Genomic DNA, 144,179 nt, shown 5'->3' on the forward strand with positions numbered 1-144,179 from the left:
TCAGTAACTACTACAAAACTAATGTGTAATGTAGTGAGAGTGATGCATTGTTTACAGTAAATGCTAGATGAGCTTTTTGCCATGTGACAACGCGCTTCTGTATCTTCAGGAGGGTTAACCAAGTATTAGAGTCTGTTCTGGCTTTGTGCTGTAAATGGGCTCAAATCAGCAACTGCTAAATAAAGTACATGACTTTCTATTGTTTGTCTGTCTGCCTGTCTGTCTGAGTGGAGTGTACAGCATTGCTGACATCACTAGAGCTTTAATAGCATTGTCTCTGTTGTTAGCTGTGCAGTAACCACTTCTGTAGATAGCACTACTTTAAAGGGGAATTCCACTGACTATTAAAAATGTGTGCAAAATTAATGGTTAAGATGTAAACAGAGTAATTTAGAGTGGTGTGGTGTGAAACGCTTAATTCTAGAGAAACTTACTGAGTCAGAATTGTTCACAGTGGTGGTGATAGGAACCAGACGTCCACCTCTAAAAGTTCCCTCACAGAGAGTTATCACATGAACTGGTTATGAATTCACTGCCTGATGTCAGAGACACTGTTTTATGATAGATTTAAGAACCTAAAATCCATTCATGGTGAAGGGATACATGCAGGCTGCTGTGAGGCAAAATAGTCCCCAAAGAAAACGTATTATCTCAGATTGTCCACTATTTTCCCATCATCAACATTCCATCAACATGTCCAGACGTCCAGCTCTAAAAGCTCCTGGATATTTGCCTTCCTAAAGAGTTCACTTCCAACCCTGACTGAACACACCTTACCCAGATCATCAGTCCACTCAAAAAGTTGGATCAGGTGTGGACTGGAGATGAATTCTGCAGGGTTGCTGACCACTGCTCTAAAATATATTTTTAAAGTCTGATCATGGTGGAGGGATACATGTGAGGCAAAATATTCCCCAAAGAAAACTTAGTATCTCAGATTTTTCACTATTTTTCCTTCATCAACATTCCATATAAAACTCAGAAGACACATGTAGGTGCACTGGTGGTTTTGGATAGTAAATAAAAGTATTTTTGCACGGACTTCTGGTTCCTGAGTTGGTAAGTTTCTCTAGAACATGAAGCATTTCACACCAAAACACTCTGAATGAGTCTGTTCATTTCTCAACCACTGAATTATGCAGAAAATGTGAAAAATTGGTGGAACTTCCCTTTAATAGTCACTGGGTGGACTCCATCCAGCCTTAACTCATTAGCTAACGGGCATAGTGCTCCTGAGTTATTACAGCAGGCAAAACACTAAACCAGTGTTTTTTAGCTTCAGTCCTGACTGGCCAGAAATTTTGAAAATTGGTGGAATTGCCCTTTAACTGTGTGAGTATACTTAGTTAAACTAAAGTGTGGAGTGTAGTGGTTTTAGCTAGACTAACACCCAGTGCTAATCAACTCATCGACGATTTCTGACGTCATTAATGTCTCCTGGCTGTTGTAAGGCGGTTTCCTGTGAGCTGGCGCGTATCTGGGGTGGGGGTGTGCTGGGGGGCTGCAGGGGCGGGCAGGGGAGGGGAGGGAGGGGTGTTAAAAGAGGAGGAACAGCAGAGCAACTTACATTCATTAGAACTGCAGCTCCAGCTTACAGCAACTGCAGCTCCAGCAGCTTTACAGTAAGTGTGATTCTGCTCCTCCTCTGCTCCACTGTCTCTCAGTGTTAGTGTTTGTTGGGTAAACTCTTTGTTGGGCTTCAGATGTTGGACTGTATTTATATAGGTGCTCTTGCATACTGCAAAAATCTCAGTATCAGTTCACAGAACCGCATTAGAGGGGAGAATCAGCCCACTTTAAGAGCTGACAGACAGTGTGGACTCTCCTGCTGAGATCCTCCTCATTAGTTTGGTCACTTTATAACTCTGGTGGTCTGTCTGTAGCTCTGTCTTGTTCAGAGGTGTAACTGCAGCAGTAGAACATAACACTGAGCTTCAGAGTGAAGCTCGTAGCTGTAATCTCTAATAAAACGAGAGAAGGTTTGCTCACAGTGGGGTTCCTCACTCCTGTGGTCTTAGCATCAGTCACACACACCTTATGTCCCCTTTGGACTGCATTAGATAATCTGTTCAGCACTGAGTGTGTTTGTAAGTCTGAGTATGCAGAAGTTTGAACAGGTCACTTTGAACAACACGTTTTGGTGATTTTCTAAGTGAAAACAAGAGCACCTCCTCTATAGGGAACTCAAAGGGGAATTCCACCATTTTTTCGAAATTTCTGCATGATTAACTCTTTAAGATATGTAACATTATTATGTTTAATGGTTATGAAAACTTTGCCTGATGCACGAGAAGATGGTTCTTCAAGGGTTCCTTAGTAAAGACAAATGTTCTATATAGAAACATTAACACTCCAAGAATCCTTTTCCTGCTTAAATGGTTCTTTGCATAGTGAAATTGTTCTTCAGAGTGATGGGGAATGTGCTGTATATGGTTCTATATCTTATTGAAAATGGCTCTATATAGCACCAAAAAGGGTTCTTCTATTGTTATAAGGCTGAATAATGCAGAAATTTGGAAAAATCAGTGGGATTCCCCTTCAAATTTGAAATTCATTTACATTTAACTGTATATAAGCATTTAATCTGAGGTCTTTATTCTGTTCTTTACTATTATTACTAATATGTGCACCAACCTCAGTGACAGTAAAAGTCTATTCTATTCTATTCTATTCTATTCTATTCTGTTCTACTCTATTCTCAGCTCACTGACTGTGCAGTCTAAATGCAGAGTTCATATTCTGGAATAAGTGCTGTAGGATTAGTGATGTAAGTGAGAGTATTAGTGAATGTGCTGAATGACCTCAGAGTAGAGGAATGCTGGTAGACTATAGGGATATAGACTCAGGCTCTTACCTGTGCACAGGTATTGCGTTACATGAACATGTGAGTGTGTCACTGAGTTCATGCTGCACTTTGAAAATCCCTAGAGGCTGGCTGATTAGGAGCAGCTCTACATCTCTAAAAAACTGTAAAAGTACACAGTGTTTGGATAGCAGACATAAATTCTGAATTATTTGTGATTCCCACAGATGGTCAAGCATGCAGAAAAATATTCAAGTATAAAAATAAAAGGATTGTCTTAGAGTGTAGTACACACTACACATTTGATAGTAGTAAGATAATACAGATACAACCCCTTAAACTCCAGAAAAACTTTTTTTGTAAATATAAGCTTCCAAATTTGATGGCTGCAACACATTCCAAAAAGGAGCATGTTTACCCCTGTGTTACACCACCTTTCTCTTTAACAACACTTAATAATCGTTTAGGGACACAAACTGGTTCAGTTTTAAAAGTGGAGTTTTTGACATTCTTCTGTTATACAAGTCTTCATCTGTGCAGCCATACGGGGCCTTCATTGTCATGTTTTGAGCTTAATAAGATGCACATTTTCAATGGACGACAGTTCTGGACTGCAGGCAGGTCAGTCTAGCACTCTCTGTTTACTCATCCATGCTCCTCTAACACGTGCAGAATGTTTCTTATTGTTGTCATGTTGAAATAAGCATAGATGTCCCTGAAAAAGATGGCATCTAGAAGGCAGCATATGTTCAGTGTTTATGGTGCTACCACAGATGTGCAGGTTATCCACTATTACACCCCCACACCATGACAGATGCTGGATTTAGAAATTCACGCTGGTAACAGTCTAGATGGTCCTTTTCATAAACAGTCTGAAAGTTTGACTCGTCAGACCACAATACACATTTCCACTAAAGATTAGTCTACTTCAGATGAGCTCGAGCCCAGAGGAGTCGGCGACGTTTCTGGCTGTTGTTCATGTGACTTCTCCTGTGCAGAGTTCAGTCTTAACCTGCATTTGTGGATGCAGCAATGCACATTGTTTGCTGATAAGGATTTGTCAAAGTATTCCTGAGTTCTTGTGGTGATATCTATCACAGAATCATGTTGGTTTTTTAAGCAGTGGTCATGAACATTCCGTCATGGTTTTCGGCCTTTTCTTTTATGCGCAGAAATTTCTCCAGATTTCCTAAATCGTTTGATGACATTATGCACTGAAGAGAGTGAAATACCTAGAAACATTGCGATCACTCACTAAGGAACGTTGTTTTTAAACTGTTACATTTTTGGTGATGCTTTTTTGCCAAAGGTGGCGCACCTCGACCCATCCTCGCTCAGAAAAAGACTCGGCCTTTCCTGACTGCTTCTTTTAAGCATGATTACATCACTTCTTTTAAAATGTTTTCTTAACTTTCACCAACATTCCTAGTCTTAAATTGCCCCTGTCCTAACTTTTTTGGAGCGTGTTGCAGGCATCAGTTTCAGAATGAGTGTATATTTACAAAACACAGTAAAGTTAATGAGATAAAACATTACATATCTTGTTTTTTAACTGCTTTCATTTAAACGCAGATCACAGATTTACTGCTTTCGGTTTTTATTTGCCCCCTACTTTTCTGTAAATGGGTTTGTAGTTACTGAGTTATAGAGGGTACACGCTTTAAAAAGATGATTCTTTAAGGGTTTTTTAGTAAAGACAATGGTTTCATATAGAACCATGGACACTCAAAGAACCAATTGCATGCTTAATTGGTTCTTTGCATGGTGAAATGGTTCTTCAGATCGATGGAGAATCTGTTATTTATGGTTGTAAGTGCCACCAAAAAGCGTTCTGCTACTCATACCATGTCAAATTGGTATACAATAACAGAACCTTTTTTGGTGCTATATAGAACCATTTTCAAAAAGGTTCCATATAGAACCGTATACAACACATTCTCCAGCAATCTAAAGAACCATTTTACCATGCAAAGATCTATTTAAGGAAAGAACGTGAAGTATTGAATTATTGAATCATTCATAGTAGATTCTGAATATCAAGTCTTAAGATTAATAATTGAAGAACTCTGTAGTTTAACCAGTTTTCAACTAAGTCTTTTGCTGCATATTTGCTGTCCAGCAGTGCATGTTCATCAGCAGAGTTGAAGTGTTGCCTTTAGGGCTATAAAGAGGCCTAGGAATGATCAGTGGTCAAACAAAGGGCCAGTGGATTCCTTTCTGAACTCTTGGTGAAGTACTGCAGTTGTGGCTAAGTTAGAACAGCTTCAGTGTGTATTTATATTACACCAGCACAATATGTACAAAACACTGATATTTTGATTATGCTGCTGCATATTGCAGTTGCAGTGTGCTTTGCAATATATATTAAAAATGCAATCAGTGAATCAGTAATGTGATTAAAGAACAGTGTGCAGTATTTGCTGATTAGTCAGAATGCTTACAGTAAAAACACTCTGATTGGTTAGAGGGCTCATTTGCATATTAAAACATTTTGCTATATCAGTATTGCAGATGCTAATATTATAAGTAGTATAGTGTTTTTACTGAAGAAAATGCATAGCGATTGTGCAGCTTAAAGTAAAGTAAAATAAGCATAAACTTTAACCCAAGTGGTTGCTAAGATGTTGCTATGGTGTTCCGGGTGGTTGCTATGGTGTTGCTATGGTATTCCAGTCCTAAACACCAATATATTGTGCAGCCCTAGTGCTCTTTAAAACATTTAGGAGACCATACTGCAGTTTTCATCTTCTCTTATTAGTGTTTTCCTCTTCAGAAGAAATTCTGTAAGCGTTATTTAATGGTTTTGAGTGTAAGACTGGCCAAATGGCCAAATATTGTGGTTCTTCATGAGCTGTTAAAAAGCCTGAATATGATATTTGTTCATATATAATAACAGCTGGTGTTTCCAACCTAAGATATGCCGTGGCACAAAATATTCAGTTCTACAGCCATATTTGAGCCGCACTGTTTTTCCACACGTCCTTCCATATGCATATGTGTTTGATCAGCGGCTGTATCAGTAATTTTTGGAGAAGTCAGTCTGCTGTTTCAGCATGTTATGTCTGTCCTGCAGCAACAGGGCACTGAGGGAAAGTTCAGTCTGCTGATTATGGGCTGTAAGGCTCTAAAGCCCCACCAGTGACACTTTGATGGGCTGTCTGAAGTTAAAAGGCTGAAAAAGTCAATGCCCCAGTCATCTGCCCCCAGACACTGAGGCCAGAGAGAGAGGAGACTCAGGAAGATCCTGTACAGTCCTAAAAGTAAAGGTTGCTAAATGGTTCTTAGCTTGGGCGTATGGTTCTAGGAAAAACTTTTGACTGGTACAGAACCTTTACGTTATGTAGAGGTTCTTTAAACTTTAAAAAATTGCTTTTTTAAAGATGTGTACAGGGAAATATCAGATATATTGGGAATGATGGTACTTTTACTACAATACAAGTTCAGTTTGGTGTAATTGGAGTGCAGCGGTACTCTAAAGTGGGGTTCTCTTCTGCACCCTGCCAAGCACACCAGATCAAAACTTTGTATCCCCAAAGTAGGGGTGCACCAATATGGTGATTCTGGGCTGATGCTCATATCCGACATTTCCTTGAGCAAATCTACTAATGCAGATGATGATGAGTGCTGATAATATTCATGATATGCTCAGAAAATAAATTTGTTTTCACAACAAGGCTGGACAATATGACAATATATGATAATATATTTTGTTATCGTGATAAATTATGCCACAATACAGTATGCTTTTCTGAACATATTGTGCATGTTGTCAGTACCTGATGATATGACCAACTGCATGTTTCATTATAAAGAGAGAAAAATTAAAAATCATTATATTCACAGTTTTTGATGTTTTTTATGTTTTAAAATGTAGCACTACTGTTTCTGTTTTCTCTGTTCCAACTGGTCAGATTAAAAAAATAATTACAACATGTCATGTATCAAACATTTCTAGAGTATCATGATATTATATTTTTATCACCCACCTCTATTTCACAATAACAAGATGTATAAAATACTGTAATGTTGGCCATCTCTGCTCACAGGACACAAAATATCCAGTGATTTAATATTCAGGTTCACATTGAAGCTAAAATGCCAATAACAATAAACAAACAATGTACTGTGCAGCCCTATATGAGTCTATATGAGTCATATGTACATGTATGCTCTGTATGTGCTGTTTCTGCAGGTCCTTTCTCCAGTGAGGTGTGGGTGTCACCATGGCGATGCTGTCCTGCTCTCTGCTGGCTGTGGTGGTTGTACTGGCCGTGTCTTTGGTCCAGTCGGACCCAGGGCCGGTTCGGATCCAGCTGCGGCTGGCTGGAGAGAAGCGCAAACACTACGAGGGCCGTGTGGAAGTGTACTATAACAACGAGTGGGGAACCGTATGTGATGACGACTTTGACATGTCCGCCGCTCACGTGGTGTGCAGGGAGCTGGGATACATGGGAGCTGTGTCCTGGTCTCCGTCCAGCAAATATGGCAAAGGAGAAGGTGGGTGGGAAAACGTGACCTCTGACCTTTGCTGGGATTCTCCACTTTGTAAAGGAAAGAAGAAATCAGTCATAACAAATGTAGTGGATCTGCTGAGACGTGTTCGGTGTCTGAGGTTTCCTTTTTTAGTTTTAGCACTAAAGCTACGAGGTTAACGCAGCCACAAACTTAGTAGACTCACCAGTTAGCATGGTGCTAAGCCTACATCATCACACATTTACCTCAAACCGGGATCACTAATCAGGAGAATAAAAACAGGCTAGAATATGGTGAGCGTGCGCTGCTGTGAGTCGCCCTGTAAAGCCTAAAATCATCATTTAAAAGTCAGAGGTGTCAAGTTTTTCACACCACGTCGTACGTCTTTACATATTAACGTCTCACACAAAAAAGAAGGTCCGGCTTGATGTTTAGGTCTCAAATGATCTCAAAATCAACATTATACAGATGAAGATAAGATGACAATAGTAGATAATTCACTCACATCCTCAGAAGACGCCTCCTTCACCAAATTTTGACTTTGAAGTTCTCTTTGAATTTTCTTTTAATCTTCAGATTAATTGCTTGGGAAGTAGGTCTGGAACACAACCCACACTACAAAGTGTTCTTCCATGCGCTGTGTGCAATTACACATTTCCACCAGAGAGGTCTCCGAAGCCCCAGATCTTACATAGTGCAGCTTTAAGTAATCTGTAATAGATACATAAAATATGGCACATAAAAATGGACTAAAGCACATTGGCATAGCTAAAAGCAGTAGCAACAGACGTCTTTAAGCCTGAATTATGTCATTTTTTGCATAGACACAATAGGCAAGTCTGTCTGACCTTTTTCTCTTGTTAGTTCATTGTATATCACGGTATAAAAGATGCTTCTGTGCGAGCATGTGCACACAGTGATCGCTATGGAATCAATTTTAATTGATCTGTTTAATCAGATTAACAATAAAAGGCCACTGATGTGTGAAGTATATTTATGTTCATTGTTTGTTTTTGTGTCAAGGTTAAAATTCAAGACTTGTTTTCTTGTTTTCTGATAATCTTCCAATAAAATGTAGTGACTTTTGCCCCACCTCCATAACGTCTTTTCTAGGCGGGGCAAAATAACATAAAACAATAATATCAGTTTCACCTTCCCCTCCCAACTTCCCTATAAGTGGTGAAATCCACTAAAACGTGAAAAATAAATGCATGAAAAATGCAGATAAATTGAAATTTTGAGTTATACATATTTGGTTTGATCAAAGCAGCTGTTATTTGACTAAAACAGTGCTGATTTAATAAAATATGAATATTTTTTACTCATGACTGTTTTTTGTATAAGAGTGATAATAACAAATTGTTCCTGATAAAAAGTAAGATGATGAAAATACATGTAAATTGAAAACTAAAGTGGTATTTTGTCAAATGATTTAATAAAAATGATTTATTCTTTGAGTCATTTTTAGTGTCTTGGAGCATTTAACTCGCTTCATTTATCTTTTAACATAAGTCATTTATGGTACTTGGTTCATTCATCATAATGAAAGGAATAGTTATAATTTCTCATTCAAGTTGACTTTCAACCATGAAGCAATCTTTGTGTGTCTGTCTCAGTCGGACTTTGTTATTATTAGAGAGCCTTCCAGAAAGCTGAAGTTGCAGCAATTCCTGCCTGAAGTTTTTTCTTGTCAGAGCTAATTTAAGTCTACATGTGATAAACTGGTAAACTGGAGATGTTTTGCAGCTGATACTTTCATCCACTGTAGCAGAACATGTGCCCCCATTACTAACAGTTTCCTCTGTTGGATGGAAATTCTTCTCAGAGCAGATATGTTCTCCTCACTGTCTGTTTGTAATCCCTGGAAAGTCGTGTTTTAGTCATTAAAGGGGTAAATTATAATCAGACGGCACTTTCGGTTTAGAATGGAAACTGGATTTATAGACTCAGACACATGGCCTCAGCCTGCTGTGTGCGGCTGCTTAACATCATGACCAGGTAATGCGATAGGTCTGTCACTCGAAATGAACGCCTGATCCACTCCTTCTTTCCACTTCTGTTATCCTCGCTTCTGTCCATCAAACAGGTTCAGCCCGACTGCTTTTGTACTTGTAGTAGTAGAACGCTGCAGGTGGTGCATTTTGGAGAACATCATCACAGCTGTCACTTGGTTGCAGTAGATCATCGTCAGCTGTGATTTTATTCACCACAACACACCACTTCCAGTGTTCTACTCTAAAGAAAAGGTAAAGAAGCCCTGAGCATTGTTCTTGTTTCTAATATGTTTTTACACTGCAAAAAATAGTATCTTGTCAAGTGACATTGCTTAGCAACCAGTGGTCAGTGGAATGGTAGAGGTATGGTGAAAAACTTGCTTTTCATGCTGCTCTCACGTTGGTTAGGACTTCAGGATCTGCACTGAAGACCTTACATATTAGATTAACTACTAACATAATAAGGAAATGACAGATGAATCAATCAGTCATGTTCTTACTTACAATGACACCAATTTTGTCACTCTAGGCCTACTGAAGGTTCTAGATACGTCACTGACTGTAAATGCAAGTAGTCTAAGCAGGTTTGGGTTAGTTGTTAGGAATGTAAAACAGTGACAGCAGCTCTATGCCAGGACTCTTTACTGAAAGAGTAACTAAAAATGATACATACAAGCATGTTAATGTCTGTTACAAGCTTCAGATAAAACATTTGAAATGTCTTTTACAAGCTCCAAATGTTCATATTTTTTCCAGAATGACCAAAACATGTACACCAGTTTTAGCTTAGTGCTACCTTACTATTGGAAACCACATAGTGGCTCTAGCAGAAATTAGCATTATGATAGAGGTTCATTTTCTAATCACATTTTAAAATTTATGGCCTGAAATGAAGGCCTAACTCAGTCAATGTTCACCACTGGGTAAAAGCTTTTATTACTTGTTAGCTATATTAGTTAAAACTAAAGAAGCCATATGGCTTAGGGAAGTAGAAAATTGTGTAATTTTTTTTTATAACTTCTGTAACCTGACTACTACTTTAAGTTCAGAAGTGATTAGATGTGTTGTGATGTTTCTGCTCCTGCAGGTCGGATCTGGTTGGATAACGTCCACTGCACAGGCAGAGAGACATCTTTAGCCGACTGTCCGTCAAACGGCTTCGGCGTCTCAGACTGCAGACACACTGAGGATGTGGGCGTGCTCTGCACTCAGAAACGCATCCCGGGCTTTCAGTTCATCAGCACCTCCAGCAATGATGTGCAAGTAAGATACACAAACACACAGACGACACTCTGCTTGTCTGCCTATACAGTGTATATATGCAGACTAAGCCACAAAAACAGTCTGTTCTGAATTCCTCATTTTTGTGGTCACAAAAACCAACACAGTAGTTTATAGTTTACAGTTCAGCCCCACCTGCTCACACTGAAGTTGTAAGAACAATGAGATGCAATACAGTGCAGCCAATCAGAACAGAGCTCATTTACATATATCAGTCTTAAAGATGCATAAAACAGTGATGAGCCATGCTGGTCTATGCTGTTTTTTCTAGCAGGGAAACGACACAAAATAGGAAAGAAATAGACCAAAATAAGTAATAAATAATTATATGGACTTTATTTATGAGAAAAAAATCTTTAGTGATCATAAAGCAGCTAATGTTTTGTGTATATTTATCTTCGACACTCAGCTTCATGTTCATCAAAATATCTTCTCGATGTGAAGAACAGGTTTTGTCCAAATAATGATTTGTCACTTATTCCCAAAACTGTTGTTAAAAGCACATATTGAAGGTCATTTAAATGCGTTCGGGCCCACATACAGACGCTTAGAGTTTAAGGATCTAAACACTGTGCTTTACGAATAAGTTTGATTGGAATTGAATCTACCAACTTGCATGTACACATGCCTGCACCCACTCACAGTTTAAATCAGTTCAGATTTCTGCTGTTTTGTTGTAGATTGTGTAATACTGTGGCATGTGTACTTCTAGCCCTTCTGTTCCTGGAGCTAAAATGGAAAGAACAGCAAGAACATGAGTCTAAGGGGATGAATTCCCTCTGGCAACCAGAAGAACAAATAACTGTCGTGCAAATCACATCTGAAATCACTAAGCCAGGCCATTACAACTTTCTCAACAGTCAGACTTTGTGCCACGCCTTAAGAAGATCTATAGTTTCTATTAACTCTCTGGTGGTGTGATAGTGTAGCTTTGTGGTTGTGCATCTGGTTCTGATGGAGAGTCTGATGAGTCACGGGTCCACAGTTTTTTCCTCGCTGTTTTAGTAAAACTCCTTCTTACTCCAAATGTAGTCGATCAGCCAGGACATGTTTGGTGCCTGAAGTTTGCTTCTTTTGTTTTAGCACTGGAGATATGAGGCTAATGTAGCTAGCATGTATAATTAGCACCTATTAGCGAGGTGCTAACTGTGTACCCATCATCACACATCATCAAACTGTAGACTTTATTATGTGGTTTCTGACACTGTATGACTCACTGTTATTTATAAACAAGTACATTAGCATAGCTAAAAACACTAGCAGCCATCTTGAATCCATTACTTGTTAGCGATATTAGCCTCGTTACATGAGCGCAAACATACTATGCAAAAAGTATAGACAAAATTCAGGCTTCAGGATGGTTACTATAGGACTAGTTTCAGTTTTGCTAATATACTTTATATACCTTAGTCCATACTTTAAACTCCACACAGTTTGAGACAAGTGTGTGGTGATTTAGCATGCGGTTAGCACCATGCTAACTGGCCCTAATATAGTGTTCCATTCGTAGTTAGCTACATTAGCATTGTATGTCTTTATCTTATGCCTCAGTTAATCTACATAGGACTGAATACGTTATTTTCTTACAGCTTTATGTGTTTTACACAATAGCAGAGCAAATAGTAGGCTGAAACATTTATCTGCAGCACCTAAGTTTAATCTATGTTAATGTATTACTCAGTTGTGAAGAAAAATGTGAAAACAAACGAAATAAATTAGATATAAAACAGGCAAACAATTAGCTACATATTTGTACACTACCCAAAGCTACAGTGACAAAAGAAGCACTTCAGACCCCATATGTCTTGGATGATAGACTATATTTGTGGTAAGGAGGATAAAACTGTGCAAATATAATTTTTCACCCAAACTGTGATTTCAAGAAGGCCCCAAGGTTTCATGGCTTTGCATCCATATGGTTCTGATGGAGGATCTGATGAGTCAGGGCTTTATCTTACCCACGCTGTCTTCAAAGGCAGGGTCCAGTCAGTACAGGAGGAATGACCTCATGTCTGTAATGATTCAGGGAGGGCTTTTCTATGGAAATGTGAAGCTCACGTGTTCTGCCTCGTGTTCAGCATCATGAGCGATAACAAAATCATGCTGTGATTTTTTACAAATTATTTCTGACTCATAGCTCATTGAAGTGGGGAAACTTTGTGGAAAGTGCAGACTGATTTGTGTTTGCAAGCATGAGAGGAGATATTGTATTATGATTTGAACATGATGGAAAGCCTATGTTGCATGCACAGTCTTGTTTTGTGGAAAGAAAACATCCTTTACTGTTTTTTGACATAAAAAACAAACCACAGAAAACAAGTGCAGATTCAAGCCTGTATCAAATGGAAATCCAATGTATATGTAATGCATGTTGTAGCTTTTAATTATAATGTCATATAAAGTCTGGAGTTGTAAAAATATGCAAGTGCATACATATAGTAACATTTATATTTACATTTATGGCGTTTGGTAGACGCTCTTATCTCGAGTGATGTACAATTGTGATCATGTTGCCTAATGAGGTAAGTGAATGTAGTGTTAGGAGTCTAGCCCAATGACACTCAAGTAGTCACCAGTCTTCCACATTTTTATTTAGATATTGTCTCATTTGCATATCTGATGTAATTTTGGGAGAATTTTGGGAATCAAATACAAAAATACTTGTGTGAAGATCAACTGGCAAAGATTTATTGTGAGTTTTATTAAGTTACCCTATTCATTTGGTGCATATTGTCTACTGTAAACGACAATAGCGCCAATGTCTTAAACTTAGTCACTGGCTGTAACCTCACCTCTTTAATCTTTAACTCATTAATGTTGTTTTTTTTTAAATCAGTGGTCCCTCACCGGTCTCTTGTCAAGTAAAATTATCTTAAGTATAGTCAATAAATCTAATATTTCTCCTGTTGAGATTGTTGTAAGCTTATAAGATTGTCTAACTTATTTCTAGACATTTTTTACTTGTTTTAAATTTTATTAAGTGATCTCACTATATTGGCAGATGACTTTGCTTGTTTTAAGAAATGCACCTGAAACCAGCAACATTACCTTGTATATTGAGATAATTTTACTTAATAAAATTACCTAAAACAAAGTAAATAATATCCAGAAATGAGCTACATAATCTTATAATAAGTGCACAACCATTTCAAAATGGGAAATATTAGATATATTAACTAGATTTAAGATCATTTCCCTCAACAATATACCATTTTTTCCAGTGCGTTACTGAGAAATGTTTTTCTTTGCAGAACAGCATGCCTCTGCTCTCACAGATTTAAAAAATGTAGCATGAGAAAGGCCAACAGAGAGAGAACATAGTGTCCTCACTGCTGGACCGACCAATAGCCCCCATTATAAACTATTGATTCAAAGCAGAGTCTTGTTTATTGTTGTTTACTGTTTATTTGCTGTTTACTCTCCGTTTGCTCTGTGCCATTCGCTCGTGTGTCTCCCTCACCCTACCGGGGTCAGTTGGCTGCTTTCTCACGTGTGGATGTTTGGATGTTTGTAGTGTAGTCATGGAAACCAATGTGATCAAAGCTCTGTAATGTTCTTTTTCATCGTTTTCACCCTGAAGACTAATGACTTTACCACAGAGCAGCCCCTCTCCATTCACAGTCGCCCCACTGTGGGTCCCATTGCACCCCCCACTTCCCTCCCTCCTCAGGAATGCTAATGGGGAGTAAAGTTGCTGACTGGCGGAGGGAATGACGTTATTGTGGGGGAATCCCGTCTTTGGGATGAGAGAAGCCCCTCTTTTTACACAGAGCGGAAAGACGGTGTGGGTTTAGAGCCTCAGAGGGGATGGGGGGGTCATGTCTGAGGAAAAGTGAGGAAAACTCCTCCACACACACGCCTCTGTAATGACTTTACCTCTCTCTGTGTCTGTGCAGTTATGAGCTGTTGGTAGTAAATTGAGTCATTTTTCCTGTATAGAAAACACAAAATCTTCCAGAGGAAGGAATTATTCTACAATAGAGCTCCTCTTGAAGAGAAATTCCAGTCAAAATTTCTGCATAATCAAATGGCTGAGATGTAAAGTCATTCAGAGTGGTTTGGTGTGAAACACTCCATTCTAGAGAAATTTACTGAGTCAGAATTGTTTACAGTGGTGGTGATAGGAACCCGACATCCACCTCTAAAAGCTTCCTCACAGAAAGTTATTACATGAAATAGTTATAAATACACTGTCTGATGACTGAGACATTGTTTTGAGAAGATTTTGGCCTTAAACTCCATTCATGGTGGAGGGATACATAATATGCAGGGTGTTGTGAGGCAAAATAGTCCCAAAAGAAGACTTATTGTTTCAGATTTTCCACTATTTTATCATCATCAACATTGCATATAAAGCTCAGAAGACACGTGTAGGTTCGCTGGTGGTTTTGGATAGTAAATAAAATGTCTGTATTTGTGTTGTAGTCATGGCGACCCCTGGTTCCTATCACCACCACTGTAAAGAAATGTGAGTCTGTAAGTTCCTCTACAGTGAACCTTTGTGTGGTTCAGAATGTCTTCAAGTAAACAATATGTGCTTTGGTCCTCACAAAAAGGCAGACAGTGCCATTGGATAGGCTACTTTCCATATCAGAAAAGTTCTTCACAAATTGCTCAGATGTCTGTAGCTTAGTTTGAGCTGCTCACAGAGATGCAAGACAAACTAACACCAAAGTTCAAAGCATCTATATTTTTCCTGTCTTGCTTGTTTGTTGTCCAGCTTTCACACCCATAATGAACCACAGAGAAGACCACAGCCTGGACAGTTCTGATCTTTGTTTATAGAGACAGATCGTTCCATTTGAAGATCTTTTCTAGCTCCTTTATTCCTGTTCTGCCAAGCACCAATCTGTGTCTTATTTCTTGAGTGCTGGATCCTCTGTTGTTAATTGTTGTTAATTGATCCGAGCAGGCAAAAGCAAAGCTGTCCACCATTTTCCACACCTTCTCCATTAGTGGAAAAGTTCCTGTCATCATAACCTCAGTCTTCTTCATATTGAGCTGAAGTCCCATCTTTTCACTCTGTTATTTAACCTTCCTTATACAATTCTTAATACTTGTGTAAAATAATGACTGCAGTAAATGTAAAAGTACCTTCCCAAAAAACAACTTGAGTAGAACAACAAAACATTACTTCTCTTCTTCGGTAGAGAAAACTGTTCGATATAGAACCACGAACACTCAAAGAACCTTTTTGCATTTTTAAATAGTTCTTTGCAGGGTGAAATGGTTCTTCCAATTGATGGAGAATGTGTTGTACATGGTTCTATATAGCACAAAAAACATGACGTTATAACAATAGAAGAACCCCTTTTGGTGTTATATAGAACCCTTTTCCAAAAGGTTCTTTATAGAACCATATACAACACATTCTCAATCAATCAATGCACAGAACCATTTAAGCATGCAAAGGGTTCTTTGAGTGTTCATGGTCCCATGCAGAACCATTTTCTTTACAAAAGAGCCCTTGAAGAACTATCTTTTGTAGAAATGTATTTATGTAAGTGTGTTTATAAGAGTGTCTTATAGAACTGCAGTGGAGCTTCGGCATCTATCTTACTCTTATTTCTTTCGGGTTTCTCAGTCTGCGCATGTGTGGAACAGACTGCTGTACTGGAAATAAGCAAGCAGCGTCGCTGTGAGGTGGCAGCAAAGCACTTTTGGAGCGACGCTGAAACCAAATACATTCTTGATGAAATAAAGGATTTAAATATTCTTCGTCTTCTAGATGATGTATGTTTTTTTTTCAGGTTAAGTGTCACGATGTTTAAAAAAAAGCTGCGACATGAAGTTTGAGTTTTACATTACGTTTACGTCAAGGCTTCTTCTGTGAGCTTATTGGCCAGTTGTAAGGAAGAAATCTGATTACTGTCTGACTCGTGTAAACTCAGAGTTTCCCCATTATCTGATTACTCAAGTGCAGGTAAATGTGTTTGTTTGGATTACTGACAAAATCTGATTTCTGCAGTTATTGGATTATTAAGTTCTAAACACATTCAATATTTCACTGAAGTACCTGAGCTAGGCAATAACTGATTACTACCACTAACTGGTTACTACCCACATCTGGCTAGGACAGCCAATAAATTATGTTGGTTGTTGCCACATTAGATGCTAACATTAGAGACAACAGTGATTGGTAGAGTGAATTCATGTTGGCTGCAAAAGTTCACAAAAAATGTTATTAAGTGTGCAGGATATCATCAGTTACACACATGTCGAGTTATCAGGTGAATAAATCGCACTCAGTGTGGAAAGGCTTTTGGAGATGGTGATAAAACTTGCATTTCATCAGCCTAAAGAATGTGTTGTAGCTCTTACAGAGGTGTTGAGGCCACTCGTGGCTGCTCTTGTAGTGCCCGTGCTGAAAGCGCAGACATTCCAGATTCCTCGGGCGTCTCTCCAGTCTCTGTGTTTTTACAAGGAAGAACAGATCTCAGCTTTGTGTATTTTTCTCATCAATGGACAATTTAATGTGAGAAAGGCCAAGTCGTCTTCGCTGCTGACCACGCACACTGTTCCTTTCTTACACCACTGACTAAAACACTACGACACACTTCCACAAATATTGTCCGATTTCACCACACTCCATAATGCTCGTCCTGTCATGTACCTGCACATACGCACCTTCAGCTCTGCTTGTTTTGGCTTGATTTGTGTTTGCTGGTAGCTGAATCAGTCCTCCCTGCAGCGGGTTGTGATCTCTGGTTTGAAGAAGGTGGTTGTGAGGTGAAGGGCTGTTACTGTGGAGCAGTCACTCCTGCAGAGCCCTGTCCTCCTTCTCCACCACTGCAGAAACATCCTCACCCTCACCCTCAGCCAGATTAGGGGCCAGAACACTGTGTGGTGTCCAATCTCACATCCCCATCCTGTTTTCACTTTCCTTTGTTTCCGGTCATGATTTTAAATGTTATGAGTCATACATGTCACAGCCGTCAATCAAAGACTCTGGGAGGAGCCTCAAAAGGCATAGGTAGATATGTATGTGTCTGACTTTAGTGAGCTTGAATACATTCGTAACAAAGCCAGGACCAACTGAATTAAATCAGTGATTTTACAGTTAAAGGGGAACGCCACCAATTTTTCAGAAGTTCCACATAATTAAATGGTTAAGATGTAAGCAGAGTCATTCAGAGTGGTTTGGTGTGAAATGAGTCAGAATTGTTCACAGTGGTGGTGATAGGAACCAGACGTCCACCTCTAAAAGCTCCCTCAAAGTTATTACATGAAATGGTTATGAATACTTTGTGATGTCTGAGACACTGTTCTATGATAGTTTTGTGAAAAAATTTGGTCTAAAACATATTAATTTATTTGAATCCATTCATGGTGGAGGGATACATAAGAAGGCAAATTAGTTCCCAAAGAAAAATGAACTTGCGAAAGATGTGACTGGAACTGATTTGAAATTCTGCTTTTCATACTGACCAAACAAAATTCCTTCAAACCAGTAATCATAGCTATAAAGTTATGAAGAGTGGGACCAAAGCTTGTCTCAGAATTTTTTTTAATTTATATAGGACTTTATAGAGCATCCAAAACAGGCCAGGAAAACTACAAAACTATATAAACACAAGAGTGTCATAAAGAAAACAAAACAGGGGGGACAATGTAAAGAAAAGCAAACAACACAACAAACATGCACTGAAATAGCAAAGTACCAGAGGTAAATAGATTGTGAAAATAAATTGTAGAGTTTGGAGCCCTGCTGGTGGCATCTCATACATAAAAATAATATATTTATCTTGTTCCTATGCCTTACTAAGTCATGGCCAGGACTTGCATATTTTGATTTTCTTAGTGAAAATATTTCATCTTCTACAGGGAAAACACTTAAATGTGACATTTTTCTGCACATGTTAATGCAATTTATTTACTGAGTTTAACATATTGGAAAAAATAAAACACAAATAGAAAATATGCCATACCTTTTGCACAGGCTACATTTCATGTTTTATCTCCCAATGTGTTACATCAGTAAATAAATAGAAATTGTGCATTAAAATATGCAGAGGTACGTTCTCTGCTTCAATGTAAACTTGACCGTTTGAATTTGACCATGAGACAATATGTATATGAGGCATTAAAGCATGAAGAATGGGTTCCTCATTTTCTCGGCTGTTTTGTGTCCGTGAGCTGCTGTATCTGTGTGAAAGCCTTTTGTTTTTGTTCAGAGGTTAAAGGTCATTCACCCTGTGAACTTTTCTTCCTCACGTTTTAGTGCGGCTGTAAAACTTCTGCAGCATTGTTCATCCTCACCATGGAGAACTGATGGTGTTCCTATACAGCACCAGCCAAAAGTTCAGGCCCACCGTCATAAGCTCCCCAAACATGACCTGACAGGATTGATGCTGTTATTTAAAGGGGAACCCCATCAATTTGTCAAAATTCCTGTATAATTAAGCGGTTAAGATGTAAACAGTGTCGTTCAGAGTGGTTTGGTGTGAAACGCTTTGTTCTGGAGAAACTTAGAGTCAGAATTGTTCACAGAGCTGATGATAATAACCAGACGTCCACCTCTAAAAGCTCCCTCACAGAAAGTTATTACATTCCAGATGGTTGCTAAGGTGTTGCTAGACTGTTGCCATGTTATCCCAGGTGGTTGCTAAGGTGTTGGTAGGCTGTTGCTGTATTATCCCAGGTGGTTGCTAAGGTGTTGCTGGGCCTTGCTGTTTACTCCATCTGGTTGCTAAGGTTGTGCCATGCCGTTGCTGTGGAATTCCAGATGGTTGCTATGGTGTTGCTAGACTGTTGCCATGTTATCCTAGGTGGTTGCTAAGGTGTTGCTAGACTGTTGCCATGTTATCCCAAATGGTTGCTAAGGTGTTGCTAAGCTGTTGCTGTATTATCCCAGCTGGTTGCTAAGATGTTGCTGGGCCTCGCTGTTTACTCCATCTGGTTGCTAAGGTTGTGCCATGCCATTGCTGATGAATTCCAGGTGGTTGCTAAGGTATTGCTAGACTGTTGCCATGTTATCCTAGGCGCTTGCTAAGGTGTTGCTAGACTATTGCGATGTTATCCCAGGTGGTTGCTAAGGTGTTGCTAGGCTGTTGCTGTATTATCCCAGGTGGTTGCTAAGGTGTTGCTAGGCCATTGCTATGGTATCCCAGGTGGTTGCTAATGTGTGTATGTATATGTGCGAGTCTGTATGCAATGTCTATGAGGGGCAGTATGAGAAATGTCCTTTTTGACATCATCTGTGGCACATTTGAAATTTCTCAACATTCCACCATTAATTTCATATGAGGAAAAAATGTTGGAACAAACGCTGTATGAAAAACATAAGCATGATCGCTCCCAAAAACTAAAGTGCACTGTTCCCGTATAGGCTCTACGATCATGCTTTTGTAATTCTAGCTTGAAACCTGTGAAAAAGGCACAAAAAAGCAAAAAGCTTATGATAATAACATAACAGCACATTGACTTTGTCAAGCCAGCTTAATAAGAAAAACTCTGTGCTGCTGTGGTTGGACCTCATTGTGATTATCATGACTTTGATTATAATTATGTTAGATTTTCCATCACTTGTTGATGCAGACTGAAATCTTTCAACTACAAACGCAGCTACAGTCTGGTTGTTTATCTCCCTGTAAACAGTGGATGGACGTGCATGATGTCACTGAAAGGCATGTGCAGCATCTCCATAAACATGCAGTGGAAGGAAAAAGTGTGTTTAGTGTTACTGTCAGTGATGGGGAACAGAGTGAATCAGCGTTTGGTAACGGGACTTGGGCACAGACATGTATACTCCAGCATGCTCTGGACTGTTCACCGTGGGAGTGTTTTCTCCAGCTGTTTGTGAGGAGAAAGAAATGACTAATCCAAATTCACTTCTCATTTAATTCCTCACGTCTGAGACTACTAAATTAAACGGCCTGCCAAAGGTTTGTGGAGGCCCTGCCTTACCTTTTGTTGCTTTTCAGTGAAGTAAGAAAAAGTCACTGTACAGGTTTTGTGATCATAAAGCAACTGATATCTTTGTGTATATTTGTGTGCAACACCAAGCTTTGTGAAAGGGAAGCAAGCAAAACAAAACATATGTCCTATGGATGTAACAGTTCATCAAAGTAACATATTGGTATGAAGTTTCTACTGTTATTATTATGACTACTTTTTATATAATGTTGTTGAGTTACATTTTCAGTGTATTGGCAGATAATTTGCAGATTTCTCAAAATAAGTATAATAAGTAAAATAATGGTGGGCATGGTCTTTGGCTTGATTCTCCAAGCTAGCACTGCCGTTTTCCTCCAAATACACCTGATTAGAGTTTTATATGGTCAGTTATTACAAACCAACAAAGAAAACATGATCATTTGGAGTTAAAATGCTATTAAAAGGTTAACGTTCTCATGTCTGCTGCACATTACTGTTACTGTAGGCGCTGAGATACAACAGTAAGTCATGCAAGGACAGAGTTACGTCAGAGTCGTGTATCTTCATGTTTGACTAGTTGCGAGTTTTGCATGCCAGAGAGAGTCTAGTCTGGTGAAGATGTGGAAGGTTTGTTTAGTTCTGGGTGGCTGAGGAGAAGATTGTTGGATGGAGCAGGAGCTCTTGAGTAAACAGCCAGAACTCCAGGGGAGATGCTGTCTGAACATAGACATGTATATTAAAGGTCTAGAGAGCTGATGACGTCTTTCCATAGCCATAGGAAGGAAACTTGTCACTGTATTGATGCTCCCTCTCTGCAATGAAAATGGCTGGTCACCAGCAATACCAGCATATGTTGTGTTTTGGATACTGCTGGTCAACCAGTATGACCAAGTTGGGGTGACCAGCTAAACCAGACCCAGACTAGCATAAACCAGCATAGACCACCAAAAAATGTTTGCTGGGCTGTGTTTTTCTTTTAGCAGGGTATGAATATAACATACACGTATGTTCAAACAATGCAGATAAAGGCTAATGAAAAATGCTGACGTGTGCTGCATTTTTCTTAAATAAGAGTTTGACATGTTGATATGTGTACAAGATTTATTTCATTGCTTAAAAAGTTACTAGAGCCACCGACATAAGCTTGTGCACATATTGTGTACTGTTAGCATTAGCTAATGTAGCTAACTAGCTACATTCGTAAGCCAATTTTCTCTGTTAACATTAGTCAGCAATGTTAGCTGTAGATTAGCATATTACTTTGACTAACTTTTGGTAAAAAAGTGCTTGCTAGCCTAGCTAGCTGTGATGGTTTTAACTGATAGCTTTTAACTTAGGCCTTTCACAATGGAGCCATTTTAATTTGCACTGTTAACTTTTTTCTTGGCGACAGATGAAAAATTAAAATGTTAATTAAGCTTATACACATTTGCAATATAGGCTAATAAATAAGCTTTGGTTTATAATTATGTCTGTAAAAGCTTGGAAAATACTAGCAGTGATAGATAAGATTAATAGATTATGTGGTATTAGAAACAATATTGATAAATCAGTGGTAAACTGTTAAAGCCAGGCCTTCAGTTCAGGCTATAAGTGTCAAAACATGAAAAAATAACACACTTCTATGATATTATTCAATGTAGTTAGTGAATAATGAGCCTTAGAATGTAATAAGCCTGGGATTGTAAGGCGTTAAACTATTAGAGTCCTTTACACTGGAAAATACAGAATACCATTACTGACAATTGGACACCAGCAGAAACTGTTAACGTTTTCTATTATTTTTTTCAGCAGGGATGGTGGTAGTTAATCTAACGTGTAAGGCCTTCAGTCTGGCTGATTTGCCAGACATTTCTGGATTTTAAAGCCTTTTGTTTACAAATAACCACAAATTACAGATGTATCTTTTTAGTCTAGTAGGCCTTGAAGTATTCTCCTCAATATATAACATCAGGAAGACTGTCGTCTGTCAGGTGAGGACAAAGTAAAGTTCAAATTCTTCCACTTCATTGGAGCTACAAGCACAACGGTAGCAAGTTTGGACAAAACCAAAGGAGAGCAGAGTGAGAAAGTAAGCCGAGAAAGAATCTGAGAGAAGGAGAGAGAGAGAAAGGAAGGGAGCAGAGTGTGTGGGTGTTGTTAGATCAGGATGATTACAGAGATCCTGTAGAATTCAGCTATCACTAATTCGGAAAGCCCTCCTTCCTCAACAGCTGCACTCTCTCACACAGCACACTGACCATCAAATCCTCTAATCCTGACCAAAGACACTTGCCAGCAGAGAGAGAGTGAGAGTGTCCATTTTTATGTCTCTGAGGATGTTTTCACACCTACTTTGTTTTCTAAAATGAGTTTTGTTTTTTTGGGGGGTATTTGCAGCAGCTAAAGCACACTAAATTATACATGTGGGTGTTCTTTGATTGGCCAGAGGTTTACAAGCACTCTGCCACTTTCACGCCACTTGGAAGAAAAATATATGTACATATATTTCGTTGCTGTCCAAAGAAAACCATGTATCTCCATTTTTGTCAATTTTTATTTTTCTACATCATTACAGCACAGCAGCTGTCCTTTAAGTTGTGTGAAAATTTCATGATGAATGGACCAATAAAAATGCTCTAAAATCACTTGGAATAAAACTTCTTTACATTAACTTACACTGAAAGGTGAGAGTGTTTTTGTCTTCTCCTGTAAAGTTACTGTTTTGGAGATACTTGAGCAACAATTTCCTCATATTATGAACATATGTGCAATATATGTGATGTCTTAAAATACAGGTGCTTAATCATATATGGAAATATATTATTAGACCACCACTGTATAAAATCCTGATCTAACCCTCACATATTGTCGCTGTTGGAACAAAATCCTGTATCACAAAAATGTAAGGGAAGATTATTTCACAGGAGAAGGAAGAACTTGAAATGGAATTTAACCCTCTGGGTCTGAGGTCATTTTCTCGATCTGTTCATCTCTTCTTAAACTCTCCTTTAAAGGCTCTTCATATCACATGATTCTCATATGTTTCATATTTAAATGCTACATTATCTTCATCACTACTTTCCAAAACTGCTGCAGCAACTTCAGCAGCTGTAAACTCTCTGCACGCCATTTCACATGTGTCTCTGATGTGGACTAAATGAAGAATGAAGGGTTTTCTGGTGTGATGGTCAGTCTTTAGTGATGTCCTGAGTGTCTGTTGGTCAGTTTCACACTGAATGCAGACAGACACATGAATAAAAGATACAGAAACAGAGAATTTGACGAGTGGGCGACAGCAACTATAAATTCTGGAAATAAATTGCATCATCAGGAGACTGTACAGTCAGTTCTGGCAAAACTGTTATTTCTACAAATCAGCTCATCAGTAAATGTGTGTTTTGGCTCACAATACTCACTTGACCCCAGCAATCACATAAAACGGACGCAAGTTTTCTGTAATCAGCAGAGAGGGGGAAATAATCGCTAGTTTGGTGAAATGGGCAGAATTTCTGCTGGTTCGGTGGTCTCTGTTGTTTGAAGTATGTTTACATTGGCTCACTTCATGAGCACTCTTTGGTACAGATTGGGGGTGGGTTGGGGGGGCGATAAGAGCTCAAATTTATATCACGGTATTTTCCACTATATAATAATATATAATAATAATTATTTGATAATAATAACAAAAACAACAGTAACAGAAAGTGGAAAAGTGCATTTTCTGAAGAAAATACAGAGTGATTGTACAGTTTAAGTACCAAAATGTTTCTAGGTGGTTGCTATGATATCCTAGGTGGTTGCTAAGGTGTTGCTAGGTGATTGCTTTGGTGGTGCTAGGCAGTTGTTATAGTATCCCAGGTTCTTGCTAGGTGTTGCTAGCATGTTACTAAGTGGTTGTTATGGTATATACCAGGTTGTTGCTAGGTGGCTGCTGTGGTACCCCACATGTGGCTAAGGTGTTACTAGGTGGTTGCTATGGTATCCCAGGTTGTTGCTACAGTGTTACAAGGTGGTTGTTGTGGTACCCCACATGGTTGCTAGGGTGTTGCTAGGTGGTTGCTAGGGTGTTGCTAGGTGGTTCCTGTGGCATCCCAGGTGCTTTCTAAGGTATTGTAAAGTGGTTCTTACAGTATTCCAAGTGGTTGCTAGGGTGTTCTTAGGCTGTTGCTATAAGGTAACAAATAAAAATCTCCTACAGAAAATAAGAAAAGCAAAAAAGAGAAAAAAAATATAAATTTGATTACAATAGTGTGCACAGTCATCAATAATATATACATATACACTATATTGCCAAAAGTATTTGCTCGTCTGCCTTCACACGCATATGAACTTGAGTGACATCCCATTCTTAATCCATAGGGTTTATTATGATGTCATCCCACCCTTTGCAGCTGTAACAGCTTCGACTCTTCTTAGAAGGCTTTCCACAAGGTTTAGGAGTGTGTTTATGGGAATTTTTGACCATTCTTCCAGAAGCGCATTTGTGAAGTCAGACACTGATGTCGGACGAGAAAGTCTGACTCGCAGTCTCCGCTCTAATTCATCCCAAAGGTGTTCTATCGGGTTGAGGTCAGGACTCTGTGCAGGCCAGTCAAGTTCTTCCACACCAAACTCGCTCATCCATGTCTTTATGGACCTTGCTTTGTGCACTGGTGCGCAGCCATGTTGGAACAGGAAGTTTCCCAAACTGTTCCCACAAAGTTGGGAGCATGAAATTGTCCAAAATCTCTTGGTCTGCTGAAACATTAAGAGTTCCTTTCACTGGAACTAAGGGGCCGAGCCCAACTCCTGAAAAACAACCCCACCCCATAATCCCCCCTCCACCAAACTTTACACTTGGCACAATGCAGTCAGACAAGTTCTGTTCTCCTGGCAACCGCCAAAACCAGACTCGACCATCGGATTGCCAGACGGAGAAGCGTGATTCGTCAATCCAGAGAACACGTCTCCACTGCTCTAGATTCCAGTGGCAGCGCTTTACACCACTGCATTTGACGCTTTGCATTACGCTTGGTGATGTAAGGCTTGGATGCATCTGCTCGGCCATAGAAACTCATTCCATGAAGCTCTGTATGCTGTTCTTGAGCTAATCTGAAGGCCACATGAAGTTTAGAGGTCTGTACCGATTGACTCTGCAGAAAGTTGTCGACCTCTGCGCACTAAGCGCCTCAGCATCCGCTGACCCCGCTCTGTCATTTTACGTGGCCTACCACTTTGTGGCTGAGTTGCTGTCATTCCCAATCGCTTCCACTTTGTTATAATACTACTGACAGTTGACTGTGGAATATTTAGTAGTGAGGAAATTTCACGACTGGACTTACTGGACTCACGGTACCATGCTGGAATTCACTGAGCTCCTGAGAGCGACCCATTCTTTCACAAATGTTTGTAGAAGCAGTCTGCATGCCTAGGTGCTTGGTTTTATATACCTGTGGCCATGGAAGTGATTGGAACGCCTGAATTCAATGATTTGGATGTGTGGGTGAATACTTTTGGCAATATAGTGTATGTTAACAATAATGCAATAATATTTAATATAGTTACTGTCATGTTACTGTTTCAAGGCCTACCAAACTGCTACTTCATTAAATTTTGTCTGTATGGCCTGTATGTTGGAGTTCAGTGTTAGGCTACAGGTCCCAGGCACTGAAAAAGAGCAAACGCCTTTCAAAATAAAAGTTTTGCCAAGTCACAAAAGTAAAAATACATTTTTGAACCTAGTCACAGCGTATCACAGACATGTATCTGTGTGAGTGTGTGTCTTTCCTTAGCTGCTGTGTGGAATATGAGGTCAGAGGTCAGCTGAGGCCAGAGAGCTTCTTGGGTCCAGTCTGAGACGACCTGTCGACCCTGCAGTTGAGTCAGAAGCAGAAACAATGAGAGCTTTTTCTGCACTACAGTGGTATTAAGCAGGCGGGACGTGCTGACCTCGCACTGACTCAGTGATGAAGACAGAAGGCATGCGGCTGCAGACGTGCTGGGTTCAATACGGTGGTGCGATTGTAGAGAGGATGTGTGGGTATTCTGGCTTCTATATCCATGTTTGGAATGTGGGAGTCTGCTCCTCACACAGGAATTACAGTGATATAGTTTAGTATACACACTGACTGGCCACTTCATTCACTCCACCTCCTTGTATGTACACTCACTGTCCATTTTATCAGCTCCACTGACCATAAAGGAGCACTAAGTAGTTCTGCAGTTACAGACTGTAGTGCATTTGTTTCTCTGCATACCTTGTTACACTGTTCTTCAATGGTCAGGACCCCTACAGGACCATCACAGAGCAGGTATTATTTGGGTGGAGGGTCATTCTCAGCACGGCAGTGACACTGATGTAGTGGTGGTGGGTGTGTTAGTGTGTGTTGTGCGAGTGGATCAGACACAGCAGTGCTGCTGGAGTTTTTAAACACCTCAGTATCACTGCTGGACTGAGAATAGTCCACCAACCAAAAATATCCAGCCAACAGCGTCCTGTGACCACTGATGAAGGACTAGAGGATGACCAACACAAACTGTGCAGCAACAGATGAGCTATCGTCTCTGACTTTACATCTATAAGGTGGACCAACAAGGTAGGAGTGTCTAGTAGAGTGGACAAAAAACTCCAGCAGCACTGCTGTGTCTGATCCACTTGCACGAGTGCAACATTAAACAATTAGCTTTTCGTTCATTCATGTAACCTAAATGAAAATATCCGTGAAAAGAACACAGGTTTGGTTCCCCTTGCTGCCCTCTAGCCATCACATGGATTTGTTCAATTCCATCAGCTAGTTTAAGTTAATGAAGGATTAATCATATAAATCAGAAATTAGATGGTTACTGTAAAGACTGGACTTGCAACTGGATTTGTAAATGCTGCACAGAGAACAATAACAATGGATTATTTATTTACTGCCCAGATAAATAGCTTTACAACATGAGATTCAACTAACTGGCTCCATTATAAACCATCTCTCACTCTCCTCTCTCTCCCTTTGTTCCTCTGTTCTCTCTCTTTGGTCTCTCTCTCTTTGTTCTCTCTTTCTCTGTTCTCTCTCTCTCTCTCTCCCTCTTTGTTTTTTTATCTCTATCTGTCTGTTCTCTCTCTCTCTCTCTCTCTCTCTCTCTCTCTCTCTCTCTCTCTCTCTCTCTGTTGTTTAATGACTTTTCTCTTTGTAGTTTCTCTCTCTCTGTCTCTGATAAAGTCTGTCTCAGTGCTTGTTCAGTTTGGGACACGTTTCTGGCCAACGTGAGTCGGACCACAGGAAGTGAATAAGAGGGGAGACGTCTGGCAGGGCGTCCGCTCTCCCCTCCTTCGCCCCACAGAGGAACATTATTAGTGTGTAAATATTATGATTGCAGCATTCTGAGGATATGAATAGAAGGGTTTACAGAGTAGTCATGCGCAGGGCCAACTGAGAAAGTTACTTTATAGCAATTTAAAACTTTCTATCGGCTTGATCAATATTAGAATCAATGTTAAGCTCAATTTTTACCCTCAGACTGTAAAAACTACACTTGCTGCAGATTCATACTGGATTCAGATCATTAGGCTACAGGGTTATAGACAGTTTTCTTGGCCAATTGTGCTCAGTATTATACAGTATACGGTAGACAGTAGTTGTGGAATATGTGGACTATGAAGAGTTTCCTCCTCGTCTCCACTCACACACAGGTAGCGGTGAGTGTGTGAGGGTGTATGAGCAGGTCTGAGTGCACTGTGTGTCTGGCAGCGGTGTGTGAGTTAATGGCTATCACACACACGCGCTTCATCCATCGCTCTCAATGAACGCTTTGTCCAGTTTCTGCTCTAAAAACAGACTGTGATCGACATGGCCTGAAAATCACATGTCAGAGATGACTGAACAGAAACCCGCTCACATTTCTGACATTATTAACAAGGACATAAATGCACTACTTCATGCAGTGTGTGGTATCTCCGTATCTGAGTTTGTTGGAATAGTTTAAAGTGATGGTTTGGTAAAAAAATTTAATTTACTCCCCCTTTTTCTTACTGAAAATGTAGCAGATCAAAATTTTAAAAGTGGCAAATATGTAAGAAACCCAAAAGGAAGCTGCACCCAAAATCACTTTCCATCAAATTCAAATGAATCAAAATCAAATTTTCTACTTACAAACACTAGTGGTATGGAAAATTTGGAACTTTTCCACCTGTTTCAGCTTGTTTCTTCTGTTTTTCTTCATATTTTGCTTAGTTAAAGCTGCGCTATGTACGTTTTTGGGATTTGAAGACCTCTCTGGTGGAAATGTGTAATTGCACACAACATACATTATGTGGCGAGGGTTGTGCTTCGGACCCCTTCCCCGAGCGGATGAATCTGCTGATTGAAAGAGAATTCAAAGAGAACTCACTCTAAACTTGGTGACGGACGCGTCTTCTGAGGATGTCAGTAAATTGTCTACTATTGTCATTGTATTTTCATCAGTATAATGTGGATTTGAGATCATTTGAGACCTAAACATTGAGCCAGAGAGTCTGTGTGTGACGTTAATACGTAAAGACGTACAACATGGTGTGAAAAACTCAGTGCCTCTGACTTTTAAATGATTATTTCAGACTTTACAGGGCGACTCACAGCGGCACACACTCACCATATTTTAGCCTGTTTGTATTTTCCTCACTCAGTAATGGCAAAATGTGATTATCAGAACTGGGTCTTCAATTTATGATATAAACGTCAGTCAAAACATGAGGAAAACCCCTACCTTATTGAATATGCTAAATTCTGCTAGCACCCCTATGGGATTGTACTAGTTTGTCAGTGCTAAGCTAATGGCGACAGACATTTTAAGCTTCTAAAGGACATTCTATGTTTTACTTCAACCTTATGACAGACATATTAGCATATATTTTACATTGTAGCAGTTTTTGGCTCAGTAAAGAACTCTATAATAGAGCTAAAGCAGCTGTTTTCCATTTCTAACAATGCTCTGGTAAGGCTGCCGCATGTATTCAGTTTAGGACTAGGACTTGCAGAACGCCTTGAGTGGTGTTTGTAGGACTTCCAAGAATTTAACCATTTATTTTCCATCAACACGTAGGAACAAAGCAAGAGTAACACTCTAATATCGAAAAAAAATTAACTAAAAGTTACAGACATGCATTTTTTAGTGGCCAGTAATCACTGGGCCTTCTCTGAGGGCCTAGACGGCCCTGAGGGATCCCCTCTGGTGGTCAGTATGTTATGTCATACAGTGTGTGCATTCACCAAGACAGAACCCAAAAAGGGGTTCTTTGGAGCAACGCCATGGAAGAATCACCTCCCTGAGGAACCTTCCAAAGGTTGTTTTCTAAAGAACCATGTTTGTAAATGAGATGTGTCAGAATGATCCTCCACATAATGATGAGGTTCTACACCAGTCAAAGCCAAGAACAACTGACGAACCTTATGTTTAGTAGTGTGGTATACATTAAGATCTTGCACAGTCTGGTTTTTGCAGCAGCTCAGAAGGTGAAGCAGGTTCACACTGCTGGAAAATCCTGAGACTGATGAAACAGAGGCATTCCTTTAGTCCAGACTGAGTCAGAGATGTGTTTGGTCTGGACTTTAGGTGGAGGTCACACTGCGGGGTGTGTGTTCCTCACCTTACACACTCCGCTCTTTGGTTTCCTGATGAACTTCTCAGCCAAAAAACACAGTGACTCCAGTAAAAAATGCAGTTCCTTGTTTTTTTCTCCTCCATCTTTAGATACAGCACTGTTCAAAAGTTTGGACACACCTGTTTTATAAACGTTTGCTTTATTTTTTACTATTTTCAACATCTTAGATTGACAGTGAAGACCATTACATTATGAAAGAACATGTGGCCAAAAAGTGTTGATGCAGCTTTACACGTTCTCAGCTTCATGAGGAGCCACCTGAGATGATTTTTCTAACATCATGTTGGTGCAGTCATATAAAAAACCTGTTTCTCAAACATCTTGTAATAAAAGGATGGATAGAAATTGTAAATATTTATAATAAAATTTCTGTAATAAAATGTTCTGTACAAAAATGTACATAAAATTAATGCAAAATGTTTTTTTCATTAAAAGTGTTTGTTTTAGAAATAAACACATCCATTGGAATCAACACTGCTACCTAAAATTGTCTTAAAAAACTATTTTAAGCATTTAAGCAAAAGCCTTTAGACCACATTGTCTTTAAAGGGCATATCATGGAAAACCTAAGTAGCTTTTTCAGCAGTGAAAGAGTCAGTACTATATAATCATTATTAAAAATATCAAAACACATCATTCATTCCTCGGTCCATACAGTCCTTATATGAAAACGCTACACAAAAGCTAGCATGTATGTGATGTCAGCCTGTTTAATTGTTAGGGATAAAGAGAGGCTGAAAAGGGTCATGTAAAAGTGATTTATGCTGGTTGTGGTACATAAAACTACATAAAGTATTATATGTGGACCTCAGGGAAATAAAAAAATTAGAAAAATGCAGAGTGTGGGCTCTTTAATGTTATGAAAAGCATACATTCAGTCAGGTGTGTCCAGACGTTTGTCTGGTGCTGTGTTTAGGTTAAAACTTGCTTCCTTTACGTCTGGCAGCTCATTTCAGGAGCTGTGAGACCACCACATTCCTCCAGCCTCACGCTTCACAGTCTGGGTTTCATTTACACCCCCCCCCTCGTCCCCTGCCCACCGTGATGGCTAGTGTGGTCAGTTGGAAACACTCCCCTTCCCTGCATTACTGCTAAAATAAGGCCTTTAAAACGTTCCTTTGAGCTGATGCCATTGCAGGGAAAAACAACCCCCTTGTTTTTTATGGTGAACATTTCTGGACGCACGTAGGCTGTAGGGTCCTTCAGCGGACGCTCAGACAGACATGCTCATTTTATATGGGCATTTATTAGTTTTATAATAAAAACTGAATAATTCACATTAGTTACTGAATCATAGTAGATACTATTCAAATTCAAATAGACAAAATAAAAGACAGTTTACGACTAGATAACATTTATGTTAAACACTCACATTAGTTATTAGTTACATAGCATATAAACTAACATTATAACAAGCATAAAGCACAGCAAGGACAAAATACATTTACAAGAAAATGAGGTAGATATATGTGTGTATAGAGTGCTGTATGAAGGCGAAAGTATGCCCCGTTCTGCTGCAGCGTGTGAGGAATGTGCCATAGCCTGGTGGTCTAAGAGCAGTGAACTATAGGACATGTGAGACTGGGCTTATTCTTTTCAGAGGTCAGAGAGCGCGGCCTATGTCACCTCACTGTCCATCAGTAAAGATAAAGGCAGACGTAGCGTTCACTGTTGTTTTGCTTTGAGATTGTTTATCCAAAGAGGGGGCCACCCAGTGTACTCAGTGTACAATGCTCTATTACCTAATCTGTCACATCAACAAAGTTCTCTAAAATCCTCCAAACACTATTGCCTTTTGTGAGTCAGTTGTTAGTTTGACCCCAGTTTTTAAGACCTTGTAATATGTGAGCTTTGGTTTATGCTCCCTTAGCCTTTTTTCCTGGTCATGTGTTCTGTTCTTCATAAAACATGTCCAGGTTATTTATGGTCACAGTTTATGGAGGCGACTATGAGATGTGATGTCATTAAAGCTCGATTCACAGGTTTGAGAAATTTTAATGGGTAAAATTAATAGTTTGGCAGAAAAAGCTGCACCGTTTTCCTGTCATCTATAACAATGTACAAACTTCAGGCCACTATTGTGTCTAGCTTTGTCTGTGTTTATAGATATGTCTTAAGAATAACTCTAGTTTGCATTGAAGTCCCTGTAGTTACTGAATAATAAGCCTTAGTATGTAATGAACGTGGGATTTTAAGGGGTTAAAGGGCCCATATCCTACATTTTTTATTTTTCTTTGGTCCTTCTGGAATTTCTGTGGCCATAATTGATTTTCTCACCTTACTTTATCCCTTACAAATAAACTGTTATAATAAACCTGTTTTTGTTACTGTGTTTTTAAAGGTGATGTGTGTAAATTACCTCTGTTCTGATTGGTTGCTGCACTTAGTGCCTGCAAAAAGCACTCAGAGCTGAAATGCTGCCTTAAACCTTACTATGAATAGGCAGGGCTAAACTGCTGTAGGCTGAATATGGATATATGTAAATAAGTAGGATATATAAAAATTTGACAGAGGTGGTGATAGGAACCAGTGGTCACCATGACTACAACACAAATATAGACATTTTATTTACTGTCCAAAACCACCAGTAACCCAACACGTGTCTTCTGAGTTTTATATGGAATGTTGATGATTGGAAAATAGGGGAAAATCTGAAATAACAAGTTTTGTTTTGCCTCACATCAACCTGCATGTAGCAATCCAACATGAATGGATTTTAAAACTACATTTTAGGCCAAAACCTTCTCAAAAACTGTTGTAAAACAACATAAAGGAAGCATATTGTAATAACTTTTCTTATAGACAGATGATTTTTGTGTTTTGACACGTTTTCTACTCAAACATGTCTTGGCTGATTCATAAATTCAACCTTTTGCAGAAATGTTCCTTGAGAGTTTTTCTGCTTGTGTTAATGAGCTTGAAGAATGAAATAATCAACGTGAAGTTGTAAGATGCATCTGTTTGCCCTGGAACTGAAACAATCAGGGTTAACCTTTATTGAAATGTTATCTATTGATCTTCTCTCTCAGACTCTGGATGTGCAGGTGGAGGATGTGCGTATCCGGGCGACGTATTCCCAGCGCAAACGTGTTCCCATCACAGAGGGCTTTGTGGAGCTGAAGGATGCTGGGAAATGGAGGCAGATTTGTGATGAGGATTGGAACATGATGAACAGTCGTGTTGTATGTGGCATGTACGGTTTTCCTGGAGTGAAGGGCTTCAACAACAGAGCCTACAAGTAAGTGTTTCCTTTGCTCTAACACAGGGGTCCCTAAACTTCTTTACTCCAGGACCCACATGTAGAGGTACTGTTTGTTCTGAGACCTACCCATTGTGTAAAGTAAGATACGACTTATGGTGTTGGTGGGAAGCCTAGTGGTAGGAGAAATGAGCCAGCAACCAGGGGGTTATGGGTTCAAATTCCAGGACTGTCTGGCTATTCCTGGTTGTGCCATTGGTGACCTTAACACCCCTACCCCACCCCCCACTGCTCCAGGGGGTGCTGCTCTACATGTGATGCTGCGCTGTTCCCAGACTGGACATAGCTAGCTGAGAGTGTGCAGTGGGGAGAATTGCCACTCAGTAATGTCTTTCAGGTTGGTCAGACACTAGAGGGTGCTCCTGAGCAAGTGAATGGGCTCCTTTGGAGCTTTTGTGCAAAATTGTAGTTTGTAAATGTTCAGTACTATTTTATATATAAAATACACCAACTATTGGAATATAGAACAGTATCAAATCTTGACAAAAGTGTCAAATCTTTTACGTCTGTTACAAAAACTTTATGGTTATCATCTGCTTTAGCAGGTCAGTGCAGTTGTGTGTCATCAGCAAAGCAGTGCAAGCTAATGCCATATTTATAAAGAACTGCAGTCAGTGGCAGTAATTGTGGTTGTACTATTGAAAATAGTAGTGGTCCTAGAACAGAGCCCTGTGGGACACCATACTTAATTTTTGTATGTATAGAACCTTTTACATGCATAAACTGATATCAGCCAGTCAGGTAGGATTGAATTAAGGAAGCAAGGTAATTTAAGGACTAGTTTACATGTGGGGGTGGATAAAATGACAATATTTTCTGAACATATCGGTGATATCGTCAGTACTTAAAGAACAGTAAGTACATGTGAAAGTATGTATTTCATTGCAAAGTGAGAGTTAGACAGTTAGGCCTGTTTAATTCGAGTTTGTGCAATACAATATTATTATTATTATTATTATTATTATTATTATAGTATTATACTGTGTGGCCCTACAGGTTCTAGTTTGTCTGTAAAACCTTACCATATCTCAGAAAAATGAAATGTTGTAATGCATAGTGTGTATCATGATCGTGATATAACATTTTGCTATATTATCCAGCTCAATTTACATGAAATTTTTGTTGTAAAATGCACCATACAAGTAAAATTAAAATGGACCGAACTGATTAGTTTACTATTTAAATTGGGTGTATAAACTGTATGCAAAAGTATAACTTGCACCTGCATTGCATTAAAGTTATTAACTTAATCTTTTTCTTTGATTTAATCATACGTCCAAAACTGTATACTGCCATTCCAGACAGTACTTCAAAATGAGAGGTTTTTGATGCAGCTCTTGTGATTAAATTTGAGTCCGACCTGAAAATGCACCTTTGTAGACATAATGAAGCTGAGATGATCACTTTCCATTTATTAGCTGCTCCAACATTCCTTTCCCCTCATTTTTCTTCTGAAGTATAAAAACAACACAGACTCCCTGTCATTGAAATATGCAGTTCTGGGCTAAAAGACTGGCACTGAATGGAATGTAATACTGTAATTTTTCAAATCATCATTTGAAATATGAGAAATATTCAGGTGTGTGGTGATGCGCTGCTGCAGATCAAGAGATTAAATGAGCCTATAAGGGGTGAGAGAGTGCAAACGTTTCCTCACAAGCCAGAAAAGACAAGTTTAATAGAAACCAGATTGTCAGATGGATGCGAGTGTGTGGGGTCTGTTTGGCTTCCATCTAACCTTAAAATAACATTTATGCACCATTTAGACACTGAGAATGCACTTAGAATGAACTTTAGTCCATGTTTATAGATAGCACAATAGTCTTTTTCCACGTTTTCCAAATATTCCTAAATCAGTGTGAGTGGATGTGCCGGCTTTGCTGTAATCAGATTTGTTTTGTTTTGTTGTGTTCCTCCCAGGCTGCTATCTCAGCGCAGGAAGAAGAATTACTGGGGTTTCTCGGTGAACTGCACGGGGAACGAGGCACACTTGTCCTCCTGCAGGATGGGTAAAGCGCTGAAGCTGGTGGGGAACAGTACATGCGCCCGTGGGATGCCCGTGGTGGTCAGCTGTGTTCCGGGCAGAGCTTTCGCCCCCACACACTCCGCCGGCTTCAGGAAGGCCTACAGACCCGAGGTACAACACCAACAAACACAAACACACAATGTAGCCTGCACTAAAATACACTATATTCATCATTGTTCTCTAAATGTATCACAAAAAAAAATCATAACACAACACAAGTGCATGGGAGCACTGCAGCGGGAATTAACCTGCACAAAGACTGGACAAGAGAGACTAAAACTGTTCTTCCTCAGAGAAGGTCATCATCACATACCACACATCCTGTTTAGCTTTTTTATTTTTTTTCCTCTATGCAACAAACTCAATGTGGACATGTTATTGTTGTTTTTGTAATAACTGGAATAATGGAAATGGAACTGCAACAACGGAATAATAAAAATGGAATAACAGAAATGGCAGATTATTTTACTTGTTTCGAGAAATAATGCTTAAAATAAGCAAAATTATTTGCCAATGAAATAAGACACTTAAATAAGATAAAATTGCTTAAAACAAGCAAAATATTTAGAAATAGTTTGAATAATCTTTTAACGTTCTTACAGCAATCTCATAATGAGAAATAATGATACATTGACTGGATTCAAGATGTTTACACTAAGATAAGCTAAGTTAAGAACTGCGAGAAGGGGATTTTATCACAGGGAAAAGGTGTTCTTAGGTACGATGCGAAGCGGAGTAAAACCCCCCTGTGATAAAATCACTGTAATGCACAGCCTCGAGTGGCTTATTGCTTTTATAAAATGGCGGTCAACATAAAATATGATAAAATACACCATTTTTCAGAAAATAGTTTAATTTATTGATATTATCAACAGACATAAACAAGTATTCCTCCAAGAAATGTAGTTCCTTTAGAGTATAGTTTCACTGCCAAGCAACCATGGACCGCTGAATGAGGTCAACGTTCATGAATTTTTAAACTTTTTGTCATGTAACAATGAACATATGATAACACAGCACTGTTTAATGGAAAAACCCTCACTTTATAAGTTCTTTTTGGCCACCTGATTACCACCAGGAGTTTTATTTAGCACCAATGAGCTGAATCTCAAAAGCAATTTAAATACTGGACCCTGAAGCCCAACAGTGCAAAATCTAGCTAAGAAAAAGTAATTTGGGATTCAGACACATCCATACTTGACGATTTAGGGCGTACAGAGCCATTTGGGATTCATCCTGGGTTTGAGCTACTTCTCACAGTTCAGTTCTACAGTTCAGTTTTTGTGATGAGGTCATATAGCTGTGTGTATACCGGGTATTTACAACGGCTTTGGAGTAGAATAACAACAATGCCATAATTTTAAATATAAATAGAATCATAGAAACACAATAACGAAAAATGAACTAATAAGTAAAATAGCAAAATGGAGTAATATAAAATATACAAGGAACAGCAGAAAAGGAACAATATAATCGCATTATTAGGAGTAGAATAACAACAATGCTATAATTTTAAACTAATAGCAAAAAAGGTGTAATATAAATGCAGTCATAGAAACTGTATAACAAAAATGTAAAAATATGTGAGTTTTTTCTAACGTTAGAGACACGTAGAGCAATTCTGAGGGTTTTATCGGTTCCTGACTGTCCCAGGAACTACATTTCGTGGTGGAATACTTGTTTATGTCAATTATTATTATTAATAAAATAAAATTAATTTATGAAAAAGTGTGTGTTTTATCAGATTTTGTGTTGGAAAACATTTTATAAAAGCAATAAGCCATCTGAGGCTGACCGTTACAGTGATTTTATCACAGGAAAGGAAGTTTTACTCCACTCCACGTCGTGTCTAAGAACACCCTTCTCGTGTTTAAACACCACATGGCTTATTGCTTTATCACAGTGTTTCCCACAAGCATGAACTGTACTATCTATATTTGTCTTAGGTATAAATTGAGAGCATTTAGGCACAATCCTTTAGATCAGAGCACCTTGAAGATTCTGAGAAATATACTTTTGACCTGTGCTGTATATGAGAAAAGAGGGAACGTTCCAGTGACATGTGCCTGCATGTGAAACACTCTTTTCCGTTCGTTTATTTCTGTGGAAAGAAGGAGAACCCAGTGTAGACTTTCATGTGGAGTCACTGTAGCTTCATTTTACACTTACCACAGAACCTCAGATTCTCCCCTGTCCTGCAGCTGCAATGTGACTCGCATATTTCAGATAGAGAAACTGTAGCTAATCTGTCATTTTCCCCATGAATCATCCCTATTTTTCCTCTTTAATGCACGAGAATCCACAGCAGTTCCCATACAGCTTGGCAAGCAATGCAGGCTTACACAGTATATCAACCCAACACCAGGACTTCCAGGAAAGTGCTTTGAATAGTCAGAAGATTATGTAAGAGGTGGAGGGTCCGTGAGGATAAGGAGCCTGTGAATGGCGATGAGGGCCATGATTAGATGTTTATAGAGCGAGTTGATGTGGATTTCATGTTTATTCAGCGTGTGGAGTGATGAATATTCCAGCCTGACGTTGTCATCTGGAACAGCTCTACAAGGACTGCGGGGCTACCCTGAATAAACAGGTTTTAAACAGGGGTTCATTGGCCCTGTGGAGCTGAAGCAGGCCTTAAGCTCTGCCTTCATATCAGACTGTCCTGGGGTCAGTCTTTAAAGAGAAATTCCACCCATTTTTCTAATTTCCTTTATAATTAAATGGTTAAGGTATAAACAAAGTCATTCAGAATGGTTTGAAATGCCCCGTTCTAGAACTTTACTGAGTCAAAATTGTTCACAGTGGTGGTGATATGAAACAGACGTACACCTGTGAAAGCTCTCTAATGGTAAACTGTGACTGTTAGTGCTAGGCCTTCAGTCCAGGCCCTAAATGTCAAAAAATGTGAAGGAAAGACACTTTTACAATATTGCTTCACTAACTTCTGCTAGGCCCCCAATGGGGTTTCTAATAGTATGTAGCTAGCTAATGCTAGTGCCCATGAGCGTTTTTTGGCTGTTTTAGATTAAGCGCAGACATTCAAGGCTTGTAAAAGTAATTTAATATGTTTTATCTGCAGCTTCTAACAGATATTATCATATATCTGAGCTTGCATGTATCAGTTTTACAGTGACTCTTTCAGTAAAGAATTCTGACATAGAGCTGCTGCTGCTGTTTTACATTCCTAAAAGCTAACCAGAACCTGCTTAGATTATGGCTAGTGTTCAGAGTCAATGATGTATCTAGAACATCCAGAGAGACTAGAGTCATGCTTTTGATGAAATTAATTCCATTGTAAATGGAAGTGTGATTGATTGATTCCTCTGTTACATCCTAATTATGTTAGTAGTTAATCTAATGTGTAAGGTCTTTAGGCTAGCCTCTGAAGTCCTAACCAATGAGAGAGCTCGCTCAGCAGTATCTACCTAGATACCACAAATCAAACAATCCTGATTGGATAGTTTTCTTTTGAGAATCACTGTATTATTACTACAATACTGTGTTACAGTGTTAAAATACAACAAGCAGGACAATTATTTTATCATTTTTTTAGTTCCCAGAAATCATTAGGCCTTCTCAGAACACTTAGAGCTCCCTGAGTACATAATGCTAATGCCAGCTAGATCTTTTGAGGTTAAAATAGAATACAATATAAAAGGATAGAATATAGTAGATTAGAATAGAATAGAATAAAACAAAATAGAATGGGATGGAATAGAATAGAGTAGAGTAGAACAGGATGAAAAAGAATAGAATGGGATAGAATATAGATAGAATACAATGAATAAGTACAGAATAGAATAGAATAGAATAGAATAGAATGGGATAGAATAGACTGAGAGAATAGAATAGAGTAGAATAAAATTAATAGAATGAAATAAAATAGAATGGAATGGAATAGAACAGAATAGAATAGAACAAAACAGAACAGAATGAGATGGAATAGAATAGAATAGAATAGAATGGAATGCCTTTAATGCTCTTGAAAGAAGCTAAATCCAGCCTGTTGTGAGATGGACCGCTGGAATTGCCAACTGGCACTGATTTAGAATTGAAAAACAGTGAATCTCAGTGAATGTAATCCAGAGACGCTGATCTCACTCTCTCTGCAGAGGATGAATGAAACATTTTTAGAGATGGGAGAGATGGGACTAATTAGAGTATACAGTACCGACCACATAGTCCGCAGGGAAAGCCCAGCCAAACCTAGAATGAAGCATAAACCACAGTGATGATCTGCACTTTTCCTGCTGTTCAGTGATTTCCGGTTGGAGAAGTTTCATACAGAGTTGATTATAGGGGTATAAAAATGAGTTGTGATGAAGGTGGTGGTTCAGCTGCACCAAGTTCGGAATGACTCAATTATAATAATATTCAATAGCACATGCTCAAAAAATCTAAATTCTCTGGTTTGGTGTACTATTTTTGTTCATATTACTCCATTGGGTAACTGTCCGTATCACCATATCACTGTCCATATCACTCCCTTGGGTAAACGGTTCCTCCAATTACATTTGTGTATTTAGTGCATTTAAAAAAATAATTGTGTATTTTGTAGTTGAGTTGTGGTGAAATTTGTGATTTCATAATCTTAAGTCATCAAGACTTGATGAACTGGACTAGCTTCAGTTAAGAAGACAGCCTGAAAGTTTCCTACCGTACCTGCACTGTTTAGTGGATCCCAGAAAAAACCTTCAATGTTTATGTTTTTCCCAGCAACCCCTGGTGCGTCTACGTGGCGGGGCAAACATAGGTGAGGGTCGTGTGGAGGTGCTGAAGAACGGAGTGTGGGGGACGGTGTGTGACGATAACTGGGACCTGAAGGCCGCCACAGTGGTGTGTAGAGAGCTTGGCTTCGGCACGGCAAAAGAGGCTCTGACCAGTGGCCGCATGGGGCAGGGTGAGTATTTACAACTGCGCCCTTCATATACATAGATTATAGGTGTTCAAACTGTAAGGTGGTTTATGAAGAAATTGCAGGGGGGTGAGGGGTGAGATACAAAATAGCAAAAAGTATAAATATAAATCCGTAATATATAAATATTAGAATATTTGGTCATTTTTTACAACCACTTTTTACTTTATTTGTTTATGAATTTTATTTAGTTTATAATAAGTGGTCAAATTTATTGTCATGGTAACAGATATGTTAACCACTTTTCCACAATTTATCACTTAATTTACACAAAATATGTTTTTTTACATACATATATGGTCGCTGTCTAAAGAAAAACATGTATCTCCAAAAATGTTCTTAACGTTCAATGTACGTCAATATAAGGAGGTTTTATTCCAAAAACAGAGATAAATTCTTGTTAGCCTGCGACGATAAGCTGCTGTACTTTGCATTTTGTGAAGTTTGTTTTGCTGAGGTGGAGGTGGAAGGGGGGGAAAAGTCTGAATACAGATAGAAACAGAAGAAGAATTTCATACTGATTAAAGGTGTATCCATTTTAGCAGATAGTAGCTGAGGCTAACTGTGAATAAGCTGCTTTGCTACCTCCAAAGCCCTGACTCCAAAATACATGGACTGCCTTAGTTGTAAAAGTCAGAAATAAAATGATACACAAACAGAAACTGACCTAACTCATTAGCAAGTTAACGTTAGCTAGCAGAGCTATTTCATTGAAGAGCTAATCAGCTGTTGCTGTGGGTTTTATCACAGCTCTGCTTTGTAGCTAACTAGCTAAATAATGCTAAGGCTAGGCTAGGTCCCTGCTGTGCGTAGTGCACATACAGCATGCGTCCTGGAGACACCTAATGTTTCAAAATACATATAATAAATTCATGTTTTCTTTGTTATTTTACAATATCTGACCATATTAAATACTAATCAGGTTTATTTGGAAGAAGACAGTGTCATTTTTTCATCAAAATCTGCTCTTCACTCCAAGAAAGATGATCATGAAGCTGACTGTTGAAGATAAATATACACAGATATCAGCACAGAGCTGCTTTATGGCAAACTAAACCTGCACAGGGAGTTTTCTTAATTGGAGAGTAACAGTGAGAAAATGCCACATAAGAAGGGAAAGTGTCTCTAAACTTTTGATGCACAGTGTATATCCACATACAGTGGCAATATGATGGATCACAGAGCCAGTTTCTGTGAATTATTACATTTTAGACCAAGGCTTCCCGCTGTAACTCACTCAGGCTGATCTGTGTGTGTGTGTGTGTGTGTGTGTGTGTGTGTGAGAGAGAGGCTTTAGCTAAAAACTCACACACTGAACAGAAGCAGCAGTGAGGATTCTTGAAGCTGCAGGTCCAGCTGCAAACATCTGCTCCCGAAACATGGCCAACACATGCTGTGTATTATCACTGATTAGATCTGTAAAGTATATTAATTTAACAAGATTTTAAGTAATTTTGGACCATATATATCAGTCCATTCAACATGAAATGTTCACACAATGTATTCATGCTACACTGTAAATTACAGTAGTTTACTTTAATATTACAAGTGTATTAGACAAGTTAATGTATTTTTCAACAAATGGATGTCTAGGAACAATGATTGGACCTTGAACCTGAACTTCAAAATTGATCTACTGTTTTACAATAATTTACATAAATTAAAATCAGTCCATAGACGCATTAATTTTTAATTATGTTAATTTTAATTTTGTTAGTTACTGAATCATTATTGGGCACTGAATTATTTTAGTGGATACTGAATAATTCATAGTACATACTGAATAATTCCTAGTAGACACTGAATAATTCATAGTAGTTGTTAAATAATTGGTTTTAAGATAATAACTGAATGATATGTTAGCAGTTTAAGTGATTAAGGCCCCTCAATCTCTGAAAACAGGTATAATAATGAACACTGAGCTGAAATTCAGGATAAAACATGTTAAACTGCAGTGCAGTGGGCGAGCGCTACTAAGAGAACATTCTTCTTTCACCAGGAGGGAATTATCGTGTTGTTTGGCTTCCAACTTGGCCCTGCTGGTGTTTTCAGTCTTCAGCTTTCAGTGCTAAAACCCAACACCTGTTTGACATATTACTGTCAAAAGTTTGAATACAAGTGTCACCATTTACTGATTTTAGAATAACAGTGAATACAACAGAACCATGAAATATGGAATTATATGAAAGCTTATTTAGAAATACAGTGATAAAAAAGTATTAAACACATATAAGGGACATGAGGTCACCAAATCAGTTCATGTTAAAAAAGCATATAACAAAAAATAGAACTGAAAGCAGGTTTAAACTGCAGAAACTTTATTAATGACAAATACGGAGAAAATCATAAAGTAGGCTGCATAAATAAATTAAAATAGAGAACTGCACACTGACACCCTGAATCCTTGAACTTGTGCATTATTTTTCAGGTCCAGTTATAACCTTAATGTGGGTTCATGCACCAAAAACAGTCATTATTCATTTCTACATTACCATCTTCCAACCTCTCTTTATCCCTTAGAATTAAACACTGTTCTTCTATTGTTACAAGATTGACATTGTAGCAATAGCAGAGATCTTTCATGATGCATAGAACACTTTAATCATGCAAAGGGATTCTTTGAGTGTTCATGCTTCTATTTAGAATCATTTTCTTTATCTAAAGAACCCTCGAAGAACCACTTTTGTGTACAGTTGCACTGGCTGACAAGTTACTTTTTGAGGAGCGGGGCGAAGTCAAAACAAGCATTTATTAACATTTAAAATATTAATTTTGGAAATAAACTCATACAAACACTCTCAAAGGTCTCCAGTAGGTTCCATGGATTGGTTATTTAGGGAACCAAAAGTGGTCTTTCTGTGGCATTGAACACTTTTTGGCACCTTTATTTTTAGAAACTTTAGTGTAGAAACAAATTTGAAATATTGAAGTGGTAAAAATTTATATCAGGTTGTTCTTAAGCTCATCTAAAACGTACGTCCAGTCAGGTGGGTCTTTAGAGTGCTGCTGTAACCATATGGAACCTTGGTACAGTTTATGTTTCTCCAGTTGTTGGGTATAAAGCTGCGTGAGGCTGTGGAGTGTTTGCCGTTTCTTTATTATCATAAGTGCTTGTTATTATCAACAGCTGCACTCTGGAGATCATTACTCAGAGCGTTCAGTTTATTCTTACTTAGCCACAGTGAAAAACACTGCTGAACACTGCCCGGGCCAAATGGACGCAGCAGACCAGCGGGAACCATGCCCGTTACCATGGAGACACCGTTTACTCATACGTGGGTCACTGCCCTCTGACTGATGGGTAGAGAACTGGAGGGCGTCCCACCTGATTCCTGCCTTAATGAGGGAGTGAGAAAAATGTCCCATGTGTCAGTGCTATTTCCTGCTGGAACTGAAACCTACACGTGTGTGGAATCCCTCACTGAGCGTCCAGCTGCTGTATTTCACAAGCTTAGAGATCAGCAGCGTCTTCAGTTCTCTTATACACAATGGTTAAACTCTAAATGCACTTCAGTTCCTCACTCTCAAATCTACAGAACTTAGACTTCAGTGTGTGTTAGTAATAATTTATAGCACATACTGAATAGTTCATAGTAGATCCTGAATAATTTCTAGTAGATACTGAGTAATTGGTTTTAAATAATAACTGGATGATACGTTGAGGGTTAAGTAATTAATGCCCGCAATCTCTGAAAATGGGTGTAATAATGAACACTAGGCCGATATATATACAGTCTCTGAACGCTGCTGTTGAGCTGTATGTGCGTATGTGTGTGTGCAGGAATGGGTCCGGTCCACATGAATGAGGTGGAGTGTTCAGGCTTTGAGAAGTCGCTGACTGAGTGCTTCTTCAATAAAGACTCTCTGGGCTGCAGCCATGAGGAGGACGCTGCTGTCCGCTGTCACGTCCCTGCCATGGGCTTTCACAACAGGGTTAGATCACCAGAACATTCACCACGAAACCCATCTCCTGTTCTCATACCCCAATCTGCATATCTCTCTTCTGCAGCCTCCAGCACATGTTAGGTGTCTGAAGTTTGCCTCTTTAGTTTTAGCACAGGCGCTATGAGGCTAATGAAGCTATCAAGTGATAAGCTTAAACTCCACCAATTAGCATGGTGCTAACTACAAGCGTAAGTCATCATCACCTCAAACTGTGCAGAGGTGTTCAGTATTTCTAATAGATGTGATTATATGGTTTCTGACACTGTATGACTCACTGATATCTATAAACATGGACTAAATTGCTGATGGCTGTTGCTGCTACTGTTTAAGCTACATACTTTTCATTTTTATACACAACCGTTTGTCACATCATTGTTAGCTACATTAGCCTCATAGCTTCAGTGCTAAAACTAAAGAAGCAAACATGTCATGGCTGACTGACTACATTTTGATTAGGAGGGAAATACTGTAGGCTAAATTTGACTTGGCTTCTGGATTTTGTAACCTTGGTGTTTCTCCTCTGCAGCTGCGTCTGAGTGGAGGCCGGAACCCGTCTGAGGGTCGTGTGGAGGTTCTGGCTGAGAGGAACGGCTCGCTGGTTTGGGGGACGGTGTGTAGTGAGAGTTGGGGGATAATAGAGGCGATGGTGGTCTGCAGGCAGCTGGGACTGGGCTTCGCCAGCAACGCATTCCAGGTAAGATTCACAGGAGCTTATTTCTGACTGTATACTCTTACAGACTTCTGTTTACAATATTATAAAGATAGAGATGGTACCCATATATTCCACTTCTCCATTCTGCTTTGTGGATACATAAAAAACAAAATTAATGCTGTCTAGGGCTGAAAGACCATTTTTTTTATCGAAGTCACAGTTTGAGAGTGTGAGGGTGCAAGATTGCAATTTTCAGTTTTTTTTTTTTTTATATAATACAATACCAACAATATTGTCTTAGCATGTTTTAGAGCTTGTGAAGTGGCTGTAGCTGGATCAATCAAAAGCTACAAAAAACCCATGTTCTGTACATGTGACATCACCACCTTCACAACTGGTAGTCTGACACACTCAGCGTTCAAGCTTCATGCCAGAAAAAGTGGATATTCTGCTCTTCTTGGCCAAAAAACAGGCCCGGAAATTCATTTATAGGAAATTATTGCATTTAAATTGCAATTGCATAATTCAGAAAAAAGGCAATATAGATATTTTCCCCAAATCAATCAGCTCTAATGCTGTCTCAGACAACAAATTGCAAAAGGTAAAATAATTCTTTGCTGCTGAGTTAAAATTGGGGTCTTCGGTTGTTTTTACACCTAGTTTGTTTGCTAAAGTCCTCATCAGACTTTTGGGTTTTAGTGATACCATATCTTTTTCATTTGGTTTGGTTTGTTTCTGATTTGTGTCCATACCAAGCAAAGTAGGTATGCAAGCATCCTTAGCATGGTTAAAGTGTTGATTTGAGCCTTTTGGGTCCATAGCTGTGAGTCAGAAACTTTAGACCAAAATATGTGAATGTGAGGCTCTGCCCATCAGATAAAAGAACCAGCATAGCTAAAAACTGACCAATAGAAGATCATCATAGCTGAAATATCACCAATAGGAGAACAGCAAAGCTGAGAATTGATCAATGGAAGATCTTCATAGCTAAAATATCACCAATAAAATAACAAGGCTGAGAATTGACCAACAGAAGATCGTCATAGCTGAAATATCACCAATAAGGGAACAAGGCTGAGAATCGACCAAAAGAAGATCATCATAGCTGAAATATCACCAATAAGAGAACAAGGCTGAGAATCGACCAAAAGAAGATCATCATAGCTGAAATATCACCAATAAGAGAAGAGCAAGGCTGAGAATTGACCAATAGAAGATCATCATAGCTGAAATATCACTAGTAAGAGAAGAGCAAGGCTGAGAATGGACCAATAGAAGACAATAACAGCTAAAAAAACACATTAGGAGGACAGCATGGCAAAAAATCTACGAGGCTTGGCTGAGATTTGACTGAGATTTTATTGGCATCTTCTCCCACACTGCAGCTCCCGCAGCTATTTGTGCACAGTTTTCAACTTCAGATTTATTTAAATAGCACTTACAGTAGACATGGTCAGATTGTAGCTTCAAGCTTTACAGAAAGCCAGGTCCAAGTCCCTAATGAGCACCAGAGTTCAAATAAAAGTGAATCTGCTCTACTGTTTGCAGTGGCCACTGTGTTAAATGTGTGTGAGCTCACAGATAATTAGCTCCAGTATTTAAAAGCTGTAGTGTGGGTAAGTAAACAGCGTGATGCGGTTTAAGAGACCCCTCGCCTGCCCTTCTGCAGCTTTCAAGTTTAATTAGTCCACCTTTTGGTCCACGTAGACACTCTTGACATGACTTGCTGATGTCACAGGATTTCTGACCACTTTTGAGGAAGAATAAAGGGCCAATTTGCCCTAGTTTTAGCTACTTAAGTGAAATAATAATTGTTATACGATGGTTAGTTCTGCACACACACTCTGATTGGTCGGAAAGTGTTCGACCTGTGTTGTTACATCTGATAGCACATATTTTTACAATATTTACATTGTTACACCAGTTACCAGGTGCTTAGTAACAACGATGAACGCATGCTCTGGAACTACTTTTTTGGGCGGAAGAAATTGCCAATTTTAAAATCACATATAAACAAAGTTCAAGGCTTTTTTGCTTTGCTTTTCTTTGTAAAACAATTCTGTAGGAGCAGCGCTGGTGTAATATGGTGAATAAAATCACGGCCGTGATGATCTACAGCAACCGAATCACAGCCATGATAATATTCACCACAAAATGCCACATACTGGATTCTACTTTGGACTGGATTTTTGACATAGGACATTTCGTGTCTAAATGTGCACTTCACTTTCATTCTTAGATCTCACTTTAGCTCGTTTGGCTACAATTTGCTGATGATGCAACAGATTATTCCAAGTAAGCAGAAGGATCTTCAGTTATTTTGCACGTGAATACAACATCCTGCTGGCAACAGGACACGTTTTTGAACAGTTACAGCCGTTGCACTGAGATAATGGCAGTGGAATAGTTTAATTAGTGGTTTAGTGAGAGCCTGGCAGTGCGAGGCTGGGACATTAATAATGGAGTATTGGTTCGGTTTGGAGTTTTATGAGTGGAATCTGGATGATGCTGAAGTGGCTATGCAGGCCGGAGCTATGATGGAGTCTCATTATCATGACTGTGTAAAATTGGCCACAATTGGAAGAGAACGTTTCACAGCTGTGATGGTAAGAAATTAAAATTCAAATTTCACTCTTATGTTGGATTCAGACGGTTTGTCTGGATTTCTAACATTCTCACAGCAGTTAAACATGATTGCTTCAGTAATATTTTATAATAATGTTTTGTCATTTCTGAAATATTGTATGGTTGAAAGCACATACTGAAACTCCTTTGGTCCAAAGGTACTTTAAACACCAGAAAAGTTTGAGTGCTGACAAAGGGGAAAAAGTGGGCGTGGCCTTTGGCTTTATTCCCAAACTAGCACCCTCAGTAATGTTAGCACAAATGTTTACACGTGTGATATTGTTTTTCCTGTAAATAAACATCATAAATCTTTAAGTACTGTCACTAATATTGGCATGAGAGGTGTGTGAAGTATCCTAAACCCATCCCGCAGTAGAAGAACAACAGTAACAGCTCAACAAACTACTTCAATACAGACTAACTAGAACTGCAGTGGAACATCTTAGAACGTCCAGCATCTCTCAGCACAGGACCTGCTCTTCCTGTAACTGCTGGAACTGTAATTGTATAATTATGAATTTTTTCTGATTTCTGATCAAACATTGTGTGGAAAGTGCAGGTTCTAAACTTTCAAACTGTACCACACCTTTTATTATGATTTACATTTTGATGAGAAGTTATTGTTGTACGTGCAGTCCTGTTTTGTGCAACTTTTTACTTTTTTACATTGAACGTTATTGAATGTAATTCATTTTGTAACAGACTGTATCATTAAACTTGAAATTATGTGACTGCATTTGAATAGCACAGCACAAGTAAAGTTATTGTAAATGGACACAAGGTGTGTTCATTTGCATTGCAAGCTAGATGTTCTTTGCTGAAGGTGGGTTGGAGCTGCTCCTCATGTTTTGAACACATGGATACAGACAAGAAGTCCATATGGAGGAGCGGTCATTAAACAAAGTCTGGACCCAAAGACCTGAGTGTTTCAGCAGACTGAGAGAGAGAGAGAGAGAGAGAGAGAGAGAGAGAGAGAGAGAGAGAGCGCTGGAGCATATGGAAAATATGAGTTTGTTTCCCCCCCAGAGTTTATAGTTTAGATGTACGACTGGCTCTCACTCACTGTGTACGGGGGTCTGCCTCATCACCTTGGAAACAAACACACAAGCACAACCCAAACACAAAACACTACAACATCAAACTGGATCAGAATTAATTATAGAACACAGACAGACAGACAGATAGATAGATAGACAGACAGATAGGCAGAGAAACAGATAGACAGGCAGACAGACAGGTGACAAATGACAAATAATCAAACAGACTATCTGTGCAGATTCTGAATGTGTTGTGATGAAGCCGAGTTCTCTCCACACATTCAACCACAGCTATTAGGGCAGCTCCCTCTAGCTGTGAGTAAATGATATGGCACTTCACCTTTTTTGAAAATATAGTTGTAACTCTGGTGGTTAGAATATGCTACTACATTTTTCCATAATGAAGTGTAGTTATACTGCTCCCTCTAGTGGTTGAGGAATCCTATCATATTTACATTTTTACAAGCGCTTCTACTTTTGTATATATAACATCTACAACATATGTACACGTACAACATTTCACTGCTATTGGAACAAAACCTTGTATCTCCATTTTTATCATTTTTCAGTTTTTGACATAATTTGAAAATGTTTGCTGCTCTTTGCATTGTGTAAAATCTCATGATGAATGGACCAAAAGAAACGACCTAAAATGACTTGGAAAAACATCTGGTTCCATTGACTTACATTAACAGTAAATTATGTTTTTTCCTTCTCCTGTAAAGTTTTTGATACAAGGTTTTGTTCCAAACAGCAGCGATTTGTATAACATCTAATCGTAAGAAATTGGTTCATGATGATTGGTCAGTGATCATTTGCAGTGTCCCCTGCATTGGTCTGTAGTGGTGATCTTTAATGTTAACCTCTCTGTGGTGTGTTTGTGTGTGTGTGTGTGTGTAGGAGACGTGGTACTGGCCGGGTGACGCCAGTGCGGACAGCGTGGTAATGAGCGGGGTTCGGTGCTCTGGTACTGAGATGAGTCTGGCTCAGTGTCTCCATCATGGCAAACACATCAGCTGCCCGAAGGGAGGAGGACGCTTCGCCGCTGGAGTCTCCTGCACTCAAAGTACGATCCTTAGTGTTAATTTATTATCACATGCTATCTGCCACTGTGCCATTAAAGCCATAGTTTAAAAAACAGTCAAATGCACCCAGTTTCCACCCCTTACCCCAAATGTAGCTGATCAGCCAAGACAAGTTTGGTGTCTGAAGTTTGCTTATTTAGTTTTTGCACTGGAGCTACAAGGCTAGTGCAGCTAATAAGTAATAGAAACTTAAGTACACCAATTAGCATGGTGCTAACTGCATGAATAAATCATTACACACTCACCAAAAACCGTGCAGTGAGTTGTTCAGCAACTTCTAACAGACACAGTTCAGGCTCCAAGCCAAAAACTACTGTTTTTAGCTGTATGTGGTACTTTTGTTTAAGTTTTTTATTATATTTCTCTACTTACAGTATTACTTTGTTATCGTAGAACAGCCCCAACAGATCACAGATGTTCAAATTGTTAACAAACTATTTGGTGAAACTTAATTCTCAACAGTGTTAGAGTTAGGATTAGGCTTCGGGTTAAAGTTAAGGTTAGAATTAGTGATGTGTGATGTACAATTTTCACACAGCATCCATTTAAACATGAACTTTCTCATAGTAATGAATGGAGGAATGTTTGACATCCTGAAATAAAATCATTCCTATATTAACCTCATATTGCACTACAGTCACTGTCACATATGTGGCCAAATGTTGTGCACTGCTTATGTCACCGTGATACAAGTACACTAGCCACACCCTTGCAACCACCTGGGATACCACTGGAACCACCTAGCAACACCCACTCAACCACCATAGCAACAACATAGCAACAACATAGCAGCTCCCCAGCAACCACAAGAGATTCTAGCAACTATGCTGAAGTTTTCTCTTCACTGTAAGTAAGAGTCCTAGGCAAACCCCTGAAACACAACCCCACAGCATTATCCCTCCTCCACCAAACTTTACAGTCAGGCAGGTAACGTTCTCTCGGCATTCGCCAAACTCAGACTTGTCCATCAGGCTGTCAGACAGAGAAACGTGATTCATCACTCCACAGAATTTGTTTCCACTGCTCCAGAGTCCAGTGGCTTTGTGCTTTACCCCACTGTTAAAGCGCTTTGTACAAATGTGGTTAATGGGGTATATAACCTATGATTTGATTGGTTGTTAATCTGAATCCACTCTTGTCTCTCAGCTGCTCCTGACCTGGTGCTGAACGCCGAGGTTGTTGAACACACCACCTATCTGGAGGACCGGCCGATGTATGCCCTGCAGTGCGCGCATGAGGAGGACTGTCTGTCCAGCACGGCCAACGCCGCTGACCAAAGCTCGTACCGCCGCCTGCTCCGATTCTCCTCACAGATCCACAACAATGGCCTGTCTGACTTCAGACCGCGAGCCGGCCGGCACGCCTGGATCTGGCACGAGTGCCACAGGTCAGGAAACAACATCAGCTGGTTTAATTAATTCTTAAACTTCAGTGACAGATGAGTTCATACGCTAAACACAAATACTTCATACTGTGTATGTATTTTTTGTATACTGTGTATTCACTTTTTAAGCCAAGTATATTAAATGTTCTTGCCACAACAAATTCAGCCTGTAAATGTATAAAAACCTTGTATAACAAACCTGATATAAAATGCAGAACTGATTTCATAATCATTCTCAAAACAAACATTTAGAAGTGGGCCATTTTATCGGAAACACCTGCCGTATAGCTCCACTATGTAGGTGTGCAGTTACAGACTGTAGCTCATCTGTTACTGCACAGTTTATCAGCCCCCCACTACCCCACCCATCAGTGGACAGGGACCACTATCAGACCACCGCTGACCAGGGGGTAGATGCATGTTTGTGTTTTTTTGTTTTGTTACTGTTTTTCTGTGAGCAGACGCTGCCATGTGTGAATGATGTTTGTTTGTTTGTTTGTTTGCTTTTTAAGAGTGCTGGGAGTCTTACTACAAAGAATCGATTTCTCGATTCCAGGCTTTCGGGATTTGAGAGTCAATTCCAGATTGATTCCAAGCTGCTTTGATGAAAGATATACAGTCATTTTTAGTCGAATTCAAAACTACTGAAATATAAAATTAACAACTAACATATAAATATAAATTTAATATAATATATTATCATTATTACTGTAATTTTTAGACCCCTAAAACCAGTATAGGACACAAAATGTTCATATCAGTGTGGAACTAGAACGGACCAGTCAAAAGTTTTAAAAAGCAAGCTTTTTTTTTTATTTTAGTTTGTTAATACAACAATAACAATTTGCTACAGAGACACACTCAGACTAAATAAATAAAGTCAGCAGGGGCCTAACACAATACATCCTTTTATCTAAGTCAATAAAGTAGATAGAGAAAACAGGATTTAGGAGAGAACCAAGGCATATCAATGTTCTACCAGAGTTATAGTAACCTATAACATATAAACTAACAACTTTACTCCACTGTAAAGTTAGCAGAGCTTAAAGCCTCCACATAATTAAGGAAAGACTCAATGTGAACTTATCAGCTGACCCCTTAACCGTGTACCTAATCCTCTCCATCTTTAAGAAATACAACATATCCCTAATCCATTGTGGAAATACCAGGGGTGTCGCTCTCTTTTGATCAAGCCAGAATTTGTCATCTAGCCACCAATGTGGCAAAAGATAAAAGACATATAAAGAAATTAAATAGCTAAAAAGCACTTTTTAACTTATTAAAAGTGTTGTTGCTGTCCAAAGAAAACTATGTATCTTTATTTTTGTTGAATTTTATTTTTCTAATCATTTGAGTTCAGCAGCTTTACATTGTGTGCAAATTTCATGGTGACTGGGCCAATAGAAATGCTCCAAAATCACTTAAATAAACCCTCTTTTACATTAACTTACATCAAAAGCAGGGAAAGTTTTTGCCGTCTCCTGTAAAGTTACTGTTTTGGAGATACAGGTTTTTCTTTGGACAGTGACGATATACAGACGTAAAAAATGCTTTTATTCTTCTCCTATGAAGTTATAGTTTTGGACCTCAGGCGTTCGTGTCAGCGTCTCACTATGGGACATGACTTCTGCTTTTTTTTCTTATCCTTCATTTCTCTTATAGACTCCCATTCATTTTTGGCTCCCACACAAGGACTATTATTTCTGTACCCGACAGCTACCAAACTACATGTACCCACTCAGGGTGGGTCCTCAAACTCTACTGCACAGCCAAAGTGACCCACACTCCTCTATGTGTAATTTTTTCATCCCTTGTTCCTCCCATAGACTCCCATTCATTTTTCAAAACAACTAGCAACCACTTGGCAACCCCCTAACAACCACTTAGTTCCCACCCCTCATGCTATAGCAACTGCCTAGAAACACCTTAGCAACTGCCTAGTAACAACCCTCAGGGGCACAATCCCTCTGCATTTTCTTCAGGAATATATATTATAATATTATTTATTCTAGTTGAATTGCACTTTTTATTTTCGCCTTTTCCTGTTTTTGGAATCAGTCGAAGGTTCTAGACTGTGCCATGTGTGAATGATTGTTTGTTTGTTTGTTCTGTGCAGGCACTACCACAGTATGGAGGTCTTCACTCACTACGACCTTCTGAGTCTGAACGGCACCAAAGTGGCCGAGGGTCATAAGGCCAGCTTCTGTCTGGAGGACACGCAGTGTGACGAGGGTCAGAAATCCATCCCATAATATTACACAACCATACCGTTCCACAGCCAGTGATAAATCAACAGAACATTTTACTTTTCAAAGAAACTATTTATTAATTTTAATCTGCTATTGGTTTAAATTACATTTTCAGTGTAAATGTGACAGTGCAGACCACCTTATATGGAGTTATTATTTATTAGTTGATTATTATTACATAATAAAAAGAGAAATAACAATTTTAGAATTAGTTTGTTTAATATAATAATAATAATGATAATCATCATGTTTAATTTGTGTAGTGCCTTTGTCATACCCAAGGTTGCTTTACTGATGCAGCGTTCAAAATAACACCCACATTACTATTGTTATTATTATTATTATTATTATTATTATAATTTTCATTTAAATGTCAGTACAGTCATATGCAAACGTTTAAACACTCCCTAGTCAAATGACATGCTTTACTGATGTCCTAAATAAAAATAAGAACACATCCTCTATAGAAAATTCAAATATGACATTTTTCAGCAAATTTTAGTGCTAAATTTCTATTTATTTAACATAGTGGAAAAATATATGCCATAACTTTTGCACAGGCCACATTTTATGTTTTATTTCCCCCCACTATGTTAAATTCACTAAATAAACAGTAATAGTGTATTAAAACCTGCTGAAGTGTATCTCTGTAGAGGATGTGTAACTTATTTACACTCAGAAAATCAACAGCACATACGCCAAAGCTTTTGCACACAGCTGTATTCGTTATTTATGAGCTGTTACTCGGATGATGTATTTATTATGTAGTAGAATGCAGGATTAAAGGCTGCGTGTTGACATGTTTATAGATGTGATGATATTCTAAACAGCTGTTCTCTTCATGACAGGCATCGAGAAGAGATACGCCTGCGCTAACTTTGGTCAGCAGGGCATCACTGTGGGCTGCTGGGACACTTACAGACACGACATCGACTGTCAGTGGATCGACATCACAGACGTCAAACCAGGAGACTACATTTTCCAGGTCATCACTACATCTAAACAAACACTAAATCACTTCATAATCACAGCAGTAAAGCTTTAGCAGCCTGACTTTACTGATGATCAGGCTTACTGAGTTTTAGTTTTGAGTTTATTACAGAGAAGATCCACCAAATTTTCAAAATTACTTCATAATTCAGTCACTGAGATGTAAGCAGAGCGATTCAGAGTGGTTTGGTGTGATTTAATTATATAGGAATTTTGAAAAAAGTCTTCGAAATTCCTCTTTAGAAACACACTGGCAATATAGAGACGTAATTATACAGAATGCACACTTGGAAGAAAAAACAATACGCATTCAAATATGATGCAAACATAAAAATAGTATATAATAAGTATATAGTCTGACTGACTGTAGTTCTCCGTATATGTGAAGGTGTTAACATTAGGCCTGTTTGTGTTTTGTGCAGGTTGTAATTAATCCCAATTATGAAGTAGCCGAGTCTGATTACACCAACAACATCATGAAGTGTAAATGCCGCTATGATGGGCATCGGATATGGACGTATAACTGCCATATAGGTGAGCTTTGAAACCTTTTTTTGGGTCAACATGTCCCAGCACTGCATGAGTCATTTGTTTATAATGATCCCAATTATGGAAATACAATTACAATACACTATACGTAAAATTACTGAAATAAGTCCTCAATCAGGAGGATGTTTTAATGTATTTTTCATTTAGGTGGATAATGTTAACCAAAAGTTGGACCAGTCCAAAAGGAGATGTAGAAAGTACATTCCCTTTGGGCCATCATGAAGAGAAGTTTTAGCACCAGAGCTATGAAGCTAATGTAGCAACGAAAGATTATACTGCACCAATTAGCATGATGCTAACTGCATGTCTAAAAACATGAATCAAAGCCTATGTGGTTTCTGACACTGTATGACATACTGTTTTCTATAAACATGGTCTAAAGTACAGCACATAACTTATGCTTAATAGATTCTAATTGGTGGGGTACACACTTCCATTACTTGTTAGCTACACCAGCCACATTGTTTCAGTACTAAAACGTCTTGGCTTTAGTGCTCTGATGATGATCCAGAGAATTTGTAGAAAGAATTACCACTCTAATGTCTTCCAGCTTTCTCAAACGCTAGAGGGAGCTCTCGAGCAAGTCCAAATTGAATGTGTTAGGATGGAACATTTGAGCAAAATCATAGGTTATAAATGCTGAAGCATTTTAATGTAAAAGAATAGCATAAAACATTTTTTTTAACACCGATGTTATATTTTTGAGAGCTTAAAATGGTGCCTCGTGTACGTTCATGATGTCAGTGAGCGCTAACAGCCAATGAGCTGCTCCACTCACCAACCAGTCAGCACTCAGTAGCAGTAATGTTAAACAATCAGCACTTAGTAGCAGTAATGCTAACCAATCAGACTAAGTAGCAGTAATGCTAACCAATCAGACTAAGTAGCAGTAATGCTAACCAATCAGCACTCAGTAGCAGAAATGTTACCCAATCAACACTCAGTAGCAGTAATGCCAACCAATCAGCACTCATTAGCAGTAATGCTAACCAATCAGCACTCAGTAGCAGTAATGCCAACCAATCAACACTCAGTAGCAGTAATGCCAACCAATCAGCACTCATTAGCAGTAATGCTAACCAATCAGCACTCAGTAGCAGTAATGCTAACCAATCAGCACTCAGTAGCAGCACTTTCTAAGTTCTCGGCAAGTGATTAGAAACTATTTTAACCTTTCGTTTTAAGCCGTTTAGCTTAATTCACCCTCGTTCATTAAGAACTTGCTTGCAGGCGCCCTCTGGTGTTTTGCAGGAGTGTTTTTGTTATAACTGGGGGAAGGAAGAGGCCAGACTCCTCATAAGCCGCCTCTGATGACGATCATGATGGTACCTCTGTTTCCTGTAGGTGGTTCGCGGAGCTCCGACCTCGATGACTTTCCAGGAATACTGACGAATCAGCTGCAGCGCAGGTAGAGAAGACGAGTGAAGAGGAAGGCCAGTGTCCAGCCTGACTGTTAAACCAAGACCAACCACTAGAAGGAGTGTTAGCCATGCTAAAGTCAGCGACTTGTACCTCTCACCACACGCAGTACTGTTTACCGTCTACAATCGTTACAGCTGGAATTAAGAATTTAATTCTCTGTATCATCCCCGTCATAAAAAAACCTTTTTCCCCCAGCTTCTTTGTTCTTTTTACTCCATTTGAACTACCAGCTGCTCCTTACATGGAATGAACATTTAATGATGAATTAATGATGAAATTCTTTCACTTACATTAAGAATGTTAGAAAGTTCATTCAGTTTCTATATTTCTGTTTTTATTTTCTATACCCCATTTGAAAATGTAACTTTATTATTATGTGAAAGTTTCATGAGGAATGGAACAACAGAACTATTTTTAAGTTATTAGAAGTAGAAAGTTTTAGATCATTTTTGGTAACACTTTACTTCAGGGCAGTATTCATAAGGCTATGTGACACATAAACTCTAACACAAACCTACTAAAACATTTATAAAGGCATATTCCAAAAGCATATAATTGTGTAAAATATCTTTGTGTGCTGTAACATTAACATCACCCTTCACTGGAACTAAGGGACCTAAAAAACAGCCCCAGCCCATCAACTTTACTGTTGGCACTATGCATTCCACTAGGTAACGTTCTCCTGGCATCCACCAAACCCAGATTCATCCATCAAGCTGCCAGGTAGTGAACTGTGATTCATCACTCCAGAGAACATGTTTCCACTGCTCCAGAGCCCAGTGGTGGCATGCTTTACACCACTCCAGCCGACGTTTGGCTTTGCACATAGTGATCTTGGGCTTGTGTGCAGCTGCTCAGACATGAAAAACCCATTTTCTGAAGCTCCCAATGCATAGTTCTTGTACTGATGTTGCTTCCAGAGGCAGTTTGGAACTCTGTAGTGAGTAATGCACAGTATAGGTGATTTTCACGTGCTTAAGCACTTGGTAGCAAATTTGCATGGTCTGCCGCTATGTGGCTGAGATGTTGTAACTGCCAGATGCTTCCATTTCACAATAATAGCACTTACAGTTGTCTGGGGCAGATCTAGCAGGACAGGAATTTCTCTTGTGGCAAAAACTGACTTGTGGCAGAGGTGGCATCCTATGACAGTGCCACGTTTAAAGTCACTGAGCTCTTCAGTGCAACCCATTCTACTGCAGGGTCCGCAAGGCTGTGTGCTTGATTTTACACACCTGTTAGTAATAGGTGTGGCTAAAACACCTGAACTCAATAATTAGGAGAGGTGTCCACATGCTGGCCATATAGTGTATGTCATCAGCATTTTGTCACTGTGATATTTACGCCTGCTGGAACAAATGTTTATGTAGGTCTGTCAGTTGTCATGAAGGGCTTTTGTAGCCTTATGAACACTACGCTGCAGTAAAGTGTTACCAGTTCTTTCAAAGGTGCTATGTTAAGACTGTTTTGAAGACACAATGTTTTCTTATGACAGTGATGATGCGTTACTTACGACCTACATCAAGGGTTCCTTTTCTGTCCCTTTAAATTGGGGAACGTGTACTGTATGAATAAGACTGTCACTTGAAAAGTCACTTGAAATGATCCTTAATAATTTCTGTATTTGGATCAATGATACCACACCCATGACAAACTATCAGCAGATCATACCACAGTGCTTGCTTTACCATATCAGCTTTATATTTACAGCTTGGCATTTCACATCTGATCATATTGTATCACAAACTGTGCAGTTTTCCATTCTTTCAGCTTCTCTAGCTAATTCATTCATCCAGCATGTCAAGTAACTTATTCCTACCAGTCAGGGATCTTATGTAAAGTATGCTAAATTTATGCAATGTGAAACTGTTAAAGGAAAAAAAATAGCTGCCATTTTTGAAGCTTTTGTTGAATTATTGCTCTCCGTTTTATGAGGGCACCTAAAACCATTTGAATTGTTAATACATAAATGATGTGTTTACTTTTTGAATGGACAATAAACATTGTGCCTCATTGTTTTCTACCAATAAAAAAAGAAAATGTGTCTTTTCGTGGTGTATTATTTAGGTGTTAATGCCTCAAATATTAGATGTCAAATTTATCAAACCTTATGCTTAAAAGTTTTAATCAGTTTAGAGAACAAATTTTTAACCAAACAATGGAAAATGGATTAATTTGGTTGTGAATACAAGTATAAAACTGTATGTAAACCAAAAATATTCAAATGTCACTGTAAGACAGAGGTGTCCAAATTTTTTTCAAAGAGGGCCAGACTGTATGTTAAAATACCCAAGGGCCAAAATATTATTCCCAAAAGTTTTCAAAATGTTAGCGGATAGAATTAGAGCTTTCTGTGAGCTACTGTCTTTCCTATCACTGTATATAAGATGCACACGTCTTCTCTTATTGTCCCTTATTCTCTTATTGATCAGAGCAGTTTGGATCAGTCAGCACTTATGACAAATAATTACATTGTTTAAGAGGAACAATAAATAGTGTAATGTATTATATTCTTATTCAAGCATTTACATGTTAAAAACAGAATTTGGTAGACAAACTGAAAAAAACAGTGGCGTCTCTGGCCCCACCTGATGTCGCTGTGGAGCAGTTCACAACACTATCAATAATTCAGTATAACAACTAATATGAAACTTTTTTTCTTTTATATTTATTTCCTTTGTAACTATCATTGTTGCGGGTTTATTACATATAACAGTGATACATTCCAAATATCTTCCAGTACCTGTTGTGTAAATGCCAGTATTTCTCCTATCAGTCTTCGTTTGGTGAGTGTGGGGCCGTCAGTGCCCGTCAGCGCCTGTCTGACCAAGTGAGCAGTTAAAAAACACTCTGGGCATGCTCAACACGCTTTTAATAACCAGCTGTGGAGCCCAATCATGTTGGCCCCAAGCTGAGAGCAGCCAATAAAAAAATAATAAATTTACATATGTCCAAACGTTTAGTAACGTCATTTACAGTGTGGGCGTTGCTACGCAGCTAGCTATAATAGTTCCTCATCAGTTGGGATAGCCACTCATATTAGTAATGTAATATAATGAGTCAAGTTGAAAACATAATACAAGTTCAATTTGGTACCAGCCATTAGAGCAGAAATTAGAGATCAAACGTTTGGGACACACCAGCCAGAGGATTTCAACATCATTCAGTCTAGAAAGGACAAAACTGATCCTTCAATCCAGAGAGGTTCAAGATAAAAACATGGCTAACTGCGAGTTTAGCTGAAAACAATCTTGTGATTTAATTGATGGAGTGCGTTTGTGTTTGGATCAGGTTTGTGTTTAGTTTCATTGACGAGTCGCTGCTGCCCCTACAGTTTATTGTGCCCCACCAGGCTTTCTGTGGTAGAGACACCGCTGTTCTTTACATGTCAAATAAATGCAGCAACCACATTTAGACATAACTGTATTAAATGAAAAGAGCAGAATAAACAGCAAAAATAGCCAAGTTTTTGTTTGACCTTAAAGGATTAATATTTACTGAACTACTGATTTGCTCTGTTGGTGCTGTGTTGTGTTGAATATTTACTGTAATGTCTATTGATACTGAAATCATTAGTCCTTTGAAATATGAGGCACTCACATTTTCTGTGGCTCTCGATGGAAAAAGTATTTGAATGTGCATCTTGCCCAAATCCCCAGTTCTCAGAGTTACTTAGAACTTCCTGGCTGCAGTTTGGACTAAATGTGGTCAGTGAATGAAGCTATAGGTCTAGTCAGAGAAGAAAGGCTCTTAAACTTTAGCGAACTTCGTTACCTTCATTACACTGTAATTTTACAGCACTGCTGCCACCATCAGGTCAAAGGAAGAACTTCACCATACTGGCTGGCAGGTCACTTATAACACACCCTTAAACAGAAGCTGGGGGCCAATTCAAATGTGTCCGCAGGCTGCATTTGGCCCTGGGGCCAGATATTGGACAATCCTGCTGCAAGATGTTCATCCCACCTATAACTACACAGAATCTTGTCACTTTAGACCCACCAGAACAAGTAGTGTTAGATGTTCAAGATGCAGCAATTACAAGAATCAAATTAAAAAAAAAAACAAAAAAAACTGTTTAATTAGATAAATTACTAACAGGACAAAACACAATGTATTAACAAAAACATGGTTTGACAGTATAAGAACCAGCACATTTCCATCTGCATTTTTAACTGTAAACAAATTGGATCGTATGAAAACGTATATACAAAGCAAGCTTTAGAACCCAAATAAACACACAGCAATATAAAACCTCAATCACAATCTAACGTCTAACCGATTTCTACATTTAGTACAGCTGCTCAGCTGTCGCACCACGCCTCGCTGTAATTACTGCTGTTTATGTACAAAAAGAGACTTACAAAGCAAAACTGGGAGTGAGCACATTTAAAATGTGTCAAATATTTCACTTCAGCAACATTCAGCTCTGGAAAAAACACAAACTTCAAAAAGGAGGCATTAAAAATCTGCGTCAGAAGTTACACCCTGTAGTTTTAGTGAAGAGCAACATTATTAAAAGCAAATGAGGAGGAGAAAATTCAGTCTATGTAGATCTGCTTAATCAATCGAGTAACAACCTGGATGGCTAAAAAACACAAGTTATGCTACATTTTGCTCACAGGTACTAAAAGAAAATGTAAAAAATATTCCAACAAGCAAGGAGATGTGTTTTATAGTGGTGGCATGTGTTTTCAGTAAAGTAAAGGCTGCTTTTTAGCCTCACTTACAGAGGCGTGAATTTTGTGAAAACTAATCCGTGCAATTTCAGACTGAATGAGAAGGATTTACACAAATTTTAGTGAGATGTTTCTCAAAGTTTAGGGCAAGAATTAATTTTCAAAATGACAGTTTGGAATTTATTTGAAGTTTTCCCAACTTACGCCACAAACAGTCGATCAGCTAAGACATGTTTGGTGTCTGAAGTTTGCTTCTTGAGTCTCAGCACTATGATGCTAATGTAGCTAACAGGTAGTGGAAGCTTATGGTTACCAATTAGCATGGTGCTAACTGCATACCTGAATCATCACTCTCTCGCCTCAGACTGAGTGGAGGTGTTCAGTGTCTCTAATAGACTTGATTATGTGGTTTCTGACACTGTATGACTCACTGTTATCTACAAACATGGACTAAAGGTACTTTCCGTACATGATAAAACCAAACGTGTCTGGGCTGACTGACTGCATTTGGGGGGTTGGGGGGTGGGGCTCACAGATTTTTTTTATTAGAGGTGTGAAGATGAATAAAAATAGCAGGAACACTAAACAGTATAGAGCTGCAGGACAGGATTAAACAAAATAAAAGTGCACTAACTCTCAGTAAAACAGGTGTTGGGCAAATACAGGTTTTGCAATGACTCCTGTTGTTCTGTGGTGGGTGTACGAACTCCTGGTCAGTAGCGTTTTCCTCTGGATCCTCCCCTCAAACCCAGCGCTCTGGTCACCATCCTCCTGGCCACTGCTGTGTCCGTCCGCGGCCTCTCCTTCACCGGCTGAATGAACTCTGGATGGAAAAACGTGGGTAGAATTATCATATACACCAGCAGTAGGGTATAAAAATGCACCAATTTGAAGGTGGTGATTGAACTGCATTCACATTAAAATCACTGATAGTACAAAAAACATAAATATATAATACATAAAACATTCAGCTACATAACATTCTTGGGCCATTTTCAAATGTACAAAACCAAAATAAGCCTAGTGTATTGGTTTATTGTCTATTCTTCTACTGTGTGAACAGTTCCTCCAGTTACATTTGTGCATTCTGAATCATACCAAAATAAAAGTCATGGTGATGCTAATCCAAACAGTAATAATTAATATCTGTAATTGGATTGTGTAATGTGAAGCTAATTCATTAGCATTAAGTGTAATTATAAAGTTATCATTTATTTATTCACTCTTTTATTAATGTTTTGTGCAATGTGAAACAAAATAATTAGCAATAGTCAAAACACACGCCACACAAGCAAGGAGACTTGTTCTATAGTGTAGGCATGTGTTTTCAGTAAGGTTAAGGCTGCTTTTTAGCTTTACTGAGGCATGAATTTTGTGTAATTAGTACAATTTCAGACTGAAAGAGGAAGATCCATGCTAGCTAATTTTCGTGAGATATTACTTTCCAAAGTGACAGTTTGGTAAATTTATGTATTTGCATAGTTTTTTCCAAATTATAATATAAACTTATATAAACAATAGCCATAATTGGCTTAAAGGAGCCGTTATAAATTGTGTAATATTAAACTGCATGTGCTAAGCAAGCTAGCATACAGGTTTATAATCTGAATAAACACATACAGTACTGTGAATATAGGTCTTTGCCAGTAAAATCACCATATGCAAATATGCAAATACAGTAAAAATGATATCTTATTTTGAAAAAAAAAAGAATAGTTGATGTCTTGTAAGCTAGTCTGAAGAACAAAGTCTGGTTCCAGATTTTTCCTGGATGCCTCCAGCCATCACGTAGATTAATTAAATTCCATCAGCAGCATAAAATTTAAGTTTATGAAGTATCGATTATAAAGCAGGTGTTGGATGATGCCTACAAGTAACACAAGACTTCCTCGAGGAGAGGGGCAGGAAACGGTTAAACAAATGAAGTGATTTACATAACATGACTACTTACTGTATTAATGTTACTTGTATTTGTTCTAGTATTAGTATCTTTTCTGTGCAAAAGTCTAATTTGGCCTGAAACTGTTGCACAGTACTGCATGTGTGCAGCACACACCTGCTCGTCTCATTGCTTTGCCCTTCGCCTTCTTACTACCCTCCGACAGTGTCCTGGTCTTCAGCAGTGGATGTCTGATGGACAGGGCCTGCATCGCTGAGCACAAAAGCAACAACAACTGTTAAATAAAAATTAATAAATAAAAATCCTGCAAAAACTGGTTCTGCAGTTTTCTGAGGGATTGCAAGTGAATTATGTATTAATGCACCAAGTTATTTGAAACGTTGAATGATGAGAAGCAACAATTTGGTTGATTTTTTTTGGACGTCCTATATTTACTTTTACTTGACCATTCAAATGTATTTGGACACCCCTCCTAATTGCTGTGTTCAGGTGTTTAAGCCACACCCATTGCTAACTGGTGTATAAAATCAAGCACATAGCTATGCAGTCTCCCTAGACAAACACTGGCAGTAGAATGGGTCGTACTCAAGAGCTCAGTGACTAAACATGGCACCGTCATAGAATGCCATCTCTGCCACAAGTCAGTTCTTGAAATTTCTGCCCTGCTAGATCTGCCCCGGCCAACTGTAAGTGCTATTACTGTGAAATGGAAACATGTAGGAGCAACAACAGCTTCACCACAAAGCCCAAAGTGTGGGACCATCCATATCTCCATATAAATGCCTATGGATTTGGAATGGGGCGTCCAAAAAAGATCATATAAGTGTGACAGTCAGGTGTCCACACACACTAATATGACCAAAAGTACTGACATGGTGTTGATGTGTTAGTATGTGTTGTGCTGGTGCGAGTGGATCAGACACAGCAGTGCTGCTGGAGTACATACAGTTTTTGTTTCATCTGCATATTGCATGCAAACAGCCACATAGTGATCTGACAGCACTAAACTACACCTGAAAGAGGTTGTGTGAAGTTACCGTTGGTGGATTTTGTCATACTTCATTTTTAATCATACCTGCTGATGCACTTGAAAAAACACCAAGAGCATGTGTGTTATCCACCCACTTTATCTTCATACCACCTTCACTGTAAGCAAAAAAATATAGAATAAGTACCAGTTGAAAAAAATACAGCAGGTTGTGCACCAAATCCACACGAACTCAATTTTAAAGAGGAATTCCACAGATTTTTAAAAAATTCTGTAGATGAAGATGAAGAAACAGAGTTGTTCCGAGTGGTTTGGTGTGAAACGCTCTGTTCTAGAGAAACTTGCCAAGTCAGAATTGTCCACAGTGGTGGTGATGGGAACCAGACATCCACCTCTAAAAGCTCCCTCACAGAAAGTTATTGCATGAAATTGTTATGAATTCAGTGCCTGATGTCTGAGACACTGTTTTACAATAGATTTGAGAACTTAAAATCCATTCACAGTGGAGGGATACATGCAGAGTGTTGTGAGGCAAAATAGTCCCCAAAGAAAACTTATTATATCAGATTTTCCACTATTTTACAATCACCAACATTCCATCTAAACTCAGAAGACACGTGTAGGTTCACTGGTGGTTTTGGATAGTAAATAAAATGTCTATATTTATGTTGTAGTCATGGCGACCCCTGGTTCCTATCACCACCACTGTAAACAGATCTGAACCATTTCACACCAAACCACTCTGAGTCACCCTGTTTACATCTCACACACTGAATTTCAGAAATTTTGAAAAATCAGTGGAATTCTTTAAGATCCAAAGTTCCTCCCCAAAAAATCCACTTTACCAGATTCATATGAACATGCTGGAATTACCTGTAGTCCGCAAATGCGTCCAGTAAGTCGTCTGTTTTGAAAATGGCTGGAAAGTCGTAGATTTCGATGACGTGGGCAAACTCTTCTTGGTTAATCCACACGTTCTCGAAGCTGGAGTAATCATTCTGGGCATTCTCAATCACCACCTCTCCTTCCTTCAGATGGGCTGTAATCTTAGTAAATAGAAAACAGACAAAAATAAGGCACACAAAACAATGACACAATTCCCCAAACAAAAAGGAAACAAACATAATTAAAAACATCATACCACCGTCAACAGGGCCCTGCAACATGAACATGATCTCTTAATGGAAACTTCTGCGACTCAGCTGAAAGCATTTGGCTCGTAGCGCTGTTATTCGGTTTATGATTTCGGATCATAAACAACTCTTGGTCCGATCAGCGCAAGCTTCTGACCAAGCATGGCGTCAAGTATGAGAAAAACATCTCTTCAGTGGAGGAATCAAATGATTCTCCATGTACAAGAAGAATGTAAAGCAGTTGTTACTCCAATAAATGCCAACACAGTGATGTGTTGTTTTTAATTGTCTATATTCCACTACCGTGTAAATATTTAATCCAATTATAACTGTGTATTCAGTACATTTTTATCGAATCCTGTTGACATTTGAGATGTAATGATGAATCTTTAATCATTTCTAAATTATTGGATCTGTGAGAGGTCAGAGATTTAGACTTCAGCTGAGATGAGTTCTTGTGGTTCTTTTGTCAATCTTAATTTCAATACTGGTCTGAATTATGCTCTGTACCTCGGAGTAGAAGTCTTCGCTTTCCTCTTTGTTCTGCGGCTGGCAGGGTGATTCGGTGGGTGTGATATTACTGCAGTCCTCCTCTGCCTGGTCCTCCAGGGTCATTGCCATGAAATAGGAGACAGTCTGGTCCCAGGCTGGAGGCCAGGGGTAGGGCCCTGACCCCGAAACCTGCATAAACACGTCCTGCTCGCCCACCGATTCGTCAGTGCTGTAAAACGCTGGCTCTGGATTGACTGCAGGGGGGTCTGCAGTGTCGGAGCTGGACTCCTCGGAGGCGCTGAGGCAGCAGCTGGAGGAGCTTCTGCTGGGCTCATCAGAACCTGAGCTTTCACATGCCTTCTGCCTCAAAGCCCGAGGGACGTAGATGGCTTTATCTGGCCTTTTAGTCCCTCTGCTGCGAATGGATCTGTGTCCGGCTGGTTGGCTGCTTGATGTTCCCTCCATTCCTCTGTCCCTCCCGCACGGCTGCTCATATAAACTACCGTCTGTGTCACTGCTGTCCTCCCTGGGTGGTAACCTTGCAGAACAGACAGAAGTAAACACATTCATTTTAAAGCCAAACAATAAAATCTGTTGTGTTTGCTTGACACGCCGTATTATCCCCTTCCAATAACCTAATAACTTCTTCACTCCTAAAGTGAAAGTTTGGCAAAAAATTAAACGGCTCATATCATGGAAAACTGAATTTCCCTCAGTTTGATGTAGTATGGAAACAATCGTGAAGTTTCAGAACATACCATTCACTACCCAGTCCCTAACTTCGCTATGAAAACAAGAAGCTCTGACAGATCTTTAAATTTATCCAGACATCCACCTTTAAAAGCTCCCCCACAGAAAGTTATTGAAAAGATGGTTAAGAACACAGTGCCTGTTGTCTGAGACATTATATTACGATAGGTTTAGTCATGGTGAAGGGATACATGCAGAGCAAGGCAAAATATGTATTTTTCCAGATTTTCTACAATTTTACAATCAGAAGTCAGAAGTCACAACTTCAAAGACGTGTAGGTTCACTGGTGGTTTTGGATAGTAATACAATGTCTATATTTGTGTTGTAGACATGGTGACCCCTGGTTCCTATCACCACCACTGATAAGAAATCTGAATCTCTACAAATCAACCATTCCACACCAAACTACTCTGAATTAAATTTTGAGAAGTCAGGGGAATCCTCCTTCAAGCTAATGACTTTTGAAGAAGTTAATTATCTGGAGCAGGTGTGGACGACTGTAATTGGAACTAGACTCTGCAGGAAGGCAGATCTTCAGGATTAGGGTTGGTGACCACTGGACTACATTATGGATGCTACTGTGTTTAGCTATGCAACATTTCTCTCATTTTATAGGTAACAGATTGCAGTTTGAGGCAAGTGTGGTGATTTAGGCATGCAGTTTGCATGACACTAATTGGTTGGGTATAAGTTTCTATTACTTAATAGCTACACTTAACATTGTAGCTCCAGTGCAAAACTAAAAAAGGCAACCTTCAGAAACCAAACATGACTGATCAAATACATTTGAGAGGAAAATGTATAAATTTGGCCAAATCATCTCTTTAAAAAGCTAGAATAACTTTCCGACTGTTTAAAGTTGCTTGCTATACCTTTACCTTAGGTGGGAGTAGCAGATGGCTACCCTGCGGCTCCAGGTTTCCCCAACAGAAAAAGTGCTCAGGTTCGGGTGGTTCTCGGCCGTCTTGTGGATCAGAAAGCGAAGTCGGCTTGGGAGGGGTGGGAAGAGTAGGACGCTTGAATGGAAAACACAGGCAAATACATTCAAATACATTATATATCCAAACGTTTGCAGGCAGCAGCATTTCTTCTGACAGTCCCTGACTGGCTGGATCAGAAGTATTAGTGTTAAGTAAGGGGTGGGGATGCTTACTGGATATAGGTTGGAACTAAACTCTGCAGGAAGATAGCTCTCCAGGACCAGGACTGGAGAAATTGTGTGTGGCTGCTCCAGAAGAACAGTAGGATATGGACCCTTTAAATTTATCCACCTCCTATTCTATTAGTCAGTGCTTTTCTATGGAACTGTGTCAGCAATAAGTGACCTTAAAGTAGCTGAACTAATTACGTACTTTTGGGCATACAGTGTACTGATCTGATAATTATAGTGGCCTAAATCGGCCACATTTGACACATCCCAACTCAGACACCAGCCTCGTCAACGTTGTACCTTTTCTGATCATCTCTCTGCTGAAAGGCGTCCAGCTCCTCAAGGACTTTATGAACAAACTGATTTTCCTGCTTGGGGAGGTAGCAGCCATCGTAGCAGGGATCCGCCAGGGTGATGAGATGATGAGCTAGAGGCACAAATGTAACATAAATACAATAACAAAATAAGTAAATAAAAGCTGAGTGCAATAATACATCAACAATCCACATTTAAGAGAGGCAAGATGAAACTTATATCTGCACCTTTAAAAATATGGTTCCTCAAGGGTTTAGTAAAGACACTGGTTCTATGCAGAACCATGAACACTAAAAGAACTATTTGCATGCTTAAAGGGTTCTTTGCATTGTAAAATTGTTCTTCAGATTGATGAGGAATGTGTTGAATATGGTTCTAAATAGAACTTGTTTTTGAAAATAGTTATATATATAACATCAAAAGGGGTTCTTCTATAGTATTCAGCTTGACAGGGTAACAACTGCAGAACCCTTTTTATTTGCCTTATTGAACCATATACAGCACGTTCTCCATCTGCAAATGCACTGTCTAGTTTGTTAAAAGCTGTTGTTGTCCGCGTATTAAATTATTATTTTCAGGATTATCGGTGTCTGTCAGACATAAGTTAACAAAAGAACAAAGTTTCTGCTACGAGGCTGAATTTGGCTTCCTTTTTCCCCACAACTTCTTATTCGTTGTCCGTTCCACCTTAAATGCTGCAGCACTTACATCGTAGCGCGTCAGCGGCGCCAGTGTAACTGCTGTAGTATTTAAGGTGGAACGGACAATTCGACAAAGAAGCCAACTCCAGCTCCGTGTTTCTGCTTCTAATAAGCTTAAACTAAGCTAACAGGTCAGGAATTAAATCAGCACAGCTGTGACATGTAACCTAAAACAACAACAGGCAAATGTAGACAACACAGCAGAGATAAATGACAATTAAATAAAGTATTTCAGAAACATCAGTCACCACAACGTTTAGCTAGCAGAGCTAACTTAGCTTAGCATGCCAATCTGATTTCAAGGAAAACGCCCCCCACAATTTTGCAGTTTTGTAACAATTCTTGGAGTGACATCGTCCCCATACCTCAAACAGAGAGCGCCAAAAACACGTAGCACCTAAAACTGGATTCAAATTGATAGAACCAACTAAAAAACACTCGCTATTCACTTTATTTCAAGCAGCATTTAATTCTAACGTAAACGCTAAGGGTGAGCAGTGACAGTGATTATAGCGGAGCCCAGCGGTTGGAGGTGGAAGCGCAACCAAGTTCAGATCACTGCTTTACACGTACAACGTACGGAAGGCCATTCCCATCAGTCAGTCAGTCAACCTATCAATCAGTCTATAAATCAATCAATCAATTCTTCAGTGAATTGGTATGGCACTATTTTGAGATACTAAGTCGTTATTTTGAAATTATATTATTTTGAAATACTAAGTCGTTATTTTGAAATAATATTATTTTGAGATTTTCTCATTGAGATACTTTTTTGAGTTGCTTTCTCATTGTTTTCAGAATTTTTGAGATGCTTTCTCATTATTAAATAAATTCTTATTTATATGTAAATGTTTATTTATTACCTGTCCAGGCTGTATCCTGCCTTCCACCCAATGACAGCTGGGATAGGCTCCAGCACCCCACCACAACCCAGAAGGATAAGCGGTTTAGATGATGTGTGTGTGTGTATTTATTTTTATTTTCATCTCAAAATGACAAATTTCTCAGAATAATGAGAATGTTCCTAAAAATAATGAGAAAGCACCTCAAAATAATGAGAGTACCTCAAAACAATGGCATAGCAGTTCACTTAATAATTAAAAAAAATGCTGGATTTTTTTTTAATTTAAAGTAGTGGGAATGGGCTTCCATAAAACAATGAGAGGCAACAGAAGAAAATTAGCAATAATAAAATAAAAGACATAGAGAGGCTCTGGGAATCTATAGGATTACTAATAAATCAAGCCTTATAGATGCCCTGTGTGTCTTTTATAGTAATACAAACAGTAGTCTCATCAATGCCTGGGATACGGCTACTAATTTCCTTACATCTCAGTATTTTTCGATTTTTTTAAATAAGCACAACACAACAAGCTGAAGGAAAAGTTAATTTATTACGATACATATTTTTAAATAAATGTGTTCAGAGATTTTCAAGAAAAGACAGCAATGGTTTATTTTAATACAACAGAAAATACAAACGACACTCTCCAAATCCAATAAGATGCAACTCTGTGTGGAACTGTTGCCTTAAAAGTTTTCATGGTCAGTACTGATGCAATTAGGGCACAATAAGATAAGGGGACAGCAGATTAATCAGTCATTCTTACAGCTCCACGACACCCAACGTTAGGTCTGCACACAGGCCAAGTGCATCCGGATGAAGACTTTGAAGTGAGAGTCACTATTTATAGTGTAACCGAGTCTGAGACAACTCAATCTGCCCTGTAGTGTTTTAACTGAGCACAGGGGATGATGTCACATACTGAAAACGGTCACATGATCTGAGGAAAGTCACCGTGGAATGGATTGATCATCACTGATCAGCTTTTATGGTATTAAAATGCACATTATATCAAAATCCTTAACACACTTCAATATTCAACTGAAACGTCATCATCAGAATGTCAATTTTGCCGAATACGGTGCCGACAACAATCCGAGACCGAGATTTTCACTACGTGGACACCGAACACTGCGGCCATGTGGTGAATCAACACTGTACACTTTACCTACGGCTCATTCAAAGACAAGTATATACAGAAAACAAAGAGGTCAAAGGCTTCAAAAGAAAGAAACAATTTCAAAAAGGAGCAATATAAAATACATGGCACAATATAATAGCTTTTAAAATGATCTCGATTAAGTAAGACAGTATACATACAAAACCTGACGGCTTATAAATGAACAAGCACTGCTTCAGACAAGAACGCGTTATACCTGTGAGAAAAACAAATGAAAGAATAGAGGAAGAATCTGTAGAAACAAAGAAGAAGCGTCTACGTTCAGATGCAGACAGGCAGGACGATGAGGGCACGATAAAGGGACCCGGTTCTCAATCCAGCAGGCCAGTGATTAATGTGTCCGATACATTCTTCTGAAAGGAAACGCAAATGTTATTAGATTACATACAGTTCAAACACTCACGGCCACTTTATCAGAAACACCTTGTAGCTCCGCCTTGCTGGTGTGCAGTTACAGACTGTACTTCATCAGCTCATGTACACCTTCACCAATAGTCAGTCATACCTGGACAACAGCGGTCATGTGGTCAGAAAATGACCAATGAGGTAGAAGGGGGCTGATAAACTGTGCAGTTATATAGTGGATTTATAAGTGAGTGGAAGCACAAGATGGGTGTTTCTAATAAAGCGGCCACTTAGTCGAAGTACAAAGCGGGCATTTCTAATAAAGTAGTCAGTTAGTGGAAGTACAAGATAGGTGTTTCTAATAAAGTGGCCAATTAGTAGAAGATGGGTGTTTCTAATAAAGTGGCCAGTGAGTGAAAGTACAAGACGGTGTTTCTAATAAAGCGGCCAGTTAGTCGAAGTACAAGATGGGTGGTACATAAGGTAGGTGTTTCTAACAAAGTGGCCAGTGACTTCTGATCTCTGGGTCAATGTTTACCTTTGGTATGTTTTATCTTGATCCAATGCTTCTGTCCTCAAAAATGGTTATCTCCACCTTAAGAAGACTGGGTTAAAGGAAACTCCTTATAAGACTATCACTTCCTCTATTAGAGGGTAGTATCGATATGAAACACACACGTCCACTGTCTGTCCGTTCATGGATATCAAATGTAAAATAATTTACTTTAAATCTTACATAATACTTATCAAACTCAGGATACTGTTAATTTTGTACTCAACTGTAAAGGAATGGACTGATATGGAATTTCTGGGCCAACAGAAGTAACTGATAACCCCTTGTTTTGACCAAAGCAGATACCAATAGCTAATAATTTTACTTTCTTTTACATTTATTTATAGTTCACACTATAATTCATCTATGAAGTTCAAGTTTAAAACATTGGAGATGATGGCTTCTAAAGATCTCTAGGCTACAAAGAAAAAGTTTAAATATAAATATCCCCTCACGGTACCTCAGCTGAACATTTGTTTCAAACTGCACTTCTGATCTCCTGTGTTGAAACTGAATAAATCTTCCACACCATTCATATATAAATCGGCCGGATCGCTCCATGTGGTCAAAAATGGGGTAGTAAGTTACTGGTTGCAATTATCAATATTAAATTAAATGGGAAAATTACAATCTCCCATTTATCTGCGAATAACATTTATATATCAGACACTCCTACAAATATACTCTTGAGGAAGCCTCATCCATTTTTTTAAGGCCTTCCCAAATCCACCTTTCAATCATTTCCAAGAACACTGCGTCAACCTGCGCTGTTCTGCTCAGATAGCCGTTCTGAATTTGAAAGGGGACTCTGTCTGTCAGAAAAGGATACCACTCGAAGGCCTCTCTCGATGGGGTCGGTGAGAAGGAGACCTAGAGGAGCGTACACCTTCTCATTTTGCTCCTGGATGTACTTGGCAATCTTTTTCAGCACCTAATTGATGAAGACATGAAAAAAACAACAGTGGTCGGTTAAAGGGAATGCAATCACAGTAAAGTCAAAGCTTTCCACACAGGCTTCCTCATTTCAGTCTGAAGCAATCATCCACCAATTATCTGCAGCTGTAATAATACCAGGATATCTCACTGGGATCAAAAGTCCAAGGAAGTCTGCCATTATTATTCCACCAGGTTTTTATCAGGCATAACATATCTGCACCTTAAGGAAGTTACACAGTTAGTTAAAGATATTTATAAGGAATTTTTAAAGAGGCCAACAAACAGAATAAATTGCAAGCTGCTATGGTATTTTTATTGTACTATATAGTGCTGGGACACGGTATTAGATGACATTCAAGTTCTCATTAATAAAGTTAATGAGCCCAAGCTTCGGTTGTGCTGCTTAAAAGAATGTATTACAAACCTGGCAGAGCTGGTTTAGCTCTTAAACTTGCATCCAAGAGAATTTAAGTGTTGTAAATGTTAACCAGACACAAACTACATTTCCTGAATGGAAATTTCCTGTTTATTTAAAACAATCTGAATATCAAAAATTGCAAGCGTGTGTTATATCATACATATAGCTATACTGTGATATTGACATACCTTGTCATTACGTTATAGTTTTGTTTGGGTATTTTTTAGCCATATATTTGATAGACAGTAAGCATTATACAACACTGACATTATGCTAACCAAACAGTGGTGTCCATTTTGCACGTAAAAGGGTAATTCCACCAATTTTTTACATTTTTGCATAATTCAGTCATTGCGATCTAAACAAATTAATTCAGAATGGTTTAACGTTAAATGGTTTGTTGCAGAGAAAATTACAGACTCAGATTTCTTTACAGTGGTGGTGATAGGAACCAGGGGTCACCATGACTACAACACAAATACAGACATTTTATTTACTATCCAAAACCACCAGTGAACCTACACGAGTCTGAGTTTAATATGGAATGTTGATGATGGGAAAATAGTGGAAAATCTACAACCCCAATTCCAAAAAGGTTTGGACACTGTAAAATAAATGTAAATAAAAACAGAATGCAATGATTTGCAAATCTCATAGACCCATATTTTATTCATAATAGAACACACAACACATCAGATGTTGAAAGTGAGACATTTTACCATTGCATAAAAATAACTCATTTAGAACTTGATGGCAGCAACGCATCTCAAAAAAAGTTGGGACAGGGAGGGGCAACAAAAGGCTGGAAAAGTAAGTGGTACTAATAATAACCACAACAACTGGAGGAGCAATTCGCAACTAACTCACATGACTGGGTATAAAAAGAGCATTTTAGAGAGGCAGAGTTTCTAAGAGGCAAACATGAGCTCACCCAACTGCGAAAAACTGCATCTAAAAATAGTGGAACAATTTCAGAAAAATGTTCCTCAACGCAAAATTGCAAATACTTTGGATATCCCACCATCTGCAGTATCATCAAAAGATTTAGAGAAATCTATTTATGGAGAAATCCCTGTTAACCAGACACAAACCAGGGACAAGGACGATGGTCTATATTGGATGTTTGTGATCTTTGGGCCCTCAGGCAGCACTGCATTGAAAACAGGTATGATTCTGTGCTGGAAATCACTGCATGTGCTCAGGAACACTTCCAGAAATCAATGTCTGTGAACACAGTTCACCAATCCACAAAAGTTAAAGCTGTATCATGCAAAGAAGAAACCATATGTCAACATGATCCAGAAACACCACCATCTTCTCTGGGCCCAAGCTCATTAAAGTTTGAAAAAAAATTTGAAATGCTTTTTGGAATTAATGGGCACTGCATCCTCCAGACTAAAGACCACCCAGCTTGTTATTAGCACACAGTTTAAAAGCCAGCATCCATGATGGTATGGGGGAGCATTAGTGCACATGGCAGGAGTGTCTTGCACATCTGTAAAGGCACCATTAATGCTGAACGAAATATACAGATTTTGGCAAAATATGCTGCCATCCAGACAGCTAAACCACATACTGCATCCATCACAACAGCATGGCTTTGCAGAAGAAGGGTCCGGGTGCCGGGTTTAGGCCAAAACATGGTAAAACAATGTCTCAGACATCAAGCAGTGTATTCACGTGTTACAGTGAGGCGTAAAGGTGTGATACCAGTGATAAAACCCCTGTAAAGCACAGACTCTTGTGGCTTTTTATTTCATTAAAAAAAACAACAAAATTATGCAGTGGAATGGTGTCACTGATAATATACTTGTTATCTATCAATACTTTTGAAATTCAAACTCAATATCACAGTGTGGCACCAACACCTGCACAGACACTGGCCTTTTTTTTCCCCCATCACACGGTCAAATCTGTTCAGAAATTGAGCGCACGCACATTTCACCAACAGTTTCGTTATTCATCATCAATTTCATCTGTACGATCAAACTTGCATCTGATAAAAGTCCATGTAGGTCAATCAACTATCAACATCATCTACAGTACCAATAATAAGAATGAAAATTTTAGCACTATAAAGTTTGGTCAGTAAGGGGAGCAGCGCACTCACTGCTCCACCTCAGACTCTGCCTACAAGCCCAGCCATTGGCTCACAAGTCACTGAATGCTGTACTAATAGTGGCGAACCATCTGCATGAATTAGTGTGTGCTTCATGTAAATGATATGTAAATAAGGTGCTGGTAGGCTGGTGCTTGATTTCATGCACTGAAGCAGACTGCACTCACATCTTCACTCATTTCTAGATCACAAGAAAGTTTCATCAATCAGACACAGATGTGGTTATATCTGCACTCTTTTTTTTCCCCACACAACTGATAAATAAGGGTCAATTTAGCATCCCACACTAATAGGACAGTATAACAGATACAAGCTTACTTTTTCATAGTGAGTCTCCATGCAAAGAAAGATGGTATAAGCAGTGAGGCAAGCCAGGCAGCCCTCCAAATACGACTTGCCCCCCAGCTTCTCCGCCTCAGCATACAGGTTATTCAGTGTCTGTATCGTCTCCTCAAACTGCTGCTTTTCAATCTGTAATAATAAAACAAATACAACATATTTTAAAGCGGGCCATATTATGCTGCTAATTGTATTTTTGGGCTTTACTACAATAGATTTACAGCTTCAATCTTCCAAACACACATTATTTTCCTCCTGTTCATCTCTACTGACCCTCTATCTGAAACGCTCTATTAGAGCCCCTGTGTCTTTAAGCCACGCCTCCCCATGAGCCCAGCGTGCTGTGATTGGTCAGCTCGCCCACTCTTTTCTGAGAAAAGTGGTTTCTGTGGGAGAGAGTTTCTCCCTTTGGGGTGAACTTTGAGACTTTGCAGAACGTTTACATGCACAAAAAGCTACAACACACTAAAGGAAAGAGGGAAAACTGGAAAAGAATAATAGGTCACCTTTAAAACTCTTTTTAAATAGAAAACATATTCAAGATAAGTGATTCAACATGTAAAATCTGTATCTGACAGCTTTTTTGGAGATATTGCTCAACCAGGTCAGAGAAGAAGAAGAAAATCTTGAAGAAAAAAAAAAAAATCACAATTTTATTTCAGTGTCTTCTCCTTTATTAAACACAACAAATCTAGGTCAAAATGTACCATTTCTGATCGGTGGCTTTGCTAAAATAAAGCGTACGAATGATCTCACCCTGGCCTCCAGCTCAGTTGGAAACTTGGTCTGGAACTTGCAAATGGTGCCAGAAGTGTAGTCCCGCTGGACGAACACCTTGGAGGCAATGGCTGCTTGCTGCCGCAGGTCCTGCAGGCTGTGCGTCTGTTTAAGAGCATCAGTCATGGATTAAAACTCATAATACATTCAAATATTAGCTGTTTTTAATGCAGATATCTTCTGACAGTTCTGTAAACGTTCCACCAGTATTCCATAAATTACAAGAACCTAAATGAGCTCCTGAATAAGACAAACTTTAGGTTCTTCAAAAGTCCTTCAGCAAAGAAAATGGTTTTATATAGAACGATGAACACTCAAAGAACCCTTTGCATGATTAAAGCGTTCTTTGCATGGTGAAATGGTTCTTCAGATTGATGGAGGATGTGTTGTATATGGATCTATATAGAACCTTTTTGAAAAGGGTTCCAAAAAGGATTTTATTATTGTTACAGGCTTGACATTGTAACAATAGCAGAACTCTTTTGGGTTCTATATAGAAGCATATACAACACATTTTCCATCACTCTGAAGAATCATTTCATGATCCAAAGAACTTTAATCATGCAAAGGGTTCTTTAAATGTTCATAAAACTATTTCCTTTACTCAGAAACCCTTGAAGAACCATCTTTTTTAAGAGTGCAGGATTAACACATTAAGTCTGTAAAGTAACCACTGTGGTTGCATTTAAATAAGTTTTAGAATCAGAATCACTTTATTTCACCAAGTATGTTACACTTAAAGAAATTAGTCTTGGTGAGTCACATAGTGAACAGACCAGACAAGCACACAGACTGTTAACAGATATTTCTCTAAAGAACAAATAAAATAAAAACAGAATAAAGAACAACAAAGAGTAATAATTGGAGGTTTATGAAAGTTATTCAGTGATAACAGGGAACTAATTCTGTATAAGTGAATTTAAAGAAAATATTTGGGTTGATGTGTGTTACATGTTGTCAGCTTATATGTGAGTAACAGCACTGCTGACCACTGTTTTACTCAAATTAAATCACCTCATCCCAAACTACAAGACATTAAACATCTGTAAACCTAAATGTGAATGTTTTCTAGAAGAAATCCATTTCTGTGTAGTACAGGCCCGTCGCTTAAATAACTCCACCAATATTTATGCAAAATTCAATGGTTGAGATGTAAACAATGTCATTCAGACAGATACAATACAAATATAGCCTGTATTATTAAATAAAATGCCTACATTTGCGTTGTAGTCATGGGGACCCCTGGTACCCATCACCACCACTGTAAAGAAATCTGAACTGTTTCACACCAAACCACTCTGAATCACTCTGTTTACATCTCACACACTGAATTATGTACACACACACACACACAAAAAAGTTCCACTTTAAGCCACGGCTGCAAAAAGAGAGAGCTGTTTTACTTTTAACTGGAGAACAGGGTTTGGTTCTTGTGTTCATCCAGACAGAAGCAGAACACACAGCTGTTTGCGTCATACGTGTTCATAGAGATTAATTGTTTCTCACACAATATATAGTACTGTTTCAATAAGAAAGAAAAAATATGTTGGCATTAATGAAGAATGAAAATTCACCAATCAGCCAGAAGAATGAAAATACACCAATCAGCCAGAACAATAAGTCCACCTCCTTGTTTCTGTACTCACTGACTATCTGATTAGCTCCACTGTCCATATAGAAGCACTTTGCAGTTCTACAGTTACAGACTGTAGTCCATCTGTTTCTCTGAATACTTTGTTACCCTGTTCTTCAATGATCAGGACCCCCACAGAGCAGGCATTATTTGGGCGGTGGGTCATTCTCAGCCCTGCAGTGACACTGAGGTGGTGGTGGCGTGTTAGTGTGTGTTGCGCTGGTGCGAGTGGATCAGACACTGAGTTTTTAAACATCTCAGAGTCGCTGCTGAACTGAGAACCAAGAACATCCAGCCAACAGCGTCATGTGTTGTGACCACTGATGAAGGACTAAAGGATGATCAACACAAACTGTGCAGCAGCATCTCTGACTTTACATCTACAAGGTGGACCAACAAGGTAGGAGTGTCTAATAGAGTGGACAGTGAGTGGGCACAGTGTTTAAAAATCCAGAACAGGATAACAAAGTATGCAAAGAAACAGATGGACTACAGTCTGTAACTGCAGAACTACTAAAGTGCTCCTACATGGTCAATGAGGCTGATAAAATGGACAATGAGTGTAAATACAAGGTGCTGGTTTTCATGTTACAGCTGATCGGTGTACACAGGAAATGCCTTAAGAGGTTTTATTTCACAGCAGCACTCTTTAGTTTAGGCCTACATGTTTACAAAGCTTGTAGAAAAAAAGTTAAATAGATTAGAGACTTTAATCAACTCTAAAAATCTTAAACGGAACCTCACTAGACTGTGTTAAACAACCAGCCAATCATAAAACACTTATAAGATGACTTTTAAACGAGGCTTAAGTTGGTTTCCGATTTGAATTTTCTCGTTCCACCTTAAATGGCGCTGCAATCACATTCTGTTGCGTTCTGAATGTAGCTAACGTTAACTGCTGCTCCATTTAAGGTGGAACGAGAAAATTCGAACAAAAAGCTAGTAGCTAAGAAGCTGACATCTGCTTCATCACTTTTAACAGACCATCAAAAACGAGAACAGTATAAATAACCATCTAAATAAGCCGCAGTGTTTGATATTTTAATATAAACGTGCTGCTGTATTAAAAATCACAACGTTGTTATGCTAACACAGTTAGCCTGCAAGCTAACGGCAGAGCGACTGTTTGCTACCGAATATAAGACTAAATCCGTTGTGAATTCGGACACTGTCCGCACTCACGGGTGGTTCTAAACATCTACTGCTGTTTTTAACGCTGATAACACAGAACATCTCATTTAACTTGACATTATTTATCTTCACAAACCTCCGCCATGGCCGCTGCTCCGTTTCCGCCCCGATCCTCTGTCCCGCCTGTTAAAGGGTCCGGGAGAACCTGGATGCTTTCCTTCTTGTTGTCTAAGTTCCACCCTTCACACCCAATTAGAGGGCTGGGTTCCACTCGGTCAAGTCAATCTACGCTTAGGGAGATCGTATTAGTGTTGTAGAACGCTTAGGTAGTGCGTACTAGAGTGCTAGAACGTTTAGGTAGTGCATACTTGAGATTTAGAACACGTAGGTAACGCATACTTCAGTTGAAGAATACTTTGTTTGAACGTATTCGTGTTCTAGGATGCTTAGCTAGATAGGTCGTGTTCTAAAACGCTTAGGTACCGTGTACTTAAGAGCTAGAACGTTAAGGTAGTACATACTTGTGTTCTAGAACGCTTAGGCAGTGCGTAATAGAGTGCTAGAACGTTTAGGTTAAATGTATTTGTGTTCTAGAATGCTTAGGTAGATCATATTTGTGTTCTAGAACGCTTAGGTAGGTAGAATTTGTGTTTTAGAACACTGAAGTAGATCATGTTAGTGTTATAGAATGCTTGGGTAGTGCATACTTGAGTTGTAGAACGCTTAAAACGTTTAAAAACGCCATCAGCACAGCTGTGTCTGATCCACTCGCACCAGTGCAACACACACTAACACACCACCCAAATAATACCTGCTCTGTGGGTCCTGTGAGGGTCCTGACCATTGAAGAACAGGGTAACAAAGTATGCAGAGAATTAGATGGACTACAGTCTGTAACTGAGTATACATTTACATATATGCACACACACACATTTAAAAAAAAGATTGGCTAAAATATGAGAAATAAACATTGAATCTGAAGAAAATTATTTCAAACTAGTGAAATTATCTGCCCATCTAGCAAGATATTTTTATTTGACAGAAAGTCTTAAAATAAGTTCCAGTCTAGAAATAAGTAGCTTTAAAAAGAGTTCAAAGGTCTAAAATAAGTAGAAAATGTTGCTTTTTAGATCAAACATCTTGAGATCAGACTCACTACAGCTCAGTAATAAGTCAAATACACTGAATATTAGTGAATAATTCTTAATTAGTTTTTTTCTTTCTTAATTTAAGCAGACTGAGAAAATGAAGGCAATGAAGAGGAAAATAAATCAGACATTTAGTGTAAATGACTAAACACTAGTGGAGGAAGAATCTGCTGTTACTGAAGCAAGTCTGATGTTGAAACAGGTCTAAACTATCACAACCAGCACTGAGAGAGAGGGAGGGAGAGAGAGAGGGAAAGACAGACAGAGAGAGAGAGAAAAGGAGAGAGAAAGAAAGGAGTGAGAGAGAGAGAGAGAGAGAGAGAGAGAGACATTGGACCACTGATGAACATAAAGGGTTCTACTATTTGAACATCAGAGAGAAGAATATTCCCAAATGAAATAAAACTAAACCCAGTAACAGAGAGTGAAGAACCTCAGCAGAGGAACCTGAAAAGAAACTGGACAGGATTTTTAAATGAAGCAGCTGAACTCGAGTTTGTGCCACTGAAGCTTTAAACAGGTTGTTTTTAGTGAGAGAGAGAACGGAAAAAACTAGTACTCTAATGCAGCTCATTTTAGCAGAGATCAATTAAATTAAAGATCATTAATCTTATATTTTCAGATCTAAGATTTAAAATCTTGGCACAGAAGAGGTGCAGTGCAGTATTTACCACTGTGGTGCAGATTTACACACTGCAAAAAGTGAAATCAAATCTATCTACATATATCTAATATTTCTCATGTTGAGAGTGTTGTGAGCTTATTAAAGATTAAAGAACTCATTTCTAGATGTTTTAACTCCCATGTGTCAAACACAATGTGCCCGCGGGTCAAGTCAGGCCCGTGATACAGTCCTAGGCGGCCCACAAAATTATTTGAATTTGTTGTTATAATTAGCCCGTTTCACCCTGAGATGCAATACAGTCCCCAGCATGCACTGCAACATAGTATGCGTTCTGACCCCCAACAACAATCTGTGGGCCCGCGGTTACACAAAAAAGGAAAGATGCCTGCTGTCTAGTTAAAGCAAATAGGCAGTTTTTAAAAACTACCTAAAACAATTTATTTTTTATTTAGAATTATTTTTGAATAGGTATTTAATGGCTATTTTGATGTTGCAGTTTTGGCATATTTTGAATAAATAATGGCCTGTTAGGGTCATGGCAAAATGTTACGTAAAATGAAATAAAAACACAGCTGGCCCACAGATTTGCTGAGATTTTTTAATATGGCCCTTTTAGTGGTTGAGTTTGACACCCCTGTTTTAACTTGTTTGAGTAAATGTATCAAGTAACATTAGCTCAGATCATTTAGCTTATTTTAAGAAATTTGCTTGAGATCAACAAATATATTTGCCAATATAGTGAGATCAGTTTACTTGATAAAATGACTTAAAACAGCACAATCTCAACATGAGAAAATGATTAGATTTAAAATCATTTTACTTACCAAGATAAGATTTTACAAAGATTATCCAAAATCAAAACAATAATTTGGCTGATTATCAATTATCAGTTGGTTATAAAGAGGCCTTGTTCAGTGCAGAACAGAAAATCTGCTAAATTTTATGTTGATTTTTCAGCTCACTCTTTCTTCTCATTGAGAACCTCTCTCCCCTTTGCCTCAGATCAGCTCCAGCCAGTCAGATCTCCTCCAGCCACAATGACTCGTCCTTCTCCTGCAGCCAGATGTCCTTAAATGACTGTCAGTAGGCGCTGAGCAGTGAGGGAGAGCAGTCCTGAGGTGAAGCTCCTCTTGTATTACAGCTGTTAGGTAGTATAACTATGATTTAATGGATCTTTTGTTGAGGTGAGATTCAGAGTTGGGATAATTTACAGTTAAACGTTTCCTGCGGGACACGTGCAGGTTACATTTAATGTCTTACAAAAGCTGTAACTCACTGCCTTTTCATGCTGATCCACTCTGATCTTCAGACGCTCTTGGAACCTGGATTATAGATATGAAATGTGCCAGCGCCTCTGTTTAAAATTCGATTTGACTGTGATTGTCTAAAGCCAAATCTGTAAAATATTTTGGACCATGTGTGTAACATGCTACACTTAATGATTCTTCAGAGGTTCCTCAGGTAAGGGAATGGTTCTCTTTGGAACCATGAGTTCTATATAGGACCATTTCCTGCTTAAATAGTTGTTTGCATGGTAAAATGGTTCTTCAGATTGATGGAGAAACTGTTGTATATGGTTCTCAAACTTTTTTAACAGAGTCAGTTGCCACAGACCAGGCAACCTCAGTATCGGCCTTTGCTCGGTTCAGTCTGGCAGCGGCCGCTTCAGAACCAGGACATCCATCTTCACTGCTGTATGGAAGGGAGAGGCCATGAGTTGTTGCTGTAATTTTCTGGATTGTTATCTCGGAATAACAAGTTAATTATCTTGTGATCTTAAGATAGCAAGTTAATTATCTTGAGAAAACAAGGTAACTAACACATTATTGCAAGATAATTAACTTGTTATCTCAAGATTATCTTGCTAACAAGATAACTTTATCTTGCTATCACAAGATAATTAACTCTATCTCAAGAAAACAAGTTTTGTTATGTCAAGATAACAAGGTGACTAACTCATTATTGCAAGATAACTTTGTCTTGTGATAACAAGATAACTTATTTTCTCAAGATAACTTTGTTATCTTGCTATCACAAGATAATTAATGTGTTATCTCAAGACAACAAGATAACTAACTCGTTATCGCAAGATAACTTTATTATCTTGTGACAGCAAGATAATTAACTTGTTATCTCAAGATAACTTTGTTAACTTGGTAACAAGATAGCTGTGTTATCTTGAGATCACAGGATAATTAACTCATTATTTCAACATAACATGTTTTGTTATCTCGAGATAAGATCATTACTTCAAGATAAAAAAATATCTTGAGATCACAAGATAATTAACCAGTTATCTCAAGATAACATCTTTGTATCTCAAGATAACAAGATAACTAACCAGTTATCACAAGATAACACATTTGTTATCTCGAGATAACAAGATAACTCATTATATCAAGATGACAATTTTGTTATCTTGAGATCACAAGATAATTAACTTGTTATCTCAAGAAAACAATCCAGAAAATTACAACTACCTTATGGCCTCTCTGAACTTCTGTACTGCTGTCAGAGAAGCCATTCTTGTTTTCTTTTGACTGGGTTTCACATTAAGTATTGAAATATCTCAGAGCAGAAACAGAGCTGGTTATGAGGGCAGGTCTAAGAGCAGTGAGCAGGGAAGCTGTCATTTCCCAGAGATGCTTCACCGGAGGGCACTGCCAGAAAACATGAGCAAATGTTCTAAGAACATCTGAAGAGCATTCAAAGTTTATCAGTGGAAAGTTTCATTTGGAATGCCCAGTAAGCGGCTACATAAAATCTGTGTGCAAATTTATAGCGTATCAGCTGAAGAACAAAATTTTTAGATGAAGAGAATAATCAAATTCCAATCCAGCTCTAAATCATCATCTGGCGCTAAGTCACAGGTCCAAATCTTTTGTACCCCAAGCACATGCAGAGTGTTAGAAATGGGTCATAAATAGTAGATATCAAGCCCAGGATATGGTTGTAACTTGGAAGAAGCTAAGCAAAGAATGTGTTTGTAGAGGAATAACCCATGGAACTCTGTATGTCCGCAGTGGTGCACAAAGCCTAAGGTATAAGAAATAGGAGAAGCCTGGTATGGAATGGGATTCTTTTATATCATTGAATTGCTTGAGGCCTTTATCATCAAAAATATCTCCAAAAGTAAATATAGGCCTTGGTGAGTTTTTATGACATTTGAGTGTAATACTGAGCTTTTTATTAGCCTGCGTCCAAATATCCAAAGAATTACTGATGACCTTACCTATATTTAGCCTAGCTGTTTTCTGCTTCATGCCAGCAGAGGGTATATTTTCAAGTCATAGTGGTTTGACAGTTCTACTTTCCAGGTGACGCCATGATGTTTTAGAAGTAGAGTCGAACCACTTTCTTAACGGTACCAACTGAAAAGACAGATAGTATAATCTAAAATTAGGAAAGGCCAACACACCTGATGTTTTAGGTCAGTTTGTTTCCATTTTAAACCTTTTTTAGGAAGTGTCTGATCAGGGAAACCATAATGCTTTTAACAAAGTTTAATTTAATCTAACATTCGTGAGTCTGTAAACTGAGTGCTTTAAACAATTGTTAAAATTTTGCAACAGCAGGTCTCTGAAAGTTAAGCATGCAAATGAGTCTAGTTCATGGCTCTAGAGCCATTGTCTTTACCAAAGAACCCTTGAAGAACCATCTTTTCTAAAAGTGTAGGCCTACTATGAATAATACATGTTACATGTGAGCAGAGTTAGATGTTGTACGGCGCTCTCGGTCTGCATGTGGTCTTAATGACGAAGATAAATGCAGCTCATTAGCCAGCTGAAAGGTTTTAAATGCTGGAAACTCAGCATTTTTGCCACGAACCAAAAAGAAAACAAACTTTATCCCACTGCACTGACCCTCTTTAATTAGGACCACAGACAAACTGCAGTGCTTGTGTGACCTCTGTATTATTACCTGCCAATAACCTTCAATTTCTTCACTCTTACAGGAATAGCTTGGCGAAAAAACAGATTTTCACAATTTACTTCCTCTTACCCCAAATGTGGCTTATCATGGTCGATCAGCCAAGACGTGTTTGGTGTCTGAAGTTTGCTTCTTTAGTTTTAGCTCTGGAGCTATGAGGCTAATGTAGCTAACAAGTAATGAAACCAGAACACAAGCACCAATTAGCTGCTAATTGCTTGTGTAAATCGTTAAACTGTAAGTTGTTCGGTATCTCTAATAGACTTGAATATGTGGTATCTGACACTGTATGACACACTGAACTCATTTACATGCACTTAATAATCTGATAACTGCAGAAAATCAGATTGTGTCAGTAACTGGTTCAGTGTGTTTTCATGCTCTTGGGTAATCAGATATAGGGGAGACTCCGGATCTACATAAGTCAGACAGTAATCAGATTTCTGTTTTACACCCAGCCAGTAAACTTACAGAATAAGACGTGATGTAAACGTATCATAAACTCATCATGAGCTGTTTTTTTTAAAACATCAAGTTACTTTAGTGGAAAATATAAACATACATCCGGACGATGAAAAATATTTGAATCTCTCATTTTGTCAAGCATGTAGTCGGTTTCAGCGTCGCTCCAGAAGTGTTGTGTTGCATCTCGCGGGTGCTGTGTTAAACACTGCTTGCTGTTTCCGGAACAGCACTCTGTTTTCACACATGCGCAGACTGAGAGAAATAAAAGAAATCGGAGTGAGGGTCTACATGCACTGAAAAACCCATTACAGAGCTCACAACCAGCCTCTTTATCAGATTTCTTAACCTTTAGACCTTAACCGATCTAAGAACTTAGAGTGTGCTTCAATAATCAGATAAATGCAGAAATCTGATTATGATTGGAGTATTAGGTGCATGTAAACTCACTCAATGTTATCTACAAACATGGACTAAAGTACATTAGCATAGCCAAAATGGTAGCAGCCATGTTGAAGCCTAAATTGTGTTTATAGATGCCATGTCCTGACTGGTCAGCTACATTTGGGGTGGGGGGAGGGGTTCTAAATAGGTTTTTTTGCCAAAATATTCGTTTTAACATTATGACGTACAGTGTCGTAATGACACACACTGCAAAGATATCTTAGAAAGTCTTACATCTAGTCAGTATATCTAATATTTTTCATTATGAAATCAACGTCATAATATTGTAAGGTTATTTAAAATTATTCCTTCTGGGTCATGGGGGAGCTGGAGTTCAGTTAAGCAGTTTTATTTCATTTAATTGCCTTGTTCAATTAGCCAGTAATTTCATTACATTAAATTCATTAAATTCCATTTCATTAATTTACAGTAAATTCAGCTTATTTCATGCAATATTTCTGAAATAAGGAACATAAAATAAAATAAAATAATCTTATAATGTTCTTATAGCAATCTCCCTTCAGCAATTTCACTCGCTAAGATATAATTTTTTGCAGTGCTAAGAACTCCACATGGTTCGATGCAAAGATTCCATTGCTTGTTAGCTACATTAGCCTCGTAGCTCCAGGGCTACAACCAAAGAAGCAAACTTCAGACACCAAACATGTCTTGGCTGATCGACTACATTTGGGGTAACAGGATAATCTGTGTAAATTTCTTTTTTGCTCCTACTCCTTAAATCGCGCCTGAAGTCTCCCTCTGGGGTGTCTGTGTTGACATTTTCTATTTCGCCGTATGTTTTTCAGTGGGTTACTGAAAGTGCCGTGTGTGAGCGCAGTTTTGACTGCAGACTAACCCCTGAGTAGAGACATTCATAGCTCCCTGAATAAGCTTCATTTATACCACAGAATCCCCCCTTTACTCTTCCAACAGGTGGTCTCTCTGTAGGGACTCATTCTGCGCTGCATTTCTACATAGAGATCTTTTTCAGTCTTCTTCGAATCACTGTTTTATGGAGAAACGATAAATAAAACAAATTCTGACAGTTTTAATGAAAGAGACTTTAATTCATTTTCAACTTCCTGCTGTTTATGGTCAGTTAGTGGTCCTGCAGTTCAACAAGCATGCTAAAACTGTCCTTAAAATTTATTTAGGTGACATACTGCTCACCATATCATCAGGAGACACTTTAAAAATGCATTCAGTCTCTGTTAAGAAAGAGGAGTCATGCACACATAGTAAAAATTTTTATTAATGCATGGATCATTAATTATACATGAAAAATGTTTTTTAATGATTTTTCTTATTGAAAGTGGTGGCCTAATTAAAAGGACACTATGACCAAAATACAGGGGGTCCGGGGGGATCTGGAAGCCCTCTTGGACCCCCTGAATGTCTCAAAATAAAAATTCTGGGGGTCCCTGAAAATAAACTTTTCATAAAGGTATGCTGATTCAGTGAAGCTCATTGTTTATCTGCTTCACAATCAGCTTCTGTCTTTGGTATCTTAACTAACTAGAGCTGCAGCACTGCTCTGCCTCAGGGTGGAACTCTATCAGTCTGGTTCACCCAGTTGGTTCTTCATAGTCTAGAAACTGTAACTCTGCCCAGATTTCTCTGAAACACTTTACAATGTGCTGCAGCAAATCTGTAAATCTGATCTAAAGGTTATCAAGATTATCAAGTTATCTCAAAAAACAACTTTAGTTATCTTGAGATCACAAGACAAATAAGTCATGATGCCAAGATAACAGTGCAGAAAATTATAACTACCTCATGGCCTCTCTGGATCTCCACACTAGTGTCCATTTTGTGATGAATAAGGATAAAATCACTGTTTACGATTTTTGACATCTGTGGTAAACTTAGGTTACACTAATGCTAGCTTGATTGTATTTATTATTATTAAGTAGCCTATAGATCAGTAGCTAGGCTATCCGTCAGGATTGGTTGACACAGGGGATTCCTAATGTATGGTGTATTTGCGTAATGCATGCTGGGTATTGTATATATTGTATAAAATCTGCCAAACTGATGAGTCTGAAGGTTACAATGCTATGCAGATTACTGCATAACACAGCAAATAAGATATTAACTGTAGTGTAACACCAGAATGCTGTGGGGAGTACTTTGCATTTTGTTGCCATATGGCAACAGCATTCAAAATGAAACTGCAATCAATTCATCATTCAGACATGAACAAAAACGCATATGCCTAATGGCCACATATTAAGAACAGAGGAATGTATGAAAATAATTATGATTTTGAATAGTAGTGTTCAGTGGTAGTGTATTCACGTACTCCCATCGCAGATTACAGTTCCGTTGTCTGATGCTGTTGCCATAAGGCAACAATTATATTTTATCATTTTATGTAAAACACAAAATATCTATTCATGAATATCAAGATATTAATAATAAATATTGAATTATACACACTTAGAGCCAGGCCTCACCTCATGATGTCTGTTTAAAAAGAAGTACAGTCTGTAACAGGAAGGCATGTAATCAGATAAAAGTGTCCACCTTATTTTTCATGCGATCGCTGTATTTCAAGATTATAGCTCAAAATATCCGGTTGGGAGGGGAAGTGTTGTTCATTACTGTTTTTAGCATAGTAAAAAAACAGTGTGCTTCCTTTTGAGTTATCTTAATGACCCATCAAATGTGTCTGAGACATGCACATTTGCAGTGACCACAGCTGAGTGAAGAAGAAAGTGCAGCCAAAACAGGAATCATACAAACAGAAACCTCTCAAGAAAGAGCTTCAGAGGACAATGTGGCTGTTTCACTGAAAAAGCCATGCTTTTATTGTTGAAATCTGTGCCCGTTAAAATCTGACCAAATGACAAATCCAAGATAGCACAGAGCTAACCCTGCTAGCTTGGCGCTAGCATGTTTACGCTTTGCTGGAAGTTCTGTCAAAGTATCATAGGATGCTGCTAAGGCTACACATAAAACCTTCAGTTTACCAGGGAAAAGGAAAAAAAGAGTACATTTATAATGTATTTACACAAGAAAAGTTCAAAGAAAATGTTGCCCAAAATACTCACAGGTCATTTTTGTTATCAGAGGTTTGCATTCAACTAACTTTATTACGTCATTAGCAGAACTCAGACAAAATTAGACAAACCTAGTTTCATCAACTACTGCATGGCAGTTGTCACACAAGGGTCTATGATGCAGGATACTTTGGTGTGCTATCACTATTTTAACCCACATGGAAAAAAATGTATATGGACTTTATATTTTTATATTTTTTAAATACATTTGCAGTCTAAAATGTATGTCAGAATATATTGCCGCCTTAACCAAATACAATACTAATAAAATACATTTATTTTAAAATATATGTGGAAATATTACACACAGAAATGTGCCATACAGAAATAAATGTATGTAAATGTGTTTATCAGATAGATTTGAAAATGCATGAAAACAGCTAAAATCCTGTCTAATGTACTTTACTGTTTGATACCTTTAGAAATGAATTTGTTTTCCAGTATATTCATTTTAAATATTAGCAAATGAACCTTAAACATGGCAAAAGCGAGTGTTGTAGGTTTTGATACTCTGTGAAAATGCAGTTTTGCTTTGATATCTTGTTTATTTGGAATACATTGTGTGTGAGTGTCTTACTGCATACAGACATGGTTAATGTAAAGTACAATGCAGATCACAGAAGTCAGTACAGTTTAGTTACATCTGTAACCTTTATTACATACAGCTGAACAAAGATCATAACAAACACAAATAAATGGATTTTAAATATATATTTAACAAATACATTTCATACATTGCAAAAATATATTGGATAAATACATTTGGAATATATATTTTTCCATATGGGTAGGATTAGAATTTTGTAAAATTTCTTTATTTGCCAATGTAATATTAGTTAACTTTACTTCAGCATCACATCACTGTATATAATAATAATAATAATAATAATAATAATAATAATAATGAAAAGTGCAACATTCACTAATTGTTCATGCAAATCAAGTTACCTTGTTTAAGCATTGCAATTGTAGAGGACTTTTATTATGATAGCATTGGCGTTTGAGGCACAAGTGCTTAGTTGTTCCAGTTTACATTCTGGCGCACTTATTGGTCATGTACCAGTGCTTGGTGACTTTAGCCTTACCTGAAACAGTAAATAATAGCTAAAGTAGGCTGCTTATACAGCAAAATTAAGGAGAAAATTGTCACTGTTATCCATTATTAGGTCATCAGTGCTGTAGGAACCATGATGAGTTTCAATTATTTCATTTCAGCCAGAGACCTTGCAGAGAGGAGAATTACACTCTGTAATGTCTTTCAGGGTTCTCAAACACTAGAGGGCGCTCCCGAGCGAGTCCAAAATGAATGGGTTAAGATGGAGCATTCGAGTAAAATCATAGTTTATAAATGCTTAAACAGTGTAATGTAAAAGAGTACATTTATTTCCTGAACACAGAACAGCATAAAGCATTTTAGCACTGCTGTTATATTTTTAAGTACTTTTAAACTCGAGTTATAGGAGTTTAAAATGGCACCTCATGTATATTCATGACATCAGTGAGTGTGAACAGCCAATGAGCTGCTCCGCTCACCAGCCAATCAGCACCTAGTAGCAGTGATGCTAACCAATCAGCACTCACTAGCAGTAATGCTAACCATTCAGCACTCAGTAGCGGTGATGCTAACATCCTACAAAAGAGGAAATATATAGGTAAATTTTCATTGCTTACATTAAGTGAAATAAATACTTGACTTTCTGAAATTAAAGGAAAGTTCTGGGCAAGAGGTTAGAAACGATTTTAACTTTTTGTTTTTAGCCGTTGAGCTCGTGGGTGTCCTCTGCTGTTTTGCAGTATTGTTTTAGGAATAGCCAGACTCCTCATAAACTGGCTGTTTTGTCTTTGTTAACCTTATACTGTGGTAGCATTAGGAGGGTATGACAATGACATTTAAATGTATGACACCACCTGCTGCTTGTCTTGGAAAACGCTTGCATATTTCAACAATAGTTAACGGTCAGTCAGTCGGTCAGTCAGTGACTCAGTAGGCGCCATTGGCTCTCGTAGGCTGGCTCACTGGGCGGTCCAGCAAAAAAAAAATAAAAGAAGAAAGAAATTACATTCCAAGACAGTATTAATTTGTTCAAATAGAAAGCAGATGACACAACGTCAGGTATAATTTTGTTTTCAGTATCATTTACTTTTTTCTTGAAGTGCATGATTCAAAGAAAGCTTTGATCTTCATAGGAGCGGCTTCACTAAAAAAAACACTTTGCTGAATTTACTTGTGTTCTCAATGTGCGCTCACTTTTTTTCAGCGCTGCCTATTCAGACCGAAAAAGCAACCACAGTGTGAAACAGCTCTGTTCTGCTGGGGTGTATGGCTGGGGAGGAGATTCCTTCTGCGGTGAACCTGTTTTTATACCGATCCAAGACCTGTCTAACTGTTCTATCATTTAGACATTAACATTAGCATTCAGCTGGGTAGACTTCAGCTTTCAGCCCAACACCATTCGGTATCTGCGCCGCACGCCAAGCCAGGATCACACATGCTCTGTTATAAATCCTCACTAACGTGTGTTTGTAACGTAAGAGTGACAAACAGTGCTGTAAATCTATCTGGGGAAGTCGAGTGAAATCACTTCTGCAGTTTTTATACTTACACAGTTCAGGAATAGTCATTTTCACTTCTTTATGGGCGTGTTACTAAACTGCTAGGCCAAAAATGCCCCTGTTAGCTGGGGATTTCCAGACTGAAAACAGAAGAGGGAGATGTGTAAGATCTCTGTAAATGTGTGAGAATAGTCCACCAACTAAAAACATCCAGCCAACAGCATCCTGTTGGCAGCGTCTTGTGACCACTGATGAAGGACTAGAGGATGACCAACACAAACTGTGCAGCAGCAGATGATCTCTGTGAATGGACACAGTGTGTATAAATTCCAGCAGCACTGCTGTGTCTGATCCACTCGCACCAGTGCAACACACACTAACACACCACCACCATGTCAGTGCTGAGAATGACCCACCACCCAAACAGTACCTGCTCTGTGGGGGTCCTCTGGGGGTCCTGACCATTAAAGAACAGGGTAACAAAGTATGCAGAGAAACAGATGGACTACAGTCTGTAACTGTAGAACTACTAAGTGATCCTGTATGGTCAGTGGAGCTGATAAAATGGACCATGGGGTGTAGAAACAAGCCCCTCTGTGTGGAGGCTGTACTTTAGCCTGGCTGGCTCTCACTGTGAGTTATTATCTGCTTCTAAACGCTGCTATATTACACACACCAAGAAGGGGGGATTGTTGTGAAAATTCACAGATGATGTTGCTATGGAAACATGAGCAAATGACCAAAAGCACCTCTCATGAAATGATTGTTATGTTTTACCCTCTCGCCTACAATTTGAAGCAAGTAAATTCAATGCAGCTCTTTTTAAACACTATAGTAAACTAAGGCTTTCTGAAAAGTTAAGTTGTTGACCTTTTGACCTTCGTCACTCTTTTCGTCTTGTTAAATTGATTTAACAATAAAATATCCTGCAGGATCACTGCAAAAACTCTTCCCTTGGCCGACACTGATGTGTTTATGTTCCTATCTCTCTCACCTCCGCTGCAGCGGTGAACTCACACCCAACAGGCCGTCAGTGAGCGTTCTGGGAGTTTGGTTTTGGTTTGGCGGGTTTCGCCGTTCGTGCTGAAATTGTATTCAGACTTCATTCCATGTCATTTCTGCATCATAATCACAAGAGCTGGGTAATAAATCTGCCTCTCTGGCAAATTGAGTTATAGTAATAAAGAATTCACTGTGAAGATTCCCTCGAGGATGGAGCTGTGAGAAGAAATGCGATACAGACTGGAGACGTGGAGCACTGCATACAGAAACATTCATTATATCTGATACAAATGTGCAACATTTACTGCACACCTTTAGACTCTTATTTATTAAGGCTTTATTTGTTTAATGTTGACTCATTTTTTAAAAAAAAGAAACATCTATATATTATTTTACTATGCAGAGATGTATAACAATCTGGTGACCAATTTTCCTCACCCAGAATAAGCCTTTATATTGACTCAATGGGATTGTTCAAGGAGGAATGCCACTGATTTTTCAAAATTCCTGTAGAATTATATGGTTAAGATGTAAACAGAGTCATTCAGAGTGGTTTGGTCGGAAATGCTCCGTTCTAGAGTAACTTACAGAGTCAGAATTGTTCACAGTTGTGGTTATAGGAACCAGACGTCCACCTCTAAAAGCTCCCTCCCAAAAAGTTATTATGTGAAATTGTTATGAATACACTGCCTGATGCCTGAGACATTGTTTTATGATAGTTTTGAAAAGACTTTGGCCTTAAACATAATTTTAAAATTAATTAGCTACATGGACATACATTACTTGGACACATGCAGAGCAAAATAGCCCCCAAGGAAAACTTATTATCTTCACATTTTCCATATTTCCATATTTTAACATCATCAACATTCCATATAAAACTCAGATGACATGTGTAGGTTCACTGGTGGTGGATTTTCATAATGGTTTGGTGTGAAATGGTTCAGATTTCTTTACAGTGGTAGTGATAGGAACGAGGGGTTGCCATGACTACAACACAAATATAGACATTTTACTTACTTTCCAAAACCACCAGTGAATCTGGTGTCTTCTGAGTTTAATATGGAATGTTGATGATGGGAAAAAGGTTGAAAAAAGTTTTCTTTGGGGACTATTTTGCCTCACAACACCCTGCATGTCTCCCTCCACCATGAATGTACTTTAAAAAATATGTTTAAGGCCAAAATCTTATCTTTAAACTATTGTAAAACAGTGTCTCAGACATCAGACAGTGTATTCATAACCATTTCATGTAATAATTTTCTGTGAGGGAGCTTTTAGAGGTGGACATCTGGTTCCTATCACCACCACTGTAAACAATACTGACTAGAACAGTGCATTTTACAACAAAGCACTCTGAATGACTCTGTTTACATCTTAACCACTTAATTATGCAGAAATTTAGAAAAATTGGTGTAATATCCCTTTTATCTGGGTCTGGGAAACTGGTCCTGTAAGACAACATCAATTCAGCACTCTAAAAGTTAATACAACAATGAAAGTGTTATTTATTCAACCTTACTCATATTAACTAATCCTTACTGGAACTGTATACTGTAGATAGCCTGTTTTAATCCAAATTTATTAAAGTGCCTATATCATCCATTTTCCTCACTTTTTCTTGAATAAAAGACTTTAATAGTAGCATGTAAAGCTTCAAAGCATACCCCCCATCCATACAGTCCATATGAAATATGCTGCCATGTAAAATATGCTGCAAAATGCTGGTTTGAATTAATTGTTTATGTGATATACTAATTTAAATATACTTCTTCAGCATTCAGCAGTTCTGCTCCGCCACTCACTCTGAAGTTATAAGGAGTGTTTCAGCCCAAACTGCTTTTTGAATGAGAGCCAATCAGAACAGAGCTCATTTACACATCAGCTTTAAAGGCACAGCAACAAAACAGCCTGGGAAAAAGAGAGTCTGGAAAAGATGTTCAAGAAAAATGAAGTATAAAGGCCCTTTAAAATGAACTCAAAACTAGATGTTAAGATTTAGCTCAAATCAGCCAACATGTTTTCTTGTTGCCATTACCTCATCTCAGATTTGGAAGAAATTCGTCCAAGAAAAAGCCACTGAAGTTCCTGCAGCTCTGAATCTGCTTCCCCCTGTCTTATATCCTCTATCCTCTTGGCATCACATTGTTTTTTTTTCTCAGATAATGTTTTATGCAGCTCAAAATCTTTCCTGTTCCCTGCCAAGAAGAAAAGGAGAAGCAGCAGAAGGCAGCGAGAGAGAAAAAAAGAGAGAAGGAGAAGAAGAAAAAAAGCAGGATTGGGCAATTTTCAAACTGATTGAGCAATTGTGTGCTAGTGTGCCAGTTGCATTGCCATTGGTTGCTCCAGAGTGCAGAAGCTGGAGCCCTGCAGCTTTGCTGCTTTTTCAACAAGCAGTCAGCAGAAGGGGAAGGAGGGACAGGCAGGCAGGCAGGCAGGCAGGCAGCTCGGAGGGAGAGAGATTCAGAGACTAAGCACGAGTCTGTGGCTTTTATAACGCTGTGCGAGCCCCCCTCTGCGCGTGCCATGTGCATCTTTTGGCCCCCCAGGCTGGTGCTGGCCATGCTAGTGCCCATTCTGGTCACGTCCGAGTACGAGTACCTCGGCTGGAAGGACCTGGGGGACAGCTATGGTAAAAGTCCCCAGTGCATGGACATCCCAGAGGACCTGAGGCTGTGCTACACCGTGGGCTACCACCGCATGCTGCTGCCCAACCTGCTGGAGCACGAGACCATGGCAGAAGTGAAGCAGCAGGCGGGCAGCTGGGTGCCCCTCGTGCACAAAAGGTGCCACTCAGGCACGCAGGTCTTCCTCTGCTCCCTCTTCGCCCCTGTGTGCCTGGACAGGCCCATCTACCCCTGCAGGAAGCTCTGCGAATCTGTGCGGGACAGCTGCACCCCCATCATGGAGGCGTTCGGTTTCCCCTGGCCGGAGATGCTCAACTGCAGCAAGTTCCCGCAGGATGATTTGTGCATCTCCACCAACACTACGGACATGCCTCCGTCACCAGGTGGGTCAGCCGGGGTGACCTAATCACACTAGTGAAGCCAGAATGACCTCTGTGCAAAAAAGTGTTATGGCACTCTGTGCTTTATTTTACTGTACATGCAGGTTATGGTCTATTAACCAAGCTTTATCTTAACTTTAGTAAGATTTTACTGTGTGCAATCAGATAACTTGACTAAATAAGAAATGTAGGTTGTCTTGCAATGCTGTGTGCAGTCAGACAGCTCTATGTTACTGCATGCCATCACATTATCTTAGTATATGCAAAGAGTGTTGTCTTATATACACTCCTAAAAAAGCTAATGGTTCTAAATAGCACCAAAAAGAGTTCTTCTATTGTTACAAGCATAGCACAAAACTCTGAAGAACCATTTCACCATGCAAAGATCCATTTAGGCATGCAAAGTGTTCTTTGAGTGTTCATGGTTCTATATAGAAGCATTGTCTTTACTAAGAGATCTTTGAAGAACCATCTTTTTAAAGAGTGTACCACAGAAAAAGGCCTTGTGTCTTCAAAATAGTAACTTTACGGGAGAAGAAAAAGCATTCGTAACTTGTAATGAAAGTTAGTTCAATAAAAAGAATATTCCAAGTAATTTTGGACCATTTCTTTTGATTTGTTCATCATGAAGTTTTAGCACAATGCATAAAGCAAGATCGAGAGATCGAGAAACGAAAAAAAAAAATGATAACGCTACAGTAGAAGAAAAAAATACTCTTAACATATCTTAACTAGCTGAATGGAGATTAATGGAACTTTTTTCCAAGTAATTATGTTTGTCGATTTCTGTTTGCCCATTCATCATCTTATTTTATCACAATATGAAGAGGAGGTATTTTTAAATTATGTCGAAAAATAAACAGCAAAAATGGAGATACAATAAATACATATACACATTATCAGTGAGTGTAATCTTAATATATGTATCAGACTATCTTAAGTGCAGTCAGGTCACTTTGTGTGTATATCACTAGTAACTAGCGTATCATCGCTGTCTAAACAAAACCTTGCATCTCCATTTTTGCCCTTTTTCTTAGTTTTTTACCATGATTTAAAAACACCAGGCTCATTTTACACTGTGCCAAAATATCATGATGAATGGACCAGCAGAAACGGTCCAAAAAGGCTTTTTAAAAAATCCCATTAAATTAACTTACATTAAAAATGACCATTTTGGAGATATGAGGCTTTGCTTTCACAGCGAGGATCTAGCGTAAACAATGAGGTTACCCTTACTGTATGCAGTCAAATCATTAGCTTTATCTCTATGTGCTGTTAGGTAGTTATTATTTTACTATGTGCAGTCAGATAACCTAATGTACGTTTATGCAGTCAGGGAGAATATATGCACTATATGCACATATGTGTTATATGTTTTATCTTACTACATTGTATTTATGCAGTGCCTGTCTTAGACCTGATAGATAAAAAAATAAATACGATATTTAAAATTCAATATAGACATATAACAGACACTTAAAAGAGATCATATAAAAGAGTAAAATGAGAGTTTGATCAGTTTTTATGTGCAGTCAGGTAGATTTACATTCACATATAGTGAATCACTGCTGTCTAAAGAAAAATAAGTATGACTAACATGGTGACTTTATGCAAAAAGGCAAAACATTCTTAATTTTTAAGGTAAGTTAATTGTAAAGAGGTTTTATTCCAAGCAATCTTGGAGCATTTCTGTTGGTCCATTCATCATGAATTTTTTAAACAATGTAAAAAGCAGCTGCTGAGCTTCAGTGATGTAGAACTAAAGGAGAAAATTTACTATATGCAGTCAAATTATCTTATCCTACTACGTTCAATCAGGTAGCTTTATTTGACTATACATAGACGTATCTAATTGTGTGCAATTGAGTTGTGTTAATATGCACTATGATGTAGCTTCATCTTTGTGTGCTATTATCTTATCTTGTGCAATCAGGCACTTGTGTAGTTTTATTTTACTAATAGACCAATAGAAATAATCCAAAATTAAATGGGAAAAAATCTTGTTCCGTCACCTTCCATTCAAAGTTAATAACGTTTTCCTTCTCTTGTAAAGAGACACAAGTTTTTACAGTACACTATTATGCAAATCAGAAAGTCTTGTCTTTCTGTGTGCACTTACACTGGAAAATTATCTTGGCAAGTGAAATAATCTTAGATCTATTCAATATGTCTAATATTTTGAGACTGTTGTAGGAATATTATGAGGTTATTCAGCCTATTTCTAGATCTTTTAACTAGTTTTAAGCTATTTTATCTGGTAAAAAAGCCATTTTTATTGGCAGACTGAAGAAATAATGTCTGAAACAAGCAGAATTTTCAGAGCTATAATGTCATATTACAGGAAGCTACTGTTCTATATCCATTCAGCTGATCTTACTGTGTGCACTCAGGTAGTCATATCCTGATCCGTGCCTTATCTTCAGCAGTTTTATTTCATTATGTGTGGTAGCTTTGGGCTGCTAACTGATATTATTGAACATCGCAAAGTGCCAGTGTCATGCAAACTATCGTTCTTAACGTGCCACGTGTTTTTTCTTCATCTTTATGCAAGTTCCCTTTGTACAATCATTCTAATCTGTGGTTCCTTTAAAATTGTATACAATAGAAAAAGACTGCACTTAATTATAGACTACACAAACAGGACATTACCAACTTAACTGCACACACACGTCCCCTGAACGCCTCTCGGAAAGATTGTAGCATAGATTTTCAGTCCAGGAAAGAATGCCGGTAAATATGCAAATGAGAAAATAAACTCGGCTATATAAGGTCTGCTCTCCGCTAGAGAGTAGGGCTGCTCGATTATGGCAAAAATCATAATCGCGATTGTTTTAGTCAATAGTGAGATCACGATTGCTTAACATGATTATTGACTGACTTTGGAAACATCATGAATTGATTGACCTTTAAAAAAGCTTGATCTATAACAGGATTTCCTTGAACTTTAAATGTAATTTAATGGAAAAACACTGTAAAAAAAAAGACATAAATAAAATGGAATATGGGTGGACTGGATTTATAACACAAGACAAAACAAAAGCATCATTGTGAAACAGAACATGGCACAATAATTGATTACTGATCAATAATAATTTCCAAAATCATAATACAATTCAATCAATCGCCCAGCTCTATGAGAGTGAAAAGAACAAACCCATCCAGATGAAGGACTAACATAGCAGTTTACAAAATTTGTCTTCAAAATATAGTTATAGCTATTAATTATTAAGTAATATTAGAAGCTAGCCGGTAATTATACAGGAATTACAGTCATATGCAAAAGTTTGTGCACCTCAGCCAAATTTTCTGAGTGTAGATAAGTTACACATCCTCTGTAGAGACACACATTTTATTATACTCTTACTGTTTATTTGCTGAATTTAATACACTGGGAAGAAAATAGAAACAAAAATGTGGCCTGTGCAAAAGTTATGGCACATGTGATATTTTATGTTTTATTTTTCTCTATTTCCAAAATGAAAAAGCTGAAAAAGCCATATTTGTTAGTGTTCTCTGTAGAGGATGTTTTCACCCAGAAAACCAACAACAGATGTCATTTAACTGGCGGCATTCAAACTTTACATACAGCTGAACTATGAGGTGGTCTTATCTTTCTTTGTGCTGAGAGGTAATTATTTTATTTCAACATGTAGTCTCACCTCTTTGGAATGGTTCACTCATTCAGAGTGATTTGGTGTGAAATGCTTTAGATTTCCTTACAGTGGTGGTGATGGAAATCAGAGGTCACCATGACTACAACACAAATATAGACATTTTACTCACTATCCAAAACCACCGGTGAACCTACACGAGTCTTCTGAGTTTTATATGGAATGTTGATGATGAGAAAATAGTCTGAAATAATAAGTTTTCTTTGGGGACTATTTTGCCTCACAACGCCCTGCATATTATATATCCCTCCACCATGCATGAATTTTCAGAACCAAAATCTTCTCAAAACTATTGTAGAACAATGTCTCAGACATCAGGCAGTGAATTCATAACCATTTCATGTAATAATTTTCTGTGAAGGAGCTTTTAGAGGTGGACGTCTGGTTCCTATCACCACCACTGTAAACAATCCTAACTCGGTAAGTTTCTCTAGAACGGAGCATTTCACACCAAACCACTCTGAACGACTCTGTTTACATTGTAAACGATATTATGTGCCATCAGAAAGCTTTATTTTATTTTGTGCAGTGTTTGGCTATAACATAATTGGATGCTTTCTCAGGGTTTTTTCCTGGTTGCTGGATGGAGGACTTTTAGTGTGTTTAGATTTAGAGAAGTAGATATGGCTACATTTTGACTTACTAGTTTCATTTTGTGCCTCACTTAAGAAAAGCTCAATATCATAAAAAGTTTTTGAATGGAGATTTTTTTATGTATCGCTGCTGATTGCACAAAATGGTAACTTATGTATATGTATATATATATATATATATACACACACTTTTGGGCGGCTACGTGAACAAGTCCTGTTCTTGGCGAGTCCTGTTATGGAGCAGCAGAGTTTCACTGAGAGGGAGGAGAACAGAATCAGTCAAATAATGTCATATTAGTATGCGAAACCAGGTTACTTTATGTGGAATCAAGAACTTTTATCTTAAATGACAATTCCATCAGTTTTCTGCATTACTTTGTGGCTGAGATGTAAACAGAGTCATTCAGAGTGTTTTGGTGTGAAATGCTCTGTTCTAGAGAAACTTACCGAGTCAGAATTATTCACAGTGATGGTGATAGGAACCAGACGTCTGAAGAGTTTAATGCCTCAACATATGCTGTTGAATAATAGTTTTAGTCTGAAACGCAATTTTAAAATTCATTCATGGTGAAGGGATACATGCAAGAAAATGTATTATTTCAGATTTTCCACTATTTTCCCATTATCAACATTCCATATAAAATTCAGAATACACGTGTCGGTTCACTGGTGGTTTTGGATAGTAAATAAAACTTCACTTCATTTACATCTCACACACTGAACTATTCAGGAATTTTGAAAAATCAGTGGAATTCCCTATATAAGGCCGTCTCAGATGGGATGTAAATGTGTATGCTGTTTTGGGATAATGTCCTCTTTTACAGGCACTACTCAGTGATTTTATTGTCGTTCGGATCAGTAATGTCTGTGTTTTTCTCCTCCTCCTCTGAGAACATTACAGGCTGATTTACCTCCTGTTTTTAACCAAACTCGGCGCCGCTCTGATCATTGTAGTTCCGTCCGGATTTGCATCTCTGTGATTTTCAGGCAGTTGTTGCCTCACGTTGAAAAAAAGATTTTTGACTTCTGATTGTACTCTAAGTTGATCTCATAGCGCGCATATGGGAGACTATTGGTTAACCCCTTAAACAGTCAGGGCCCACCGGTGGGCCCAAAGTTTTATTACACATTTCTATAATCTAAGAATGGCTCAGCCAGCCCCTATAGTTACTAAAAAATAAGCCTTAGTATGTAAAAAGACTGAGATTTTAAGGATTTAAACACATTCCAAATGACAAATGGAAGCTTTTGAAGAATGACTGAATCACTTACTTGGTCTGAGTGGTACGATGCCGACTCCTTTTGCCTCCAGCGAGAGCACTATCAGAAGGAGAAAGAAAATAAAGTCAAGTTTTGAGAAGCTTAAAATCCGTTCATGGTGGAGGGATACATAATATGCAGGGTGCTGTGAGACAAAATATTCCCCAAAGAAAACTTATTATTTCAGATTTTCCACTATTTTCCCATCATCATCATTCCATATAAAGCTCAGAAGACACGTGTAGGTTCACTGGTGGTTTTGGATAGTAAATAAAATGTCTTTATTTGTGTTGTAGTCATGATGACCCCTGGTTCCTATCACCATGACTGTAAAGAAATCTGAACCATTTCACAGTCTTAATTATTTAAATATGCAAATATTTTTAAAAATCAGTGGAATTCCCCTTTACAGATCTAATATTGAACACTGCTAAGATTAATACAACCCCCTAGAAACTCACTGGTCCTGTGATCAGTTTATCTGAGAGTTTTGTCACTGAGGAGACGTGTAAAGGCATTTTTACAGACGTCCTCTGATAAACTAACATTTTATTACTCAGCCAACAATTACAAAGGGCACATATATCAAACAGTAATAAAGTAAAGCAGCCTGATGCTCTCGCTGGTGGAAAATATTAAAGCACCTTTTGTTAAGAGCTGCAGGGTTCAAATCCTAAGGCATGTAAAATTGATATTTAGGTTATTTTTGCATTTGATGTTCTGTTTGCACTAAACACTTCAGACCAACATATAAATGTTGATGGAAACTTTCAGCTCCGCTGTAGGTCTCACTGAGGCTGCACTCTCAGATATTTAGGTGGTGTTGTAGGCTCAATATAATTAAACACTATTGATCAAAGGCTCAGAACAAAGCCTCCCAGCACTCTTAGAAAAATGGTGCTTCATGGGTTCTTTAGTAAAGACAATGGTTCTATATGGAACCCTCGACATTCAAAGAACCATTTGCATACTTAAATAATTCTTTGCATGGTGAAATGGTTCTTCAGTGTGATGGAGAATGTGTTGCATATGGTTCTATATAGCACCAAAAAGGGTTCTGCTATTGTTACGATGTCAAGCTTGTATACAATAGAACAACCCTTTTTAGTGCCATATAGAACCAGTGTCAAAAACGTTCTATATGGCACCATGTACAATGTATTCTCAATCTGTTGAATGAATGTTAAAATACTGTAAATATTAGATTGCAATAATGTTGTTACATATTATGGTTGAAATATGCAATACAAATATGTATATACATAAAAAACACATTAATAAAAGCTGCATGATCCATATTTATTTTAGGGTTCCCATGTATGATTCTAGGAAAACCCCTTTAACTAGAAAAGTACCTTTACATTATGAGGAGGGTCTTTAAACTTGCAAACAAAGTGGCTCTTTAAAGGGCCTATATCATGAAAAACTAAATGTTTCTCCCTTTTAAAAACTAAAGCGTGTGATGTTAGTATGAAGACATTGTTAAAACTTCAGAACATATTGCCAGTCCATACAGTCCATTTATTGCAACTAAGTTAAAAAAAAAACGTTTACTGTTTCTGTGATGTCACACAAACCATCATCATATATACATACATTCGCCTATTCAGCCTACAGCATTTATGCTGAAGTTATGAGGAGTGTTTCAGACCGAACTGCTTTTTGAATGAGGTACAGCCAATCAGAACAGAGCTAATTTACATACATCAGTCTTAAAGGCACAGTAATGAAAGCAGCATGTTTAATCCTAAAGGTTGGAAAATGTTCATGTCAAAATGAATTACAAAATTTGGTACATGAAACCACATAAATGTTATTAGTGAACCTCAGGAGAAAAAACCCACAAAAAAACAAAAAACACAGCAATAATGAAGGAAAAGGGCTCTTGAAGGAAAATGAATATGCATTCAAAGGTTCTTTAGAGAAAGAGAAGTTGTTTTTCTATAGCCTTTGTGACCACTTCAGGCAAAGTGAAAAACATAACTGCCGCTTCATCTGTTGTAAAAATGCCTCCTCACCTCCTACAGTGGTGCCACAATAGCAGGGTTCGAATTGAGGGTGGGGGGGGGACTAGGGAGGTCCCAGACCTCCCATAAGGGAGACAACACTGAACTTGGGGGGCCCTGTGTTATTTTCTTGAATAAAATATGAATTTTCTGACAAAATGAATGCTTTACATGAGGTAACAGTCTTCTTTTCTACCTTTTCATCGTGTTCAGTGTTAGACTCCTCCCCCCGGATAAACAATAAACTTGCCTAGTCTGAATTCATAACGTAACTGTACAGTCTACAGCACTGAACCACAGTTTTCTCTATGGCACTCAAAACCACTATTTATAGCACTCAGTAGCAGTAATGCAAACCAATCAGCGCTCAGTAGCAGTAATGCTAACCAATCAGCGCTCAGTAGCAGTAATGCTAACCAAACAGTGCTCAGTAGCAGTAATGCTAACCTATCAGCATTCATTAGCAGGAGTGTTTGCATCCTGTTGCCCCAAAACTAATTTTTACCGGAAAACATCCTTCAACTTTCCTAAGTTAAAGGCATATTTAAATAGCTAGAAACAGCTTACATTTTTCTTTTTTTGATGTTTAGGTTCACGTGTTATTTCCTTGAATAAAATGTGAATTTTATGACAAACGTAATGTCCTCAGACAGGGTAACATCTTTTCTGCCTTTTCATCATGTTTAGTGTTAGACTAAATTCTCCTTGTTTAGCTCCATTTATCTCCACATTCATTGAAGACTCGCTCACTGGTGCCCTCTGGTATGTAGTAGTCATGTATTATGAGAGAAACAGGAAGTGTCAATACAGTGTTATGTAATCAGGATACAAAAAACAACTGTATTTCATTACAGTTACAGTAAGAAAGAACATTAGATTACAGATATTTTATTAAAAATAAGGTGAGCTCTGCAAATTCCTTTTGTCATGATTCACTGTTTTGTCACATGTACATTTGAACTGTTTGTAATTTGAGGAAGAGGGGGAGGAGGGTACTGCTGGCAGGAGAGATTTCTGAAGAATCTCGATCCACAGCAGCAGGTCACAGCATAATATTCAGCCAAACATGGAGAATTAAGTATTAAATTTTTTGGCAGAACTAAGATCTGCAGCGTTTTCCCAGAGAGATGTGAATAACACCTGGTTCTATAGCAGCAAACTGATCTATAAGTAAACTCTTACTCTCATTAGTTGCAAGCACATGTCCACATTTTTTATTGAAATCCATAATAAAAAAGAATCCACAAAAGTTATGAAACAAAGAAAAAACACTAAAGATCAAAATACTCAAACAGAAAGAAAACAAAAGACTGGACAGGCGACTGATGATGAGACAGGGGTTTTGAACACATGACTGAGCAAAGAGCCGACACTGAAACAGGGTGTGGAGCCGACACTGGAAGAGAACATGGATATGGCTCTGGAACAGAGCGTGGAGCCGACACTGGAAGAGGACGTGGATATGGCACTGGAACAGGGCGTGGAGCCGACAACGGAACAGGGCGTGAAGCCGACACTGGAAGAGGACATGGATGTGGCACTGGAACAGGGCATGGAGCTGACACTGGAAGAGGACATGGATGTGGCACTGGAACAGGGCATGGAGCTGACACTGGAAGAGGACATGGATGTGGCACTGGAACAGGGCATGGAGCTGACATTGGAAGAAGACATGGATATGGCTCTGGAACAGAGTGTGGAGCCAACACTCAAAGAGACTGTGGATATGGCACTGGAAAAGGGCTGCAGAACACTGGGCGGCACCCAGTGCTACCTCAGCAATGCTCTCCGGAGTCCGGCAGGTCAGGGGACTCGGAGGCCGGTTCAGGATCAGTTCAGGGCACAGTGACAGAGGCTGACTGAGCAGGGCACTGGGAGGCCAGCATGGCAGGAGACTTGGAGGCCAGAGGCAGAACAGGAGACTTGGAGGTCAGTGGAAGTTGCACCAGGAGCAGACACAGGAGCTGCACCAATGATGGGTTTGATGGGTTGATATCATAGTGTAAAGGATCCAAATGGTTTGAACAGATCACCAATGGCTAATTCTAAATGCATTTGATGGTTTCCTAATCAGATCTAAATGTCGAAAAGATGTTTTCCTGCCTGAAGATTTGAGAGCAGATTTTTTCTTTAGCAGTGTGAGCTGCTGTAGGTACCTCTGTAACTTTCTCTGCCACTCTTCTGAACCAAGCTGATGATCTTTTAGCGTGTGTGTGTGTGTGTGTATGTATGATGGACTGCACACATGCACAAATCAGTGCAGAGTTTCAGTTGAAGCAGGTTTCAGTTACATGTTTTTAGCAGGTGGTCAGTAATCTGTACCGAAATACATCAGGGCCAGGGCCAATAACAATGCACCAAACAGTGTATTGTTCAGATCTACTGAATAGTGCTTTTGAATATCAGTTTTAAGTGAGTCCTAAAGAGGAAGCCCTCCACTGTGAACCTGCCTGTAATCAGAATGTGATGTCTGTTTGTGTTCCTGCAGACGACAGCCCGGCGTGTCCTCCATGTGAAAACGAAATGAGCCCAGAAGTCATTCTGGAACACATGTGCGCCAGTGAGTTCGGTAAGAGAACCTTCTTCGTTACACTGTTACATTTATAATCAGCAAGAGAGCCTTTAAACAAAGCTAATCTGAAAAAACAGAGCCCGTAAACAGAGCGGACAGAAATAGCGCTGTGAATTTAACATGATTCAAATGTGTCTGTTGGCTGCACATGAGTAAAATGTGCTTCATCATCGTTATTGCTTAAATTAGTAAACTCACAGACAGCAAGCGTGTCTATACATCACTGAGCTACAACCTTACAAAAGATGGTTCTACAAGGGTTCTTTAGCAAAGGGAATAGTTCTATTTAGAAACATTTGCATGCTTAAATGATTCTTTGCATGGTGAAATGGCTCTTCAAATTGATGGAGAATGTGTTGTATGTGGTTTACAGAAACCTTTTGAAAAGGGTTCTATATAGCACCAAAAAGGGTTCTGCTAATGTCAGGCTTGTTATGATAAAAGAGCCCTTTTTGATGCTATATAGAACCATATACAGCACATTCTCTATCAATCTGAAGAACGATTTCACCATGCAAAGAACCAATTAAGCATGCAAATGGTTCTTTGAGTGTTTGTGGTTCTATATAGAATGACTTGAGACCCCTTGGCTAAAGAACCTTTAAAGAACCATCTTTTTTAAGAGTGTACAGTCTTGTCATTATAACAATATACAATACATTCTCCATCAATCTGTAGAACCATTTCACCATGGAGAGAGCCATTCAAGCATACAAATGGTTCTATATAGAACTCATGGTTCTAAATAGGACTGTTTCCTTTACTAAAGAGTCCATGAAGAACCATCTTTTAAGACTGTAGGCATTTGAGAAAAATATCTGTACAGCGGTTTATTTGGCGTTTATTTGTACACCCACTAACTTTAGAATAAATACAAATAAACAAATAAACAATCAAAACAAACAGTTGTGATTGGTGTGTGTGAGCTCAGCATTTCCAAATCTGTCCAGTATTTACAGTCACCATCCAATACTTCGTTTATCTAATCAGTCCTTCATTAAAGTAAATCAGGTGATGGAAATCGCTGCGATGGCTGAAGAAGTCAGGAACCAAACCTGTGATCTTCTTACCTACATATTCATAACTTTACTGAAAGCAACATATTCTCACTACTGACTACTGTATTTATGTATATTTGTTTTTACTGCAATGTTAAATAGTGTTTTTACTGTAAAAAACAGCCTCACTGCCCATATAAACAGCTTAAAAACAATTTAATTTTAACAATAAACTCATTAACACTCGCTTATGTTCAATACTTGTAAATATCTTTGTAGTATAAAGATTCTTTTGCTTTTTTTTAATTTATAATGTTTGTATTGTGAATTTTTGCGAAGTATAGAAATTACCTTGTTTCTCTGTACTGTGAATGCAGTGTTAGTGTTGCTTCTGACCTTTTGTCCTGCAGTGTGTTATAAAAACTCCTTAATTACTATTATTAAACGCAGGGGCTGTTAAAACGACCTTAAGGGGGTTTCTGAGGATTCTGGATGCAGACGCTGCAGAAGTGTTTCTGCCTCCTGAGTTGTTTTGTAGCTCTCTGTGCAGTTTTCGGAGCGAGCATGCCAACATTAACAATGATAACAGCTCTGCCAGGCGCGCACGCACACGCACAAAGCCGCAGTCAAATCCCTTCATAGTACACTAAAGAAGGAAGATTGAGTGTGAAAGTCCCTGGCCTTTAACTGTGCTGAATAATTCATATCCATAAAGTTTGTTCCTTAGGGGTTTTACGGCTGTTCCAGAGCCAGACAGAGCCATTCCTTGTTTATTATTTACCAAATCTCATGTGTTTTTACACAGGCCTGACAAAAACAGATCAAAATACTTTCACAGTACACAACAGGTACAATGTACCAGTAATCCCACAATGCAACATTATAAACTAGATATTAGCTGTGAGAATAAACTATAGACCACATAGTATCTGCAAAAATAAACTATAAGCTAGATATTATCTTCAAGTAATAAACTATAAACTACATATTAGCTGCATGAATAAACTATAAATTAGATAATATCCTCGAGGAATAAACTGTAATCTAGCTATTAGCTGTGAGAATAAAGTGTAGTCTAGATATTATCTTCGAGCAATAAACTGTCATATAGATATTAGCTGTGAAAATAAAATATAAACTAGATAGTAACTGCAAAAATAAACTATGAGCTAGACATTATCTTTGAGGAATTAACTGTAAACTAGATAAATGTTATGTAGTCCAAAGAAATCAACTGTGCACTGTTAGGTGCTCATCCAAGATATAACTATACTCTTCAGACTAATCAAGACAAGCTCTATGACTCAAACTGTACTTATGAAAGACCAGCGACATCAAATTTATTGCTCACGAAGGTCTGAATAATGATCAGTCCAGCAGACTGAAAAAAAATACAATTTTAAGGCAGATCAAATATATTTTGATACACATTTTTATAATGTAACAAGGAAATGTTCATCTTTTGTAAAGGTAAAAGAAAGAAAATGAATAAAAATTAAATTTAATCAAAGTAAACAATAATAAAAGCTATTATTCTTAATGACCATTTCATGCTCTTGTGCTGTCAGGAATAGACGAGCACTCTGGTGGATATTTCATGTTGAGCCTTGGATTTATTTTATTTGTCTTCAGAACAGAATTCTGTTGGTAGGTTAATTTGAAGCGATTTTCACTTGTAACCAGCACCACGGACTCTAAACAGATGAGACTCATCTGTTTTGAACTTGAAACAGGGATATAAATGCACAGTTCTCTGCTCATTTATTTTTAACACTCTGTTTTCAGCCTTCACTTGCCTTCGGTTAAAAGTAATTTATATATAGTGGGTTCTAAAAGTTTAAGACCACTAGTGAAAATGCTTCTGTTTTGAATTCTTTTCTAATTTAATACAAACTTCTTAATTACAAATGATATTATCAGCTTAACAATTTGTGTGAAGGGTAGAATCTTTGAAATTTAAGCACAAATTTCAGAGTTTCTTAGTATTTGGTGGTGTGTCCCCGTTTAAGGACAGCATGCACTTGAGCTAGTTTGTGCAAAAGCCTCTGGTGAACAGATCAGATCCACCTGAGAGTCGTCTGAACACGAGCTTCACTGCACGAGACATGAGAAGAGAAAATTGGACCTTTTTGTATAAAGGCCTAAATGGTCAGTGCCACGAAAAGCTCAAATTTGAGAAGTGAACTAGAAATAGTGTAGAATTATAAACATTTACTCATGATTACTTTGTATAAAAATGTTCAAAATTCTAAAAGTTTCTCTTTTTATTTACTAGGTTTAGATGAATGAATCTCAGATTTTCAGTGTGCTCAGACTGGGCCCCAATCTAAGTGCATGTGGTTGGACAAACTGTAACACAGAACTGCTGCAGAAGCTGATTCATGTGCACATATGTTACTGAAATACAACCTACAGAATTATTTTCAAGTGCTCGGGTCAGTCCGATGAAATGCTCTGCTGGCACCGCATCAGGACGGCGGTCCGCCGGTTGGCGATTGCTGATCTATTATTTCTCCTCATCATACTAAATTTAGCTGTTGGCCATGAAAGGGTTAATGAAACATGCAGTTTGTCTGTGCTCTTTGAGTACTGACAACACAGGTGGTATATTAATAAAAACATGTGATGTGATTTAATTGATCACAATAGGATATATCTGTTGTAATAATTTATCACAGTAGATATATATCATCAGATCGCTTATGCCTAGTTTTACATGGCATCCAAATGGTTCTCCTAAAGCCCTAAAGAACCCCACCAGTGGAGCTTTTTGTTCTTGGAGATAGTGAAAGGAGTGAAAAGCAGCCGTAACACGCAAGAACCCATTTAATGGTTAAACTAGTGAGATGATGCGAGTGGTGTTTGTGAGTGAGGAAAGGCTAAAACCTGTTTTTGATTATCAGAGAATGGATGTTGGTGTACGACATCAGGACGACTTCCAGCGCGTAGATCTGGAAGTTTTCACTGTGGAATTCCTGAGACTGGAGCGAGTTTGAAGTGCTGCGTATTTCTCTCAGTATGCACAGGCCCCTGATATGAAAAGATATGATGGATTAGACATGAATCAACATGAAGTTTGTGGATTTAAAAAAAGACCTTTGCCAAAGCTAAATGGTAAAACTCTCACATCTATAATATATATAAACTTTATGTCGCTGTGAGAGTTATAGTAATTGAATATTGTTTAGGGTCAGTGCAGTGCTGGTGACAGGAGCTCAGGAAATTGTTTAAAGACAGTAAAACTATAAAACTCACATCTAGGGGAGCATTAGTGCACATGGTGTGGGTGACTGGCACATCTGTGAAGACACCATTAATGCTGAATGATAGATACAGGTTTTGGCAACATATGCTACCATCCAGATGACAACTTTGTGTCAAACCACATTCATGTATTACAACAGCATTGCTCTGTATTAAAAGAGTCTGGGTGCTAAAGTGGCCTGCCTGCAGTCCAGACCTGTCACCACTAAAAACATATGGCACTTTATGAAATGAGGAATACTACAAAGGAGACAGTGAACTGTTGAGCAGCTGAAATCCTGTATCAAACAAGAACAGGAAAACATTTAACTTTTAAAACTACAGCAGTTGGTCTCCCCGGTTCCCAAACACTAACAGAGTGTTGTTAAAAGAAGAGGTGATGCAACACAGTGGTAAACGTGCCCCCATCCCAGTATTTTTTAACGTGTTGCTGCTATCAAATTGAAAATTGGCATATATTTTTTGTAAAAACAATAAAATTTCTCAGTTTTAGCGATCAATATATTGTCTTTGTACTATTTTCAAATAAATATAGGGTTTAAATGTTTTGCACATCATTGCAGTTTGTTTTCGTTTACATTTTGCACAGCGTCCCAACTTTTTTGGAAATGGGGTTGTAATATAAATGTCACAGCGCATAAAATGAGGTTCAGATACATTTTGCATGTTTGTTATTTTAACCATGATGTTGTTTAGTGTTTGGATTCTCCAGTTCAGTGTGTATTACTGCCATATAGTTAAACAGAGGGGCCTCAGTGGTACAACTGTCTAAGGCAGACCCCCGAATTCCCCCTGGTTAACTATGACAGCTTCGTATGGCCTGTCACTTATTTCCTACTTATCCTTAAATCTGGATGGCAAATCTTTTTTTTTCTGTTTGTTTTTCTGCAGCTAAATATTTACATCTCTCGCTAGATCGGCTGCGCCCAGCAGACACTGTGACTGGTTGCCCAAAAGGCTATAAAAAATCAGCTTAGACTGTGGTTTGGTGGTATCTACTTGTTTCATACCTTCTAACCGTCTCCGCAATATACTGGGGGGTTTATACCATATTTTTCATTTTTTGTCAAGTCAAGTCAAGCTGTCTTTATTGTCATTCCGTTATATAATATGTATACATTGGAACGAAAGGTCGTTCTTCAGGCCCCAAACACACAACAGCAGCATATTACGCAGAACTACATAGAGTGCAGACACACAACAGAGTGCGGAATATGCAAAAAAATTCACTAGACAATAAACATACAGAACAATAAATACTAGACAGGACAATAAAACATACACATGCATGGATTGGCATCAAGCAGCAGGTTAGTGATGAAGGAACTAGTGCAAACACTTTCCCTGTAAACAGTACAGAAAGACTGAGATCTCACAGCAGATTCAAATAGTTAAAGAATATGAATTTCAATGCAGTGATGGTAAAGGTGTGTGTGATCAGTCTGAGGTGGAGGTTAGAAAGGGTCTAGATTAATTCAGGTGGGCATTGGAGGCATCAGTGTGGTCCATAATCTGACTGCCTTGAGGAGGAAGCTGTTGCAGAGTTGCGTTGGTGCTGTCTCATCATGCGTTATTTCAAAACCAAAAATAATCTAAATGTTTAGTTCACTTACATGGTCACCAAATATGTGAACATCACTAACACATCAAGCCATCATTCAGTAAAAGTTAAACTATCTATCTTTCTGTCTGATGAATATTAACCAGTGCTGCTAACTAGAAGAGAGGAGCTGGTTAGCATTAGCTTAGCTAGCATGATAACAGCTCCGCTCACCACAGAACATGTTGGATTCTGACCGGCTAAATCAAGTTTAGATGATAATGATTCCAATCTGAGGGAGTGAAGTCAAGCATCTGGTGTTGAAGGAGAAGAAAAGTGAAATTAAAGCTATTCTGTGGTGTTTGTAATGGCTAACTTAGCGTTAGCTTAGCGAGCAGGCTGCAGACCCTAACAGAGCTAACGTACACACACCACAGTATAGCCCTGATTCTGACTGACTGCTGCTCTGCTGACACAAGTGTAGATGATAAAAACTAATGTCTGAGAGAGCAGAAGTGGAGTGACAGACAGAGAACAGAAATGGAACCTGTTCTGTGGTGTTTGAGTTTGTAGTGTTTTAGCTAAGCTTAACAATAGCTTAGTTAGCAGGTCAAACGTGCATAGCAGAGACTTGGTTCTAGCTAACTGAGGCTAAAATGATGCCTGTTTAGAGAAGCTGAAGGCACAGAGAGGAAAAAAAAATATGGACATGTATTTTTATATTTGAAATACATTCCGAAACACTAAAATGTATTCAGAATATTTTTCCATAATAATCAAATATATTATAAAACACATTTATTTTAAAGTGTATGTGGAAATATTACACATAGAAATGTATCGTACCAAAATAAATGTATATATATATATGTGTTTATAAAATCCATTTGAAAATGTATGAAAACAGCCAGAATCCTGTCTAATGCACTTTAGTGTTTGATCCCTTTTAAAATTAATTTGTATTCCAGTATCTTCATTTGAAATATTAGCAAATGAACCTTAAACATGGCAAAAGCGAGTGTTGTAGGTATTGATACTCTGTGAAAATGCAGTTATGATTTGATATCTTGTTTATTTGGAATACATTGTGTGTGAGTGTCTTACTGCATACATACATGGTTAATGTAAAGTACAATGCAGATCACAGAAGTCAGTACAGTTTGGTTACATCTGTAACCTTTATTACATACAGCTGAACAAAGATAATAACAAATACAGATAAATGCATTTAAAATTTATATCTAACCAATTTCTTTTTGGCCATTTTCATATATTACAAAATTATATTTGGTAAACACATTTGAAATATATATCTTTTCCATATCGGTGAAGCTAAATGTGTGGTGAGCGGAGCTCTTAGCTTAGCTTTAAATACTGCACTATACCAAAGTCTTTATAGGAAACTCTGTTCACCAGGCGGCCATCTGGCAATGCTGCCAGACAGCTATCCAGCCATAAAAGACCAGAATAAGACTCACAGTGGTAATTTGATGACCAAAAAGTACTTATAAAACAAAGATTTTTGCATTAAACAGTGCTATGTTATTGTGTGTTTATTGCTATACAAAAGTTATAAAAGTTAAAAAGTTCATGAAATGATCACAGTATACAGTGACGAGACCGAACGTTCTTCTCCTCATTCAGGAGTCCATGGTTGCTTGGCAGCGATACCATATGCTTAAGGTAATTGGCGGAATACTTATTTATGTCGATCATTGTGAAAATGTGTATTTTATCCAATTTTATCTTGGCTGCTGTTTTAGAAAAGCAATAAGCCACTTGAGGCTGTGCGTTACAGTGATTTTAACACAGGGAAGGGAGTTTTACTCAGCTTCGCATCATGCCTAAGAACACCCTTCCACGTGATAAAATCTCAGTAACGCACAGCCTCTCCTGGCTTATTGCTTTAATACCCAACCCCAGCTCAGGCTGATGATCATGTTGTTAAACACAGAAACAGAATGCTGCATACAAGAGGAACTGTTCATGCAGAAACCTGACGCAGCATGAACGCTGCACCCTGAGCATGCATGACTGTAATTTACAGTGAGATACAGTGCACCAGAATTAAGAAATGAATGGAATTATCAAACTAATCCACTGAGATGGCCGATTTAACAACTTCACTCTCAATAACTTCACTTATGTTCAGAAAGAAGAGAATGCTTTCAAAATAAGAGTCTTATAGGTGTACTGTTCAATGTAAGTTTACTTGATTTAATTGAAAACGAATATTTTTAACACTGTGTATTAATACTACTTTAATACTTTACTTTTACTACTACCTAGAATTTGCTTGTAAACATTGTAAACAACTATATAAGTAACATAAAGTAACATGCTTAAATGAGTGTATATTATAAGTAAAATTCATATGAAAAAAATGATGGGACATTTTTGTTTCTCTGCATCAGCCCCATAGTAGCCTCCAGGTAATTTGAGTTTGAGACCCCTGGTCTAAGGTTTTGCTCTGCCATCATGAGATTGCATGAGAGTTGCTGATTATTGGCAGGTTATTAGGCCATTTTGGCCAGTACCAATAAACCTGATATATTGGTTGGGCCCTAATATGAACTAAACTAAGAATCATAATAATTAGTGTAGTTATACATATAAAAACTTCAAGGATTTCATAAATTGGTTGCAGTGTAAATAACTGAATATTGTATATATTTGGTGCAGTGATGTTGACAGAAACTGAGGATTTCCCAAAACACTATAAACTATATATTAGCCTTGAGAATGAACTATAAACTATTAGCAGTATGAATATACTATGAACCAGGGGTGACCCGAATTGGCCTGTGTTTATTTAAAATATGGCAAAAAATATGTTAACACTACTTCATAAACATATATAATTTTTTTTTAAATACCCCCAGGAAGTGGGTCTTTTAAACCTCGCTGTTTGCTTGATCTGGACACACTGGCTGAAAGAGTGCACATTACATTGCAGTGCATGCTGGGGATCATGGTGCAGCACATTGTGAAACTGGCTAATATTGATAAAAATTGTAAAGAATTTTGTGGGTGGGCCAGACAGGATTGTGCCACAGGCCTGATGTGGCCCTAGGGCCTGGTGTTTGACAGAGGGTCTATAAAATATATTTTAGCTGCAATAATCATAACAACTGCATAGCGTTTATGATGAGCATAGTGGTGCACATAGAAATTCCAAAGAATTGCAATAGCAAAACTGTAAAACCTTACATCTGTAATATATATAAACCATATTTCAACTCATAGCAGTATAATAATCTAATATTGTTTAATGCATACAGAAATGCGAGAGGCTGTAACTTGTGAACTGAGAATGTTCTTCATCCTGAGCACTTTTCAGCATGTTGCTACTAATGGAAACATTCAAAACAGATCAAACTGGAAGACAAATGTCAGAGATATCAAAAATTCCATCTGCTGTTTCACATACAGTCATTGTGCCTGGCCGAGTTTCCTCCACGCACATTTGTTTTCAATAATAATTTTGCTCGCTGGTAATATTCTTTAGAATACATTGACTGAGGCCTGTTGAGCCCTCAGTGAGGTCGCTGAGGTCCCTCCCAGCAGGAGCGGTGCGGGGTGCGTGAATCGGACATGTGGCCCTTCAGCGCAGCGGCGCGTCTGTGTACAGAGAGAATAAACACGCAGGGCCGTGTGGCACCGCTGTTTACTTTCGAATTGGTGCGTTTTTTGCCGTCTCGCTGCCAGTGGTTTCCTTAAAGCGACCCAAGTGGCCGGAGCTCAAAGGCGTTGTTTTTTCTTCGCATTTACTTCTCGAATAGATTAAGTTTGTTTCCCCTCTCGTTACAGGACAACATGGTCACGGTGACATGCACTGCGGATTATTTGATTGAAACCAGAAATGCAAGTATTTCTTGGTTTACGAAAAGCACGACCACGGCCCCCATTGCACTTCCAGTAACTAAGGAGCAGTGATGTGGATGGAGCTTAGGCCTTTTTCTTTTTTATTTCTTTCTCCTTCGCTTTTTTTTCAGAGGTTTTGAGACGTTGTCAGTGTCAGGAAGTTTGAGTACGGTTGCTGACGGCAACAATTTCATGGGACCTTTTGCGACGAAACCCAGGGAGCGTTTTTCTTTCAGACAATAGCTTTCTTGGCTTGTTGACAGGGCGAGCTGTTTGTAAGTCTGCACAGACTGTCGTCTGTAAGTAAACGTTATGAGCAACTGTATGTGTTGCTACTGTACATTCTGGAGAAAATGTGCAAATTATTTTTAAGAATGCAGTGAATTCACTGTACATATTAATACACAAACGTTTTACATTCTCTACACGTTTGTGTTCAAGAAGTGCAACTGTCATTGACTCAGAGTTCATTTTTAGTCAATTAATTTATATCAGAGGAATTCTTGTGCTGCTAAACGCTGGACATTTCACACTGGGCCAAAGACTAATTTGCATATATTTCCATAGAAACGTAATAAGAATGGTGTTAATAGGTCTTTACACTAAATGCTGTTTGGACTGTCAAGTCAAGAAAGCTTGAATAGATCTGCTGTTGATGATTAGAGTTTGAAGATGATAGGAGGCGCTGATTGTTAACATCTGCAAACATCCAGAAGGGGGCGCTCTCGCTGGTTTTCTCATAATAAAACGGCAAAGATGAAGCATCACGCTTCAGCTTTCATTATCATGCACATATCAAGGACACCATATTTCAGTTAGTAACCTTTGTTTCTATAAAGACCAAGAAATTCTGTGATCAAATCTGAGCACACACAAATTTTACCAACAGTTTTGTTATTCATCAGTTTAATCTTTGGTGTATCTGTACAATTAAACTCTCATCCGGTAGGAGTGCACGTACATTTAAGTATAATAGTTTAGATTGCAGTTGACTAACCAAAAATATTATCAGTATCATCTATAATTCCAATTATAAGAATAAAAATATAAAATCATAATAATGCTAATAATTTGTGCACATGGCAACCCAGTACAAAAGTGGATGTACTTATTTTACATGCTGATTGATAAAAACAAATGCTGCAACTATTTCAGCAGGTTCCATTTATAGTTGTATTACAACATGCTTTTGTTTTATACTCCACCCACAAAATTAACAATACACAACACAGCTAGTGTTATTTACTGCAATAATACAGTGTTTGAATATGATATTTTAGGAAAATAATCACACTACACAATCACAAAAGACTATAATCTTAAAAAAAACAGGTGTTTTTTCACATTTCACATTTTATTCTTTCCTGTAGTCGTAATTTTAATACTATAAAGTTTGGTCTGTAGGGGGAGCAGTGCACTCACTGCTCAACCTCAAACTCTGCCCACAAGCACAGCCATTGGCTCATGAGCTGCTGAATGTTGTTGTTTGATTGGTGAAATATCTGCGTGAATTAGGACATGCTTCATTTTAATGATATGTAAATGAGGCTGGCACTTGATTTCATGCACTGAGGCAGATTGGACTCAAATCTGCATTCATTTCATGCTGTATGAAAGTTTAAAGAATCAGATGCAGAGTAGTATATATGTCATTAACAGGGGTCAAATCTCTTTTTTACGCAACTTTAATGAACAAGGGAAGCATGAATGATTTACTTAATGATAGGGGAACACGGCAAGTATTTTACTTGCCCACTTTCCAGCTTCTCTTTATACCATTAATTAATCAGGCTGTTTTTGTTATTGTCCTTTTAAGACTGAGATATGTAAATGAGTTGTGTTCTGACTGGCGGTGCCTCATTCAAAAAGCTGTCCGGGATGAAAGACTCCTTATAACGTCAGTGTGAGTGGGCAGGGCTAAACTGCTGTAGGCTGAATAGGAGGATATAAAAGTGATGTGAGGTGGGTAAATTCGTATTTTTTTGTGACATCACAAAAACAATGACTATAAAACAGGCTGATTTTACAGCTTAGTGTATGTATATGCATATTTTCTGTGATATGACCCTTTAATTCCCATCCATCACAACTGCTTAATGCCTCAGTTATGACTGTTAACACAAGAATAACGTTAGCACTGGGCTCATCAATGAACTGTTGATGGTGTCGTTCCCAGATCATCTGTTGTAACAATCGGTCATGAAATATTATTATACTCTAATGGCAGAGCTGGCAGAACAGATATATTGGTAAAAACGCAATTTTTTATTTTTTCATCCATCTCAGCAGCACATGGTTTTCCCATCACAATGGATCATAACGGTGATGACAAGATACCAGATGACAGTCATTAATGCTAAGATGTAACCCAGGGGAATGAAAAAATCCATGAAAAATGAAAAAAAACACTGGTCGATGTCCTGCAGTTTGAGACTCGGTGACCTCAAGTTTCCCCACAGCACGCATTTCCATATCAGCTCCAGCATTTTGTCAGCCTGCCTCTTTTCGAATGTGTCTTGTTGCAGCTGCGTGTCATGCTGTGCGGCCGTAACAAATCAAAACTGGCTGTCATGCTTGATGTTGGTACACTCGTCCGGCGTACTGTGCTATGGGTGGCCGATGTGGCAACGACATGACATCAAAGTCATGTCGAATTTACTTCTAAAGCACATTTAAAAGCAAGTGCTGTACAACTGATAGAACATAAAATAAAGAACTCAGAAATAAAACAGAAATGAAAAATTAGTCATAGAAAAACACTGGCAAAGTGTGCAGCTTAGCGCAGAACAAAACATTGCTAAAAACTCACCAGCAAAACAGCAGCATCGCATTTCAAAAAGCTGAAAAACAGTCATCTCTTTTATTTCAGTGTTTGAAAAAATAAACTGTTAAAAAAAGAACAGATGAAAAAATCATACGATTGTTAAATTAGCCATAAACCACTTTTTTTTCTTTTTTTTATTTCATTTGTGTTATATTATGTTTCAAAAACAGTCCTTGACATCCTCTCTTTTATCCCTTATGCTTTTAAGACTGATTTATGTAACTGACCTCTGCCCTGATTGGCTGCCCTGCATTGTGCCTCATTCAAAAAGCAGTCAGACTGAAACACACCTTATAACTTCAGTGTGAGTGGGTGGGACTAAACTGCTGTAGGCCAAATATGCAGGATATGCAAATGTGTTGTTTTTTGTGACATCATAAACTTAATTAAATCAAACCAGGCTGCTTTTGCAGCTCCATGTATGGACTGTATGGATGGGAAGTGAATAGTACATAGTGAAACTTTTGAAGTGTTTACATACTACATGCTACATCAAACTATTTTTTTTTAAATTTAGTTTTCCATTGATAAATAAATGAATTAAGATTGGCTGTTGTTGTTTACAGACTCCCTACAATCAGTCTAAATCTGTCCTTCTGATTCCTAATGCAGTTCACTATTCTAAAAGTGCTGAAAATACTGATACTCACGACTCAAATGTGTTTCATTATGAAGATAACATATCATCATATTGACGACCCCAAGACTGTGCTTACTTCCGTGTGTTTGGTTATGTATGGGCATCATTCAAAATATCAGAAATATTACCATAGTTTAATGGCCTGAAGTAGCATCAAGGGATGCCTCAGGGCTCAATATTAAGGCGTCTCTGAATTCATTTTCTTTTTGTTAATTGTTTTTTGTTGTTGTTGCATGGTATTTAAACTGAGAAGTAATACTTTTGTCCAGCATATTCTCCAATTTGTCTCTCGACCAAGAATTTTACCCTCGTAAATCCTTTGAGGTGGTGGAATATGGTACATCTCACAACTCGGCGCCGCACAATTAACACAGAACGGCATCTGAAAGGCATAAACTAGAGCGAGATCTTGGCTCAGACATAAAGCACATTTATCAAAACCAGCCAGCCTTTCAGTGTACTCATGGCAAAGTAATAGAACAGGGATTGTGAAATTCTTTAGAAACGTCTTTATAACGACTGAAGTGTTTTAAAGGGCATAAAATGTAATATTAGCATGCATTTTTTATTTTCCTGTTTAGAGATGGTGTGGTTTTTAAAGGTGATTTCAGTTATGTTTTTCTACATATTCTAAATATTTACACTGGAAACTATTTTGGTAAATGCCTCTCTCAGTAGTAACATTTTATGACTTGCCAACAATGGTAATAAACTATACAGTTACAGTTTACATTTGCAAAATGAAGAAAAAACGTATACAAATAGATAACAAAGTGAATAAAAGTGACACTAAAAGCAAAATTATCTGAATATTGAAGTTTCTATCTACAAAACTAAACAGCTGTCATGTCCCAAACTTCAAATAAATCAGACTAACTGCTGTCTTTTTCCATTACAGCTATCAAAACCAAAATAAAGGAAGCAAAGATAGAGAACTTGGATAAGAAGTTGATCCTGCAGAAGAGGAGGAAAACAGTGTCTGGAAATCTAAATAAAGAGGAGCTGAAGAAGCTGGTGCTGTATCTGAAGAATGGAGCAGACTGTCCTTGCCAACAACTGGAAAATTTGGGCAACACCTACCTAATCATGGGCCGTAAAGCGGGGAAGCGGTACCTACTGACTGGAATCCACAAGTGGGACAAATCTAGCAAAGAGGTCAAGAAGGCTCTGAAGAAACTGAAGAGCCACAAATGTCCTGTATATGAAACGGTTTTTAAATGACTGACCGCTCAATAGCCATACACATGTAATATAATAATGCAGATTGGAGTTGTACTCTTGTTTTGTCATCGCTATATAGCCTTGTGTCGCGTTTTGCATTGTAGTGGAGTTTACGATGAAGCGCTGGGGCAGCCGGTGGTTCATCTGCACTCCAGCGATGGAGAAAAAAAAACATTACAGCTTGGAAGTGTGCCAAGAATGCATTTGCATAACAAATAGCTGAATCTAACCATGAGGGCCAAAGGCCTCCAACATAATATTATTACTTTGTCTGTCTTACACTTTTTAAACGTTCACCCATAACAATTAAAAACAGTCATAATTCCACATCCCAAAGCTACGTTGCCTGCTTTAAAAATTTTTATTTTTGCACAGCTGTATATCTGCTTTATGATTTGTGACTTTGGTGTCATAATTCTTGAGTCATCGTTCATAATTTGCTTTGCATCTTCAATCACTCTTTATATAAAGGGACCATATTATCATCTAATTCAGAAAAGACCTGGTCATATATTACAATAATACATCAATAATTTACTGCTATTCACTTCATTATTAAAGTCTGAAGTCAAAAAAGACCTTATTAGTTGGTCATATTAAAAATAATATCATTTATTTTAAAGGGCCCATATCATACATTTTTCTTGCATTTTATAATCCACCCCCCCCCCAGGTCCACTTATAATGTTATTAAACAGGATCTTTTTTGGTGCCTTTAAAGGGGAACTCAACATATCTGCATAATTAGGTGGTTGAGATGTAAACATAATCATTCAGAGTGGTTTGGTGTGCAATGCTTCAGATTACTTTACAGTGGTGGTGATAGGAACCAGGGGTCGCCATGACTACAACATAAATATAGACATTTACTAACTATCCAAAACCACCAGTGAACCTACACGTGTCTTCTGAGTTTTATATGGAATGTTGATGATGGGTAAATAGTGCTCAATCTGAAAAAAAAAAAGATCTCTTTGGGGACTATTTTACCTTAGAGCGCCCTTCATGTATCCCTTTACCATGAATGGATTAAACATAAAATTATTCAAATTAGTTTTAGGCCAAAACTTTATCACAAATTCATATTCGTAATCATTTCATGTAATAATCTTCTGTGAGGGAGCATTTAGAGAAGGACGTCTGGTTCCTATCACCACCACTGTGAACAATTCTGACTCGGTAAGTTTCTCTAAAACAGCATTTTACACCAAACCACTCTGAATGGCTTTGTTTACATCTTAACCATTAAATTATACTGAAATATTGAAAAATCAATGTTAATGATCTCTGTTCTGATTGGCTACCCTCAGTTAAAAAGGAGTCCAAGATGAAACAAACTTATAACTTCAGTGTGAGTGGGTGGGGCTAAACTACTGTAGGCTGATAGGTGGATATATGTAAATGAGTGACTTTTTGTGACATCATGGAAAAATTGATTTCAAAACAGACTAGTGTACAGATATGAACTGTATGTTCTGAGGAGTGAACAGTATGCACCGAAACTTTAGCAAGTATTATAAACTAGATAAAACTCTTTTATATCAAAAGGTGAGGAAAATTCAGTTTTCCATGATATGGGCACTTTTAAAGACTACGTTCTTCTTTTCCTTGATTTAATCTTCCTTCAAAATGTGATGAGTTATGCTCTGTTTTTGAAATGTCTTCTGTTTTTTGATTGCAGCACTGTCAAGGTTGAGAATTATTGGTAGACAAGTACTGGGAAGTACCTGTATTCAGTCCAAGTTACATTTGTTAAAGGTAGTGTTCAGTATACAGTTACTTTTTACACTTTAGGAGAATACTTTCAGAATGCTCACCCACTAAATTAAAAAAATTAAACCTTCCTTAAAAGAAACACCATCAGTGAGTGTTTATTAATTATTTTAATATCAGTGCACAGTGTGTAAAGACTTAATCTAAAGAAGAACTCAATGAATGGCTTCTTTATAAACACTGAAGATCTTACTAAAGCCTGAGTAGACTGATAAATCAATGTGCTGATCAGTTATTAATCTCAGTGTTACTGAGCTCTGCTAAAGTCTGAGTAGACTGATAAATCAATGTGATGATCAGTTATTAATCTCAGTGTTACTGAGCTCTGCTAAAGTCTGAGTAGACTGATAAATCAATGTGATGATCAGTTATTAATCTCAGTGTTACTGAGCTCTGCTAAAGCCTGAATAGACTGATAAACCAGTGTGCTGATCAGTTATTAGTCTTAGCCTTTTAAATTTTCCCATGTGCATTATCACTAAGATGTTTTCTGAATATATTACTTTTTACACATTGTAATGGACTACGTTACTGAACACACTGAAGAGTTTATTCTGGGTTCAGCTACCACTACGTTTTAAAAGTATTGGTCACCATGCACCAGCGTGCAGGACAGACATGTTCACAAGTCGAATCATGCAAGTCTCAAGTCTTGTTTACGGTCGTTATCAGCTGTCGGCTTTGCATTGTACAAAAGTAAACCTACTTAACACTGTCACGTTCAACACGGCATTAAATAAAGAGGATTTCATTACAGAAAGACAGTAATTGCTATACACAATAAATACGGCAAAAAGAAGCAAAACAGCTTCACACTGTTGGCTAGTCCATAGTTTATAGCATGTAAGCTAGCTGGTCAGCGCAATAGCTAATCTAGCTGAAATTTTAGTAAATATTAAATGATTGTGATGTGTAACTCACTAAAACTTCAGCTGGATTTGCTGCCAACATCAGCTAAACTAGCTAGTCCACTATAGCATACTTATTATCTAAACTGTATGTAGCTGTAGGGGTCTGCATGAGGCAGGTTTACCCATGTGATCCACTAAATAATTTGGATTGATTTTGAGGCATCACAGTCATAATGAACAGGTTGTGGGTAGGGGGTTTGGACAGTTATTAGCTGCTTGTGGAAGCAGACAAGCAACAAATAAGCTGCAAGCTGCAGCAGAAATGGTCCGAAATTATTTGGAATAAATAACTTCTCCATTAACTTCCATTAATAGGTAAGGAAGTTTTTCCTTCTCCCGTAAAGCTACGTTTTTGGAGATATGTTAGTAACAATATGATGTTGATACAGATAAAAAGTAGCTACGCGAAGCCAAGCTGCGTGGTTATGTTTGCGGCTGATTTGGGGAAGTGTGAAGGGTCTGGAGGCCGCTCTGCTGTGTGGTGGAGGTTGTGTGGGTTGCTCTACACCCTTGGAAAATGTTAAAAAACCTAAACGCAGGCAAGTGCAGACAACAACCAGAGCCCAAGGTAGGCGGATGCAGATGAGCATGACGTGTTGTTGAAACGGGCAGGTGAAGGCAAGAACGGCACTATGTTCTGCAGGTGTAGGTGGATGTGATCAGTAGCAGCTGCAGGAGAATTGCAGTAATGACTGTGCATGACCGCAGCAAAACTCACATGCAAAGTCCCACACGTAGGGCTGAAAACTAAAGGTTTAATTTATTTACTGCAGTAAGTTTGGCCCTCCTAATTCATTTTTTTGGTGTTTTTTTCTCAGACTGAAATTTCAAGTGTCATAAGCATACCATATTTTAGGCTGTTTTTATTCTCCTGACTCAGCAATGCCACTTTTAACAATAACAAAAACTTTAATATTACATTACTTTAATAGACAGGTATGCAGGAGAGTATAAGTTGGGGTGCTGAAATTTTATGCAGCATGTGACGTAAATTATTTAATGTTTTTAAAAAATAATTTACATCAAACATGTCATAATAATGAGCTATAATGAGGCAACAGACAGTATACAATCATAACTGGCGCATCAAACCACTGCCGCACATTCTTTATCTGCTCTCTTTTCTAGACTAACTTTTTGCAAAAAAGCTGAGTGGCGACCATTAGATTGTTGATATGTGGCATGGAAACCAATTGTGTCATGCCTACAGTCACACAGTGAGACTTAACCCCGTAAATGGCCAGGACCCAACAGCAGGCCCGAAGTTTTATTACAGTCATCTATAACAACAGCTCAACCTGTTTGCAATGAAGTCTTTGTAGTTACTGAATAATAAGCCTTAGTACATAAGAAGCCATAACACTGGAGTGTGCACTAAAATGCCATTATTATTATGTTAAATGATGATTAAAAACAATATTAGGCAACTTTGGGCCTCAGAACTGGTCTAAAATGCAGCTACTATACACACTGACAAGCCAATTCATTCAGTCCACCTCCTTGTTCCTACAGTCATCATCCATTTTATCAGCTCCACTGACCTTATAGGAGCACTTTGCAGTTCTACAGTTACAGACTGTAGTCCATCTGTTTCTCTGCATACTTTGTCACCCTGTTCTTCAGTGGTCAGGACCCCCACAGGACCCCCACAAAGCAGGTATTATTTAGGTGGTGGATCATTCTCAGCACTGCAGTGACACTGACATGGTGGTGGTGTGTTAGTGTGTATTGTGCTGGTGCGAGTGGATCAGACACAGCAGTGCTGCTGGACTAACAACCAAAACCATCCAGCCAACAGCGTCCTGTGTGCAGCATCCTGTGACCACTGATGAAGGACTAAAGGATGACCAACACACACTGTGCAGCAGCAGATGAGCTATCGTCTCTGACTTTACATCTACAAAGTGGACTAACAAGTTAGGAGTGTCTAATAGAGTGGACAGTAAGTGGACACAGTGTTTAAAAACTCCTGTCTGATTCATTCGCACCAGTGCAACACACACTAACACACCACCACCATGTCAGTGTCATTGCAGTGCTGAGAATGACCACCACCCCCAAATAATACCTGCTCTGTGGGGGTCCTGTGGGGGTCCTGACCATTGAAGAACAGAGTAACAAAGTATGCAGAGAAACAGATGGACTACAGTCTGTAACTGTAGAGCTACAAAGTGCTCCTATATGGTCAGTGGAGCTGATAAGATGCATAGTGAGTGTAGATACAAGGAGGTGGACTCAATGAAGTGGCTAGTTGGTGTAAAAGGGTGTCGGAAACCACATAATCAAGTCTATTAGAGATTCTTTAACATTAGAAAACTGTTTGTCAAACTCGCTTTAAAGAAGACGGGGTCTACAGCTAGGCAGAGACCATGTAATCATGCTTTCATCTGCAATGTGAAGTGTGTGCTCTGTTCTATCTCTGCTGAATCATGGTGAAATGAGTCAGAGCTGCCTGCGTCGGCTGCATGTAAGTGAGCATCCAGACATCGCGTTTATCTTGTGTACGGACACTGGGAATGTTTGTTTTGGATGGTGGAAATTCCCCTCCCGCCTCACCTGCTGAAAGTCAGGCATTTCTGGCAGCAATCTTGGCTATCTGGGACTGCCCCCCCACGCTCCCCTCTGCACACATATATTTATTTTACCTGAGACGTGGAGAGTTGGAGATGATATAGTGGATCTTCAGGCTGTAAAGCTGCATGATGAATTGTCAGAGCAGCAGTTCGTCATTCTGACCGTTTACTTGCCTTTCAAATGTAAAATGGTATGAATGTGGAATACTTAGCTTTGCTATTCTGGAGAAAAAGCTGCTAACGTTTGAGTTATTGGAACTTCAAATGATAAATTGACAGCACATTAAACACAGATTTTTGTTTATTGAACTTAGTAATTGAAGTTAAATGAGCTCAGAATTTTAAGACAATTTAAACGCCAACTTTTTTAGGGTAAATCCCCACATTTTTTATACCTTTTTAATAATAATAATAAACATATACTCAATTTCAGTACTGAAAGTACACCATCCTCTATTTATTTAATTTCCAGTCAAAACGGCCATCAAGTACAAGTATTTTTAGAGCCAAGAAAACAAATTACAACCAATTACGTTCCATTCTTCCATTTCCAGGAGACTTACTTTTCAGTTTTTTTAAGAAACCTGCAGACACACCTCCAAAGTTCAGTCTTAGAAGTTGGTTGATCATTTTCTGAAGTAATCAAACACATTCAGTGATGCTGAGGTCTGGACTCTGGGGTGGTCAGTCCATTGTTCAGCTTCTTTGTTTGATGTGTCTGTCTCCTTTTCTCAGTGAGACTTCTTGACAGCTACACATCCTTTCAGACCCATAGCGCTGAGTTGTCTTCTCACAGTGGAAGGATGGACAGAAAAACCTGTGGATGTTTTCAGATCTGAAGCAGCTTGATTTTCTCCTCTCTCTCAAAGATGAAAGCTTTACGTGCTGTTTATCTGTTGGGGCAGTTTTGGTGTCTTCCATGTGGTTGTTAGGAGCCAATTTATCTGTAGCTTTTAATCAGTTTTTGAACTCCAGTTTTGGAAACTCCTGGTTTTTCACTTTGACTATCTCCTTCATTATGCAGGTGGATTATGTTACATCAAATCTCCTCACAAATACCTCCTGAAAAAAGCTTGTACTTAATGTTCATTATGATGGCTCTTCAAGGGTTCTTTAGTAAAGACAACAGTTCTATATAGAACAATGAACACTTAAAGAACCTTTTGCATGTTTAATTGATTGATAGACAACATTGTGAACATGGTTCTATATAGAACATTTTTGTGGGTCTATATAGCCCCAAAAATGGCTCTGCTGTTGTATAAGCTTGACACTGTAACAATAGCAGAACCCTTTTTGGTGCGTTTTGGTGCTGAACCATATACAACACATTCTCTATCAATCTGAAGAAATGTTTCACCATGTAGAGAACCATATAAGCATGCAAATGGCTGTTTGAATGTTCATGGTTCTATATATAACTGTCATCTTTTCTAAAGAACCCTCGAATAACTATCATTTTTAAGAGTAAAAATGATAGTTGTAAGTAAATGTAAGTAAAAATCAGCTGTTTTTTTTTAAGTTGTTTTTTTATTAAGACATTTTACAAGTAATGGAAGCTTATTAACATTGACAGTTAACAAGGTTAGCATTAGCGTGATCTATTGATTTCAAACTATCACTATGAAAGATTTTATTAATTATTTTTACTCTTAGTAAAATGAGAATGTTTCCATGTGAGATCAGCTGGTATGATGTGTTATCAGATGCTGTGAGGGGCTGGCTAGGTGGGCACTGCACGTACACTCAATCTCATACTACTCTTCGCTCTGTTACTTGTTTGTGTCCTCAGGTACATGCAGATAAGATAGGACTGATAGAACACGCTCACAGCACTGCGGGATGAGCTTGATTTCCAGAGAATTCATTCACACGTGTTGAACCCTAAAGGATCAAATGACACTTTTTTTGTAGTCACTTTTACTTTTATTTTCATAGAGATTTTAGAGAAACATCAGAATAAACCTTAAATACATTGTGAGCATATGTACCAAAGTCACAGTTGTATGCAAAAATATGCACACCCCTGGTGAAAATAACTTTTGTTGATTTTTTTTTGTGAAAGTGCATCTTCTATAGAGAAAATCTACTACAGAGAACACAAATATGGCAGTTTCTGTTTATTTAGTTTAACATAATGTTCAATGTGAAAATGTGCCATATCTTTTGCACAGGCCACATTTTATATTTTATTCTGTTTCCAATAAATTATATTCAGTAAATAAACACTCATTTTGTATAAAATGTGCAGACGTGTGCCTCTGTAGAGGATGTGTAACTTATTTATTTCAGAAAATCAACAATAACATGGAATTTGACCAGGGGCGCACAAATGTTTGCATGTGACTGAATTATTCAGTATCTACTATGAATCATTCAGTATCTGCTATGAATTATTCAGTATCTACTATGAATCATTCAGTATCTGCTATGAATTATTCAGTATCTACTATGAATCATTCAGTATCTGCTATGAATTATTCAGTATCTACTATGAATTATTCAGTATCTACTATGAATTATTCAGTAACTGCTATGAATTATTCAGTATCTGCTATGAATTATTCAGTAACTACTATGAATTATTCAGTATCTGCTAAGACTTTTTCAGTAACTACTATGAATTATTCAGTATCTACTATGAATTATTCAGTAACTACTATGAATTATTCAGTATCTGCTATGAATTATTCAGTATCTACTATGAATTATTCAGTAACTACTATGAATTATTCAGTATCTGCTAAGATTTTTTCAGTAACTACTATGAATTATTCAGTATCTACTATGAATTATTCAGTAACTACTATAAATTATTCAGTAACTACTATGAATTATTCAGTATCTACTATCAATTATTCAGTAACTACTATGAATTATTCAGTAATTACTATGAATTATTCAGTATCTACTATGAATTATTCAGGAACTACTATGAATTATTCAGTAACTACTATGAATTATTCAGTAATTACTAAGAATTATTCAGTAACTACTATGAATTATTCAGTAATTACTATGAATTATTCAGTATCTACTATGAATTATTCAGTAACTACTATGAATTATTCAGTAACTACTATGAATTATTCAGTAATTACTATGAATTATTATATTATAATATTATAATATTATAATTCTACTATTATATTTTCAGGAGTATTAGTCAATATTTTAGTTTTGTGGACAAAATATTAAATGATAATAAATACTGTTATTATATATTTATCATAATTTTATATATGTATATGCAGCAAAACTTATTTTGGACTTGAATGAAATGAAATAAAATATATAAATGAACAATGAAACATTTTGGAATCCCTTTTTATGGCTTTCTCAGTTACTGTGGGACCATCTACATCGCTGTTCTTCATTCTGGACACAAAATAAAAAATAAAATAAAATAAAACGTAAATTTATGTAAGACAGTAAGTCTAAGCAGTTCCTGAGCTGATAGTTTGTCCAGGTCGGCTGTGCTGCGGTGTTTCAGTGGGAGGTCACTGAGCGCCAGACTGAATGGGATGATCATTAGTTGCAGCTGTTGGCTTCATCTGAGCTGAACGCGAGAGTCGTAAGTTTTCAGCCCCCAGTGAGAGAGAGAGAGGGAGAGAGAGAGAGAGAAGAGAGAGAGAGACAAAAACAGTAGAGAGAAAGACAGCAGAGGGAAAAAGAGCAAGAGCAAGAAAGAGAGACACAGACAGACAGACAGAGACAGAGACAGAAAAACAGCACACAGTAGGAAAGAAAGCAGAAAGAAAGATCAAGAGAGAGAAAGACAGCAAAAAGAGAGAGAAAGACAACAGGGACAATGATCAAGAGAGAGTGAGAAAGACAGCAAAGAGAAAGAGAGAAAGACAGCAGGGAAAAAGAGACAAACAGCAGAGAGAAGAGAGAAACAGCACACAGAAAGAGACAGAGAAAGACAGCAGAGAGAAAGAGAAAGACAACAGGGAGAGAGAAAGACAGCAGAGAGAAAGAGAAAAAGACAGCAGAAAGAGAGAAAGACAACAGGGAGAGAGAAAGACAGCAGAGAGAAAAAAAACAGCAGGAAGAAAGAGAGAGAGACAGCAGGGAGAAAGAGAGAGGCTGGAGAGAGAAAGAGAGAGAGAGACAGAATGGAAAGAGAGAGGGGAAAGACAGAGAGAGAGAGATAGGAGAGAGAAAGAGAGAGAGGAACGAGAGAGAGAGTAAGAGGAAAAAGGAGAGAGATAAAGAGGCAGTAGAGAGAGGAGAGAGAGAGCGAGAGAGGAAAGAGAGAGAGTGAGAGAGAGAGAGAGAGAGAGGAAAGAGAGGAAAGAGAGAGAGAGTGGAGAGAAAGAAAAAGAGGAGAGAGAAAGAGAGAGAGAGAGAGAGAGAGAGAGAGAGAGAGAGCACTCTAATGATCGTAAATAACGCAGCGCTCTGAGAGGTACGGCGGTCCTGCTGTAAACACACCTCTACTCGGGGGTCTGCAGATGAAGAGCATTCACTCTGCCAAGATCCTCTCCAGAAGGGACTCACCGCACTGAGGGACACAACGGCTTCGCGGCAGAGTTACTGAGTTCATCTGGCTGATCAGAGACCAGCTGCCTCAAAAGTTTGAGGACATCTTTGCTCCTTTAATAGACTTCTCATTGTTACGCAAGAGCCTCAAGGCCCAACATATACCGTAAAGACAGAAATCTGTTAAAACTAGAACATGTGCACTGTTTAAAAGAGCGTTCTTCAATGGTTCTTTAATAAAGAGTAAACACTGAAATGCTTAAATGTTTCTCTGCATGGTGAAATGGTTCAGACTGATGGAGAATGTGTTGTATATGGTTCTATATAGAACCAAAAAGGGTTCTGCTTGACAACAGAAGAATCCTTTTTGGTGCTAGATAGCACCATATTCTCCATCAATCTGAAGAACCATTTCACTGCCTTTAATGGAAAGATCATAGTCTTTGTATATAGAGAGCAATTCTTTTACTTCATAAGCAAATTATTCCACATATTATGCTTTTCCCCCTTTCCTTTACCTAAACGTTCTGCAAAGTCACAAAGCTCAAAGTTCCCTCCAGAGGGAGAAACTCTTTCCCACAGAAACCACTTTTCTCAGCTTCCTGAAACACCTCGTTGGAATTCCAGCCCTTTTCTTTTGTTACAAGATGACTCAGTCTCGTAACAGTCCTTACTGTCCGCCTATCGGCGAGCTCGGCATGCCCTCACACAGCGCACAGCAGCTACTGGAGGAGGAGTGTGGTCAGTGCTGTAGCGTGTGGAGAAGACACTGACCAGACTTTCAGGATCCACTCTGGATCAGACTGATACGGCAGAACTGACGCCGCTGGAGAAACAGCCACGGCGGAGTTCACAGCTGCTCAGGAGAGAGGAGTCTGTCTGCTGACTGCGGGACAGGGCCGGAACATGGAGGGGTGGAACCGCTCTGGAGACTGACTGATCAGAACAGAGTGGGTGTGCTGACCAATCAGAGCACACTGGGGAGGCATGGCTTAAAGACACAGGAGCTCTAACAGAGCATTTCAGACAGAGCGTGGATAGAGATGAACAGTAATGAGAAAAGTAATACGTTGGAACATTGAAGCTGTAAATTTATTTTACTAGGGCAAAAATATTATGAAGATTAAAAATGAGCATAACAGGTCCTCTTTAAAAAGGAAAACATTCAGAGTTAATTTTACAGTTAACAGTTACAGTTAAACATTTAAGTTATGTGATGAAAGTCAAGTCAGCGTTGATTAATCACTGATGACCTACTGAATGAAATCACAAAAGAATTGTTTGCAATTTTGTTGTTGCTTTGCAACAGTTGACTTACTTCAAAAAAGCCAAACTCCACAGATCAGCAGAGCATGACGAGTTATTTCAAATGAGCCCACATTGCTGGCCTTCAGGAAACCGGAGATATGGACACCGGAATCTCAATTTGTATCTGACTTAGGTGCACCCTAGGTGGACTTGATGAGATGCTCACCCACAGCGGAGGTCTATAAGAGGTCTAAAATAAGAGTAAGTGACTTAAAACTTTACAGGATTATTGGGTGTTATGCCCCCTCTCCAACCACACAGGACATTTTACTGTAGTCTGTAGTGGGAAACTGGACATTACAACGTTCAGTATCTCATCTTTGAAGTTCTGTAGATCGGTGGGGAACAAAGCCAAACTACACAGGTCAGCAGAGCGCCCTTTCCAATGAGTCCTGGATGGCATTGCTAGTTGTCAGGTAACCGGAGAAACGGACCTGAAATCTTCTCTGAGGCGTCCATGTTGTTAGTATCATAATCACACAATTAGCGACTGTCAACATCAAGGTTGAGGGTGCCTACACACTAGAGGCTGACGCAGTGTCAGAAATGCAGTCCCCAGGTGTATTTCAGTCAGGATGCTGGGTCAGCTCTGTCAGACTAGAAATGCGTCCATATGCGGTGAAAAGATGGAGGAGAGTAGCGACGCAATGTACTCTTTTCCTGTTCTATATGACTTCTTTGCCTTTGTGGCTGTTGTCTGCTTGGCTCTGTATGTGGCCATCACCAAGATTTTCTTTTGATGGCCTGTATTTCTTTGTTTCTGCTCCAAACGTTTTGTTTCCCGCTGGATTTCGAACTGTACAAACTCCACTCCACTCCAGCCGTGCACCCCACTCCACGCCTTCTAGACAGACAAGATCTGCATGTGTGTGTGTCTACTGCTCAGTCCTTGCATTGTCTAATGTGCAGGCACCCTAAAGTGTCATCGCTGGGCAGTAATGTCGACAAACTGACTAGTCAACTGGTTCATGCAACCAATTTATCTTCAATACTCAAGTTTCAAGCTTCATTCTCATCAAAGCATCATCTTAGTATGAAGAACCAACTTTGTCTAAATAATGATTTGACACTTGTTTTCCAAACTGTTATCAGAAGCGCATATTGAAACGCTTTTGGTCTAATTTCTGCATTCACACGTTTGCGTCAGTTCATACCGGTACGTGGTACACGGCCCATGGAGGCATGAAGCCACACAAACATTGTCGTGGTGACCGTGGTGCTACAGAAATGTCTGATTATCAGAGGAGAGCTTTGGCAGAATGTTTATTTAAGATGCTCTGTGCTCTTTTATTTTGTGTTATATAATACTTGGCTTCGTCTGAAATTCAACAATGGCATGTTTGGCATCCACGGCTAACGAAAAACAACATCCAGTTTATTTCACTGCTGCGGTTGATGGCAAAAGTTGGAAAAATTGAACTCTTGCCAGAGCAATCCATTCACCGCTGTGGTCTGTGGAGTGCTGCCACTTGTGAATCCATGGAAAACAATAGACAAGTTTGCCGTCATCCATCCACCGCACACATGTGAACGTAACAAAAAGTGCTGAAAGAAGAAAGTGATGACGAGTGCTGACATTACAACACAGTGATGATTGGGCGTGGCCTTTGGCTTCATTGCCAGACTAGCACTGTCACTAATGATGGTACAAACACTGACATTGTTTTTTTTCTCTAAATGAAGCTGGTTTATAAGGTCAGTTATACAAAGAAAACATGATCATTTGTTTTGAAAACGTCTTTAAATCTGGGTGTCTCGCTGACGGGCAGAGTAAATTATCTTTGATTTAAATCTGTAGAAGCAGCATGTGGAGCTAATCTAATGTCGAATCTCTTCTACATCGCTGGTGTGAATCACTCACCATCTGCTGCAGTTCTCTTTATTGTGTTCAGAAATGACTCAGTTTGTCCTACATGCTCCTCTCTGTGTTCTGTCACAGGCCTACACTCACAGCTTGAGGCTTCAGTGGGTGGGAGTTCAGGAATGTTGCATGACAAACAACCCAATTCCTCAAGCCCATGAGCAGAAGATTAGGAAACAGAGATGGCATCATTCCGCATGCTTATATTCCACACAGTAAAACAATACAGACGCTGACTCCCTGATAGTCAGTGAGTGTGTTTGCATGCACTTAATAATCTGATCATAATCAGATTTCTGCAGCTATCTGATTATTAAGTGGTCATGTAAACAACTCTGATTTCTTAGATCAGATTAAGACCTAGAAATCTGATAAAGAGGCTGGATTTGAGGTCAGTAATGGGGGTTTTCAGTGCATGTAGACCCTCACTCTGATTTCTTTCATTTCTCTCAGTGTGCGCATGTGTGAAAACAGAGGGCCGTCCCGGAAACATAGAGCAGCTTTTAACACAGCACCCGCGAGACGCAACACAACACTTTTGGAGCAGCGGCAAAACTGACTACACACTTGACAAAATAAAGGATTTAAATATTCTTCATGATGTTTTTTCATATTTTCAGCTAAAGCGACTCTATGTTTATGTTTACATCCTGTCTTATTCTGTGAGGCTGGTTGGACTTTCCCCAGTATCTGATTGTTGGCTGGTTGGACTTTCCCCAGTATCTGATTACCCAAGAGTATGAAAACACACTGAACCAGTTGATAACGCAATCTGATTTTCTGCAGTTATCAGATTTTTAAGTGTAAACACACTCACTGCATTTAAATTCAAACATTTCCTGATACTGAAGTGAAACTGTAGAGTCACCCTTTCCATTCCATCTTATCACAAGATCATACGTGACTCACATCTGGAGTTATGAGCCTATGAAGAGGGGCTGAGATACACGTCATCTGCCTCTCACTGTGTGGAACTGGTGGATTTGTGTGTTCGTCTACATTTTGTGTGAAACTGACCAATGGACACTCAGGAAATCACTAAGGACCGACCATCACGCCAGAAACCCTTCATTCTTCATTCAGTCCACATCGGAGACACATGTGCAATAGCGTGCAGAGAGTTTACAGCTGCTGAAGTTGCTGCAACGGTTTTGGAAAGTAGTGATGAAGAGAGAAAATGACCTCAGACCCTAGAGGTTTAAGAACACACTGTGACATCTCAGTTCCTCTGTTTCCTTTAAATTTATTATGAAAAAAACTAGACCTGCACCAACTTCATCCATCACTTGTTTATCATAGAACAGACAGACTAGAGCAATGTCCTCAGCATACTGTTGCTCTTAGAGAACAAAACCTTGTACCCCCCCCCCAAAAAAAAATAACTTTAAATGAGAAGGAAAAAACATTGCTAACTTTGAGTGTAATGTTACCAGAAGAAGACTTTATAAGTCATTTTGGATTGTTTTTATTGGTCCAATTATCATTTTGTCAGTAACTGGTTCAGTGTGTTTACACGCACTCAATAATCTGATAACTGCAGAAAATCAGATTTTGTCAGTAATCCAATCCGTTTACATGCATTGGGTAATCAGATAATGAGGAAACTCATTTCAGTCAGGCAATAATCAGATTTCTGCCAATAAACTCACAGAATAAGCTGCGACATAAACATAACATAAAACTTGCCACAACTTTTTTTTAAAAAACATCATACCACGTTACCTGAAGATATGAACATACATCATCTAGAAGATGAAAAATATTTAAATCCTTCATTTCGTTGAGCATGTAGTTGGTTTCAGCATCACTCCAAAAGTGTTTTGCTGCGTCTCGAGCCAAGGCTGCTTGCTTATTTCCAGTACAACAGTTTTCACACATGCACAGACTGAGAAATCTGAAAGAAATCAGAGTAAGAGTTTACATGCACAGACAAATCTGATTACTGGGTTAAAATCCAGGTCTCTTTATCGAATTTCTAGACCTTACTCTGATCTAAGAAATCGAAGTGTGCTGTTTACATGACTATTTGAATAATCAGACAACTGCAAAAATCTGATTATGATTGCATTATCGAGTGCATGTAAACACACTTAGTGTAAACGGCGGCTAGCATTTTCAAATGACACCAAGAAGTAAAAAACTACAAAAATGGAGATGCAAAGTTTTGTACCGACAGTGCCGATACTTAAATCCATGAATCCAAAAGGGATGGATGGGGGCAGTTTTACAAGGGTTTTTTCTTTTCTTTCCTTTTTTAGACTTCCATATATGGGCGTAAGGCTGACTACAGCACAGACTGCTCCTTCTGCTGGTTACCTTTAGGATTGCACTCTCTCCCTGCTGAATGCTGCTTTTCTGAAACTTCTGCTGTGCTCAGTGCTGACTCTCCACCGATGTGATGTTATCAGGTGAAGAGCAGAGACCAGATATATCATGAATTTTAAACAGCTCGAGCTGTTATTACAGAGTTAGTGTCTGTTTGGCACTTTGGCTGAAACAGCGCTCAAATACTGAAGTGTATGACCCCTTAAAATCCCAGGCTTATTACCTAAATGCAAACTAGCTGAGCTTTTCTTAGATTATAGAAGTGTGTAATAAATTAGATAAATTGAAAATAAAATTGAGCACCACCACCTTCAAAAACAACGATAAATGATACTAATACTACTAATAATAATGAAAAAGATTATAAGTAAGAAATCTTGCAACACTTTTTTGCATTTCTCTCAGCTGCTCAGAGGCTATTTGGACTAGGCAACCAAATTTTTATATATTAAACATACATCTGTCTGATAATTATACATACCACTTAAAGATGATTACATATGACATATCATTCACAATATTAATTTGAATGGAAGTAGTCAGATGTTGCAGCTGACTATAATCCAGGGAGACAGTTGAGCACAGATGAGAGATGGTTGCAATGTGTCAAAATATGTTAAATTTCACTATTTAACTTTTGCTTTTTGTCTCAATAAGTATTCTGAAGATATTCACTGTGTTACAATAATGTGGCATTATTTATTTGTACAATAATATTATAGTATTGTTAATTTATTTAGTAATATGTATCACTGCCCTGATCCTTGATTATATTTGAGGCTCATTCCAAAATACTCAAGGGGACCCATCTGTTAGTAACCCTGGCATAGCCTACTGAAAACAAACAAAATACAATTTCTTTTAATACTTTTGGATGATTTATTCACTGTATGAATTCTCTCCCCACCACCACACACATAGACAATACTGTGGGAATTATTTTGTTCATCATTAGTCTCTCATGGCCTCTCATAATATATTTGAATGTTCTGTTCATCATTAAGCAATAAAATAGATTAATTGTGCCCATGCTGAGCTAAAAATGATGAAAAATATTCTTGTGTGAACTTGTTGCAACCCATCCCATCACCCATGAGAGAACATCAAGTGCTAGCTAGACGCTAGACACATTTAAATCCGGCCTGAAAATGTTCCTATTTGAGCAGCTTTCAGCTCCGTTTAAACACTGTTAGCTCCACTGAACTGCTCTCCTCTAACTCTGCTTTATTATCTAATCTAATGTTTAATTTCTTCTCATTTAAAATCAATTGTTTTAATCATGTTTGTAATTTCCATTATCCTTTACTTTACATTACTTTGAATTATAAATGAGCTGTGAATGAGCTCAGTGTATGAAAGGTGCTGTACAAATAAACTTGCCTTGTTTAAATTAAATAACAACACAATTATAAACAGGAGAAAATTATCTACAACATTTCAAGGCACATGCTGGCCTTCACTCTTAAAAAGATGGCCCTTCAAACGTTCTTTAGTAAAGAAAATGGTTCTGTATAGAACCGCAAACACTCAAAAAAACATTGGCATAATTAAAGGGTTCTTTGCTTCATGAAAGGGTTCTTCAGGCTGATGGAGAATGTGCTGTAGATAGTTCTATACAGAACCTTTTTAAAAGGGTTCTGTATAGCACCAAAAAGGGTTCTTCTATTGTATACAAGTGTAATGAGACAGAACTGGCCAGATGTGTGCGGTTACAATCAGAGCATGAGGCTTTACTTGTTTGAGCACAATCCAAATTTGTGGTCACACGACAGGCAGAGGTCAAATCCACAAACACAATTTCTAAGCTGCTTATCCTTCTGGGTCGCAGGGGGAGCTGGAGCCTATCCTAGCAGTCATTGGGCAGAAGGCCATTGCAGGCACGAGGACAACATGCGTAATTAGCAGACAGACGTACAACATGCTAACTCCACACAGAAAGGACCCTGTTCACCCAGCCAGGGAATCAAACCCAGGTGCTTTTTACTGTGAGGCCACAGCACTACCCACCACGCTACTGTGCCACCCTGAGGTCAAACCTCAAAAGATCAAAATACAAAAAAAGGAAAAACATAACAGGAACAGGAACCAGTAAACAGGGTACAAAAGGGGCAAGAAAAAAGGCAGAGTTAAAATCCAGAAGCAAAGGCCGATACACAGTAAGGCAATGACAACAAGAATAGCCGCTCAGTAGCTCTAAAGACAGAAGCAATACCTCACACAGATCTAGTCTAAAACCTGGGCTTATATCCTAACTATGTATGATCACATGATTCAGAGAACAGATGAAACAGATCAATATTCAGGTGATGATAAGCACTGATTGGTGGATGATGGTGGAGCCACAGTCACATCATCTCCCAGGGAGTTCTGGGAAATGGAGTTCGTAAGAGAGTCTGCATCTGTAGCACATTCTCCACCAATCTGAAAAACCCTTTCTTGATGCAAAGAACCCTTTAATCATGCAAAGGGTTTTTTGAGTGTTCATGGCTCCATATACAACCATTGTCTTTACTAAAGAACCCTGGAAGGATCTTTTTTTAAGAATGTAACCAGATAAGGTATTTTATCTGGATGTTGAGCTTGCATTCCTGATGTTCTTTGTAATGGTGTTCCAGAGTTTAGGAGATAACCGAGAATTATCTGCATAGAAGTGACAGACAACGTTGACCAAATTTACACATGGTCACTTCATGTGTCTAGTATCTGGATTGTATCCTGATAAGATTTTAGCCACATGCATTTACACTCAGTAGTCAAATGTGCCTCCGGTTAGTCGGTCTGAAATCTGATTGCTGTGTGGAACGGAATATGCAAATCAGCTCATTAAGTGGCAACCAATTACCAACTGTTTTTCTGTTCAGCCTCTTCATCTGCAGTGTGTTTTGTACAGTAGTGTCTGTCCATTTTGCTATTAAGCATTTTGTTTTGTCTGGTCATCAACCATGTGTGTCCTCCATGATTATCTTCCTCACAGACACAGATCACACGCCCAGTGACATACTGCATGGGGAGGAGTTTTGGTTGTACTGGGAGGTGTTTCGGTTGAACTGGGAGGAGTTTTTGTTGTACTGGGAGGAGGTTTTGGTTGTACTGGGAGGGGTTTCGGTTGCACTGGCAAGAGTTTTTGTTGCACTGGGAGGGGTTTCGGTTCTAGTGGGAAGGGTATCGGTTGTACTGGGAAGGGTATCGGTTGTACTAGGAGGGGTTTCTTCGGTTGTACTGGGATGGGTTTCGGTTGTACTGGGAGGAGTTTCGGTTGTATTGGGAGGAGTTTGGGTTGTACTGGGAGGAGTATGGGTTGTACTGGGAAGGGTTTTGGTTGTACTGGGAGGAGTTTGGGTTGTACTGGGAGGAGTTTGGGTTGTACTGGGAGGAGTTTTGGTTGTACTGGGAGGAGTTTCAATGGTTCTGGGAGGAGTCCCGGGTGTACTGGGAGGGGTTTCAGTTGTACTGGGAGGAGTTTTGGTTGTCGAGGTGTGTTGGGTGCATTTAAACTTTTTATGTGGCTTGGCCTTATCTAAATATAATCCTGATACCTAAGACGCATTAAGTGACCAGGTGTAAATGGGGTGATTGTGTTTGCAGACAATGTATCCTAGGGGCTGCAAATAAAGCAGACCAGTTAGGGCCCTAAAGCGCTCAGCATACTTTAATCTGAACAATCTGAACAAAAACATCTGAATCTCTAGTTTTTCCGATTTCTCTCTATGAGTTTATAACTGTCTTTGTAGTCCCTCAGCGACGAATCACAAAGAGCAGCTCCTTAAAGTCATCCATCTTTGTTTCATGGCATACCTTTTTTGTAGTGACTAATCACAGGCTTTGTCGCGTAGTGTTTTTGTCTTAGGTGTTCACCCAGCTGCCATGTGCGCTTGTTGATTTTTTCCGCAGTTGCATCTTATTGTTCGCTAAAGCCTTGCAAACGTTGTCTTTGCAAGAAGTATGCTGAGGCCTTTAAAACAGAGCCTTGTGGAACACCATATTGCACTCTTTTATGCTCCGGAAACTCTCCATTTACACTGACAAATCAGAAGCAGTCTGTCAAGTAAGACCGAACCAGACAAGAACTTGTCCGTCTAAACCAACTGTGTTTTCAAACATGCCCATTAAAATATACACGGTCAAATGCTGCACTCAAATCCAGCAGCACAAGAGGGAAGACCTTTATGCAAGAAGAGAAAATTTCCATGCTGCAGAGTACGGTTTATCTGAAAAACCCTTTCTTGATGCAAAGAACCCTTTAATCATGCAAAGGGTTTTTTGAGTGTTCATGGCTCCATATACAACCATTGTCTTTACTAAAGAACCCTGGAAGGATCTTTTTTAAGAATGTAACCAGATAAGGTATTTTATCTGGATGTTGAGCTTGCATTCCTGATGTTCTTTGTAATGGTGTTCCAGAGTTTAGGAGATAACCGAGAATTATCTGCATAGAAGTGACAGACAACGTTGACCAAATTTACACATGGTCACTTCATGTGTCTAGTATCTGGATTGTATCCTGATAAGATTTTAGCCACATGCATTTACACTCAGTAGTCAAATGTGCCTCCGGTTAGTCGGTCTGAAATCTGATTGCTGTGTGGAACGGAATATGCAAATCAGCTCATTAAGTGGCAACCAATTACCAACTGTTTTTCTGTTCAGCCTCTTCATCTGCAGTGTGTTTTGTACAGTAGTGTCTGTCCATTTTGCTATTAAGCATTTTGTTTTGTCTGGTCATCAACCATGTGTGTCCTCCATGATTATCTTCCTCACAGACACAGATCACACGCCCAGTGACATACTGCATGGGGAGGAGTTTTGGTTGTACTGGGAGGTGTTTCGGTTGAACTGGGAGGAGTTTTTGTTGTACTGGGAGGAGGTTTGGTTGTACTGGGAGGGGTTTCGGTTGCACTGGCAAGAGTTTTTGTTGCACTGGGAGGGGTTTCGGTTCTAGCGGGAAGGGTATCGGTTGTACTGGGAAGGGTATCGGTTGTACTAGGAGGGGTTCTTCGGTTGTACTGGGATGGGTTTCGGTTGTACTGGGAGGAGTTTCGGTTGTATTGGGAGGAGTTTGGGTTGTACTGGGAGGAGTATGGGTTGTACTGGGAAGGGTTTTGGTTGTACTGGGAGGAGTTTGGGTTGTACTGGGAGGAGTTTGGGTTGTACTGGGAGGAGTTTTGGTTGTACTGGGAGGAGTTTCAATGGTTCTGGGAGGAGTCCCGGGTGTACTGGGAGGGGTTTCAGTTGTACTGGGAGGAGTTTTGGTTGTCGAGGTGTGTTGGGTGCATTTACACTTTTTATGTGGCTTGGCCTTATCTAAATATAATCCTGATACCTAAGACGCATTAAGTGACCAGGTGTAAATGGGGTGATTGTGTTTGCAGACAATGTATCCTAGGGGCTGCAAATAAAGCAGACCAGTTAGGGCCCTAAAGCGCTCAGCATACTTTAATCTGAACAATCTGAACAAAAACATCTGAATCTCTAGTTTTTCCGATTTCTCTCTATGAGTTTATAACTGTCTTTGTAGTCCCTCAGCGACGAATCACAAAGAGCAGCTCCTTAAAGTCATCCATCTTTGTTTCATGGCATACCTTTTTTGTAGTGACTAATCACAGGCTTTGTCGCGTAGTGTTTTTGTCTTAGGTGTTCACCCAGCTGCCATGTGCGCTTGTTGATTTTTTCCGCAGTTGCATCTTATTGTTCGCTAAAGCCTTGCAAACGTTGTCTTTGCAAGAAGTATGCTGAGGCCTTTAAAACAGAGCCTTGTGGAACACCATATTGCACTCTTTTATGCTCCGGAAACTCTCCATTTACACTGACAATCAGAAGCAGTCTGTCAAGTAAGACCGAACCAGACAAGAACTTGTCCGTCTAAACCAACTGTGTTTTCAAACATGCCCATTAAAATATACACGGTCAAATGCTGCACTCAAATCCAGCAGCACAAGAGGGAAGACCTTTATGCAAGAAGAGAAAATTTCCATGCTGCAGAGTACGGTTTATCTGAAAAACCCTTTCTTGATGCAAAGAACCCTTTAATCATGCAAAGGGTTTTTTGAGTGTTCATGGCTCCATATACAACCATTGTCTTTACTAAAGAACCCTGGAAGGATCTTTTTTTAAGAATGTAACCAGATAAGGTATTTTATCTGGATGTTGAGCTTGCATTCCTGATGTTCTTTGTAATGGTGTTCCAGAGTTTAGGAGATAACCGAGAATTATCTGCATAGAAGTGACAGACAACGTTGACCAAATTTACACATGGTCACTTCATGTGTCTAGTATCTGGATTGTATCCTGATAAGATTTTAGCCACATGCATTTACACTCAGTAGTCAAATGTGCCTCCGGTTAGTCGGTCTGAAATCTGATTGCTGTGTGGAACGGAATATGCAAATCAGCTCATTAAGCGGCAACCAATTACCAACTGTTTTTCTGTTCAGCCTCTTCATCTGCAGTGTGTTTTGTACAGTAGTGTCTGTCCATTTTGCTATTAAGCATTTTGTTTTGTCTGGTCATCAACCATGTGTGTCCTCCATGATTATCTTCCTCACAGACACAGATCACACGCCCAGTGACATACTGCATGGGGAGGAGTTTTGGTTGTACTGGGAGGTGTTTCGGTTGAACTGGGAGGAGTTTTTGTTGTACTGGGAGGTGTTTTGGTTGTACTGGGAGGGGTTTCGGTTGCACTGGCAAGAGTTTTTGTTGCACTGGGAGGGGTTTCGGTTCTAGTGGGAAGGGTATCGGTTGTACTGGGAAGGGTATCGGTTGTACTAGGAGGGGTTTCTTCGGTTGTACTGGGATGGGTTTCGGTTGTACTGGGAGGAGTTTCGGTTGTATTGGGAGGAGTTTGGGTTGTACTGGGAGGAGTATGGGTTGTACTGGGAAGGGTTTTGGTTGTGTACTGGGAGGAGTTTGGGTTGTACTGGGAGGAGTTTGGGTTGTACTGGGAGGAGTTTTGGTTGTACTGGGAGGAGTTTCAATGGTTCTGGGAGGAGTCCCGGGTGTACTGGGAGGGGTTTCAGTTGTACTGGGAGGAGTTTTGGTTGTCGAGGTGTGTTGGGTGCATTTAAACTTTTTATGTGGCTTGGCCTTATCTAAATATAATCCTGATACCTAAGACGCATTAAGTGACCAGGTGTAAATGGGGTGATTGTGTTTGCAGACAATGTATCCTAGGGGCTGCAAATAAAGCAGACCAGTTAGGGCCCTAAAGCGCTCAGCATACTTTAATCTGAACAATCTGAACAAAAACATCTGAATCTCTAGTTTTTCCGATTTCTCTCTATGAGTTTATAACTGTCTTTGTAGTCCCTCAGCGACGAATCACAAAGAGCAGCTCCTTAAAGTCATCCATCTTTGTTTCATGGCATACCTTTTTTGTAGTGACTAATCACAGGCTTTGTCGCGTAGTGTTTTTGTCTTAGGTGTTCACCCAGCTGCCATGTGCGCTTGTTGATTTTTTCCGCAGTTGCATCTTATTGTTCGCTAAAGCCTTGCAAACGTTGTCTTTGCAAGAAGTATGCTGAGGCCTTTAAAACAGAGCCTTGTGGAACACCATATTGCACTCTTTTATGCTCCGGAAACTCTCCATTTACACTGACAAATCAGAAGCAGTCTGTCAAGTAAGACCGAACCAGACAAGAACTTGTCCGTCTAAACCAACTGTGTTTTCAAACATGCCCATTAAAATATACACGGTCAAATGCTGCACTCAAATCCAGCAGCACAAGAGGGAAGACCTTTATGCAAGAAGAGAAAATTTCCATGCTGCAGAGTACGGTTTATTGGTAAGTGAAGTCATTTTAAATCCACTCAGTGTATGTAATATGTCTCTGTTAGATATATCGACTAGATTATGTAGTTATGAGACTATGGACCCACCCCTAAACACAGAGTTTAGAGGGTTGAACTCTCCTCAGAGCAGAATTATGTTGATATGTTAATGTAAAATGTTTTGATTTATTGCAGTGCTTCACATTAGCACTGTTTATTGGTGGTTTGGAGCTTGAAGCTGGAAGAATGAAGGCAGACTTCACTGCAGCAGCTCATACACGGATCTGCTGCAGGATTCTAACAAACGCTCAGTTCAGCCCACTTAAATCCTTTTCAGGGTCTACATTCAAAATGCCAGCAGCTAGATCGGTGACCTCTATGCTAGCCTTCATCATTTTTTGACAAAGAGCACTCTTATATATGTAAGTACCTATATGTACTAATCATAATAGCAAGTCACATTTGTATTACATATGAGCAGATACCTATATGTAAAAAAAACGTCCAATACCTGTTGTGTACCTTGTGGCCAGTTACTGGAGGCACAAGGTAGGTGTTTCTTATAAAGTGGCCAGTTAGTGGAAGTACAAGGAAGGTGTTTCTAATAAAGTGGCCTGTTAGTGGAAGCACAAAGTAGGTGTTTCTAATAAAGTGGCCAGTTAGTGGAAGCACAAGGTAGGTGTTTCTAATAAAGTGGCCAGTTAGTGGAAGCACAAAGTAGATGTTTCTTATAAAGTGGAAGCAGAAAGTGGGTATATGTGATAAAGTGGCCAGTGATTGGAAGCAAAAGGTAGGTGTTTTTAATAAAGCGGACAGTGTAGATCCAGATGTTTTATGTTTGCTGTGATTGCGCAGCTGGACTTGTGGTCCGCATGACACACCAACAATTATAAAAACAATGATTGTAATTAAAAGCCCCAAGGGGAAATACAGTCTGAGCTGTGTGTGTCTTCTACAATCAGAGGCTTGTTCTCCAAACCCACACAGTAAAATGACCAGCAGTAAATGAAATATTTTAGAGTTAATGCAGCACTGGAGGATTTACTGTATGCACCACAGAACTCCCTCAGCTTGGTAATGAGGATTGATGAGAAAGGCCCTGCACACATGGTTCTTACATCACGGATGTGGCCCAGTGGAAAGAGGTGGACACACACACACAAACACACCCTCACACGTTATTATGTATATATCATGTCAGGACGTAGGATCATATATATGTCTTATAAGCATTCAGCGTATAAGTAGGAAACTAACGATATGTAAAAGTACAATAATAAATAAAAAAAAATATATAATATATAACATATTTAATATAATATATTTTCTTGGTGCTCTCTCTTGGTGCTCTCTCTCTCTCTCTCTCTCTCTCTCTCTATATATATATATATATATATATATATATATATATATATAGAGCACCAAGAAAAGTTCTGCCATTGTTACCATGTTAAGCTTGTAATATTAGAGGAACTCTTTTTGGTGCTATATAGAACCATAAGCAACACATTCTCCTTAAATCTGAAAACCATTTAAGCATGCAAAATGTTCTTTGAGCGTTTCTATATTTCTATTTATTTGCATAGTTTAATATATTAAAGAAAAAAGTGCAAAAACAACAAAAAAAAATACATATAAAATGTACCATAACTTTTGCACAGGCCACATTTTATGTTCTATTTTTGCCCAAATATGTTAATTCAGCAAATAAATAGCAATTTGTGTGTTCTTTGTAGAGAATGTGTCACCTAAAAAATCATCAAAAACACGGAATTTGACCAAAAGCTCATACTTCTATGTTTATGTATGTATGTATGTATGTATGTATCTCTGTATCTATATGTATCTATATGTAATAATATTTTTCCAATCCTGACCTGTTTTTTCTAGTTTTCTAAAAAGTATACAAAGACATTTTTGTCCTGAAAATGTACAAAAAACAAACAAACAAACACATA

General features: G+C 38.6%; 4 protein-coding genes across 5 annotated transcripts; 2 read left to right on the top strand and 2 right to left on the bottom strand.

The window, feature by feature from the left end:
- The first annotated feature begins 1,565 nt into the window (after positions 1-1,565).
- loxl2a (lysyl oxidase-like 2a) lies at positions 1,566-56,342 on the top strand. The gene is made up of 14 exons (XM_036595063.1): positions 1,566-1,622; positions 6,996-7,300; positions 10,358-10,533; positions 33,040-33,248; positions 35,190-35,406; positions 40,012-40,195; positions 43,992-44,143; positions 44,682-44,849; positions 49,370-49,535; positions 50,701-50,941; positions 53,055-53,170; positions 54,036-54,172; positions 54,600-54,711; positions 56,071-56,342. The coding sequence occupies exons 2-14, from the start codon at positions 7,027-7,029 to the stop codon at positions 56,136-56,138; spliced, it is 2,220 nt and encodes a 739-aa protein (XP_036450956.1). The 5' UTR covers positions 1,566-1,622; positions 6,996-7,026; the 3' UTR covers positions 56,139-56,342.
- Positions 56,343-58,799: 2,457 nt separating this feature from the next.
- r3hcc1 (R3H domain and coiled-coil containing 1) lies at positions 58,800-68,847 on the bottom strand. The gene is made up of 8 exons (XM_036595640.1): positions 68,838-68,847; positions 67,542-67,668; positions 66,970-67,107; positions 65,359-65,878; positions 64,589-64,761; positions 63,803-63,873; positions 62,884-62,979; positions 58,800-61,650 (listed from the first exon to the last, which is right to left on the bottom strand). The coding sequence occupies exons 1-8, from the start codon at positions 68,845-68,847 to the stop codon at positions 61,541-61,543; spliced, it is 1,245 nt and encodes a 414-aa protein (XP_036451533.1). The 3' UTR covers positions 58,800-61,540.
- Positions 68,848-69,632: 785 nt separating this feature from the next.
- golga7 (golgin A7) lies at positions 69,633-78,783 on the bottom strand. 2 transcript variants are annotated; one of them, XM_036595175.1, is made up of 6 exons: positions 78,669-78,783; positions 75,748-75,873; positions 74,971-75,123; positions 72,009-72,110; positions 71,165-71,221; positions 69,633-70,631 (listed from the first exon to the last, which is right to left on the bottom strand). In XM_036595175.1, the coding sequence occupies exons 1-5, from the start codon at positions 78,675-78,677 to the stop codon at positions 71,177-71,179; spliced, it is 435 nt and encodes a 144-aa protein (XP_036451068.1). In that variant the 5' UTR covers positions 78,678-78,783; the 3' UTR covers positions 69,633-70,631; positions 71,165-71,176. The 2 variants fall into 2 exon arrangements, with proteins under 2 accessions (XP_036451068.1, XP_036451067.1); XM_036595174.1 differs by having other exon boundaries at positions 69,633-70,634.
- Positions 78,784-94,034: 15,251 nt separating this feature from the next.
- On the top strand, positions 94,035-119,545 carry sfrp1b (secreted frizzled-related protein 1b). Its single transcript, XM_036595669.1, has 3 exons — positions 94,035-94,768; positions 104,784-104,864; positions 118,896-119,545. The coding sequence occupies exons 1-3, from the start codon at positions 94,285-94,287 to the stop codon at positions 119,216-119,218; spliced, it is 888 nt and encodes a 295-aa protein (XP_036451562.1). The 5' UTR covers positions 94,035-94,284; the 3' UTR covers positions 119,219-119,545.
- Positions 119,546-144,179: the final 24,634 nt, after the last annotated feature.

This window comes from Colossoma macropomum, unplaced genomic scaffold, assembly GCF_904425465.1.
Source record: "Colossoma macropomum unplaced genomic scaffold, Colossoma_macropomum, whole genome shotgun sequence".
Classification (NCBI taxonomy): Eukaryota; Metazoa; Chordata; class Actinopteri; order Characiformes; family Serrasalmidae; genus Colossoma; species Colossoma macropomum.

Coding starts and splice junctions, on each gene's coding strand:
- loxl2a (XM_036595063.1), top strand. CDS start 7,027: ATGGCGATGCTGTCCTGCTCTCTGCTGGCTGTGGTGGTTGTACTGGCC. Junction 44,144..44,681: donor CCATGGGCTTTCACAACAGG/GTTAGATCACCA, acceptor TCTCCTCTGCAG/CTGCGTCTGAGTGGAGGCCG. Junction 44,850..49,369: donor TCGCCAGCAACGCATTCCAG/GTAAGATTCACA, acceptor GTGTGTGTGTAG/GAGACGTGGTACTGGCCGGG.
- r3hcc1 (XM_036595640.1), bottom strand. Junction 65,879..66,969: donor ATCTGCTACTCCCACCTAAG/GTAAAGGTATAG, acceptor CTGTTCTGCAAG/GTTACCACCCAGGGAGGACA. Junction 61,651..62,883: donor CAAAGCAATGAGACGAGCAG/GTGTGTGCTGCA, acceptor TTTTCCATCCAG/AGTTCATTCAGCCGGTGAAG.
- golga7 (XM_036595175.1), bottom strand. Junction 72,111..74,970: donor TGGAGACTCACTATGAAAAA/GTAAGCTTGTAT, acceptor TTCATCAATTAG/GTGCTGAAAAAGATTGCCAA. Junction 71,222..72,008: donor TCGAGAGAGGCCTTCGAGTG/GTATCCTTTTCT, acceptor AGTCTTCTTAAG/GTGGAGATAACCATTTTTGA.
- sfrp1b (XM_036595669.1), top strand. CDS start 94,285: ATGTGCATCTTTTGGCCCCCCAGGCTGGTGCTGGCCATGCTAGTGCCC. Junction 94,769..104,783: donor GGACATGCCTCCGTCACCAG/GTGGGTCAGCCG, acceptor GTGTTCCTGCAG/ACGACAGCCCGGCGTGTCCT. Junction 104,865..118,895: donor CATGTGCGCCAGTGAGTTCG/GTAAGAGAACCT, acceptor TTTCCATTACAG/CTATCAAAACCAAAATAAAG.